Here is a 121,896-nt window from a genome sequence, read left to right on the forward strand (position 1 = left end):
CTGTTTGCATTCTCGGAGGTTAATATTTAGGTACTCTTTAAATGGCTCTGCACTCTTGTACATTCTTTAATTATATATTCATGTATTTGATATTGTTTGTTATTATTCTGCTTATAATAAAGACAATTGTTAAGTGTCAGATTTGTGTCCTTTCTCTGTGCTGAATTGTACGGCTGAAAATATAAAAGAACATATGGACCAACAAACTCATTTTAGTCCACCTGGGAAACTTATACGGGTTTGTGTGTTAGGATAGTCATGGATAAAAGCCAAATTCAGCTTTCATTGCTGTCCCATTTGGGAGGTTTCACATCATGTCCAGTCTCCCATCGGGAGGAGCAATAAGTATATAAGTATATCTGTAGGCAAACCCTCTTTTTGTCTTGTAGATAACCCTATCAGGTTTAAATTGTTAAATTAAAAAAGACTCAGTATCACTCCTCTGTGATTCTTACCAAATAAAAGTAAAACAGTAAATCGTCGATATGTCTCAGCTGCTCACCTACAATCTTCTAATCCAAACATTAAGTTCAAACATTGGTTGCACTCAATGAACTTTTGTTTTTTCATCCTGTGTAAAGACAAAAAAGTGATCAATTGACCAATCTCTCATAGAAAAAAAATATTTACATATTTAAAGTGATTGTAAAGTCATTTTTTTTTTCAAATAACAAACATGTTATACTTACTTGCTCTGTGTAATGGTTTTGCACAGAGCAGCTCCAATCCTCCTCTTCTGGGGTCACCCGCTGTTTCTACTGGCTCCTTCCCCCTTCTGAATGACCCCATAGTAAGCTGCTTGCTATAGGGGCACTTGGAAGGGCTCAATCCCCAGCTGGTTTCTGTGTGTCCATTGACACACACAGCACAGGATTGGTATCACCCCTTGCTCTTTCCTCACAAGCTGTGATTGACAGCAACAGCAGCCAATAGCTCCTAGTTAGTGATGAGCCGAACAACCCCCAGTTCACACCAGAACACTGCGAACAGAGGAAAAGTTTGTTCCAACAATCAAACGCCATTGAAGTCTATGGGACTCAAACGTCAAAAATCAAAAGTCCTAATTTTAAAGACTTATTGCCCAACAAAAGTGTATGGGGGTCCGGTTACTGACCTGCGGAACATGAACCAATGCAACATTTAAAAAAAAAAAAAACTATTGTTTTTAAAGGAGCACTGACTTACTGATTTTAATGAGGCTTAAAGTGAAACTATAAAAATGAAAAAATCCTTTAAATATTGTGCCTGGGGGGGTCCCCTAATGTGCCTGTAAAGTAGCGCATCTGTATGATGTATGTAGCCTGCTGCAGCTATACTGACATTTCTAAAGGAAAAAATGTCATATACAAATATACATACAAATTTCAAATGGCATGTACTTGTCATACGGGTGCAGAAAAATTGGGCCTTGGTTGTTTGTGGTGGCTGAACACCGCAACCTCTCGCAGTTACTCTTGCTAGGCGCAGGAACGGGCCTTGCTGGTAAAAATTCCATACAAGTTTGAAATTGCATGAACTTGTCATACAGGTGCAGAAAAATTGGGCCTTGGTTGTTGGTGGTGCCTGAACACCGTAACCCCTCACAGTTACTCTTGCAGGGCACAGGGACTGGCCTTGCCATTAAAAATTAGATGCAAAATTGAAATCGCATGAACTTGTCATACAGGTGCAGAAAATGGGGCACGCTGGTCTCTGTGCATTGAAAGGGGGCACGCTGGTCTCTCTGCATTGAAAGGGGGCACGCTATGCCTTAATTACTGAAGGCCCCTTTCACACTTTTGTGACCTCAAAGTCATGCAATTTTTTATAGCGTTTTTTGCCGCAAAGTAATGCCTATTACATTTTTCTGTTTGCGCCCCCCCCCCCACCAAAAAAAATTTTGAGCACCAGCCGCCACTGCCCATAAGTTGTCAGTCTGCCCCTGCACTACTCTATACTGATACACTACACAAAAAATCTACACTCAGAGTCACAATAAGTGAACACACTAACTCGCCAGCAGCAAACTGAGCTCTGCTCTCTCTATCTCTACTCCAACAACACACTGCAAAAGCTTCCTGTGGGAAGGAACCTTTTATAGTGTGGGGTAGGACTGTGAGCACTGAGCCGTAATTGGACAAAGTCATCATCACTTTGTCTAATCAGGGCTCTGACATTGCTCTGTGCCCTAACTGGCACAGCCTTACACCTGACCAGGGGTCAGGTGCAAGGCTTCATCCAATTAGGGCCCTAGAATGCACTGTGCAGTGCACTGTGCACTGTGGGGCAGTCGTCAGGAAAACATCCCGCCGAGCGCCCCGCAACTTTAGGTGTTCACCGAACAGGTGATGTTCAGGCCAAACTTTTGCTCGACCCAAACCTTCACCCAACACTACTGGCCAGTCACAGGATCTGACTCCCCCCCTCACTGGGATCACTGGATTTATATGCACATATCCTGACAGGAAAACACTCTGGCCGGGATGGCGGGTGACGTTACATGGCCTGATCATACTGAATACATGCGCCCATGCATGCAGTCCGCAAACCCAGACTACCGCCAAGCAGGGTTGCCAAGAGACGCAGATCTACATACATAAAAGATTATTGATTCTTTGATCAATAAAGGCAAAAAAGAGTGAGAATCAATCACCAAAAATATAGACAAGTTTAACCACTTCCAGTCCAGGTCTTTTTTGGCATTTTTTGTTTAAAAATGTAACAATCAGTATCTTTTGCTAGAAAATTCCTTAGGACCCCCGATTATTTTATATATATATATATATATATATATATATATATATATATATATATATATACAGTATATATATATATATATATATATACAGTATATATATATATATATATGTATATACAGTATATATATATATATATATATATATATATATATATATATATATATAATTATTTTTATTTTTTTGAAGCAGGGCCAGGGACCCTAGAAAAAAAAATTGGTAGGTTTTGCAATTTTTTTTATGTCATAGGGTTTGCACTGTGTTTTTTTTTAACACAATTTTTGGGGAAAAGATACACTTTTTTAAATGTTAATGCAAAAAAACACAATACATAACCCAATTTTTTTGTAAACTATAAAAGATAATGTTACACTGAGTAAATACATACCAAACATGACACGCTTTAAAAATGCACACGCTCGTGCAATGGTGACAAACAACGTAAATTTTACTATCCATAGGCAACATTTTAAAAGCCTGTACAGGTTACCATTTTTAGTGTACAGAGGAGATCTGGTGCTAGAATTACTGCCCATGAGTTGACATTGGCGGTGACACCTCGCATGTGGGGGATGATCGCTCTTTGCGCGTGTTCGGGTTCCCCTTTTTGTGCAAGAACGGGGGCACTTTAAAGCGGAGTTCCGGCCTATTTTGCAACTTTAGTGATTCCTGGAGTGCTCGCTATGCTGATCAACAATTGGGCATTTTCAATTTTTTTCGGGGTCCCTTACCTTATTTTCAGGGCATTTTTGATTGTACTTCCTCCTTCTCCCTCCTCTGTGGCCGCGGCCACTGACATCACTTCCGCCTTTGCATTGCATCCTGGGAGCTGTTTGTCATCACTCCCAGGAGGCTGGAATCAGGAAGAACTCCCAGAACACTCCCTGGAATCAGGAAGAAGGACACAGCAGATTACACTGCGGCTTCAGATGCCCATATCCAAGATAGCCGCGCCCAGACATCGTTTTTAAAAGAAAGATTTTGACTAAAATCCAATACTGTACACCTTGTAAGTATGAGAATAGCGGTTCTGTAAAGGGCGATGGATTAGTATTATAGGGGTATTTTTACTTAAAGGTATTTGAGGCCGGAACTCCGCTTTAATTTATTTATTTTTTTAATTATTAATTATTTTTACACTGTTGCTTTCATTTTTTTTTTTTTTATAATTTTTTTGCTGTCACTGTCATGTAAACATCCTTGTGACAGTAATAGGCATGTGATAGGTCCTCTTTATGGAGAGATCTGGGGTCTATAAGACACCCCAAATCCCTGCTCTGCACCTAAAAGCATTAAAAAACACCAACATTGGTGTTTGTGAAAGCTTTCAATTTTCAAAAAATGGCGTCGATAGTTTCTGAGTTAAACGGAAGTGATTTCAGGTCATTGCCTCCGGGTTACTATTATAAACAGCTGATCAAAGCCGATCCCGGCTTTGTTTAGCTGTCCAGCTAACTGGTGGATGTGCTGACTGGTCACTGTGGTCTCCCGGTGGGATGGAAGAGCCAGGGAGAGCCGCAGATGGTGGCGGGGGGGGGGGGTAATGTCACTTCATGCTGAGAGAGAGTCGACCGCAGCTTTAAAGAACGATACCGGGGTGATGCCTGCAGTACGGATACATTGCTGGACGGGAAGTGGTTAAATTATATTAGAGCATTTATCAAAGAGCAACAGCAGTGTTATTAGTCAATCCTACATAGAATGTAAGGGTTAAGCCTGATACACAGCACTCGTTTTAAAAAAAATCTGACAGCTCCGGTCGGAGCCGCTGCACTAACAATCCGATGTTAGTACATGTTAGGTGATTCTTCTTATGCCCACCTAGATACCTTAAATATATATATTAGTCCCTGACTAATAGCAAAGTCCAGTCTGTTCTATGCAAAGGAAACAGAGCTCTGGAAGAATGCTTTGTTCTGTGAAATAAACTCACGCAGCCAGTATACAGGTCAAAAGCATTCTTAAGGTTTATTTAGAAGCGCAGTAATTCTTATACAGGAGAAAATGCACAGGAAACAGAGTTGGGAGGGGGGAGAGTGCTCTCAAGAAGCTGAACAATGGGTTAATACAGTAAATGTTTGCTGGATATTGCAAAATATGCCTCGTCTAGACCCTATAGCTTAGTATAACGAAAAGGGGAAGTAAATGTGCGATATGGACAGGAAACAGAATGTATCTTTAGCTAACGTGCTAGGACATTGGGGTGATTTATAGGTCTCAGTGTTCTGTAACTAAAGCCTTAAAGCAACTTAACAATATATAATGAAATAACTCAAAGAAGTCAGTGTTGTACTAAAATGGTGTGACACAGGTCAAGCTAGAAAATGGTGGCAACAACAAAATGGAGGCGCACATGCCTGTCACGCCTTTTCAGTACAGCGATCGCCCCTTCTGTTCTATGGGAATGGCAGGCAGGATGTTTTGTCTTTAATAATTAGGAAAAAACCCAACTTTAATAATTTAACTATACAAATAAATATAATATATAACCATTCTTCTTATTTTATTTTATTTTTAAATAAATAGACCACACAATATTGGCTTGGACATAAAAGGCCGCGGCTGTTTTATTATTGGCTTTACATAAAAGTAAATACTTTGAACTGTATTTACACTTACAGAATAGACTTACATCAACAACCTAGCCAGACGGCTCAGGTTGACAAACATCACTAGAACTTTTACCAACATTATCTACCAGACAGGCGGAAAAATTCCACCTGTCCCCACCATCCCAGCACGCGGCCAGTTCTATACTAGTGCCCAGATTATTATTCAGGATGTCCAAGTCAATATCAGAAAGATGAATACCATCTTTCCAATAAAGACCTAACAAACCACCTTCCAACTCAACGTGCCTAAAAGACAGGATTCCTAAACCCCCCAACAACTTGGACAGCCCTCTATTGAATCGTTTTCTCATCCTCTCGATAGGCTTAAAACCGTGATAGCGGAAAGATACCAAACGTGGTATTACTTCCGAAAAAACTAAACGCAACTAGGAAAAAAGGATTGAATAAAAACTAGATCATCTCGAATAGTGAACAGCAACTCTAAAGTTTTTACCCGCCCAATGTCGTTACCCCCTAGGTGTATTACTAAGATATCCGGCGGGGGGTCTGATCTGGTAAGCCTTAATACCTCTGGAACGAGCTCAGCCCACACCATACCGCGTTTGCCAAACCAAAAAACGTGAAACTTGTTCCTGTCCAATCCTAAGTTCTCGGAGTAGACCCTCTTCTTTGCTCGTTGATGAGCCCAATGAATATAGGAATGGCCCAGGATCCAAACTGTGAACTTGCTCCCTGAAATTAAATCGAAGCGTTAGGGCGAATGTAGGATTTGTAGCAATCTGAAGCCCACCTACCAATTCTTCTAACTGATTCCACCCCTATACCCAACCTAACTGCCTCAGTTGCAGCCCCAATGCGGAAAGAGTGTGATGTTATTTCTACCTCACTTAGGTTTAAAAATTTTAAACACATGCGCAAAACCGCCGAAAACTGGTAAAGGGAAAGGGGGTTACCCGATGAATGAACGAATAACACGTCGCTGCTACTAGGTCTTAACAAAACAAACTCTTTCAAAAGAGACACTGGGCAAATTGAAGAATTTCTAAATTCGTAAAGAGTGATTTGTTTGCCGACGCCCAGTTGATCCGTTTTTGAATGAGCCAGAAAAATAACGACACAAGCTTAATGAAAAGAAATGTCCTGAATTCTCAGTCCTGTAAAACCCAATTTCCTATCCGGAATTAATTCCGAGATCCTAAGCGCCGCAAAAAACATCACAACGAAAGCAGCCCTAAACAATTTTGACTCATATCTAGAGAAACAAACCTTATCCAGGGCTGCACATAGATCACATAGTAATTCTAATGAAATTGGTTTTCTGTCATCGGTTTTAAAATTATGTTTCTTGTAACCTTTCAAAGCCTGCCTTATTGAAAAATAAGAAAGGCAAGCTGGCCTGTTATGAAGTTTGTGAAAAAAGGAAATCCCTGCAAGAATCTTGTGTATGTATGACCAAGAAAATTTGTTATGAAAAAGTGAGTTCAAGAAGGATAAAAGCAAAAATTCGGAGAAAGCATCCGATGGCACATTAGAGGACTGTAGATGCTGTAGCCACAGCAACCAAGCCGATCGATATCCGGCGAGAGTTGATGGGGCTAGAGATAATTCGATATTTTCAATGACACTGGCTAGATCAGATTCCATAGGTGCCCCGGGCAGGAGTGTCCAGTTAAATCTTCCGTTGGCAGCAGATGAAAGAGACGTTCCATCTGAAAACGGGACAGACAGTCCGCCAAATTGTTATCTTTTCCCGGCACGAAAGATGCTTTCAGCCAAATGTTAAATTTTAAACACTTTGCGACTAAGTATCTCAGCATTATGGTAACTGGCGGTGATTTTGAAGACAGGCAATTTATTGCGAATAGCACGCCCTTGTTATCCGTTCTTACCATAATTCTTCTGTTCCGAAAATAATGGCCCCATAATTCCAGGGCCACTATGATCGGGAACAGTTCCAGTAGAACAATGTTGCATGTAAGACCAAGATTTTTCCATTTGGGGCACCATGGTGCAGCGCACCAATGATTGCGCCAAATGGCGGCGAAGCCTTTGGACCCCGCCGAATCCGTGAAGAGCAAAATATCTTTGTCCACAATAAACGGTTCTTGCCAAACTGTGGCACCATTGAAAAATAATAAAAATTGTATCCATACTAAAAAATCCTCCTTCATCTCACCTGAAATTCTCACATGAGATGAAGGTGATTTCAGGCCAGAGATTGCTGCATAAATTCGTCTGGAGAAAATTTTACCTACCGGTATCACCCTGGCGGCAAAAGCTAACAGCCCCAACAGGGACTGCAGCTCTTTGAGACAAACCTTTTTTTTCCTGATCATCTGCAATAGGGAACTGCAGAGTTTCTCGACCTTTTCTTCCGGTAGTCTAAACTCCATCCGGGCCGCATCGATTGTGATACCTACAAACACTAGGCAATTGCAAGGAAGAAATGTTTTTTCAGGGGCCAGGGGAACCCCAAAATGCTTGCATACTTGTAAAAAAGTGTCCAATAAAATTTTACAGGTGTCAGAGGAAGGGGGGCCTATAAAAAGAAAATCATCAAGATAGTGTACTATGAGGTGCGATCCTGAGACCCGACTAACCACCCATTCTAGGAAAGTGGAAAAACTCTCAAAATAAAAGCATGATAAGGAACAACCCATTGGGAGGCACTTATCAAAATAAAATTGGTTTTGAAAATGGAATCCCAAGGAGTTGAAACTGCTAGGATGAATGGGTAGCAGGCGAAAGGCAGATTTGATATCTGCCTTAGCTAAAAGAGCCCCCTTTCCTGCAAACCAGAGTCTCTCCAAGGCATCCTCGAAGGTAGCATATTGAACTGAAGCCAATTCATCACTAATATCGTCGTTAGGAGAGTCATCCTTGGGGTAAGACAGATGGTGAATTAGCCTATATGAATTTGGTTCTTTCTTTTGAACTATGCCTAATGGAGAAACCCTAAAGTCCAAGAAAGGGGGCTCAATGAAAGGACCCGCAAATCTACCCTCCCTTAGCTCCGTAGCTATTTTATCGGCCACAATGCTTTGCAGGCCCGACACCGACTTTAGGTTTTTATGGATGACACAGCCCTTGCCCTTAAAAGAAGGTAACACAAAGCCAAATGTAAATCCCTCAATTAAGAGGTCCGCTTGCTCCTGATCTGGGTAGCTGAGGAGCCAGGGTAGCATTTCTGGCAACCTCACTGGGGAGTTGGCCTTTTTGAAAACCTGGTTGTTGTGCATTTGCCATTCTTTTAAAACATTTAAAAACGGGATGTGGCCCGGCGCAAAACGCACATTCATGCTTAAACTTGCAAGACCCGGGCCATCTACATTGTGCTTCATTAAAGTTAAAGCAAAGGCCTTTCTTAAAGGACTGTAGACCTGTTTGTTGAGGGTTGGCGGTTGGCTTAAAAAACTTGGTTCTACTGTTGCATGTATGACAGCTGACTAGGTCCAGTGTACAGTGGAGCTTCACAGGTACTAACATACTAATGTAGGTAGCTAATGTACTACTTGAGGCCACCTCTGTACTCAATGGTAGGCTTCATAATGCTTTAACGCACTCCACGGACTACCCGTGGTGGACTGGTATGGCACTGTATTACCTATTACCTTCCCTACTGTTCAGCAGAACTTAAACTTTTATTTGGAAACCTTTCACAAAGCACACTTGAGAAGATCGAAAAGGCTTGCAACCAATTATTAAATGATTTTGTAATTGGTCTTTTCCTTTCTTCCTCCTCTTTTTTGTTAGATACGAAATCCTTAGCTGATGGCAACAAGGATAATAAATCAATATATGCACCTTGCCAAATCTTCTCTTTCATAGCCTCAGAAAGGTGGAAACCAAGTGGGGAAATTTCGCAAGTCAGAGGCTCTCTTAAACAAATTTCAGGTAAGTTCTGACTCTGAGCAAGGTCAAATGAGGAAACAGGCTGACTTACTGCACTTTCCCCACTAGGTGGTGCTAACCACACAGCACTAGCATTATTAGGCACCTCCTGTGGATTTTTAAATTGGTCAGTAAAGGTTTTAAACTCTGACAGCAACTGAGACATCAGAGATGTCATGGACTCAGGGGCAGATGACTCACCCGAGGTAGGCAGAGCCGACGCTCTGGCCTGGGACGAAGGTACGGCTTCTCTGATGGCCAAAGGAGGGGCCCCCCCGAAGTAGCGGGCACCGCTCCGTCTTCTGACGCCCTGCGCCCAGGGGTACGCTGCCTCCGCGATGCATCTTCCGATGTGGAGTGACTCTGGCGCTGACCTCCTCTTCCGTGCGGGGAACTTCTCCGAGATGGACCGGCGACGTTCCTTCCGGTTGGCGGTGAGTAGCTCTTCCGGGGCATCCTCCGTCTTTTCGATGGACCGGCTTCCGTTCCGGATATGACCGAAGATACACTGCTGCGCATGCGCGAAGAACCGGTTGTCATTCTCCCGACCTCCGCCGGACGAGATGGTTCTTTGCTTGCGCTCTCCTCCACTGGGACTCTGCTCCCGCTGGCGATGGGGTCTTTGCTGACGGCCGCCACAGAAGTAGCCGAGGCTGACTGCACCGATGACAAAGGTAACTCCAAACAGCGGCGGACCCAATCTTCACTGCCCTCCTCGCCAGCCTTCTCAATAAGCTTCCGAATTAGACTCATGACGAAGGATAGGAGCGCAGAACACCGTAGTTGAATTCCTGACAGGGTGAAGTGACCTGGAGCCCCGCGGTCGCTTCTTAAATAGCCCCCTTGGGAACCAGCTTGAGCTGGAACAGCTGTGGAAGAGCGGGATATTCGAGCGGGAGCGCAGCTCCACGCTCAAATCTGCCCAGTGATAGCCACCAATCGGGCGGGAAGGCTGCATTTCAGCTGAAATTCGCCTGGATACTACCCAAAGAGCGGGAAAAACAAAACCAAGACTGACCTGGGGTCAAAAGTTCACTTCCCTGACTACCTGAGGAAAGCCCCATAGATAGAAATAGATATTGCTACTCCCCTGCCACCATCCCATAAAGAAAGGGGGCTATAACAGCACCCCTTATCTTTTTATTGTGTTCTGACAGGGGCCATTGGCTGAGAGCGCTGATCAGGAGCTGGTCAGGTGTTGGTTTTCCAGTATGCTCGTCCGACAGTAATCCGGCTTTGTGGTTCGGGTCTCCCCAGGGGCAGGAGACCAAGGCGGAGTGGCGTAAGGCAGCAAGGGGGGCATCCCCTACCGCTCCATGTAATACCAGCCCAATGGCTGCTTAGGTGCATTGGTTGTTATTACCAGAAATCTGACTGTCAGCTCTAAGCAGCTCTAAAAGCTGGTACCGGGGTGATGCCTGCAGCTGTATATCATCCCAGTATAACCACTTCAGCAAAATGGCATACAGGTATGTGATTTCGTGCAGCCAGGCCACCCTTCTGCAGCATATATGCAGCAGGTGGTCAGGCTGCACAAAACACATACCTGTATGTGATTTTGTGCATGAGATCTGGGGCGTGCAGGCGTGCAGGCGTGCCACCGGCAACTGATTGGACACAGTGGAAGCCAATCAGCCGGTCCAGGGGCGGCTATGGCCACCAGGGATCGTTCTCTGGATAGGCAGAAAGGCCGCCTGCCTATGTAAACAAGTCAGACCGCTGTTCTGCTAGGAAAGAAAATGGAGATCTTGTGTTTTAGTTAAGCAGGAACACAGATCTCTGTTTTCCTCCAGTCACAGCACCTCCCCCACACACTTAGAAAGCACTCCCTAGGACAGTGATGGCGTACCTTGGCAACCAGATGTTTTGGAACTACATTTCCCATGATGCTCAACTACACTGCAGATATTTAGCAAAATCAGTGAGGAACGTCCCTGAATGTGCAACATCCCTTAACCTGTTCCCGACCGCCCCGCTACAGTTATACGGCGGCAGGCAGCCGTTCCCAGGCAAATCACCATATATGTATGGCGCTCGTGAGCACGAGTCTAGGGGGCGAGCTCCCGCCCCCGCTCGTCATTGGGGAAGCCGATGCAGCGGGCAGGCGGCTCCAATTGCCGCCTGACACCCGCGATTGTTCCCCGCTAAGAAAGAAGAACGGTCAGCTGTTGTAAACACATCTGACCGTCCTTCTCCCTGGAATGATCACAGAACGCCTGTGATCCTTCTATATAGAATCACATGTCTCTATGGTCATATCAGAAGCCACGCCCCCCACACAGTTAGAATCACTCCCCTAGGCTCACATTTAACCCCTTGGTCACCCACAATGTTAACCCCTTCCCTGCCAGTGTCATTATTACAGTAAGAGTGCATATTTTTAGCACTGATTACTGTAGTAATGTCACTGGTCCCCCCAAAAGTGTAAAAAATGTCCGTCAGGGGTCCGCTCTGTCCGCCGCAACGTCGCAATCCCGCTAAAAATCGCAGATCGCCGCCATTACTAGTAAAAAAATTTAAAAAAAAAAAACAATAAAAATGACATAAATCTGTCCCGTAGTTAGTAGACGCGATAACTTTTGCCCAAACCAATCAAAATACGCTTACTGCGATTTTTTTTACCAAAAATATGTAGCAGAAAACAAACTGGCTTAAAATGTTAAAAAAAATGTAGATTTTTAATTTTTTTTTTTGGGAATGCTATATTGCAGAATGTGAAAAATATTGTTTTTCTTTTTTTAAATCGTTGCTCTTTTTTTGTTTATAGCGCAAAACATAAAAATCGCGCAGATGATCAAATACCGCCAAAAGAAAGCTCTATTTGTGGGAAAAAAAGGGCATCGATTTTATTTGGGTACAGCGTCGCACGACCGCGCAATAGTCCATTAAAGTAATGCAGTGCTGAATCGCAAAATATGGCCTGGTCATTAAGGGGGAAAATCATTCCGGTCCAGAAGTGGTTAAGATGCATATATTCAAAAAGATCATACATATATATATATATGATATGATAGGTAACCACAGATGAAGTATGTAGGCATCTATACATCAAAAAAATGGCATGTATATAAATGTAGGTCGTCCTAACTAATATATAAAGTATGTGTAGTTACCAGTAATTGTATGTTAAATTTAAATCTATGAATAGGATAATATGGCATATATAAAGTGTATTAACCGGTTGCCGACCGCCGCACGACTATATACTGCGGCGGTAAGCCCCGGCCAGGCAGAGTGACGTATCGATCCGTCACTCGCCTGTCACTGACTTGCGAGCCAATTGCGGGCGGGCGCGCGCCTGCCGCGGCTCGTTCACAGACAAGTCAGTGCGTGTGACCGGCGGACTCGATGTCTGCCAGTCACACTGCGATCGCTCCTGTGAAGGGAGAAAGACAGAGCGGCTTATGTAAACAAGCCGCCTGTCAGTTCTCCCTGTGTAAAAGTGAAGATCTGACCGTTCTACTATGTAGAACCGTGGATCTTTGCTTTTACACCAATAGCAATGTCCCTGCACAGTTAGAAACACGCCCCTAGGACACACTTAACCCCTCCCTGTCCAATAAAGTTAACCCCTTCCCTGCCAGTGTCATTTTTGCAGTAACAGTGCATATGTATAGCACTGATTACTGCAGTAATGTCACTGGTACCCCCAAAAGTGTCAAAAATGTCAGTCAAGGGTCCGATCTGTCCGTCGCAATGTCGCAGTACCGAAAAAAAAATCGCCGATCGCCGCCATTACGCGTTAAAAAAAAAAACACCAAAAATGACAAAAATCTTTCCCTTTGTTAGTAAACGCGATAACTTTTGCGCAAACCAATCAAAATACGCTTTTTGCGATTTTTTTTACCAAACATATGTAGCATAAAACAAATTGGCCGAAAATGTTAAAAAATTTTGATTTTTACATTTTTTTTGGGGAAATTTCATATAAAAAAATGTGAAAAATATTGTTATTTTTGCAAAATTTACGCTCTTTTTTTGTTTATAGCGCATGATCAAAAAATCGCACAGGTGATCAAATACCACCAAAAGAAAGCTCTGTTTGTGGGAAAAAAAGGACGTCAAATTCGTTTAGGTACAGCGTCGCACGACCGCGCAATTGTCCGTTAAAGTCACGCAGTAAAAAATCGCAAAAAACCCCCTGGTCTTTTAGCAGCCAAATCCTCCGGGGCTTAAGTGGTTAAATCAAATAATAAAAAAAAAAAATATAGGTGTGGAGGCTGGGTATAGAAAAGGAGAAAGATGAGTTAGATTACCCTCATCCCTTTACTGAATAGTATGCATACAGGAGAAAAGAACCCCCTAATGGGACTAGGACGGGTACTGACTCATATGTATTCAAAAATGTATATAATTTTATTATCCACAAAAATACATGAGATTCAACATTACAGTAATTTTATATACAGTTTGAAACCTTGAAGGTGGCGACTAAATGCAGTTCAGCTAAAAATGTGACGATGACAACATGGAGGAACCTGAAGTCTGGTTCTGGAGACCCTACGCGTTTCAAACAAATCTTCGTCAGGGGTCTTTAGACCATAGTTCCAATTTAAATGTTCTATAATGAAGAGACATGTTTATTCAACATATATAATAATCACAATTTGTATTATGTGAAAAAGTGTCAATTATACTGTTCAAATACACATACCATGTATTGCGTCACAGTTTTGAACCAAAGTTGCCTCTATTTAAAATCTTGACTGTTCAGCACCACAGAGAGTAGCATACCCTGAATTGCTCCAAGAGCCCGCAAAGAGTATCCTCACACTCCCCAACACCACAGATGGACAGGTGTGGGTTAAGACAGCCGTGAGTATACGTATGGGGGAAGGGAGGGGGCCGGACCGTCAAAACATCACATGGGGTCCAAAAACTGGTGACACCTGGGTATCCAGATTTCAACTTGCAATTCTGAAAAATTCAATCGTGTATATATAAAGAAATGAGTGTATCATACTGGCAAATGTGCAAATAAAACAATGTCACTGCACAAATATCTTCACGTAGTTTTACGTTGTTTATATAGCATGTATGTCTTACTCTGCATAGCATAAAGGCATAGATATCTAATATTGGCGATGTTGATCATAATTCAATGAACAAAAGTTCATTACTAATTTGTAGATTAATATGTCTGAATGTTAATTTTCAGTGATCACATAGATACCCATCTTATAGGTAGCAGATGGTTGAACATGGAGGACCCACACTTTAAGCTAGAATGTCCAATGAGAACGGTATTTTGAAAATTACCATCTGTTCATAAATAAATGAAAAACAAACAGAGGAAGGATTGTATGTATAATTTTCTCGCAAATTCAATAATATTGCAGAGTTTCGCACACTTAGAAGCTCTTTTCGTCCAAAGGAGGTAAAAAGAATCCTATACCCTTTTGGGGAAACTCTGCAATATTATCGAATTTGCGAGAAAATTATTTAATGACTAATGACTATAAGATGGGTATCTATGTGATCACTGAAAATTAACATTCAGACATATGAATCTACAAATTAGTAATGAACTTTTGTTCATTGAATTATGATCAACATCGCCAATATTAGATATCTATGCCTTTATGCTATGCAGAGTAAGACATAAATGCTATATAAACAACGTAAAACTACGTGAAGACTGATATTTGTGCAGTGACATTGTTTTATTTGCACATTTGCCAGTATGATACACTCATTTCTTTATATATACACCATTTAATTTTTCAGAATTGCAAGTTGAAATCTGGATACCCAGGTGTCACCAGTTTTTGGACCCCATGTGATGTTTTGACGGTCCGGCCCCCTTCCTTCCCCCATACGTATACTCACGGCTGTCTTAACCCACACCTGTCCATCTGTGGTGTTGGGGAGTGTGAGGATAATAATGTCACTGGTCCCCCCAAAAGTGTCAAAAAATGTCAGTCAGGGGTCTGATCCGTCTGCCGCAATGTCGCAGTCCCGCTAAAAATCGCAGATCGCCGACATTACTAGTAAAAAATAAAAAAATAAATAAAAATAGACACAAATTTTTCCCCTAGTCTGAAGACGCAATGTATTTTGCGCAAACCAATCAAAATACGCTTATTGGGATTTTTTAACGAAAAATATGTAGCAGAATATAAAATTGGCCTAAAATGATGAAAAATTTAGATTTTTAAATAAATATTTAAAATCTAATATATATATACAGTGCATTGCGAACGTATTCGGGCCCCTTGAACTTTTCGACCTTTTGCCACATTTCAGGCTTCAAACATAAAGATATAAAACTGTAATTTTTTTTTTTAAGAATCAACAACAAGTGGGACACAATCATGAAGTGGAACGAAATTTATTGGATACTTCAAACTTTGTTAACAAATAAAAAACTGAAAAATTGGGCGTGCAAAATTATTCAGCCCCTTTACTTTCAGTGCAGCAAACTCTCTCCAGAAGTTCAGTGAGGATCTCTGAATGATCCAATGTTGACCTAAATGACTAATGATGATAAATAGAATCCACCTGTGTGTAATCAAGTCTCTGTATAAATGCACCTGCACTGTGATAGTCTCAGAGGTCCGTTTAAAGCGCAGAGAGCATCATGAAGAACAAGGAACACACCAGGCAGGTTCGAGATACTGTTGTGGAGAAGTTTAAAGCCGGATTTGGATACAAAAAGATTTCCCAAGCTTTAAACATCCCAAGGAGCACTGTGCAAGCGATAATATTGAAATGGAAGGAGTATCAGACCACTGTAAATCTACGAAGACCTGGCCGTCCCTCTAAACTTTCAGCTCATACAAGGAGAAGACTGATCAGAGACGCAGCCAAGAGGCCCATGATCACTCTGGATGAACTGCAGAGATCTACAGCTGAGGTGGGAGACTCTGTCCATAGGACAACAATCAGTCGTATACTGCACAAATCTGGCCTTTATGGAAGAGTGGCAAGAAGAAAGCCATTTCTTAAAGATATCCATAAAAAGTGTTGTTTAAAGTTTGCCACAAGCCATCTGGGAGACACACCAAACATGTGGAAGAAGGTGCTCTGGTCAGATGAAACCAAAATCAAACTTTTTGGCAACAATGCAAAACGTTATGTTTGGCGTAAAAGCAACACAGCTCATCACCCTGAACACACCATCCCCACTGTCAAACATGGTGGTGGCAGCATCATGGTTTGGGCCTGCTTTTCTTCAGCAGGGACAGGGAAGATGGTTAAAATTGATGGGAAGATGGATGGAGCCAAATACAGGACCATTCTGGAAGAAAACCTGATGGAGTCTGCAAAAGACCTGAGACTGGGACGGAGATTTGTCTTCCAACAAGACAATGATCCAAAACATAAAGCAAAATCTACAATGGAATGGTTCACAAATAAACATATTTAGGTGTTAGAATGGCCAAGTCAAAGTCCAGACCTGAATCCAATCGAGAATCTGTGGAAAGAACTGAAAACTGCTGTTCACAAACGCTCTCTCGATGTGCAAAACTGATAGAGACATACCCCAAGCGACTTACAGCTGTAATCGCAGCAAAAGGTGGTGCTACAAAGTATTAACTTAAGGGGGCTGAATAATTTTGCACGCCCAATTTTTCAGTTTTTTATTTGTTAAAAAAGTTTGAAATATCCAAAAAATTTTGTTCTACTTCATGATTGTGTCCCACTTGTTGTTGCTTCTTCAAAAAAAATTACAGTTTTATATCTTTATGTTTGAAGCCTGAATTGTGGCAAAAGGTCGAAAAGTTCAAGGGGGCCGAATACTTTCGCAATTCACAGCCAGACGCTGGTACAAAAAAGTGTCTGTATACTTATTTCAATTGGCTATTTACAACACTTTTGTCTTATATAAAGCGTCTGCCAGAACATTATCCTTCCTACACTACCAGGAAGAGATAATCAGAGCCCTTCTGTTTCCAGCAGGTGCCCCTGCCCAACATCCCCAACCAGATGCAGTGAGCCGGCTGCATGAGAGGCATTTTCCGGAATTCCTCCCGAGTACCCCTACCCAAAGATACCCCCAAAAAAGATGCCGTGTCTGCAGCAAGCGCGGATTTAGGCATGACATCCGTAATTATTGTCCCGACTGTCCTGGCCGACCTGGTCTTTGCCACGGTGACTGTTTCCGTCGCTACCACACACTAGTGGATTATTAGCCTAGGGTACAGCACGGCACAGTTTAGGGCACACTTACACAGGGTCTCAAAAGATGTTCGATGGCTATCGTCATTTTGAGAGACCCTAACCTGGAACCTGGAACTTTAATGTTGAAGAAAAAAAAAAGTGTAAAAAAATACAAAAAAAGCCATAAAAACATCAAATAAAAATTACAAAAAAAACAAAATAAAAAAGCCAAAAATAGTTGTCGTCTCAGTTATTTTTCTGTTCTTACTCTTCTCTTCTACTTATACTCTTCCTTCTTTTACTGTTTTTCATTGGTACTCTTCAGATACCAATGAAATGTTTTATGTTTACTATTCAGTTTGCCTTGCAGGTACTCATCGGCTGCCAGACTGATTTTATATATTCTGACACAAACAGCCTTTGTACTCAGCATATATGGATACCTCTGATCCCATATCTGGCCCATAAAGGAATATCCATCGCTGGCTAGGTAAAACCACAATGGGTGGGCGGGTGGGCAACTCTTGTGATGTCAGAATCTCCCCAGAGTGGTGGGACGTGCCCTTGCGTAGCTTTTTTTCTAGAGTTTAGGCTCCACCCAATCACCTCGTGCCTTGGTGGCCAATCCCATCAAATCCACTTAAACTCCCCATTTATATCAATACCCACATAGCTGCCAAGCTTCCAGCAGTCAAGGCTCCCTTTACCTAGAGGATGGTGTCAAGGGGCCTTCATTAGGGATGATCGAACGGTTCGGGTCGACCATCGGTTCGACCCAAACATTGGCTGTTCGAGGTTCGGCCGAATTCCGAACTTTTTGCTGAAAAAGTTCGGAATTCGGCAACCAGAACCGACCAAAATGCAATGGGACAGGAAATGGGCTTTAAAAGCCCGTGATTGGACCAGAACCATCAGTAAAAGCCAATTGAGGGGGCAGGAGAATGCTAGGAATGTGATTGGAGTGACTAGGGGGTCCAGAGGCCAATCATTAGTGAATACGCCCCCCAGTATATAAGATAGCCCTGCCAAATTGCTAGCATTGTAATACAGGTACATGGAAGAGAGTGGAAGCAGTTCTGTTACTTCTGCTTCAAAAGTGTCATTTAGCAATTATTATTGTGAGAAAAGGGATATCTAGTGTAGTTAGGGTGCTTTTTTCCACTTTAGTTAGAATCAAAAATCTAGTTTCTGTAGGGAAAGTGTTAAGTGCCAGGGTGACCGTAGTGTAGTGTAGGGTAAACTGACTCTGACTGCTATGGCAGGGTGACCAAACCCTTCCATGTCAGGGTGACCGCAATAGAGAAAAGATTGTTTCTCTTAGGTCACTTATAGAACAGGGATGTGGCTTCTCACCTGTCACCCTGCTTTTTGCTGCAGGCGTTTATAGGGCTTTTTTGAGGACATGTTTGGAGTCAGGCATGACATCTGAACTTGTGTGTAGGGGTATATATACACACACACATGTATGTATATATACACATACAGTATATAGGTGTGATAGTAGCAGAAACCTATGCTTGCGCTAATGAAATAATTAACAGGCATATGGCTCCGCTCCTTTCACACCTATATATGTGTAAGTGTATAAATACATATAAGTATGTGTGTATATATACCCCTATGCACAAGTTCAGATGTTTTGCCTGCCTCCAAAGACCCCCAAAAAATGCCCAAAAAAACGCCTGCGCCAAAATAAAACGCCCAGGTGTGTTATTGCAGGCTTTTTTTTGGGCATTTTTTTGGGGTCTTTGGAGGCAGGCATGACATCTGAACATATAAGTATGTGTGTATATATACCCCTACACAGAAGTTCAGATGTTATGCCTGCCTCCAAAGACGCCAAAAAAAGTGCCCCAAAAAAATGCCTAGGTGTGTTGTTGCAGGCATTTTTTTGGGGTCTTTCGAGGCAGGCATAACATATGAACTTGTGTATAGGGGTATATATACACACATACTTATATGTATTTATACACTTACACATATATAGGTGTGATAGGAGCGGAGCCATATGGGTGTTCATTATTTCATTAGCGCAAGCATAGAATTCTGCTACTTTCACACCTATATATATATGTAGGTGTATATATACATATAAGTATGTGTGTATATATACCCCTACACAGAAGTTCAGATGTTATGCCTGCCTCCAAAGACGCCAAAAAAAAAATGCCCAAAAAAACGCTAGTGCCAAAAAAAAAAAATACCCAGGTGTGTTGTTGCAGGCATTTTTTTGGGGTCTTTGGAGGCAGGCATAACATCTGAACTTGTGTATAGGGGTATATATACACACATACTTATATGTATTTATACACTTACACATATATAGGTGTGATAGGAGAGAAGCCATATGGGTGTTAATTTTTCCTTAGCGCAAGCATAGGTTTCTGCTCCTTTCACACCTATATATGTGTATGTATATATACATACATGTGTGTGTGTGTGTATATATACCCCTACACAGAAGTTCTGATGTTATGCCTGCCTCCAAAGAACCCCAAAAAATGCCCAAAAAAACGCCTGCTGCAAACCGGCAAGGTATGAATCTAATACAAACTAAGTTTTTTTTTTCTGGTTCTGGACATGCTACAGAGCTGAAACTTCACAGGTACACTTTTTAGACCCCCCCCCCCAAGACACTAAATCCAAAGAAATCTCATTTTTTTTTTTTTCATTTTTTCAATAATTGCCTCTCTATCAAAAATTACAATTTTTAAGAACTTTTTTTTGTGTGATTAATAGTCCCTGGGGCATGACCCAGAACCCTAGGGCCTTTTTAGGGGCATTTATTGGGTTTTAGGGCTTCAAAATGGTGTTTTTTGATTACCGAAGTTCGGGTCCCATTGATTTCAATGGGGTTCTGAAATCCGGGCCGAACTTTCAGGAAGTTCGGGTGTTCTGGTCGAACCAAACTTTTCAAAAGTTCGATCATCCCTAGCCTTCATTCCTATTGACTCGTATGGGGAGAAAAGCAGTTCTGAACAAAAGTTTTGCATGGGATAATTCTAATCTTGGAGTCACTCCTTATAACTAACCCTATGAATACAGCACAAGTCACATTCCAGCCTCGTCCTGTGTAGGAGATTGTGACCCCTCCCAACTGCATTCTTCCCCGGAGGCAAAGAGTTTCAGTTTCGTTTCTTTCTTCTGCTGGGAGCAATGGCGTCTGCTGAATTACAAGCTGAGCTGGAATGTTCCATTTGCCTGGACATTTTTACAGATCCTGTAATGCTGAGATGTGGACACAACTTCTGTCGGGCCTGTGTTAATCGTGTGCTGGATACACAAGGGGGGTCTGGAGGATATTCCTGTCCTGAATGCAGAGAGAAGTTTCAGAATCGGCCTGAACTGCAGAGGAACATAACACTACGTAACATAGTGGAAAATTTGCAGTCTGCTCAGGCAGATCAAGAGGAGTCCGGGGTCTTCTGTACTTACTGTGTGGACTCTCCTGTACCCGCTGTTAGATCCTGTCTGCTCTGTGAGGTTTCTCTGTGTGAAAAACACCTGAGAGTCCACAAAAAGTCCCCAGAACACATCTTATGTGACCCCACCTTGTCCATGGAGAGCAGAAAATGCTCCGTCCATAAGAAGATCCTGGAGTATTACTGCACTAAGGATGATACCTGTATCTGTGTATCCTGCAATTTGGCCGGAGAACATCGAGGGCACCAGGTGGAGATGCTGGATGAGGCTTCTGAGAAGAAGAAGAACAAACTGGGGAATGTTCTTCAGAATCTTCTGACAAAGAAAAATAAGATAAAGGGAAGAGTCCAGAGAATGCAGGAACAAAGGAGGAAAGTAGAAGAAAAAGCCGCTGGTGACACCGAGAGAGTTACTGCCCTGTTTAGAGATCTCAGGAGACGTCTGGAAGACCTGGAGAAGAGAATCCTGAGGGAAATCTCCGGGCGGGCAGAGCGGGTCTCCGTCTCCATATTGGATTTCATTCGGGATCTAGAAATAAAGAAGGAGGAGCTGTCCAGAAAGATACGTCACATTGAGGAGCTGTGTAACATGACGGATCCACTGACTGTCTTACAGGAATCAGACACAGGTGACTTGTGTGATACTGAGGATGGAGATAATGAGGACAGAGAGAGACATGAGAAGCTCCTCCATGATGGAGGGGGTCTGGATGTGGCTGGGATATCACACACATTACACACATTATCTCATATAATAACGGATATAAATGTATACTTCCATAAACATGAACCTGCAGACATATTACTGGATGTAAACACAGCTGGTAATAATCTACATATATCAGATGACAGGAAAACTGTATCCTGGTCAGATATAAACCAGAATCATCCACAAACACCAGAGAGATTTCAGTATGCTCAGGTGTTGAGCAGTCGGAGTTTCTCCTCAGGGAGACATTATTGGGAAGTGGATGTCGGGGGTTCAGATAAATGGATAGTCGGGATGTGTTACCCCAGTATGGGTAGGAAAGGAGTACAGTCACTGATTGGAAGGAATAACAAGTCTGCAGGTGTGTATAGGAATTGTGATCGGTATTGGACGATAACCGACAATAAATGGATGCCCATACCTATTGATATCTCCAGTAACCGAATAAGGATATATCTGGATTATGAGGCCGGGCATATCTCCTTTTATGCCCCTTATGGCCCAATTCGACACCTCCACACCTTCACCGCCACCTTTACTGAGCCCCTCCATGCTCTGATATACGTAGGGGGAGATTGTATAAAGATCTGTGGGGGGAATCGGAAGGTTCCAGTAATCTATCCATAGACTGAGGAATTGGATTGATGGAATATTCAGCCAACAGGATAACTCGTTGAGTCGGTAATCCAGGAACTGATCTGCAGTGTTATATCTAATTCCAATGATATGAGATTTCTGAGATTGGTTGGAATAGCTAACCAATGACTGGAGTTTCAGCAATGCATCTATCTATCTATCTATCTATCTATCTATCTATCTATCTATCTATCTATCTATCTATCTATCTATCTATCTATCTATCTATCTATCTATCTATCTATCTATCTATCTATCTATCTATCTATCTATCTATCTATCTATCTATCTATCTATCTATCTATCTATCTATCTATCTATCTATCTATCTATCTTTTCTTTTTCTTCTTTTCTCACAGATGGTAGAGATGATCCATCAGTTCAGAGGATGCAGTGTGGTCACTGTGATTGGATAGAATGTGGTCATCCCTCCTGTCTTTTATTCCTCCAATCCCATGTACACTGGTATGTGTCAATGTTAGATGTATAATATAGTAGTAGGGAGTATCTCTAAATATGGTTTGGAAGGACCCAAAGGCCAAGAATCCTCAAAACCTGCCAGTATAGAATAGAGAACAGAGCCAGGGTCTCTATTCTATACTTGCAAGTTTGGAGGATTCTTGGCCTTTGGGTCCTTCCAAACCATATTTAGGGATACTCACTACTATTAGATTATTCAATTGGGATGTAGGTACCCTGCTTACTAGCAATACACTACCACAATCGTCTTTTATTATAATGTTAGATGTATGTTTCTTTGAAGAATGTTCTGCAGTGTATCTCTCCTTCATGTGTTCTATGTATTACCAGCCTGAAGTATGCAGAAAATTCTGTAGAAAATCATGCTCACTGTTTGGTGTAGAAGCCAAGGAGGGGGACCAAAGGACATGTCACAGATTACAGATGTTCTACCTTCTAGTCTTCTCTCTTCCAACCCCGACTCATCCATGCTTACCATCTTTGCTTGATTGTTGTTGATTATTTTCACTGATACATCTTCTAGATCGCCATCCTCTTCTTTTTAGCCATTGGGTGGCCAATGGTGATGTTACTCCATTGCATGCATGCTGGTATTGCATTAGTCTCAGCATCTTCCAGATACGAGAAATGGGTCCAGAGTATACACTGCACTGCACAAGTGCCAAGGACCATGTACACACATGGAACACATTGCTAGGAGAAAGAGGAATATATACAAAGTCTCTTCTACCAAAAGAAAACTCTACGGGTTATTTTAGCTGGGCGGCAGAGATGTGGTAAAAACAGATGGCTGACCCGCGATTATATCCCTTCTTGGCTGCCCACCTGAATCCTAAAAATACAGCCTGAAATGGTTGTTCACATGCCAATTCTGAGATTCTTTACTTCACGTCCTTGGCAAAATATTAACTCGTGCTGCAAAGTTTGACAGGTGGCACTGCCTGTCAAAGTCTACAATTCAGTTCAATGGAGCTGTACAGCAAACACAAACCAAAAAATTTGGCTCGCAGTGCGGCGCAGTCCCACAATGTAAAATTGCTGTTTAGCAATAAAAGAAGAACAAAAAACAAAAAAAACAGGCATCAGGAGATCCTCCTGGACTGCTTTCAGTCACTGCTTTACTGTCCTCTTTCTCTCACTCTATGATAAGTAATATTATATGTGTAGCAGAAAAAGCCACCACCATGGTGAATGCTCTGCAGTCATAGGCTTTATTCAGTGGGTATTAAATAGCAGCCATAGTATGACACATGAATAAGGCTATCTTTGGCTGAAACGCATTGACATCTTATGGCAAATATTTACGTATTACCCACTGAATATAGCCGCCTCTGCCTGAGCACCGGTGACGCAGCCACAATACCATTTCAGGGGCAGTAGCACCATTTTGGGTGATAGGGGACAAAAAGACCTCTATATGATGATTTTTGGTGACATGATCTCTTTAGTGAGACATCATTATTGCAAAGCGCAAATCAAAATATGAATACCAAATAATATGTACATTAACCACTTGCCGACTGCCGCATGACTATTTACTGCGGCGGTCAGCCCCTCACAGGCAAAGCGACGTAGTACTATGTCGCTAGCCTGTAAGGGTTCTGGGAGCAAGTGCGCGCCGCCGGAGACGCGCTCCCGCTCCGGCACGGTCACAGACCCCCCCCGCGCGTGTGCCCGGCGGACCCGATGTCCGCCGGACACTCACGATCTTCCGTTACACCGGAAGAAAGGCAGGCGGCTAGTGTAAACAGAGCCGCCTGTCATACTTCCCTGTGTAAGAATGGTGATCATACGGTTCTACTATGTAGGACCGTTGATCACTGTTCTTACACATGTAGCCACAGCCAATCACAGTTAGAAACACACCCCTAGGGACACACTTAACCCCTCCCTCTCAAACAAAAAGTTAACCCCTTCACTGCCAGTGTAATTTTTACAGTAACAGTGCATATGTATAGCACTGATTACTGTAGAAATGTCACTGGTAACCCCAAAAGTGTCAAAAATGTCAGTCAAGGGTCCGATCTGTCCGCTGCAATGTCGCAGTCCCGCAAAAAAAAAAAAAAGAAAACGCAGATCGCCGCCATTACACGTTAAAAAAAAAAAAACAACAAAAATGACAAAAATCTTTCCCTTTGTTAGTAAACGCAATAACTTTTGCGCAAACCAATCAAAATACGCTTTTTGCAATTTTTTTTACCAAACATATGGTAAAAAAAAAATTGGCCTAAAATGTTAAAAAATTTTGATTTTTACTTTTTTTGGGGGTGGGATTTCATATAAAAAAATGTGAAAAAATATTGTTATTTTTGCAAAATTGTCGCTCTTTTTTTGTTTATAGCGCATGATCAAAAAATCGCACAGGTGATCAAATACCACCAAAAGAAAGCTCTGTTTGTGGGAAAAAAAGGACGTCAAATTCGTTTAGGTACAGCGTCGCACGACCGCGCAATTGTCCGTTAAAGTCACGCAGTGCCGAATCGCAAAATACCCCCTGGACAGGAAGGGGGTAAAATCTTCCGGGGCTTAAGTGGTTAATAAAACAAAAACATATTAGAACTGTCCATCAATAATGGTAAAAAGTCCTAGAGAATCATCAGATTCTCTAGGACTTTTTACCATTATTGATGGACAGTTCTAATATGTTTTTGTTTATTAATGTACATATTATTTGGTATTCATATTTTGATTTGCGCTGCGCCAATTTTTGCAATAATTTCTGTCTGGGATCCTCTGTGTATTCTGGTTCGGTGTACAGCCAGCATTTCATTTTTGTATTTGTGTTTTATCACCTGTCTGCGCTGACTGTTTCTTTTGTATTCATAGTGAGACATCATTGGATTTCCCACCTGTCCTCCTATAAACCTGATGGAATTTAGATCGCCTTTCATCAGCTTCTTTCCCATCCAGTGACACGGGGACACAGGAGTGATGTTTTACACATTGCTTCTTGGTCAGAAAGAGGAAGGTGAGGCCAGTGAACACGTTAACTGCCCCCCCTTTCCTCTACCCAGTGGCACACGTCATGCTGGTCCTAGGCTCCTCAAACCTATTGGGGGCGCTACTACTGGTGTGTAGAGGCTATCAGGCAGCTGCACAGCCACCCCATGTCTTCCATCTGACAGCCAGCAGTTGGATTGTCAGATATACACACACACACTCCCGGCGGCTGCAGTGTGTGTAAAACCCCCTGCTGCCACTGACATACACTACATTGTCAAAAGTATTGGGACGACGCCTGCCTTTAGACGCACATGAACTTTAATGGCATCTTAGCCTGTAGGGTTCAATATTGAGTTGGCCCACCCTTTTCAGCTATAACGGTTTCAACTCTTCTGGGAAGGCTTTCCACAAGGTTTAGGAGTGTGTCTATGGGAATGTTTGACCATTCTTCCACAAGCATATATGTGAGTTTAGGCACTGGTGTTGGAAGAGAAGGCCTGGCTCACAGTCTCCACTTTAATTCATCCCAAAGGTGTTCTATCGGGTTGAGGTCAGGACTCTGTGCAGGACAGTCAAGTTCCTCTACCCCAAACTCACTCATCCATGTCTTTATGGACCTTGCTTTGGGCACTGGTGAGCAGTCATGTTGGAACAGGAAGGGGCGATCCCCAAACTGTTCCCACAAAGTTGGTAGCATAAAATTGTCCAAAATGTCTTGTTATGCTGATGCCTTAAGATTTTCCTTCACTGGAACTAAGGGCCCAAGCCCAACCCCTGAAAAACAACCCCACACCATAATCCCCCCTCCACCAAATGATTTATTTATTTTATTTCAGGTACTTATATAGCGCTGTCAATTTACGCAGCGCTTTACATATACATTACACATTCACATCAGTCCCTGCCCTCAAGGAGCTTACAATTTAAGGTCCCTAACTCACATACATACACAGTAGGGAAAATTTTATACAGGATCCAGTTAACCTACCAGCATGCCTTTGGAGTATGGGAGGAAACCAGAGTACCCAGAGGAAACCCACGCAGGCATAGGGAGAACATGCAAACTCCAGGCAGGTAGTGTCCTGGTTGGGATTTGAACCAGCGACCCTCTTGCTGCTAGGTGAAAGTGCTAACCACTACACCACTGTGCCCCCCATTTGGACCAGTGCACACAGCAAGGTCCCTAAAGACACGGATGAGCGAGTTTGGGGTGGAGGAACTTGACTGGCCCTGACCTCCACCCCAATAGAACACCTTTGAATGAATTAGAGCTTAGACTAGCCAGGCCTTCTCATCCAAGATCAGTGCCTGACCTCACAAATGCGCTTCTGGAAGAATGGTCAAACATTCCCATAGACACTCCATAACCTTGTGGACATCCTTCCCAGAAGAGTTGAAGCTGTTATAGCTGCAAAGGGTGGGCCAACTCAGTATTGAACCCTACGGACTAAGACTGGGACACCATTAAAGATCATGTGCATGTAAAGGAAGGCGTCCCAATACTTTTTACAATTTATTGTCCTTTAAATGCAAGTTGTAGTGCAAGGGTTAAACCAATCAACATGTAAACACAGAACCTTGATTTCACTGAATATATTTAAATCAAAATGTGTTCTTTTCTCTCTATCTGGGACCTAAAAGAGGAAATAGTGAAGGAAAGAAGGGGATGAGTGATTAATTAACAGATAACTAAGGATTACTAAGGGGCTACAATTTTGAATAAAGAAAATGTTACTTTGATATAGTAAAATTAAAATAATTACCATGCAATTTACTAATGATTACATGACACTGCTAAGTAATTACAGTATATGCTAATGTTAGGTTATTTCTATAGTAAGGAGTTCTCTAGGTGGAATGACTTTGCAGAAAGATGTTGTTAGAACAGATGGCCGTGCCTGGGATTCCTGGAATGTCTTGTTTTGCAGCATGCAGACGGGTAATGTCCTTGTTCTACATGCAGGGATCTCCAAACTACGGCCCTCCAGCTGTTGCGGAACTACACGTCCCATGAGGCATTGTAAAACTCCGACATTCACCGACATGACTAGGCATGATGGGAATTGTAGCTCCTGAACAACTGGAGGATCATAGTTTGGAGACCCATGTTCTACAGTGAGGTCTTTGGCAGTGTGATGATAGATCAAGCCAATATGGTTTTCCCCAGATAGCAGAAATTAATGTAAAAAGAAGTATGTATTTTTTTTTTCCGAGTCATACATACCTGTACACCCGTACGGCGTATTTGGGGTTTGGGCTGCCCTAGGCCTGACTAAACTTGTGCACCCCCTAATTTAAATATGATGCACCCCTTCCTGTAAAGGCCACACCTCTTCCTGTTTATGACCCGCCCTGTCATCTGTAAACCACAGACCACAACCAAAGTGCCCATCAGTGTAGCTTCATCAGTTCCCATAAGGTCAGCCTCATCAGTGCCCATCATCATACCATACCATACCAGGAGGTAGCAGTGTGACCGCTTTATGTGGGTGCCAGACTGATTTTCCTCCTGGACCCTGCCCTCTAGCCCAATTCGCCCTGTAAGACTGGCACTATACTAAAAGTGTACGGTAAGCCGGGAGGGACTCTTTTTAGTGCGGGAGGCGGGAGGAGGCTGGTTTTTTTCTCGTGCGTGGTGCAGCTTATTTGCTGCCCCCCTGCAAAGTGCTGCCCTAGGCCTGGGCCTTGTTGGCCTAGGCCAAGATACAGCACTGGCTCTAAGGCTGAGAACTGAGCTATCAAACACCACTGATCACTCGGTTCTCGGAGCTCCCTGAGCAGGGAGCTGGTGACTGTCAATCACCACCCTCGCCCCCTGTGCTTACTGGAGCGCTGGGTTGTGGAGGTGGCAGGAGTGGCCAGGTCAGGCAGAGCCAGATACCAGTCCAGGCATGTGGACGGATCCCGACCATATGGTCACAATCTTTCCTGAGCCTGGACCAGCTCTGTGACATCAGCCGACAGCGGGCTTCACAGTGCAGAAAAAATTGCACTTCTGTGATCCACAGGAGAACAGCCAAAGGCGCTTTGGCTATACTGCACTCCTCTTTTAATGATGCGCTGCTTTTGCAAAGCTGGCCATAGATGGTTCGAATCTTGACCTGTTCGGCAGGGACTGGATGTGATTTGAACCATGTATGGGCAGGCTGAATGTACCCAAGTTGATCGATCAACTTGGGCACAACCAGCCTGTCGGATTTTACATGCGATTATTGCTAGCGGCTATTATAGCCGATAGCGGAAATCACAGTGTTCTCCAGGTGGAGATGGTTTCCACCATAGGGAGAACACAATGGTTCTGCGGGAGGTATTCCCCCATCAACACTGACCCACTGTTGATCAGGGAATCAAGCAATTTTTATTGGTTGCAGGAAAGAAAATCCCTACATCCATGGCCGGCTGTACTTACAGCGTACGTACAATTTATTATGTGGGATGTTTAACTTTGGGGGGTTCTACATGGCCACTGTCCGGGTTTGAAACCTAAAAGTCTCTGGTTTTGTCCTATTTTTTCCTGTCTGCTAAACCAACCATTGCTCAGACATTGAAGAAACGATCAGTCCCATTTCAGGAAGTAATAGACTGCATGATTGCCTTAATTGAAAATGAAAAAAATGTCCAGTATTGTTCAACACTCCCACTCTAAAATCCTTAAAGTTTGGGAACCTTGGATTAATTATTCCCAACTTCTTTACGTCCAACCTGTTTCGGCCGTTTATGACGCTATTCTTGATGCAGCCCGAGTCCGCAGGGGGAATTCCACTCTACTTCTCCCCCCCTTGCCTAAACCGACCCCCCCCCCACCCCATTCTTTTTCTTTTCTTTTCTTTCTGACCTTTTCTTGTCTCTTGGGTACAGCTTATCCTTTGATTCTTGAATCTGGAGAGCATATTGGCTTTTGATCATTATATTATTGGTCCAAGATCCCAAACAAGTTCACTGTATATGGGGGGTCAGCAACCTGTAGATTGTGGCCAGGAAACTGGTAGATCGCGGTCTGAGCTTGCTGACCCGTCTTCCAGAGCATCAAACAAAGTGCAATGCAGAGGGACTACATGTAAAGTTGGAGTCGTGTAAGCCGATGCCTCCTCTGTAGTGCCGGCTCCTGTCCTATGTGAAGTGATCCCAACTGTGCTCCACCTCTTATCCCGGCTAGCAGTCCCCAGAGTGCCAGAAGCAGGAAAGAAGAGATGTTGAGGTCAGTGTGAAGCAGGGGCAGACTGGCAACTTTTGGCCCAGGGTGCAAGTACAAACCAGAGGCCCATAGTGCAGCGACTCAGCCTCCTCTCCCACTCTCCCTCTTCCCGTTCTCCTCCTGAGCCCCATTCCAAGCTGAAGCCCTGCTCTACTTACTGGCTGAGAGCAGGTTCCCGACCTGGCCAGAAGGGGGGCAGTTGGGGGGAACTGGGACAGCTCAGTCGGGGGTGGCCGGGGGGAAGAGTCTCCAGTGGGGCATGGAACCAGTCTCTGCTCAGACACAGTTCACATAATGTATGCTGGGGGGAGGGGGAGGCCTGAGCTCTGTCCTTGTCTTCAACCCGCACTCAGTAGGAGTTACTTCTCTTCACTAGGAATCCTTTAGGCATGTCTGTGGCAGAAGCAGTGCAGCCTTTTTACAGGGCATCAGAGCAGCCCGGGGGCAATTTCCCCCCCTGGCCCAGTCCTCCCCTGGTGTGAAGCATAATAGTACAGGGCGGCTTTCACAGTGATGTGCTGCAGTTTACCCACACCGCAGGTGCAGTACAGTGTACCTGCAGCTTTCCTGGGTTACCGCAGCTAGACCAGGAAAATCGCAAATGCACAGTGCTGCCCCCACGGTGCAGGAAACCGCAGCACATCAGTGTGAAAGCAGCCTTATACAGGGCTCAGAACAGTAAGGGTTCATTTACATTTGCAGTTTGGAGGGTTGGTAAAACCCCATAGCTAAGACATGTTTTTACTACCCCCGCCCCAACCGCACCCCCTTTAGCTGCAGTGGCCAGGGGTGTACACATGTCACAACTGTCATGTTTGGTGGGTGTAGCACATGCCAAGCATGACCCATTCAAGTCAATGAGGCCGCTGTGCATGTGCCCTGCAATCTTGTGCAGTACAGCAAACAAAGGGTTAAAGCTGGCAGCGTTGTGTTGCTTTCTCACCACCTGCTTTAATCCCTCGGACCCTGCAGAAGGTTGCAGCTGCAGGACTTTTGCAGAGTGGCCCCATTTTCTAGGATTTTCTTTCTGGGTCACGATTGGCAGGCAGTAGCACCCACCGAAAGCAACAGGGGGTTTAATTCCTGCTGCAGCATGTGTACACCTTTGGCATGCTACTTCAGCAGCTAAAGGGGATGGGGATTGGGGGCAGTAAACTCAACCGCAGGGTTTTACAAACCCCCAACATTGTGTGTGAACAAGCCCTAAGGTTGCTGCTGCAGAATGCAATTAAGGGTTCATTCATAAGTTCAGCAGGCACTGCTGCTCCCCTGAAAAGCAATCCGAGTGTGTTCGACAGGTGATAAGGAGGCGGTATGTTTCTTCCTCACCGCTGATTTAAATCCATGATTGCTGTGCAATGAATGTGATTGCGACACAGTAGCATGACAATTAGAGGTTTAAAATAGGTGTGAGGAGGAGAAACTGTGCCCGGTGACCTTTGACTTCTCCCATGTTCTTCGCCTAGATAAGGGGTCTTTAAACTATGGCCCTCCAGTTGTTCAGGAACTACAATTCCCATCATGCCTAGTCATGTGTGTGAATGTCAGAGTTTTACAATGCCTCATGGGATGTGTAGTTCCGCAACAGCAGGAGGGCCGTAGTTTGAGGATTCCTGGCCTAGATCTCTAGATCTTCACCTATTTAAGGCTACCTGCCCCTGCTGTATATGATAGATTATGTTTATTGTTATAGTTCTGTTACTTCGCATACTGTGTAATTGTACTTTCCCCATGCGTGGGTGAGCTAATCCTTTTCTAAACTCAATAAAAACTCCTGCACAGAAAAAGTCTCTGGTTTTGATTCCTTCGAACTTAAAAAAAAAAAAAAAACAAAGAAATTTTCAAGCTCAACTAACTGACCAGCCTGCGACCAACCAAACTGACCTGTCCAACAGTGTGCGTTAAAAATGGGTTTAGTTGCATACATTTGCAAAGAAATGTGTAAGCCACAGAGCCTCGGCAAGGCACCCCATATGTGTGCAACTAAACCCCTGTTTTTAACGCATACTGTTGGACAGGTCAATTTGGTTGGTCGCAGGCTGGTCGGTAAGTTGAGCTTGGAAATGTCTTTTTTTTTATATGTGTTGCTCCTTCCTGCATTGACCAGTTACAGGTGTGGGCAGTGACCACTTTGTACTATGAATTATATTGGCCAGGCAATGCACTGACACCTTTGCTGCCATAGTGCTATGGACTGGGTGTTCAGTGTGCCCCTGTGTCCTTAAGAAGGGATGGGCTCCCTTCAGGTTTATCTTCAGGTTTATCTGCCTTACACCTGTCCATCTAAATGCATGTGCTTCCATTGGACTCACAGAAATTCGAGTTTAGGTCTACAGGAAATGGGGTGCCTTGTCGGTGCTCTATGGCTTACACATGTATTTTCAAATGTGTGCAACTAAACCCATGTTTTTGTTTTTTTTTTCACAAAAAGGTGCTTTATTAAAGAATCAAAACAAGTTACAGGTAAATATAACATCTGTAAAGATTACCAAGCTTGAGATAAAATATAACATTTCAAAACATTATAAAGTCATGGGATACAGCGTCAACAACTTTAACGTAAGATAAAGTAGGGTGAGAGTAGTATCCAAGGACAAGGCAATTTAAATATGGACATATTGCAGTATAACATCATATAAATTGTATTAGGATATATCCAGGTAAGGCGTGTGAAAGATCGACTTCGAGGTCAACCAAATATGAGGTAAAAATTATTGCAAGATATAACAAAATCACTTCCGTTCCCCGTCGGGATTAGAGACCAGACAGAGCAAGGAAGAAGATAGTTAAGAGAAAAAAGAGAGAGAGGAAAAGAGAAGAGAGAGGGGTAAAGACACACACATGAAAGAGAAAAGGCAAGTGGGTTGGAAAAAAGGGGGTAAGGAGGGAGGAGGTGGGAGGGGGAGAGGGTACTTCTCTGGTAGGACTCTTCGATATGGGCATCAAGCGGCTATTGCCCGTGATTCGGGAGTTTAGAACAAAAGTCGCTTAAGTGACTAGTGATTGGTATTCAGGGGACACTGTAAAGAGTGACCACAAGGACCACATTTTGTGGAGCTTATCATTTTTGTCAGTTTTCTTTGCCATTGTTTTTTCCATTTCGTAAATTGGTTTATCTTAAATATCCAGTTTCTGATTCGCGGAGGGTTGGTTGAATTCCAGCTAAGCGGAATCAGGCTTTTCGCCAAATTTAGCAGATGTCTAGCAAGTGAAAATTTGTATTTATGGTAAGAAAGGGAATTAATGTGGAGAAGAAAGGTTGGAGCGTCAAAATCAAGGTCTAGCCCGGTTATATGCTTAATCCAAGAAGCAATCGATTTCCAAAAGGGCTCGATCTTGGGACAAGACCAGCAGGGCCGGACTGGCCTATCAGGATACCGGGAATTTCCCCGGTGGGCCGCCGGCCCTGGGGCCGCTTTGAGGTAGGGGTGCCTTTAAGAAGCATTGGGGCCACCGGGCCGGCCGCTGTGATGATTGCCGCTGCAGCGGCCCCAGCCCCCGCTGCGCTCCGGAGTGACGGTCTTCTATGTCAGCCGCTGTGAGCGGCATGACGTCACATCCGGCGGCTGTGCGGCGGTGGATCAAGATGATCATGACTGGCTGCCTGCAAGATTGTCACGGCGCCGATCCCTCCCACACAGACGAGACGCGCCAGGACATGGGATCATCATCAAGATGAAGGACGGTATGTGAGCACCATACCGCTGGAGGGGGCACACAATGAAGGTGGGGGTCTGTCATGTGAGGGGTCTTACTGGGGGTCTGTCATGTGAGGGGTCTGTCATGTGAGGGGTCTGTCATGTGAGGGGTCTTACTGGGGGGTCTGTCATGTGAGGGGTCTTACTGGGGGTCTGTCATGTGAGGGGTCTGTCATGTGAGGGGTCTTACTGGGGGGTCTGTCATGTGAGGGGTCTGTCATGTGAGGGGTCTGTCATGTGAGGGGTCTTAGTGAGGGGTCTGTCATGTGAGGGGTCTGTCATGTGAGGGGTCTTACTGAGGGGTCTGTCATGTGAGGGGTCTTACTGGGGGGTCTGTCATGTGAGGGGTCTTACTGGGGGGTCTGTCATGTGAGGGGTCTGTCATGTGAGGGGTCTTAGTGAGGGGTCTTACTGAGGGGTCTGTCATGTGAGGGGTCTGTCATGTGAGGGGTCTTACTGGGGGGTCTGTCATGTGAGGGGTCTGTCATGTGAGGGGGTCTTACTGAGGGGTCTGTCATGTGAGGGGGTCTTACTGAGGGGTCTGTCATGTGAGGGGTCTTACTGAGGGGTCTGTCATGTGAGGGGGTCTTACTGAGGGGTCTGTCATGTGAGGGGTCTTTCATGTGAGGGGTCTTAGTGAGGGGTCTGTCATGTGAGGGGTCTTAGTGAGGGGTCTGTCACGTGAGGAGGTCTTACTGAGGGGTCTCTCATGTGAGGGGGTCTTACTGAGGGGTCTGTCATGTGAGGGGTCTGTCATGTGAGGGGTCTTACTGAGGGGTCTGTCATGTGAGGGGTCTTACTGAGGAGTCTGTCATGTGAGGGGTCTTATTGAGGGGTCTATGTGAGGGGTCTGTCATGTGAGGGGTCTGTCATGTGAGGGGTCTTACTGGGGGGTCTGTCATGTGAGGGGTCTGTCATGTGAGGGGTCTTACTGAGGGGTCTGTCATGTGAGGGGGTCTTACTGAGGGGTCTGTCATGTGAGGGGTCTTAGTGAGGGGTCTTACTGAGGGGTCTGTCATGTGAGGGGTCTGTCATGTGAGGGGTCTTACTGGTGGGTCTGTCATGTGAGGGGTCTGTCATGTGAGGGGGTCTTACTGAGGGGTCTGTCATGTGAGGGGTCTTACTGAGAGGTCTGTCATGTGAGGGGTCTGTCATGTGAGGGGTCTGTCATGTGAGGGGTCTGTCATGTGAGGGGTCTTACTGAGGGGTCTGTCATGTGAGGGGTCTTATTGAGGGGTCTATGTGAGGGGTCTGTCATGTGAGGGGTCTTACTGGGGGGTCTGTCATGTGAGGGGTCTGTCATGTGAGGGGTCTTACTGAGGGGTCTGTCATGTGAGGGGGTCTTACTGAGGGGTCTGTCATGTGAGGGGTCTGTCATGTGAGGGGGTCTTACTGAGGGGTCTGTCATGTGAGGGGTCTGTCATGTGAGGGGTCTTACTGAGGGGTCTGTCATGTGAGGGGGTCTTACTGAGGGGTCTGTCATGTGAGGGGGTCTGTCATGTGAGGGGTCTTACTGGGGGGTCTGTCATGTGAGGGGTCTTACTGAGGGGTCTGTCATGTGAGGGGTCTTACTGAGGGGTCTGTCATGTGAGGGGGGCTTACTGAGGGGTCTTACTGAGGGGTCTGTACAGGAAGGGGTCTGTCATGTGAGGGGTCTTACTGAGGGGTCTGTCATGTGAGGGGGGGCTTACTGAGGGCTCTGTCATGTGAGGGGTCTTACTGAGGGGTCTGTCATGTGAGGGGGTCTTACTGAGGGGTCTGTCATGTGAGGGGTCTTACTGAGGGGTCTGTCATGTGAGGGGTCTTACTGAGGGGTCTGTCATGTGAGGGGGGCTTACTGAGGGATCTTTCATGTGAGGGGTCTGTACTGGAAGGGGGCTTACTGAGGGGTCTGTCATATGAGGGGGCTTACTGAGGGGTCTGTACTGGGAGGGGGCTTACTGAGGGGTCTGTACTGGGAGGAGGGCTTACTGAGGGTTCTGTACAGGGAGGGGGGCTTACTGAGGGGTCTGTACTGGGAAGGGGCTTACTGAGGAGTCTGTACAGGGAGGGGGGCTTACTGAGGAGTCTGTACAGGGAGGGGGGCTTACTGAGGAGTCTGTACAGGGAGGGGGGCTTACTGAGGGGTCTGTACTGGGAGGGGGCTTACTGAGGAGTCTGTACAGGGAGGGGGGCTTACTGAGGGGTCTGTACAGGGAGGGGGGCTTACTGAGGGGTCTGTACTGGGAGGGGGCTTACTGAGGGGTTTCGCTGGTATAATTACGCAATGCTATGGGGCTGGTATGTCATTTTTTTCCAGGGCTGGTTTTCATACCCAGTCCTGCCCTGAAGACCAGCAAATGTGGATAAAGTTTCCTGGTGTCGAACCACATCTCCAACATTTGTCTGAAACATTGGGGTACCAGTGTTTTAGTTTGGACGGGGTTCTATACCACTGGGTCCTAATTTTGAAAGCATTTTCTTGTAATTTCGTGCTGAGAAAGCATTTGTATGAAAAGATAATGGATCTCCTCCATTGTGCTGTTGAAAACATTTTGCCCAAACTCTCTTCCCACAATTTTTTAAAGGGGTCCAAGAAGTCTGTAGGGACAACGTTTAGCCACTTGTAGGCCAAGGAATTTACCTTCCTCATCGGGGCACGGAGTGAGCAGCACCGCTCGAATTCCGTGGGTGCTCTGAAAAATAAGTGTTTGGTTTTGCAGTTCTGGAGGAGACCATGGATCTGGACATAGTTCCAGTAAGTCAGGCGGTGACTGGATGAGCATTTTTCCCTTAGGTTTTGAAAGCTTAGAAACTAGTCGTTTGAAAAACAATGAGATGCTACAAGAGGGGTCGGTATTTCTCTAATTGATCTAAGAAGAGATTTATTTTGTACACCTGGTGGGAAATCTGGGTTATTATATAGGGGCGTAAGTGGGCTCGGAAGGGATGATAGGCCATATTTGAGCATTGATTTTTTAAATACTGTGAGAGTAGTGTAGATCAGTGGGTGCTTTTTAATGTCTGGTGGGTAAGAGTGTCGGTTCACCCATAGTAAATGATGTGTATCGTATAAGGACCACTGCTTTTCGATATTGACCCAATCCTTAGTTTCGCTGTGACAGTGCCAGTCGATTGTTCTAGTCAGATGGGTAGCCATGTAGTATTTGTAAACATTTGGTATCCCCATTCCTCCATCTTCCCTGTTCCGCTGTAGGTAGGAGAGACTTATTCTCGGATGTTTACCAGCCCAGATAAATCTGCGTTGTAGAGAGGAAAGGCTGCGGAAGAATGAGGAAGGAATGTGGATTGGCAGAGCGTGGAACAGGTACAATTGTCTGGGCAGGACCGTCATCTTGATAATTGCTGCTCTGCCAAACCATGAAAATCTGCCCTTGTCCCACTTCTTGAGATCACTAGTCAATTTTTATAATAAGGGGATGAAATTTGTTTCAAACTAATTTCCTGGATTCGAGGTGAGTCTGATGCCCAGATATTTTAGGGAGTTATGTTCCCAACGATAAGGACAGTTAGTTTTAGTCAGTTTTACCATCTGGGGTGACAATGTCAGGTTTATCGCTTCTGATTTTGAGTTCATTTTAAAGTTAGAAAGGGATTTGTATATTTTAAATTGTTGATTTAAATTGGGTATAGATATGTGTGGTTGTGATATGTAAAAGAGTAAATCATCGGTGTATGCCGATACTTTAAATTCTCTTTTTGGTGCATTCTAATGCCCTGAATGGAGGGACCTAGATTAATTGACCTAATAAGCGGTTCCAGGGAGATTATGAACAGCAAGGGGGAGAGGGGGCACCCCTGCCTCGTACCGTTGCGGAGTTCTAAAGGGTCAGAAAAGACCCCATTAACTCTGACTTTGGCCCGAGGGGAAGAATACAAAGCCAGAATCCACGAAGGCAAGGGGTTTTGGACCTAGGTTGGAAACTTGTAGTAGTTTCTGCAGCCGTCCCTGGAGAGGTGATTTGTGTTTGTGGTGTCCTTAAAGTCCCAAACCTGACCTGAGACACCACAAACACAAAAAGCCAGAATCCACAACTTCATATTGGATCCGAGTCCAATGTGGGCACATGCCTCGAAGAGGTAATGCCAGGACATGCGGTCGAAGGCCTTTTCTGCATCTGTAGAAAGCAAAAGACCTTCAAAACCAATCCTCCGGGCACCATGTATCAAGTTTATCGACTTTATCACATTATCCCTAGCTTCCCTCCCAGGCATGAATCCCACCTGATCGGGTCCTATTATTTTCACAAGAAGTGGTCTAATCCTATCTGCCATAATTTTTGCCAGGATCTTCAGATCAATATTCAGCAGGGATATAGGCTTGTAGTTGGAACAGATAGTCGCATCTTTGTCAGGTTTCGGAATCACGGTAATGTGTGCTGTTAGGAAATCTTTAGAGGGTTTGTGGCCCTCTTTAATGACATTTAAGGCTTCATAGAGATATTGAGACAGAGTTTCAGTATATGTTTTGTAATACTGTGAGGTGAAGCCATCAGGGCCTGGACTTTTTCCTGATTTTAAGGATTTAATAGCAAACTTAACCTCATCAACTGTAATTTCAGATTCCAAAGGGGCTATACAGTCTTGATCAAGGGTCGGCAGACCGCTTCCTGTCAAGTAATCCTTAATTGCATGTGCTCTGGATGTAGTGCAGTTGTCAGGTTTACTTTGGGGGGGGTAAGTTGTAGCGTTTCGCATAAAAGTCTTTAAAAGTGTTCGCTATAGCTCTGGAATCCTGCACTAGGTGATCTTGGACAGTCCTAATCCCAGGGATAATGTTAGCATTTCGGGTATCTTTCAATGCCCTGGCCAGAATTTTGCCGGCCTTGTCCACGTGCTCCTAATAAATGGCCTTTTGCAAAAAGAGGATGCGTTTAGTGTTCGAGTCCAGGAGGGCTTGAAGATCTCTCCAGGATTGAACCAGCTCCTCCTCCACCTGTTTGGCTAGAGAGCATTTATGTTTATTTCCGAGATCTCTGATTTTTGCTAATAATCTCTCTTTTATTTCAGTGTTTTCCCGTTTTTTTCTGAGCTCCTATACGTATCAATTCCCCTCTGCTCACTGCTTTATGGGCCTCCCAAATAGTGAGAGGGGAAATTTCCTGGGAGGAGTTTTCAGTAAAATAGTTGTTCAGCACTGACTGAATGTGAGTTTGGGTTGAGAAATCAAGTAGTAAAGATGGATTAAGTCTCCATGCACGATCAGGTCTACGAGTCGGTGAGAATCGCAGGTGAAGGGAAGTTGGTGCGTGATCAGTAATGGTGATAGAGCCTATCTCCGCTCTCGTCACCTCAGCTAAGTCTCTTTGGGAAATGAAGATATGGTCGATCCTAGTATATTTATTATGTGGGGCAGAGAAAAAGGTAGAGTCTCTCACAGAGGGGTGCAGCGTCCTCCATGTGTCTATAAGGGTAAGAGATTGTAGTGACATCTTGATTTTCTTAAGGACCGCATATGATATGCAGGACTGTCCCGTAGAAGTGTCACATAACGGATTTAGGGGGATGTTAAAATCTCCACCTAGGACGATGCACCCCTTCGCGAAGCACTTCAGTTCAGAAATCATCTGTTTACAGAATGTTAGGTGGGCTCGATTAGGGAAGTACACGTTCGCAAATGTAATAGGTTTATTACCAAGGGTGCCTGCAACAAAAATGTATCTGCCCTCCGGGTCAATTGACTGTTTTTCAAAAACAAAAGGTGTATCCTTATGTAGTAAAATGGCTACCCCTTTTGTTCTTGCTAAATTATTTGATTAGTAGTAAGCTGTCGGGAAAAATTTATTCGTCAATGAAGGGTGAGAGGGGCCTTTAAAGTGAGTCTCCTGCAAAAAAACCACTTGGGGCTTGCTTTTTTTGAGTTCGTATAGAATTTTTCTCCGCTTTTCTGGAATGTTCAAGCCATTGATATTATGCGAAATCAGAAATGGGGTCTTACCTAGATGCGAGTACGCCATGGCGCCCAGAGGAGAAGTCCTTTCAGTCAGAGCGTTTACCTAGAGAATAGGGCTCAAGTAGAAAATAAAAGGGATAGGGGATATGCAAATAAAAGGGGCAAATGTATATGTGGATATTGGAGGAGGTGGGGGAAGGGACAGGGAAAAGGAGATGACACAATAGGAGGGCGAAGGGAGAGAGTTCAAGAAGGAGGTAAGAGAGGTAGGAGGAAAGAGAAAGAGAGAAGACTGTCAGTGGAGCGAGATCGGCTGAGTCGGAATAACGAGTCGGCCGAGATCGCTAAATAGTAGGATGTAGAAAATTCAACTTATGCTTATCTGCAGAAAAAAAAAACTATCCTTTCGAGGTAGTGGAAGGCGTCACAAGAGAGCTGCCTACAAAATAGTAACTCAATGTATGACTAGTAATCGAGCCCAGCAACGTCAGGTCTCCAGAAGAGGAAAAACTGAATCAAATAACATTAACATTAAAGCGGGCTCTCAATTCAACATAAAGTATCTCCAGAACAAGGAAGTCAAAAGTACAAACCACTTTCTGCATGGGGTGTATTTTCCAACTTATATCCCTCCATGTAACCCCCTTAATAAGGCGACACAGGGGAGGAGAGCCATAGTAGTATCCGCCGTCCCCCAGGTGGCCATCATTACATAATGTGCATATAACAGGTATTAGAAGCAATCAACTTCAATCTTAAAGCTCCAAAACTTAGATGAAATGGGACAGCTCGTGTGGGGAGGCTGCATAGCTATATCTAGGACACAAGCATTTTCAGTCCGCCATCTCACAATTATCCTACATCCAAGAGGATGTAAAAGCGAAAAGTGTTATCCTGAGTAGCTATAAAGAAAAAATCACGTATCCCATTAGGTCCTGTCTTCATATGAAGATAATCACAGTTATTCCAAAGGAGGGAAAAGACTCATATGGGTATGACTTCGAAGTGAAAAAGAAGCACTCACAAAGTTCTGAGAAAAATGCGCCTTAAACTGACGTCAGAGTAGTGCAAGAGCATACAGTCCTGTGTTGTGGATTCAATGATGAGCTGTGGGACATATCTGAATGTTTATTCATTCTGGTATTGTGTGGACTTTGTCGCCCCCTAGCGGCCAAAAATATGCACTATGGTTTAGTGAGAAGGTTTATACAGAAAATGGAGATATCAAAATAGCATGAACTGGGCAACATGCACAAAAAGAAAAAATAGGTTCCAGGGAAATTGAGTATGAACTAATGGGAAGAGGAAAAAATGCGTGGACAAGAAGATGGTCAGAGGCTTGTGGCACACGGAAAATGATCAAGGACGATCTCTGTTTTTAGGGGTTCTAGGGGTATTGGGCAAAGATCCAAACAGAGAGTTGAGCTCGCGTTTCCTCTGCTGTTTCCCCTTCTTGTAGTGGGGGGAGCGACCAGGTGAGCATCTTGGGGCAAGGGGATCAGGAACTACGCGTACCACTCTGGAAGCTCAATTTCCTCAAGGTGCAGGTTAGCAAAGAAGTCAGGAAGCTCTGCTGGTGTACGCAGTAGGTGTTGCTTACCTCCAAACGTGGCTTGTAAGGCGAAGGGGAACTTCCATCTATACTTAATGTTTTTTGTTCTAAGAACTTCCAGCAAGGGATTGAGGGCCCTCCTATTATTTAAGGTGATGGGGGAGAGGTCCTAAAAAAGTTGTATAGGTCGATCATTAAAAAGAATACGATCATTCTGCCTAGCCTTTGATAATATTTCCTCCTTCAGATGGTGGCTGGTGAGGCAACAAATTATGTCTCTGGGGGGAGCATCATCTGGAGCCTTGGGGCGCAGCTCCCTATGTGCTCTTTCAAAGTCTATAGGGGATTCCTCAGGGCGTTCCAGAAGACTGTTATACACAGACTGTAGTGCAGGTTTAATTTAATCTCTGTCAACAGATTCTGGGATTCCTCTCACCCGAACATTATTACTGAGGCCCCTGTTATCAAGGTCTTCGATCTGCCTGTTCATAGTTATAAGATGAGAGGAGTGTGTCAGGGCTACATCCTCCAGCTTCCTGATCCTCTGTCTCTGTGTCTCCCAGTCTTTTCCACAGCAGACATTTGATCTGAAAGCCTGGTTATGTCTGCCTTCAAATCCACTATAGCTGTTGCAAAGGAGTTCTTGATGTCTGCAGCTATCGCTGTCATATCCTTGTATGTCAGGGGGTGATCTAAGGGGTCCGGATCACCTACCATGTCCTCAGTGTCCGCCACTGAATCAGTATCATAGTCCCTTTCTTCTTCCTGGAGCGCCGCCCGCGCCATCTTGGATCCCCTGTTTTTAACACATACTGTTGGACAGGTCAATTCGGCTGGTTGGTAAGTTGAGCTTGGAAATGTCTTTGTTTTTTTTTTATATGCATTGACTTTCCAATGCTCCAACCACTTGTTTGTACTATAGATCCTTCATACTCTTCTACACTTGGATCTCGTGCAAACGTTGCTTTCTCTACTTTCTAATTTTTTTAAGATGTAGCTCTTCTCTTCTAATTAAACTTCCATAACCCTCACTGTGGGCAGATGTTGTTGAGGTCCTTACCAGACAAATATTGTCTGCACTTTGTATATAGGGAGTGCACAGAGCTCATCTAAATGTAATCTACAGGACTGAGTTTTCAGTTTAAAAACCCGGTCTTGCACATTGAAGAAAACTCTTACAAAAGCAGTGTTGTGCTAGATACAGAATCAAAAGTAATAAATAGTGAGTCCAAGTGTCAAACTCATAATACACATGAACAATTGTTTTCTCTGTGTTCCCAATTCAAATGGGGTCCCTCCACCTTGTGAGTTCACCGCCACCATATACAAGATGTACTCTTACCAGAGGACAAAGATCTCCTATTACGGGAGGTCACAGCAGGCTACTGTGTCTCATCAACTCCTATTTCATCATAGAAACCAAAAAGGGCCGTTCAGGACCATCCATGGACGCAACAACACCCCACCAGCTTCAAACGGTCACATCCAATGGTATGTACCCAAGAAGTAAATGTATAAAGGCATGTCACATGGGTTGGCCTCTCTGTACGATCCTGATCCTGGTAGCTGGCAGGTTTGGGTGCTGGTGGAGGCTCATCTGCACTGGTGGTTTCCAGGGCTCAGAGTTAATCAGAAAGTCGAGTCCTCCTAAGCTGTGACGTCAGTGAGTGGGGGGTACGAAGGGCTTGCATTGAAGAAAACTGCTAGGGGATCAAGAAATAAGGGGGTTTATAAAGGATCTTCCATGTCATTTTTCTTACGTGAATTAAGTTTTCATTTTAGAAAAGAAAATATTTATTACTTAACACTGTGTTACAGGTGATTCTGGGCTTTCCAAAAAGATAGCCCAGCACTAGCTGTTGACTTGAGCACTGTCCTTTAAAGCGGAGCTCCACCCAAAAGGGGAAGTTCCGCTTGTTTGCTTCCTCCCCCTCTCAGCTGCCACATTTGGCATCTTTCGGGAGGGAGGGGGGAGCGAATACCTGTCTAAACTTGGTACTCACTCCCACTTCGGGGTAAGATCACCGCAAATTTCCGGTCCTAGAGAACAGTCTGTGACTTTGTTTTTGTGGTTTATTGAGGGTTAGTAACTTGGATGGGGATGAGAGGTTATGGGATGCCCACTTGACTTCAGCAGCAAAAAGGCCATACAATTATATAGAGGCACCCGGCAGGGATGCCCTCTATCACCACTCTTATTTTCAGTAGCTATTGAATCTTTGGCACTTCGACTTCGGCAAACCCCTTCTGTACAGGGCATTACATTGGCAGAAAGGATAGATATAGTGGGATTATATGCTGATGATCTTGTTTTATATTTAAATGATGCACATGGATCATTGGAAGCAGCTATGCATATAATAGAACTATTTGGTTCTTATTCAGGCCTTAAAATTAATTGGCAAAAATCCTCTCTTATGCCATTGCAACCACAACTACTCACACTAAGCAAGGATTCAAGTTTATTAAAGGTAGTGTCCTCTTTCAAATATCTGGGAATAAATATTGCAAGATTACCACAAGCAGCTTCACAGGCTAACCTTAATCCACTCATGACAACAATTAAAACGAAATTAGCTACTTGGGCTAAATTACCACTTTCAGTTGCAGGGAGAATAAATTTAATCAAGATGGTCCTATTACCGAAATGTTTATACATTTTTTCACATATGTCGGTTATAGTCCCTAAAACTATTTTTAAAAAAATAGATGCCCTATTTACCACATTTATTTGGGGAAAGGGTAGAAATAGAATAAAGTTAACCACACTTCAGAGAGCTAAAACAGAAGCAGGTATGGCACTTCCTAATATATACAGATACTATCTCGCTGGACAACTTAAACATCTCACAGGATGGATAGTACCAGTAACACTACAGATGGTAGAATCACACCTGGCTCATGTTTTACAAATCGATAATTTACTTATAGCCCTAGAAGCACCTTTGAATAAATTAAAATATAAGCAAATACCAATGTTAACATTAGCTCGTACAATATGGAGAGAGGCAAAACGTATAGAGGGAAACACACAAATAAACATGGATTTCCCACTATGGCAAAACCCAATGTTTAATCAACTGAAACAATTGGTAGAGTATCAGTTCTGGGAACAAAAAGGGATATCAGTCCTTGCAGACGTATATGACATAATACATATGTACTCTTTTTCAGATATACAAATGAAATATGATATACCACATACCTCATTATATAGATACCTACAGTTGCGACATGCGTTACAAGCGCAATTTGGAGTTTTGGAACCTGGGATCGCTGGATATCCAATGATTGGTATCCTTAGGTCCCAGGGCCCTAAAGGATTAATCTCTAAAATATATGTACATTTAACCAGGGTTAATTCAGGAATGAATCCCTTGGCAATAAGAACAAAATGGCAGGAAATAATTCCCAATTTAACTGATGAAGATTGGAAAGAAGCCTGTTCATCCCATTTATATGTATCACCAGCAGCAAACAATAGGTTAATACAATAATATATGCTACATCAATCATATCTCTCTCCAAGTAGACTTTATGCAATGCAAAGCATTGCATCTCCTAAATGTTTGAGATGCAGTGCTAAGCGGGCAGACTTTATACGTATTATGTGGTTTTGTCCAGTAATATCAAGATTCTGGCAGGAAATAATTCAAATATTATCCTCTGTCCTGAATATGCCTGTACCTTTGACCCCAGAAACCTGTTTGCTGGGTATATTAGATGAAATAACATGGTCTAGATATCACAAGATAATGCTTAGAGAAACGCTGTTTATGGCAAGGAAAACAATCACAGTTAATTGGATTCAAGTGAAGCCCCCTGTTGTTAAGAACTGGATAAGAGCGGTAAATCAGATTTTACCATTTGAAAAAGTATTGTATATGCATAGAGGAAGCTCAACGAAATATAATACAATTCTGGATAATTGGAGTGAATCAACATTAACCAATGGTTGAATATAAGGAGATAACTAAGAGGATATAGAGGGATGCACATAGTATGATGAGGAAATAAATCTATGAATGCAATGGAGCAAGGGGTTGGGGCACACCCGGACAACGGCGATCAATTAAGCTAAATGGATATACCTTGGCATAAAGAGATTATGAATACTAAGTAAACAGATAATTATTTGGATATTGTATAATTTTTTTTATTTTATATTGTTTTGTCCCTTTGTTGAAAGGACGTTTGGAATGTTCGTTTTTATGCACATATTGAAATAAAAAGAATTTAAAAAAAGTATATGCATATATTCTAGAGGACACACTCTAATAAAATAATTCACGCTTTAGCGAGAATCACTAGAGCGAATTGCTGAAAGAAACAATATGTATATATAAAAATATAAACGGACAATTACTACAAATATATCAGATGAAAGTTCATGTGATACAAAAAACTTCATGTGATACCAAAGACGGCCCACAATATGTGGGGGCTCTCACATTAAGGTGACATGGAGTCATACAAACAGGGGGAGGAAGTCCGTCGTGGAGTAATCCTATGGGAGAAGCAGCACCAACCTGAGTAGTTTTGCACAGCATTCAGAGATAGGTGTTGGGCGCTAGTTACCAAGGCGAAGGTCCACCAATAGCACAGACAGATGACAGGTGAGTGCTTCCAGACTTTTCACTTGTAGCCAACGTTCAGGGCAGCACTGGCAGGCAAAAGACAGGAAATCCCGCTGGCGGCAAAATAGAATAAAACAGGCGCCGCTGAAGTAAGCCAAAACTTTATTGTATGGCAAGCATAATACAGTAACTTACATGGGGGATTGCTCTAGTTCATTTTCCGTAGGTGATGGTTCCTTGAATATTGTCCCTGGAGTTCCGGCCGTCCTGCAGCCAGGAAGTGACGATCCAGGAAGCTCAACCACGGAGCTGGTTAGACCGGAAGCCGCGATGGAACGCAAGCTAACCGGAAGTGACGTAACGCATTTCAGAGCATGCGTACTCGGCTCCTTCCTCAGATGTGGATGACAGCTATCGTAGTCGGGATTTATATAACAGCAAGCTACGGAGGTTGCCATGGTAATGGTTATACGGCAGAGACATAAGGCGGAAATAGCTACAAACTATTACAAATGTTACATGTATGCAACAAGTATATGAAATAATAAACCAAAAGATTAAAAACAACCTACTTATAGGCAAAAATCATATACACTTATCCCAAATTTGATTAGTATCTAAAAGCATATATAAAAGGAGGTGTCTCGTCCCTAGTAATGCATATAAAAAACAAATAACCATAAGGTAAGACTAAAATAAGGAGGGGGGAGGGGAGAAGGGGAGGGAGAGGTTTTATAAAAATAATACCTAAAAGGCACCGTGTCCATGTGCCACTTAAAAATCCCCAATAGATACCCATGTGAAAGATAAAAATGTATAGATATATATATATATATATATATAAAAAGACAAGAATATATATATATAAAAAGATTAAAAGATAAAAACAAGAACAATAATTTACAGGCTGATCTACAAAATAGTATTAACGTCTAATTCATCATTAAGTCCCCCGGGCAAGAGGACATTGAGGGCATATATCCAGTAGGTTTCCCTGCTGCAAATTCGCTTAAATCTCTCAGCCTCCGGAGGACCTTTAGGGATTGATTCAATCACCCAAACATATAGACCTTCGGTCGACTTGGCATGGTGGTGAAGAAAGTGTCTGGGAACACTATGATGATCTTTGCCTTCCTGAATATAGCGCCTATGTTGGCCAAAACATGCTCTTAAAGCCCGTATGGTCCTGCCAACATAATGCAGACCACACGGGCATACCAAACAATAGACCACAAACTCAGAGGAACAGGTATGGAACTCGTTTATCCCATACCTGTTCCCCTTAACCACAAATTCTTTTTGTCCATGTTTAACAAATTGACAGGTTAAACAAAGTGGTTTTCGACATTGGTACATGCCGGTGATATTAAAGAAAGTAAGGGACGGGGAAGTAAACTTTTTGGATTTAAGCTTACTAGGGGCAATTTTGGTTTTAATATTAGGAGCCTTCCTGTATGAGAACCTGGGTTTTTCGGGGAGTAGTGATTTGAGGTGAGGGTCTTGGAGCAAGAGCGGCCAATGTTTTTTGACTACCCGCTCCATCTGCCAATGGTGGTTATGAAATTGTGTAGTAAATCTCACCTGTATACCCTCATCTCCAGGCCTAGTACCTTTTGCAGTCTGGGGCACAACATACTGGGAGTAGGCTTGCTCAATAAGATTCTCCGGATAGCCTTTTTCTAGGAACATATTCCTAAGAGCCACTCCCTGTTGTTCGTAGTTAGAGATCTTGGTACAATTGTGCCTCAGCCTGCAAAATTGGCTTTTAGGTATGTTATCAAGCCAACGAGGATGATGATAACTCCGGTAGTGCAGCAGAGAGTTTCCTGCTGTAGGCTTTGTATAATTTTTTGCCAACACTAACCGGTTTTCGTGGTAAAGATCTAAATCAAGAAAGGCCAGATGGTCCTGGTCAACCACGGAAGTGAAGCTCAAACCCATATCATTGTTGTTACAATGGGTAACAAATTTAGCGACTTCAGAGGCCTCTCCATCCCAAATAATGACGATATCGTCGATATAGCGACCGAAAAATACAATGTGGGGAGTATAGGGGTTGTTATTAAAAACATACCGTGTTTCCCAATGTTCTTGTTTTTATCTTTTAATCTTTTTATATATATATATATTCATACGGGCTTTAAGAGCACGTTTTGGCCAACATAGGCGCTATATTCAGGAAGGCAAGGATCATCATAGTGTTCCCAGACACTTTCTTCACCACCATGCCAAGTCGACCGAAGGGCTATATGTTTGGGTGATTGAATCAATCCCTAAAGGTCCTCCGGAGGCTGAAAGATTTAAACGACTTTGCAGCAGGGAAACCTACTGGATATACGCCCTCAATGTCCTCTCGCCCGGGGGACTTAATGAGGAATTAGACGTTAATACTATTTTGTAGATCAGCCTGTAAATTATTGTTCTTGTTTTTATCTTTTAATCTTTTTATATATATATATTCTTGTCTTTTTATACATTTTTATATATATATATCTATACATTTTTATCTTTCACATGGGTATCTATTGGGGATTTTTAAGTGGCACATGGACACGGTGCCTTATAGGTATTATTTCCATAAAACCTCTCCCTCCCCCCTCCTCATTTTAGTCTTACCTTATGGTTATTTGTTTTTTGTTTTTTATATGCATTACTAAGGACGAGACACCTCCTTTTATATATGCTTTTAGATACGAATCAAATTTGGGATAAGTGTATATGATTTTTGCCTATAAGTAGGTTGTTTTTAATCTTTTAGTTTATTATTTCATATACTTGTTGCATACATGTAACATTTGTAATAGTTTGTAGGTATTTCTGCCTTATGTCTCTGCCGTATAACCATTACCATGGCAACCTCCATAGCTTGCTGTTATATAAATCCCGACTACGATAGCCGTCATCCACGTCTGAGGAAGGAGCCGAGTACGCATGCTCCGAAACGCGTTACGTCACTTCCGGTTAGCTTGCGTTCCATCGCGGCTTCCGGTCTAACTAGCTCCGTGGTTGAGCTTCCTGGATCGTCACTTCCTGGCTGCAGGACGGCCGGAACTCCGGGGACAATATCCAAGGAACCACCTCCTACGGAAAATGAACTAGAGCAATCTCCCATGTAAGTTACTGTATTATGCTTGTCATACAATAAAGTTGTGGCTTACTTCAGCGGCGCCTCTTCTATGTTCCCCAACAACCAGCTATTCTTCACATAGAATTTGAATCTGTCAATCATTTTTTGACCGACCCATATTCGAATCATTCAGAAAATTTGGAATTCGTTGGAAAACAAATCTACGAAATGAAACGAATTGCATCTAAATTTGTTACTATTTCATTCCAAGATTTGGATGCTACCAAATCTCCAAATAACCAAAAATATGTCTGAATTTATATTTGGACCGAAACAAATTGTACATGTCTAAGCACAGGTAACAGCACCACTCGATCTAGGAAGACTGTTAAGAAAGGTTCTTTATAAGCTATGGCTCCAATTTCCGAGCCTCTTTAAACTGACACAATGGTCACAAGAAAGGTGGACTTGATAGAGAGTTCTATAACAGAGACAGACCTAGCACACTCTGCACCACTTCCTGAGAGGGAATCAAAGACAAGAGGGAGGTCCTATTTGGGAAACCTTGGCTTTCTCTGAGGTCTGAACATAGTTGCTGTGATGGGACTCACTATCACTGGGAGTGAAAGACAGACACTATGTGATGGATACTTAATGGTTTGGATTGCTTCAAATGGGACAGTAATATTTGTCTCAAGAGACCTATGAGGACTGCTTCAGCTGGTCAGACTTGTAACACATGCTAATGTCATCAGCTCAAGCACCTGTCTTCCACACATCATTGAATATGCGGATATACTCACCTGTTATCTACTGGGGATTTATGTGTTTAAATTTATGTTAATGTATATTGAGGTGGGATGTGTATTCTGTTAAGCCTGCTTGTATCCCATTTTACTATTGTTTCTGTCGAGATGGCTAGATAATTAGTTCAGGTTAATTCTATTTCTGTATACAACTTCCTCTGCATATGATAATGTAATCAGGCAACCCCTGACCCGATGGGGTAATTTGATAAGGAGGGGGGATGTGCTTATGTGTGTATAAATTTAGTGTGAAACTGTTCAATTAAGAAGAAGGTTCAAGTACAAGCTAAGTTGTCGGCTAGCTTTGTATGGGGGGCGGCTGGAAAATCTGATATCTATGTTCAAGACCGAAGGAAGACATATACTGACGGAAGCCCACAAGCACAGTGTGGGTCGCGGTTCCGTTACATTGGTGGCAAGCAGTGGGATGCTTCCTGCAGTCTGGGACATCCAAACCTCCACCGGGATCCAAGGTCCGGATAGCAGAAGAGGAGAGCTATAGATATCACCCGCCATGGAAGAGGAATTCGGAAGGAGGTTGCGAGAGATGCGGATACAGCACAGGGGACCAGTGTCAGAGCAGGTCCTGCTAAGATGGTATGATTAAATCCACTTGGAACTCTGGAAAGAAATGCTAGCCCATGAGCAGCGAAACCAGGGAAAAAATACTCCCCTCCTTCCAGGAAAGGTATTGGTCGCAGTACGAAGCTGGAATGTTTTTTTGGGGGAGACAACCACACAAGGAATGGAAAGCTGAGTTAAGCAGGCTGGTCCAGGTGGAGATGCATTTGGATGAGAGCTATAGACCCCTCCACTGGTATGTAACCCAAGTGTGCCCATGGACAGCGGAAGACAGCCCAATGGAAGGCTTTTGCTATGGCTGCCTGGGGCTGTTATTAAGAGGCTGTCTGAGGACCCCGATTTCGGGAACGATTTGGAGTGGCGTTTGGAGGAAATCTTGGAATACAGAGAACAGACGCTGAATGTCTTGGAAGGGCACTGGGCACTGGAAGATTTGGAGTTTCTAGCCAATCAGGAATGGGAGCTGGATATCGCCTACAGACGGCTGCCAGACTCTGCTCAGCACTGGACCTGGGCTCCCCTTGCCTGGGCATATCCAGAAGTACTAGCTGACAGTCCAGAAATCCTGACTGAAGAATCGACAATGTGGCACAGTAATAGTGTGCTTTGTTCACCTGCACCAACGGTTTTGGATTCTGGCAGATGCAGCAAGTGCTCACTCACCTTGATGAACCTGTTTCTGCACAGGACAAGCTTGGATGAAGGAATGCGTCTGTCCAGCCGCTGGATAAAGGTATGGGAGAAGAGGAAGCCATCTTCATTCCCCAACCACGGATCACAGATTTAATTGACTTTCCATCGGAAGATGATTTGGATGATAAATCACCTGCCAAAATGTTGGCACTGGGCCCGAGTGCCACCAGCCTGTGCCCTGGACTTTCATCAATTCCAGAGACTGGGGATTTAATAGACTTTTCTGCTGAGGCGGAACAAAGATTCCCAGTGAGCCTACAGCAGAAGAGCGGGCATCCAGGCATAGCGCTGCTGACCTCTTCGTGCAACAATTGGTGACCCAGGAAGATGTGTGCAAGGCCACTGACTGAGCTCTGCCCAAAACCAACAGCAGCTACAGGATCCCAGAGAGGACGCAGCCGTCCTTTCTGCTACACCACTGACAGGGACATGGGATTTCCTGCCAGCAGCATCTGTGGAGTTACAAGAAACTTCTCCAGCTGAAGTGCTGGCAACTGGACAGAGGGTCCAAGACCTCTGCCCCACACCTGTGGCAGTTCCAGAGGCCCAGGGTGAGAAGGTGGTGATAACTCCCCAACAGCAGCTACACAGTTCGGAGAAGAAGGTGGTCATCCTTACTCCCCAGCGAGAGATCCACAGTCTGGGAGTGGAGGAAGCCAGTCTCCCTCCCCAACCGTTAGCCGGGGTGGATTATGTGGAGTTCCCAGCAGAAGTGCTGGCAACAAGGCAGAGTGCTACCAATCTCTGCCCAGCACCCACAACAGCTACAGAGTTCCAGGAAGCCGGGGAAATCGGCCCCTTGCCCCAGCGACAACCTGATGAAGTGAAGCTTCTACACCCAGCTGAAGCGCTGGCAGCCAGACAGAGAGTCAACAACCTCTGCCCCTCACCTGTGGCAGTTCCGGAGGCCCAGGGTGAGAAGGGAGAGGAGGTTGTTGTCTTCCCTCCCCAACAATCAGTCAGAGCAGAGGAAACTGTCTTCCCTCCCCAGCCAGGATCTGTGCATCTGGGAGACAGTACTGGAGAAAGGTTGTCCCAACCGCCAGATGAGGGTAAGGAAGATGGAGCAGCTGACTCCCCTTACCAGCAGCAGATGGTGCCCCAGAATGATGACACCAACCCCGCAGAAGAGCTGGCAACAGAGCAGAGTGCGACTGGCCTCTGCCCTTAACGTACAAAAGATGGAGTTCCTTTGATAGTGGATGGGACTGCGGTTTCCACCTTTATATCCCAGGGATGCTGGGCAGTCGGCCCAGGTCCCCAACAGCATGAGGAAGTGAGTCCAGCCACCCTGTTTCCTCTCCAGCGGCTGAAAGGACTCCAGGGAGAAGGGCCAGTCCACGCTTCTTCCCTGCCGTATGTTCTACGAGAGAGGCAGAGGATAGCTGGGTGAGTAATGCTCTGTTCCGGACAATTTGCTTGGGGTAATGTGTGGGTACAGACATTGGACTGGAACTACAGACTACCTTCAAAGTCAACCCATTTGGGGTCCCCTCCTGTGTTAGTCTCCTTCCGAAAAAAGGGAGAGATGTGACGGGAGTCACTTTGGTTGGGGGTCCCGTGGAACACAGCTTACCTTAGAGAGGTTTGAAAATACCTCTCTCAGCCCCCTAGGCCCCTCTTATGTGTAAGTCACCCTGTGTCTATTAGAGACACAGGGTGACCAAAAAGCCCAGTCTGGCCTGCCCAAACCAGACTTCCACAGACTGATCGGCTATGAGAGCTCTATGCGCCCTGCCAGGACAAACTTACAAACGATGTGGAACTTTGTCAAAGAAGCTGCCATGATGGATTGACTCTTTGGGACTTGTTACCCAACTAACTCAGGCACAGACCAATTGGAGGTCTGGTACCTGGTTAGTCTACCTGTGGGGGGGAAGATATGTGACGGGACTCACCATCACTGGGAGTGAAAGACAGACACCATGTGACAGATATTTAATGGTTTGGGTGGCTTCAAATGGGACAGTAATGTCTGTCTTAAGGGACCTATGAGGACTGCTTCAGCTGGTCAGACTTTTAACAGATGCTAATGTCATCAGCTCAAGCACCTGTCTTCCACACATCGTTGAATATGCAGATATTCTCACCCGTTATCTACTGGGGGTTTATGTGTTTACATTTATGTTAATATATATTGAGGTGGGATGTGTATTCTGTTAAGCCTGCCTGTATCCCATTGTTCTATTATTCTGTCCAGATGGGTAGATAATTGGTTCCGGTTAATTCTATTTCTGTATACAATTTATCTGCATATGATAATGTAATCAGGCAACCCCTGACCTGATGGGGTAATTTGATCAGGAGGGGGGATGTGCTCATGTGTGTATAAATTGGGTGTGAAACTGTTAAATAAAGAAGAAGGTTCGAGTACAAGCTAAGTTGTCGGCTAGCTTTGTATGGGGGGCGGCTGGAAAATCTGATATCATGACTGAAGGAAGCTGTATACTGAGGGAAGCCCACAAGCACAGTGTGGGTCGAGGTTCCGTTACAGTTTCTCCCTAGAATTGTCAGACAAGAGGATGCCTAGCCCAGGTTACACCTGTGAAGGCCAAAAAGGCTGACACTTGTACTCTAAGGGAACTGACCAATAAGGCCAGATCTAAATTTGACTGGAGGAAGCCCAGAATATCTTGAACTTCTGGATCATTACATGACCCATCAGCAGCAGACATGTACTCCACGAACTTTGACCAGATCCTTCCATAAACTTTGTGCTCACTATCCTAGGATTCATGAGAGCTGAAATTACTCTGCAGGAGCAGCCGAGGCCTCCCCTTTCTAAAAACCAGACATCAGATGCAACCGGACCATGGATGTAGAATTGCACCCTTCGACAGAAGGTCCAGCCTGAGGGAAAGGGGCAATGGGTCCTGGTAGCTGAACTGTACTAGCAAGGGGAACCATGTCCTGTTTGGCCAATATGGCATCGCTGCCACTACCTCCACATCTTCTGCTCTGAGTTTTCATAGACACCTGAGGATGACTGGAACTGGAGGACACACACAGGCCCGCTGAATTTTTAATGATCCATGAGGGTATCTCTCCCGAAGACCTGGAGATACTGGCCCCCTCGTATAATACTTCTTGGGCTTGTTTTTGCATGTGGAGGTGAACAGATTGACTTCTGAACTGCCTCCCAAAGACAAAATCCACCTGAAAATTTCCACATGGAGAGACCATTTGTTGCAGTCCAATTGGACTCTTCGAAGCAAAGTCCACTTAAATATTATGGACTCCGTGGACATAAGCTGCAAAATGTAGGCTAAAATATTCTAGCCCAAGACATAATTGGTTCCACTTTCTGTAATAGGGAAAGTTTGTGAGTCCCCCCTTGTCTCTTCATGTACCAGACCACCGTAGTGTTGTCTAGCCTAAGAGCACTGACACTCTCTTCATCACATGGTTAAAGGCTTTTAGTGCACAGAAGGCTGCCTGTAGCTACAGAATGTTTGACACAATCTTGTGAGAGTGAAAGCTCCACCTGCCTAGAGCTATCTCTGACAGACAGTAGGCTCCCCATCCCATTTTGTTGGCATTGTAATTGTGATCCAGGAGATGGGGCAATGAAATGGCAATTGAGTATGTTTCTCCATTGTAACCACCAGGAAAGACTCTCCCTCGTGACTGAGGTTATGTAGATGACCTGAATTCTGCTTCCTGGCTTCCAATGCTCCCACTGCTAGAGAAACCCCTTCTAGAAGGGCCACGTCCCCCAGAGCACCCACTTAACCAGCGGAGCTGTAGACACATAGTGACAATAATTTTAGAAACTGAGAGGCTCACAGGTGAGAAGAAGACAGGGCCAGGAGTACTCTGCTCTAGATCATGGGATCTTTTCTAGAGGCAAAACAATGATGCTCTTGACTGTATTGAACTGAGCCCTGAGGTACAGAAGAGACTGAGTGGTCTCCAGGTGGCTCTTTTTCAGATTCAGCAGCCAGCCAAATTTGAGGAGCATTAAAATGACCTGAGCTTTGTGCTCCAGCAGCTGCCCTCTGTCTTGGGACAGTAGGAGAAGGTCATCCAGGTAACGATGCATGCCTATGCCCCTTGTCCTGATTAAGGCTATAATAGCCAGTAAGACGTTGAAAACATGCAAGAAGATGTTGGAAGCCCGAATGGTAGACAAGTGAGCTGGAGATGGTCTTTACATGCAGCAAACCGAAGGAACTTGCAGAAGTCTCCTGCAATGGGCACATGAAAGAAAGCATCTTTATGTCTATAGAAATGAGCCTGTCATCTGGCTGTATCACCTGTGAATCACAGACAATGTCTCCATCTTGAACTTCTCATTTAATGAAATTATTTTAGGTGCGTGAGGTCTATAACCTGCCGCCACAAGCCGTTCTTCTTCATGACCATTAAGAGGGATGAGTACATGCCCTTAAATCTCTCGCATTCTGGAATTGGCACAGCAGCACCTTGTGACACCAGTGACTTTGCGTAATAAAAGTGTATATGTTTCGGAGTGAGGCAAACCCATGGAAACAAATCTGGGAATCTAAAATGAGGAGGACTTCTGAAGGACCATGTGTATTCTGAAGAGATTTTGACTCTCCAATAGTCCTAGAATGAGGCCCAATCTTAGAAAGACTTAGTAGCTTCTCAGCTACCAAAGGGTGATTTTTTAGCAGACTTCTGAAGTGATGACTGGCATCTTCACTAGCTATTTCTAAAATCCTGACCTGGTCTGTAAAAGTGTGCTTCAGTCGCACACTCTGAACTTTATCTTCTAGACCATGTCCTCTTCTGGCCTAGCAGGCACCAGTCCTGAGGCAAAAACCCTGACTTGCCACCATGGCTCAGGCTATGATACTATCAAACTAGTTTTCAAAAAGTGAAGCTCACTCAGAAGGGATCTTACACCACTCTTACACCACCACACAGATGATGTCAATTAAAGCCTCACCGTGGAAAACTGACGCCAGAGTTTCTGGTTGCTTTATCTGAGATCATCCATATTCTCCTTCCATATTTCCATCACTTTAATCATGGCCATGAGAGCCAAGGCGGGCTTACAGGCCATCTACTACATCTTCCAAAGAAGGAATGACATTCTTGCTAAGCTCATCCAGGCATCAACAACTAGAGAGACAGCCTCTAGATTGGTCACATCCTTATCCTTGAATAGATAGAGCTTGGCTATCTTGTTTCGAAGGGAGGTCTTTTTTGTGGCCTTGCTCCACTTATCCAAAATTATGTCTTAGTTACGTTAGGAACGGGAAATTAGAAGGCTTTCTCTTGAGGTGCCTAAAGAACTTATTTTTGCTTTGCAGGGGACTCTACAGGCTCTACCCATGTTAATGCCCCTTAATTACCTTGACCAATGGCATCACTAGGGTCAAGTCAAAGCCCATGTAAATCTTGTTTCCATCTGCCTTACTGTCTGAGGTCTTTATAGATGGATGGCTTGGTTGTAACGGCTTCAGCTCTTCCTGGCCATCCATAGTGGGAGAGCATACCATAACGGCTGTAGGATTTTGTGTGTTGCTTGTTCCCCACTCTTTAAAGTTGTTGTAAAGGCAGAAGGTTTTTTATCTTAATGCATTGCTTGCTGTTGTGCAGAGTTAGATAACACCAACCATTTGAGGATTTCCTCCATGTTTAGTCACTCCAGGTTCTGGCCCTTTAAGTAGCAACTTACTACAGCTGCCTGCAGGCCTCTATCATATGTAAGCTGGGGAACAGGTAGCAGCTATAAAGCTCCATGGGATTAACAGTCTCTCAGGCACAGATGCCAATTCCACGAAGGTAGTGACCAAACAGTGCAGTGTTTGTGATATTTACAAGTCTATATACAGGTGCTATACAATGTCTAAGAAAAGAAACAGGAAAAAAAAAACTAGCTGTGTCTCAGCACTCACTTTACAAAATACAGGCCCTAACTCCCAGGCTGAGCAAACCTACAGCTTGTCAGTTTCCACAAATACAGCTTGTAAGTTTTCACCAACCTCTTGCCCTCACAGACAGGACATGTCTGATTCCCAGGCTGAGAGCACTGACTGTCTGGCCCAGGTGAGAATAAATTGGCCTGGGGTAGAGGACCAAGACCCAAACTGGATTCTGGTTTGAAGATCCCTTAATATGTATGAGAGGAGCCTGGGAGATATATAAACTCTCTTGGGACACTCTGCTACAGGTCCTTTGGGATAGGAGAATTGTGATTTACGTGGAGCTGCATCACTGGATAACATAATTAATGATGGATTTACAACTTTTTGGGGGGAGTTTTATTTTTTTAATAAAGAGCTTGTCAAATGTTTGGGTGTCTTTATTTTGTGAAATTAAGTAGAGGTACTATGTATCCCATACTTATTCATGTGAGTTGGCCAGTATCTAAGTGGACTTACAGATTCCAACATGCCCCCCATCTGCGAACCCACACAACCACTGGTCCAGAGCTGTAGGGAAGAGGCCTTTGTCTCCATTAAAATATGGACAAGGTGTGTTGCCATGGGAAGTTCCCCAAGGAAAGGTACCCCCCCCCCACCCCAGCTGAGAGCATGTTGCTTGATATGGTTCAAGATGGGCATCCTCCTCCTTTTACTGTCTGTATATTGGGGATAAGAGTTGGTATGGAATATTAGGGGGATTCCTATGTTTATTTTGCATGGGGTATGGATTTCCTGGGAGACCTCATGTTTTTTTTTTTTTTTTTTTTTGGTAGGGGTTTGTATACTGTAGCTTCCAACTGTCCCTGATTTCGAGGGACTGATTAGGAGATAGGCGATCAGTACATCAGGATTGATCAATTTTTAAATATCTATACCATAGTTTGCAGACTCCATAACTTTAACACAGACTAAATAATATACACTGATTTTGGGTCAAAGAAATGTAGCAGGATATGTTTTGGTCTAAATTTATGAAAAAAATATTTATTTGCAAAATTTTAAAACAGAAACTAAGAAAAATGTGTGTTTTTTCAGAATGTTCAAATATTTTCATTTATTTAGCAAAGAATAAAAAAACCAGTGGCGATTTAACACCAACAAAAAAAGCTCTATCTGTCTCAACAAAAAGCTAAAAATGTATTTGGGTACAGTGTTGCATGCCTGAGTATTTGCATTCCTTTATTTCTTTATTACACGTTAATCTAACTAAACCTATAAATATAGTACAAATCACAGTTCAATCTTGTCCAGGGTAGGAGGATGTGACTCACACAACTGCCAGAGAGTTTTTCAGTTTAGTTTCTCTTCTCCTGTCAGCGATGGCGTCTGTTGATCCGAGAGCTGAGCTGAAATGTTCCGTTTGTCTGAACATTTATACAGATCCTGTAATGCTGAGATGTGGACACAACTTCTGCCGGCTCTGTATTGGTCGTGTGCTGGATACACAGGATGGGTCTGGAAGATATTTCTGTCCTGAGTGCCGAGAGAAGTTTCAATATTGGCCTGCACTACACAGGAACATAACACTGCGTAACATAGTGGAGAACTTCCTGTCTGCTCAGCCAAATCAGGAGTCCAGGGTCTTCTGTACTTACTGTGTGGACTCTCCTGTGCCTGCTGTTAGATCCTGTCTACACTGTGAGGATTCTCTATGTGATAAACACCTGAGAGTCCACAAAAAGTCCCGAAAACACATCTTAACTGACCCCAGCCTGCCCATGGAGAGCAGGAAATGCTCAGTCCATAAGAGGATCCTGGAGTATTACTGCACTGAGGATGATACCTGTATCTGTGAGTCCTGCAGTTTGGCTGGAGAACATCGAGGACACCAGATGGAGATGTTGGATAAGACTTCTGAGAAGAAGAAGGAGACACTGAGGAACATTCTTCAGAAACTTATGACAAAGAAAACTAACATGGAGGAAAGAGTCCAGAGTCTGAAGAAGCACAGGAGGAAAGTAGAAGACAAAGCAGCTGGTGACACCAAAAGAGTCACTGCCCTGTTAAGAGATCTCAGGAGACGTCTGGAAGAACTGGAGAAGAGAGCCCTGAGGGAGATCTCCGAGCCAGTAGAGCGGATCTCCATCTCCATCCGGGATCTGGAAATAAAGAAGGAGGAGCTGTCCAGGAAAATGCGTCACATTGAGGAGCTGTGTATCATGACGGATCCACTGACTGTCTTACAGGAATCAGACACAGGTGACTTGTGTGATACTGAGGATGGAGATAATGAGGACAGAGAGAGACATGAGAAGCTCCTCCATGATGGAGGGGGTCTGGATATGGCCGGGGTCTTACACACAGATTTATCTGCTATAATAGCAGGGGTAAATGTATACTTCTATCTACAGGAACCTGCAGACATATTACTGGATGTAAACACAGCTAATAATAAATTACACATTTCAGATGACAGGAAAATTGTATCCAAGCCAGATGTATACCAGAATTACCCATAAACACTGGTGAGATTTCAGAATTGTCTTCAGGTGATAAGCAGTCAGAGTTTCTCCTTAGGGAGACATTACTGGGAAGTGGATGTTGGGGGATCAGATTGGTGGGGAGTCCTGGGGATTGTACAGGAATGGTAATCAGTATGCGGTGGTACATGACAGTAAAGAGATTCCCTTACCCCCCAATATCTCCAGTAACAGAGTCAGGATATATCTGGACTATGAGGCTGGGTGGATCACTTTTTATGATCTGTGTGACCCGATCCGACTCCTCCACACCTTGATCACCACTTTTACTGAACCCCTCCATGCTGGGATATGTGTAGGGAGAGGTTGTATAAAGATCTGTGGGGGGAATCGGGAGATGTGAGTACTCTGTTCAGAGACTGGTGATATCCCATCACAGAGGGGGGGGGGATTATTTGAAAGATCAGTTAATAGGATTTCTCCCTCACAGATCACTGTGATTGGCTGGAAAAACTAAAGAACTACTGGAGTTATTGCCATTGGACAGTAACTAAAACTAGATATTGTGATTTGAATGTCAGTCCATCTGACATTAGCTTTCCTTTAATTTTCCAAGAGATTGAGAACATTTATTCATTCCCCTCCCCTCTGCCCCTCCCCCACATGTGGTCTCTCAGTGTTGGGTGGCAGCAATGATCAGATTTGGAGGATGCAGTGTGGTCACAGTGATGGGATAGGATGTGGTCACCTCTTCTCTCTTTCCGCCTCCTATTCCATGTACAATGAGGAGTGGTGTTGGCAGCACTGAGATGGAGGTTGCGGTGCAGCATGTTCTCCGGTCTCATGTGTTCTACATAATATGTGAGGAGTTTATAAAGAATATCACACTCACAGATCGGTGGGGAAGCCGAGGAAGGTGGCTGAAGAAGAACACGCTGTACAGTGACCTACATTTCATTGCTTCTAACAGTGACACCGACACCACTCCCCAGTGTACATGGAATAGGAGGAGGAAATAGAGGAGAGGTGACCACATCCTATCCCATCACTGTGACCACACTGCATCCTTTGTACATCTAGGAGAGGTTACATGACCCCATCTGGGGGGAGGGGACTGGGAAGGATAGAAGTGAGGTCTGGTAGATGGTGGTGGGTGATGAGCTCCATCTGTACTGGAAGGACTCATGGAGATCGGGGGAGGGGAGAGGGTCTGCAGAGGGGTGAAGGGTGACAATAGAGCAGGTTGGGGGGCAGAGGAAGAGGAGCGGTATAACCCGGTGTGTGTCTGTACAGAGCAGCATAGAGCTCTCCCCTTCCCCAGGATTTACAGGACATAAAAAGGAGACACATACTGCTAATATATCATCACACACCTGTCTGCATCCTACACAATTGTATTATAGGGGACATGTAGGGAGGAAGTATAGCAGCAACACTTGACAACTACTTCTTCAAAAATACTGGTTCCCTGGCTGTCATGCTGATTCATTGGCTTCCATACACTCTAGGTAATTGACCAGAACAAGTATTCAGATTGGTGGTTTTGAACGAACTTGGATTTCTTGATGTGTAGGATTGTTCCAGGTCAGTGTCTCAAAGTACTGAGACAAAACCAGAGACAGCCAGGCAAACAGCATTTTCAGAAGGGGTCCAGCTTTGTCTTCTCCATAGTTCCCTAAGTACAAGTTTCCTTTAAAGTTTTAGCATGGGATTCTCTTGTGATATTTTTTATTTTCATTTTACTGAAATACAAAATGCTTAAAAAGAACAATAATATGTTCGGGTCATTTTTATAAGAAAGGTGTTGGGAATATTTACTGATTTATAAATAATCTTTTATGTCACTTTTTTTCTATAACTTGTATATATACTGGTAAAAATATTTCCATTGATGACAGGGAGCTTCCATGACAGGGTGTCACTGGAAATTCTGGGCTTCCCCATCAGACAGACCAGCAGCAGCTGCTGACTTTTGGGTTGTCTTTCTCTCACTGATCCTCCACACGAATCTGTATGAACTAGAGGCAGGGAGGTGGGCGTGTCCTTCCTCTGACTCATCCAGCTCAGTGTGGCCTGAATAGCAGGAGATCAAATTACAGACTTCACAGCACATAAGTCAGTAACTGGAGGTTAGTGCTGGAAAACTGACCCAATAGCACCACCTGCTGTCTGCACTTGGCAAATGTGAAATATTCATATTCAATATTTTATATGTACCTGGGATTAAAAAATGTTTTATATTTTCTAATTAGACCTGAACATAATCATTATATAATGAAAAGGTTCAACAACAGAATACATTCACCAACTCCAAGGAAGGAACAACCACACCTCTAGTGTGTACTAGGGATGATTGAAGTTTTGAAAAGTTTGGTTCGACCAGAACACCCGAACTTACCGAAAGTTCGGGTCCGGATTCCAGAACCCCATTGAAATCAATGGGACCCGAACTTCGGTAATGAAAAAACACCATTTTGAAGCCCTAAAACCCAATAAATGCCCCTAAAAAGTGCCTAGGGTTCTGGGTCATGCCCCAGGGACTATTAATCACCCAAAAAAAGTTCTTAAAAATTGTCGTTTTTGATAGAGAGCCAATTATTGAAAAAATTATTGAAAAAAAAAAGAGATTTCTTTAGATTTAGTGTCTGGGGTGTCTAAAAAGTGTACCTGTGAAGTTTCAGCTCAGTAGCATGTCCAGAACCAGAAAAAAAAAAGATTGTTTGTCTTAGAATTACAGTAGAGCAGGGATGTGGCTCCGCTATTTTCACATTTGGGAGTTTTTGTTTCAGGCGTTTATTGGGCGTCTTTGGAGGCAGGCATGACATCTGAACTTCTGTGTAGGGGTATATACACACACACACATATATGTGTATATATACACATATATAGGTGTGAAAGTAGCGGAACCCCATCCATGCGCTAATGAAATTATTTGCAGGGATGTGGCTCCGCTCCTATTTCACCTATTTGTGTGTATGTGTATATATACATATTTGTGTGTGTATATATATATACCCCTATACAGAAGTTCAGATGTTATGCCTGCCTCAATAGACACCCAAAAAATGCCCAATAAACGCCTGCAACAACACACCTGGGCGTTTTTCTTGCAGGCGTTTATTGGGCGTCTTTGGAGGCAGGCATGAATCTGAACTTCTGTATAGGGGTATACACACACACACATACATATATATATATATATATATATATATATATATATATGTACACATACACACATATAGGTGTGAAAGGAGCGGAACCCTATCCACGCAAATTATTTAATTAGGGCATGGATAGGATTTCGCTCCTTTCACACCTATATGTGTGTATGTGTATATATACATATATGTGTGTGTGTGTGTGTGTGTGTATATACCCCTACACAGAAGTTCAGATGTCATGCCTGCCTCCAAAGATGTCCACAAAAAAGCCCAATAAACGCCTAGGTGTGAAAGGAGCGGAGCCACTTCCCTGCTCTACTGCAATTCTAAGACAAACAATCTTTTTCTTATGGCGGTCACCCTGACATGGATGAGTTCTGTCACCCTGGCATAGCAGTCAGACTCAGTTCACCCTAAACTACATTACGGTCACCCTGACACTTAACACTTTCCCTACAGAAACTAGATTTTTGAATCTAACTATAGTGGTATATAGTACCCTAACTATACTAGATATCCCTTTCCTCACACTAATAATTGCTAAATGACACTTTTGCAGCAGGAGTAACAGAACTGCTTCCACTCTTCCACAGCCCCTGTATTACAGTGCTAGCGATTTGGCGGAGCTATGTTATATACTGGGGGGCGTATTCACTACTGATTGGCCTCTGGACCCCCTAGTCACTCCAATCACATTCCTAGCATCCTCCTGCCCCCTCAATTGGCTTTTACTGATGTTTCTGGTCCAATCACAGGCTTTTAAAGCCCAGTTCCTGTCCCATTGCATTTTGGTCAGTTCTGGTTGCTGAATTCCGAACTTTTTCCGCAAAAATTTCGGAATTCGGCCGAATTTCGAACAGTCAATGTTCGGGTCGAACCGATGGTCGACCCAAACCGTTCGATCATCCCTAGTGTCTTCAACTAAGTTCCATTGGGAACAAACAAATCAGAGGGAGGAGTTTGTGCAGATGGCGTTGTATCAATAAAGTTGGTTGTTAGATTGGAAATCTGAGTATGGCTATTGCTTTTTTGGAATTGGTGAATATTTGGCTTGGATGAGCCCAAAGATACCCCAACCAAATCTCCAGTCCTGATTTCATGATTTATAGGAAATACAATTGTTTATGGTTCCATAATAAAACGCTTTTATAATGTTTTAATCTGATCCATGTATTTGTTTTCATTTATATAAAACCTTCATTATAAAAATGTAAAGGGTGCATCCATGACACTCAGTTTATAAAGCATGCTGTTTTTTATTTGGGGGGGGGGGTCTCCAGACTGGACAAGTATCCAGACGAGGCCCAATTTGCCATCCAAATGCTGTCATGCCCATCCCCCGGTGTCCTTTCTAAGGGTGAGCATGGTATGATGACATTGTAAACACATCTACAGGTTGATGTCAAAAATGAATTAGGGTCAGATAAGTAGAAACTTTCAGTCACCTCCCCTTAATACCAATGAATAGATTGCCACCTCTGCCAACACTTTCAGCTCCAACACAGACTGTTCTACAACCTGCTGCCACCATTGTGTCATCCTGATAACATACATACTATACTGTATACACTGTATACATTATATATACTCCAGTAGCTGTCACTGCACACATATCTGAGATAAAATGGTCCTGGGTGCTCAGCAAACAATAAAGCTCATATAATCCAAAAGATAAGGCGGCACTCATGGGTCAGGAAAGGTGAACACTCAGTGATGAGGTTTTATTTTGATGTTTCAATGAGACAGAAGCTCGTCTTCCTCAGTACAGCAGTAAAATGACACAAAACAACATATATAACCTAAAAAAAACCCCTCCCATAATCACCACCCACATGTGATGACATCATCAAGCGCAAAGGTCAAAATTCTAGCAAAAAAAAAAAAAAAAAGGATAGCAAATGTCCAAATTGAAAGCACAGAAAAACACCACCAAAGTAGTCCATACAAAATGGTCATAAATGAAGGATAGAGCCAAACCCAGACACTAATGGCAAGTGCCAGAGACAAGAAAAAGACATGACTGAGCATCATGTGACCTGAGTAAGATGGCCGCCGAAGCTGGATCAGGGCTGGAATATAAGAACATGTTGAACAGTTCAATGTACAGGAAAAAGTACAAGGGAGGCTCTGAGAGGAATCTGCAACACCACAGAGATAGAGATGAAGAGACAAGTCCAAAACCAGACATGAACCCGATATAAAATCACCAAATAAATGAGCAGAGAGTGAAAATAAACAGAACTGGGAGACAATAAACTCAGAACAGGGGGAGCACAGAAGGTTTCCGGCACCCAGAGCAGAGCGCTCCCACCGGCAGCAGAAGGATCCATGGAAATACTGAGGAGACCTGTGATAGGGATCTCCATAGAGAAGATGACTGGAGAGGGAGGGGGCGAGACCCAGGAATGGAGGGAAGGCTCTGGAGTGGACAACAAGCAGCAGTGGACAAAGTGTGAAAGGCGGAGTGAGGGAGACAGAGCAGAGAATGTCAGCAGAAAAAGTCTGCTGATCCCATGGTAAAGGGACATGAACATTATAGACACCGTCACTAAGCCAACTGCGACCTTTCTCTCTCTCAGGGAAGATGGGAGCCCTCCTTACTCCCATACAAAGACCTTGTGTCTATCAGTTGGAGTCCTCCTGACTTCTGGGCCAGACCTCCTGTCTGCCAGGATGCAGCTGTCTCCAATTGGGAGCCCTGATTGCTAACCCTGGAAATAATATGAACCCAGCCCACAGGTGTGCAATCAGCAGGCTTGTCTTAATGAAAACCAGGCGTAGATCGCTAACACACACAGTGACCCGGGGCTGCCTCTCTAAAAAAAAAAATATATATATATACACATAGGTGTGTGCGCGGGGTGTGCCGGGTGTGCCTGGGTACACCCTAATGCCCAGGCACAGATCCGGCCACCCCAGGGCTTTTTAGCTGGCAGAATGTGTGGGACCTCCATTTCAGCACCTCTGCTAATGGATAATTGCAGTGCTGGGAGTGGGACTATTATTCAGTTGGCTGTGTACCTCTTCTGAGTGCACCCACTGGCCGCGGAGTAAGCAGGCAGGCGGCTGCATTTTCCGATGCTACCTCTATAGTTCCGGCTACAGCATTCCTGACAGAAGAATATCACTCCGCCGCCTGCTTTCAGGGATGCGGTAGCCGGAACTATAGAGGCAGATCCCTGTTTCTTTATCTTCTAAGGTTCCTGCCCACTGCCACAACAGGGCCGCCACTGGTTGCCAAAGCCCACCGCTGCCCTGGGCCAAAAGTATTGGTTGCTAGGAATGCCCCAGGCATTGGAGGAGGATGTACCTTTCTCCTCTCTGCTCCACCTCCCGGCATCCGCCCTGCAGACAATAGAACCAACTGAGGTAAGGGGGACCCCCGGTACTCAGGATGTGTCACTAGTAAAGAGAGAGTGGGGGCACAGACTCTGGCAGTGGCAGGATCGGTGCAGCACTGCAGCAGGCAGGGATAGAGAGCGTCCTCATTCTTAACCCCCGTACACATGCTATTCCAACCGTACACATTCCGTCAATCGGTCGTCTGTCTTTTGTCCAGAGTGGTGTCCGTTGGTTGGAATGTGCTCTAGACTGCACACAAATTTTCCCGTACGACAGAATTCTACTTCAGGAGTGATGTCATGTGTTGGATTGCTTTCTATGTGTTCTTTCTTCTCTGAGCATGCCTAGTCTTGCTCATAAGATTTTTTCCCCGTCAAAATCTATACTAATGAGACGAAAATCGGACGTGTGTTGACGGAGGACAAAAATTTTAATGCCTGCAAATCAGGATTTTGTCAGCCGAAAAGTCGGAGTCGGCTGTCGAAAAGCACCATACTAACAAGCCGAAAATCGGCAGATCGGTCGTCGGACGAAATTTCCCTTCCAAATTTCTTATCGTGTGCACGGGGCTCAAGTCACACTGTATGTGGGGCACTGGGGATCAGCTGAGAAATGGGAACCCAGCTTGCTATGCTGGGATTTGTAGTCCCAAGGAGGGGAGGACAAAGGTCACACATATTGGGGGGGGGGGGTGCTGCTGGTCATATTAAGTAAAAGGCTCTGTGCTGTGAGGGGGCTGCTTTGCCTGACCTGACCCCCCTTTTACAAATACTTATTGTCTGCCACCCTGGTTTAAAGGGGAACTCTGCAGACTCTGGGGTAAATGGGAACTCTGATGTGAGTGGGATCTCTGTGAACTCTGTGGTAACCAGAGACCCCCTCACATCAGAGGCCCCCTTACATCATAGTCCACAGAGATCCCTTTTGTGCCCCCCCTTACAGTGTATTGACTCTGGTGTAAGGGGAAATGCTGTAGACTCTGATGTAAAGGAGAACTCGGATGTGAGGGGGACACTGTGGACAGTGTGGAATTTTGTAGGGCCTCATTCACAAATGCTTTATTTTCTGAAGAGTGATCCACAAACAGATCGCTCTTCAGAGAGCATTTAAGAGGTGGTGAGGAGGCATTGTATCAACTCAACACCACCTGCTTCAACCAATTGAACTCCACACTGCACATGGTTGTGGGGCGCTTGCAAATTGCCACCATTCACTTGAATGGGTCACAGTCAGTGGGTGCAACACCTGCTGAAAGCAACAGGGGGGGGTAAAATTGCAGCTGTTGCGTGTGAACATGCCCAGCCATTGCCTCTACAGCTAAAAGGTGATAGCAATTGAGGGACGGTAAAAGAACAGTTTAACCACAGAGTTTTACTACCCCTCAACCACTAGTGTAAACAATTAAATGATTAATTAAAAAAAAATAAAGTGTTTTATTTAATATTTTTTTTTAACATTGAATAGTGTTAAAAAATGTTTTAATACATTTTGAAATGTTTGTTCACATTTATTTATAAGGGTATGTGTGTATAAATATATATATATATATATATAGTATATTCACATACACGCCCACATGTGTGTTTGAGCTTTGGGGTGCACACCCTAATGCAAAAGGCTGCGTATGCCTATGTATACACACAGTATAACATTTTATATACCTGTAAGCCCATCTCCCTCGGTAGCGGCTAGTTCCTGCCCAGTAGAAGGACCCTGGTGATGTCACAGACCATGTGACTGTTTGGTCACATGGTACAGAGAAGTACAGGAAGTGGACGGAACTCATTACATCCCATGTGTCTGCTCTGCAGGGAAGGTCTGTTCCCAGGTTTTTTCTGCTTCTTCTTCTGCAATCTCTGTATATATATGGGGGGGGATGTCTGTATATGGGGGAGATGTCTGTATATGGGGGGAGATGTCTGTATATATGGGGGGAGATGTCTGTATATATGGGGGGAGATGTCTGTATATATGGGGGGAGATGTCTGTATATGGGGGGAGATGTCTGTATATGGGGGGGGGCAACCCATCTCCCTCAGTGTTCTCTTCTCCTCACACACCACTTCCTGGTCACACTGTGATGATGAAACCTGGGTGGAGCTTCATGATGTCATCACAGTGTGGCCAGGAAGTGGTGTGTGAGGAGATGAGAACACTGAGGGAGATAGAGGCCGGCTATTGATGTGAGTGAATTTTTATCTTAAACACTTCCTCCTCTATAACTCTCCTCTCCTGAAATACTCTGCTCTTCTGGAGGACTCTGCTCCTTCCTCTATGACTCTCCTCTCCTGAAATACTCTGCACTGCTGGAGGACTCTGCTCCTTCATCTTTAACTCTCCTCTCCTGAAATACTCTGCACTGCTGGGGGACTCTGCTCCTTCATCTTTAACTCTCCTCTCCTGAAATACTCTGCTCTGCTGGGGGACTCTGCTCCTTCCTCTATAACTCTACTCTCCTGAAATACTCTGCACTGCTGGAGGACTCTGCTCCTTCCTCTATAACTCTCCTCTCCTGAAATACTCTGCACTGCTGGAGGACTCTGCTCCTTCCTCTCTAACCCTGCTCTCCTGAAATACTCTGCACTGCTGGAGGACTCTGCCCCTTCCTCTATGACTCTCCTCTCCTGAAATACTCTGCTCTGCTGGAGGACTCTGCTCCTTCCTCTATGACTCTCCTCTCCTGAAATACTCTGCACTGCTGGATGACTCTGCTCCTTCCTCTATGACTCTCCTCTCCTGAAATACTCTGCACTGCTGGAGGACTCTGCTCCTTCATCTTTAACTCTCTTCTCCTGAAATACTCTGCACTGCTGGAGGACTCTTCTCCTTCATCTAGAACTCTCCTCTCCTGAAATACTCTGCACTGCTGGAGGACTCTGCTCCTTCCTCTATAACTCTCCTCTCCTGAAATACTCTGCACTGCTGGAGGACTCTGCTCCTTCCTCTATAATTCTCCTCTCCTGAAATACTCTGCACTGCTGGAGGACTCTGCTCCTTCCTCTATAACTCTGCTCTGCTGGAGGACTCTGCTCCTTCCTCTATAACTCTCCTCTCCTGAAATACTCTGCTCTGCTGGAGGACTCTGCTCCTTCCTCTATAACTCTCATCTCCTGAAATACTCTGCACTGCGGGGAATGCTGAGTTGATCCCTATGCTGGGATCACATACACAATACATATATATGAAGGAAGGTGGGACACATTGGAGGAGGAAGTTGCTGTCAGTGAGAAGAATGCGGTGGGGACACATTGTTAGATTGTACAGATATGACTTGTGCCTGAAGGGAAGAGGAAGGTAGAGTTCTCCTGATCACTGTCACTGATAATCAGCAATGAGAACATCTTTTATCCCACACTCATCGATATCTTATGCTGATTGGTCCTTTAACTGCTTAAGGATCTCCCTACCTACATTTACTGCGGCAGAGCGGCCCTTAAGTGCAAAATCACTTCTCTATACGTGATTTCCTCTATCAGCTCTGAGGCACGTGTGCACACCACCGGAGTCCAGCTCCTGCTGTGATTGGACACAGCAGGAGCCAATCAGCGGGTCCAGCGATCGTTTGGAGAGAGGCAAAATTGCGGTCTGTCTATGTAAACAAGGCAGCCCGCTGTTCTGCCAGAGAGGAAAATGGAGATCTGGTGTTTCTGCTAAGCGGGAACACAGATCTCTGTTTTCCTTTAGTGAAAGCACATCCCCCACAGTTAGAAAGCACTCATAGGGAACACATTAAACCCTTTGATCGCCCCTGATAATAAACCTCGTTCCTGCCAGTGTCATTAGTACAGTGACAGTGCTTGTTTTTTTTAGCATTGATCACTGTATTGGTGTCACTGGTCCTCAAAAAGTGTCACTTAGATTTGTCCGCTGCAATGTCGCAGTCCCGCTAAAAATCGCTGATCGTTACTAGTAAAAAATATTTTTAAAAAAGTCCATAAATCTATCCCATAGATTGTAACCGCAAAAACGAATCAATCAATACACATTTATTGTGATTTTTTTTTTTTTTTACCAAAAATATGTAGCGGAATACATATTGGCCTAAACTGAAGACATTTTTATATTTTTTATATTTGTAATGTTTTATAGCAGATAAAAAAACATTGTTTTTTTTTTTTTTGGCAATTTTTTTGTTTATAGTGCAAAAAATAAAGACCGCAGAGGTGATCAAACACCACCGAAAGAAAGCTCTATTTGTGGGGAAAAAAAAGACATCAATTTTATTTGGGTACAGCGTTGCACGACCGCGCAAATGTTAGTTAAAGTAATGCAGTGCCGAGTATCTAAAAAATGGTCTGGTCAGGAAGGGGGTTGAAAAAATTATAGCTCCCCCCCCAGTGCTGGAACAAGGTCATGCAGTGCCCGGTGTGAAGATGGTACATTGCGCCCCCTTAATGTGTGCTGACAGATCAGTCTCAGCACGGCACGGCAGTTTCTCCTTCCCATCTCGGGTCATGTGATATGTACATGACAAGGGGAGACAGGAAGAAGAGCAAACTGCTCTCACCCCCCAGAAATTTGAAAGCATCTGAATCTCTGAATGAAATAGTAACAAAATGTGATGGGATGAACACCCCCGCGGACGGTTTGGTTTGCACCAGAACATCTTAAACAGGGGAAAAGTTCTAGCAAACATTCAAACCCTATTAAAGTCTATGGGAAAAGAACATGATAAATCAAAAGTCCTCTTTTTAAAGGCTTATATGCAAGGTATTGCTATTAAATGTGTGTGGGGACCCGGGTACTGCCCTGAGGGACATGCATCAATACAAAAAAAAATTTTTAAATGATCGTTTCTCTTACGTCCTCCGACAGTCGCCACCCACTCATACAGTCGTCACCAATGGGTATTGACTTCCGCTCCGCAGGAGTAGCTAGGCATAAGACTTGTTAGTAACAGAAGCTTTTAGCATAGACACACCCATGGGGGCTGTCCCACTGGTCAATACCCCACCCCTGCATTAAGCCATCCCAACTCAGTTTGTCTCTGCCTAGCGTCAGGAGTAGTTAGGCTTCCCTGTGCTGGGGCTCCAGTCTCAGCCTTCTAATCTTTTCTTTTTATTTTTTTATTTTTATTATGTCAGTTTTTTTCTTTACATTACTTTACATTACTAGCTGTTATTTTGTCAGCTTTAGTTAGTTGGATCTTTGGATGAAGATGGATCATGTGGAGCTGGGAATCGGACTGGCCTTCCTGGCTCTCCAGGGCAGAGGGTCAGATGGATCCCCAGCCCGCCATCGAGCATTCGGCTATGGTTCGCCCTGGCACTATGCTCACAGCAGGGATGCAGCCTGTGAGGTGGCTACCTCACTGGACGTTTCTGCGGCCCTGTGCTGCAGTGTCCTGTGTTTCTGGCTGACGGCATTCCCTATCATCTGAGGACAGAGGCTTTCCGTTAATGGAGGCACCCCACGCCATCCGGTACAGGTAAGTACTTTTCTGTGTGGGGGCCTCTGTCTGAGGCGGCAGTCCTGTGTTGCTGTGTGTTCCCCTCACGTTTGTGCATTGTGGGGCTCCCTGATGCAATTCCTGCGGGGGTCCTGTTAAATTCACTGCTGAGCGCTGTGTGGGTGGGGGCCCCTCTCCTGTGTCACTTGCTAGTGTTTTGGGAGATGCAAACATGTGTGAGGCGACCACTGCGGCTGAGAACCGCGCGGTCCGCCATTTTGGATGTGGGCAGCATGCTGGCTTCACTATGGGCCTTTACAATAGCTTGCTATGTAGTGTTTTTTTGCGCCAACCGGTGCCATCTTGTTGTGTGTGGCAGAACGATCGTTCCGAGCACATGTCGGCGGCCATCTTGCTGAAGCCTTCCATTCACTTCTATGGACAGCCATTTTCCCTGGGCCTTGCAGCATATAGATCAGCCTCTGGTGACCTCACTTCCTTTTCCTCTGGAGCAGCGATCGGTGTGGTAACACTCTGTGGGGCTCTGCAGACTATCTCTTCCATATCCCTCTGTGCTATCCTTCCTTGCCCAGTTTTGTCCCTTTTTGGGGGGTCTGTGTACACAGTGATTATAGCGGTGGGCTGCGCTATCCACAGCGTTTTTAAAGGGCCAGTACTTTTTTACTCATTGTTATGGCAATGGATTCTCAGCACAGCAAATTCCCTCCAGCCTTGGTGGGGGACCCCAGTTCTGCTGAACCCCCCTTTATACCTAATTTGGCCGCTGTAGTGGCGTCTTTGGTGTCAAAAATGGAGGTGCTGATGGCTGAACGTGCTGCTAGGAAAAAGCCCAGATTATCTCTCTCCTCTGATTCAGATGGTGACGTGGCTGCTGTGGCGGACGTGCCCTTTTCAGGGTCTCGCTCGTCCCTGGACCCTCTGGGGTCTGAGGGGGAGGCGGAGGTGGAGGGGGTAATGTGTCTCCCCCGGGGTCGCCTGAAGAACGTGCTCTCATGGATTAGTTGATTTCTTCTGTAAAAGAAACACTATATTTGGAGGATGAGCCCACTCCTCCGGCCATTATGTCCTCTTTTGGGACACATAGGACCCGCAAGTCGGCGCAGGTTTTTCCCTGCCCCGCTGAGTTTCATCACACTGTGAATGAACAATGGCGCAGTTTAAAAAGCCCCTTCACTGTGCCTAATAGGTTTAAACTGCTTTACCCCTTTGCGCCTTCTACGGATGCACGCTGGTGCGTGGCTCCCCAGGTGGATTACGCTGTGGCCGTGTTGAACAAGGCTACCTTGGTTCCCACTGAGGATACCCCGGTGTTCTGGGATCCTACGGACAGAAGGTTGGAGTCTTTGGCCTGCCATGCCTATACGGTGGCGGGCTTTATGCTCAAACCTATTTTCGCTTCTGTCATGGTGGCTCAGGCGGTGGCGGACTGGACCAAGGTGCTTAGACGCACTCTCGTGTCTGACTCTGCTCCACCTGCCACACTGGAAATGGTGGACCAAATTCATCAAGGGGTCATGTTTTTGTGCGATGCGGCCTTGAATGAGGCCCCGTTAGCTGCACGCCTGTCTAGTGTCGCGGTGCTTAACTGTCGACTGATCTGGCTGAAGAGCTGGTCGGCTGACCAGACGTCACGGAAAACAGTGGCTGACTTTCTTTATGCTGGGTCTCGCCTTTTTGGCGAGGCTTTGGATACCTTGCTGAAAGGATTCACTGGGGGCAAAAGCACTCTGCTGCCCCAGAATCCGAAGAACAAGTCCTTTCGCGGCAAGCGGGGTTCCGCCTCTAGACCCACTCAGGGGTCCTTTCGTGCCTTAAGTCACAATTCAAGGGCAAACCCTTCAAGGGCCTAAGTGGCCAGAAGAAGCCCTGGTCGGGTAAGCAAAAGTCCGGCCATGCCGGTACGGGCGGCTCAGCCCGCCTCTGCCTGAAGGGAAGGCCGGTGGACAGATTTTTTCCCTCAAATCTTCAGTTGACCCCAGGGCGTTTATAGGACCTGCATCAAGCGGTGCAGGATCTCCTGGCTCAGGGGGTGATTGTCCCGGTGCCTCATCGGGACAGGTTTCGGGGGTTTTACTCCAATCTGTTCACTGTGCCCAGAAAGGAGGGCAAGGTGCGTCCTATCCTGGACTTGAAAGCTCTGAACCGCTTTGTGCGCGTTCGGAAGTTCCACATGGAATCCCTCCGCTCAGTGGTGGCCTCCCTGAGTCCAGGGGAATTCCTGGCCTCTATCGACCTGAAGGATGCGTACCTTCACATCCCCGTTTTCGAGGGTCATCAGAGGTACCTCCGGTTCGCCATTGCGGAGGACCATTATCAGTTTGTAGCGTTACATTTCGGTCTCGCTTCGGCTCCAAGGGTCTTTACCAAAGTGCTAGTGCCTGCTCTGGGCCTGTTGAGGGCACAGGGCATTGCGGTCTTGGGATATCTGGACGATCTCCTGTTAAGATCGAGTGCCAGTCAGAGCCTGACGTGCGCTCTGTCAACTACGGTGCAGACGCTTCAGGAGTTCGGTTGGACCATCAATGTTCAGAAGTCGACGTTGTCTCCTTCGGTTCGCCTTCCCTATCTGGGAATGGTTCTGGACTCCGCTCAAGCGAAGGTTTTTCTGCCGAAGGACAAGCTCCGGACCCTTCAAAACGAGGTCAGGTCCCTCAAGGACAACCAGTCCTCGTCGCTCAGGACCTGTATGCGGTGCCTGGGGTTGATGGTATCAGCCTTCGAATCGATCCCGTTTGCTCAGTTTCACACTCGATCTCTCCAAGCGGATATTCTGGCCAGGTGGGACAGACTTCCTCAGTCCTTGGATCTGAGGGTCTCGTTGAGTCGCCAGACCAGAAGGGATCTTCTGTGGTGGCTTCAGTCCCCGGCTGTGTCAGAAGGAAAATCCTTCCGTCCGTTACTGTGGACAGTGATTACCACGGATGCCAGTCTGTCGGTCTGGGGTGGAGTCCTGGGCAACCTGTCTGCCCAGGGCATTTGGAATTAAGAGCGATCAAGCTCTGTCTCCTCCAGTGGTCGGATCGTCTTCGGGGCCGTCCTGTTCGGGTACAGACGGACAATGCTACCGTGGTGGCTTACATCAACCACCAAGGGGGCACCAGGAGTGCCCAGGCGGCCCGAGAGGTGACCGGCATTCTGTCTTGGGCCGAGACTCATGTCCCGGCAATATCGGCAGTTCATATTTCGGGTGTGGAGAATTGGCAGGCTGACTATCTGAGCCGCCAGACCCTGGACCAGGGGGAATGGTATCTACACCCGGAGGTCTTCCAAATGCTGTGTGCGAAGTGGGGATCCCCAGATGTAGATCTGTTCGCGTCTCAGCTAAACCACAAGGTGGAAAGGTTCGTGGCAAGAACGCGCGATCCTCGGGGCGGACGCCTCAGATGCGTTGGTGGCCCCTTGGCATCAGTATCGTCTGATGTATGCCTTTCCTCCAATTCAGTTGTTGTCCAGGTTCCTTCGCAGGCTGGCCTCGGAACCGAACTTGGTGATTCTGGTGGCACCAGACTGGCCACGCTGGTCCTGGTATGCGGACATCGTTCACCTAGTGGTCGAGCCTCCTTGGTGGCTACCACTTCGGGAAGATCTACTGTCTCAGGGACCGATCTTCCATACTGCTTTACAGTCGCTGGCTTTAACGGCATGGCTGTTGAAAGCCAGGTCCTGAGAGACAGGGGTCTCTCCCCAGAGGTCATTCCTACTTTAATCGGGGCTAGGAAAGCCTTGTCTGGTAAGATTTATTACCGCACCTGTAAAGGCTATTTTGCCTGGTGTGAGTCCAGGGGGTTCTCTCCTCGCTCATACTCGGGTGAATGAGAGTGTTGGCTTTCCTTCAGACTGGTGTGAACCAGTGCCAGGTATCTGCACTGGCTGTTCTTTTTCAGCGCCCTGTGGCGTCTCATTCCTTAATTCGCACCTTCATTCAAGGCGTGTGACATTTGGCCCCTCCTCGGAGGGAGCCTTTACCTCCATGGGACTTGAACTTGGTTCTGTCCGTGTTGCAACGTGCTCCCTTTGAAAACATCCGGGAGATATCGTTTCCTCTGCTGTCTAAGAAGGTTGCCTTTCTGGTGGCGATCACTTCTGCTTGCAGAGTGTCGGAGCTGGCGGCGTTGTCTTGCCGCTCTCCCTACTTGGTGGTTCACAAGGACAAGGTGGTCTTGCGACCTCATTCGTCTTTTCTCCCTAAGGTGGTCTCTGACTTTCACCTTAACGAGGACATTGTTTTGCCTTCGCTCTGTGCAAAGCTGAAGCATCCTAAGGAGGTTGCATTGCATTCCTTGGATGTTGTCAGGGCGATCAGGGTTTACCTGTCGTCCACTGAATCCTTTCGGAAATCGGATTCCCTCTTTGTCCTTCCTGAGGGACCTCGGAAAGGGCATGGCTGCGTCTGCAGCGACCATTGCCAAATGGATCAGACAGACCATTGTAAAGGCCTATGCTTTGAAGGAACGGGTTCCACCATTCCCTGTTAAGGCACACTCTACCAGATCATTGAGTACGTCCTGGGCCTACCGGCATCAGGCCTCGGTGGCCCAGGTGTGCAAGGCTGCGACTTGATCGTCGGTGCACACCTTTTCCAAATTCTATAAGGTGGATGTTCTGGCATCGGCTGATGCCTCCTTTGGCCACAAAGTTCTCAGTGCGGCAGTGCCATAGGGGACCCTTGTTGTTTTGTGGGTCCCTGGCTGTTGGGGTTGTTTATCCCCTGGGTTATTTGCTTTCCTGGGCTGTTGCTCCTGTTGAGCCTTTTCCGTTGCCCAGAAGGTTCCCTTACTGCGTATGTAAGGTTCCTTTCTCTGATGTGGGTACTGCGTTGCCTTTTCTACGGTTGCGTCTCCCACCCCTCATGTCTTCACTGCTTTGGGACGTCCCATTGGTGACGACTGTATGAGTGGGCGGCGACTGTCGGAGGACTTAAGAGAAAACTGAATTTTTGTAAAATCTTACAGTAAAATTCCTTTCTCTGAGTCCTCAGACAGTCGCCGCCCCCGCCCCTCTTTTTTTGGGTTTTCTGGTACACTTACTGCTATGCTACCAAACTGAGTTGTGATGGCTTAATGCACGGGGGGTATTGACCAGTGGGACAGCCCCCATGGGTGTGTCTATGCTTAAAGCTTTTGTTACTAACAAGTCTTATACCTAGCTACTCCTGCGGAGCGAAAGTCAATACCCATTGGTGATCACTGTATGAGTGGGCGGCGACTGTCGGAGGACTCAGAGAAAGGAATTTTACGGTAAGATTTTACAAAAATTCAATTTTTTTAAAGGAGCAGTGGTTTTAATGATGCAGTAAAAGTGTAGTGTAAATGTAAAGTAAAACAATAAAAATGAAAAATTCCTTTAAATATCGTGCCTGGGGGGGGGGGTCCCCTTGATGTGCCTGTAAAGTTGGGCTTTTGTACCATGTATAGAGGCTGCTGCAGCAATACTGATGTTTCTAAAGGAAAAAATGTAATTTAAACTTGCTGTAATCTATTGTTGGCTCCCGGCAATACAGATAAAAAAAATGGCATAGGGTCCCACTCGGTCCATACCAGGCACTCCGGGTAGGGTTCCCCTGAAATCCATACCATATGAACTTCCTGATTTAAGCCATGTCTCTGCACTTCCTGGTTGCCAGAATATTGTGCCTTCACCAGCCAATATCTTGCTTGTCTCTCTAGCTGCCATCCGTATCTTCGCTACCATTCGTTACCGACATTTGGCTTGCTCCTCGACTACGCTTCTGCTTGATCCCTACCTGCTATATCTGCTACTGGACCAGGACCAGTAGCTCTGGTGAACACCAGTTAGTACTTAGATTCCGCACCTCAGACGAGCCTGCTTCATCTGCTAGGGTGACCTGCCTATGTTCCTATCCTGTTGGTTCCTGTGTGAGCTTCCACTGCTATAGCAACTGGTCTTCAAGCCTGACCCCTCTTCCTGACATATTGACTGTGCGCTCGACAGGCAAACATTCCGCTAAGTGCCAAAAAAGTTCAGGTGTTAGGCAAGTACCTGAATGGTCGATGTTTAGGCCAAACATATGCTCGACCTAAACCGTTCACCTATCCCTAGTGGTGCCTGAACACTGTAACTTCTCACAGTTAATCTTGCTGGACACAGGAAGGGGCCCTGCTGTTAAAAATTAGAAACAAAAATTGAAAATACATACACCTGTCATATATGTGCAGAGAAATTGGGCCTTGGGTGTTGGTGGTACCTGAACACTGTAACCCCCTCACAGTTACTCTTGCTGGGCGCAGGAACGGGCCCTGCTGTTAAAAATTTGAAATTAGAAACAAAATTGGAATTACATACACCTGTCATATAGGTGCAGGAAAAATTGGGCCTTGGGTGTTGGTGGTGCCTGAACACTATAACCCCTCACAGTTACTCTTGCTGGGCACAGGAATGGCCCCTGCTGTTTAAAAATTAAGAACAAAAATTTAAATTGCATGCACCTGTAAAACAGGTGCAGAAAAAATTGGCCTTGGGTGTTGGTAGTGCTGTAAACCAAAAACATTGTCGAAGCTAACATAATCAAGATTTAGGAATAGGATAGGCAGCATAGGCAGTCTTTAAGGGATCCCAGATCCCTAGCAAATTCAATCAGTTACATCAGCATCAGGGGTCTAATAGCTGCTGTTGATCCAGGACTGATTTATTTTGATAAATGTCAACAGAGTCTGTGGACAGACACACTCTTTTATCCATCCCCAAACCTCCACCAGCACTGAATGTCTATTCAGAAAGCACGCTGGAAGCAGGACAGGCCAGTAGCTCAATTGCAAATTGAGCAGGTTCTGGCCAGTGGTCTATCCTCAAGACCCAGTGAAAGGCATCGTTCAGCCAGCCGCCTTCTCCACCGCTCCTCCTTTGATCGAACAAAGCCTCAGAAACACGTTGTCCAGGAAATGGTAACCTGCCAGTGTCTGGAAAGGTGTTACACAAATTTTTCTTCAAGGTGTCCTCAAGATTTTTCATCCTCTGCTCCTTCCATGAAGGCAGGATGAGCTCTGCAACTTTATACCCTTGTAACGTGGATCAAGAAGGGTTGCCAACCAGTAATGGTCCCTCTCCTTGCACATGCAGCGTAAGTTTGAGGAAGCATGAGATTAAATTCTTGTGGCCTCCTAAAATGGTGACAGGACAGTGCATGCATCCTTTATCAGCAGCCATTGGCGTGACGAAAAGAAGCCAAGCTCCCCTGAGCCTGTCCTTGTGCCATACTCACACAGGTACCCATTGATGGCCCTCTGCTGCGTGTGCAACCGCTGCAGCATTGCCAAAGTTGAGTTCCACCTGGTGGGCATGCCACAAATAAGGCAGTTGGTGGGCAGGTTGAATTCCCATTGAATGTCAGCTAGCCGAGCACTGGCATTGTAGGATCACCAGAAATGGCCACAGACTTTTCTGGCCTGTCTCAGAAGATCTTGTAAGCCTGGGTACCTGTTGAAGAAATGCTGCACCACCAATTTCAAGACATGTCAAGCATTGAAAATGTGTCAAGTGTCCCTGTCGGAGGGCGAAGAGAAGGTTGGTGCCATTGTCGCATACAACCATTTCTGGCTCAAGCTGCCATGACGTCAACCACCTCTGAGCCTGCTCCTGCAGAGCTGACAGAATCTCTGGCCTGGTTTGGCTCCTGTCCCTAGACAGACCAATTGAAGCACTGTATGACATCTTTTAGCCTGATTTCTTGTATAGCCCTTGAACACTTAGGGAGCACTGCTGGTTCAGAGGACAATTCAGCAGAAAAGGTCATAGAAGAAGAAGAGGAAGGGGTGGAGCAGACAGATGTGTCAGAATAACCCCCAGCTTTTTGGAGACGTGGTGGCGGAACAAGCGCCAGCACTGAACCCTGTCCTGCATCCTTCCCAGCTGCCAGCAGAGTTACCCAGTGCGCCGTGAAGGAAATGTAATGTCCCCGACCATGCCTGCTGGACCAACAGTCAGCAGTAATGTGAACTTTCCTACTGACTGCTCTGTCCAGTGAGGCCAAAACATCACCTTCCAAATAATGGTACAGAGCTGGAATGGCCTTACGTGCAAAGAAATTTCTTTTTGGAACCTGCCACTGAGGTACAGCACATTCCACAAATTCATGAAAGAGGGCAGAGTCTACCAGATGAAAAGGCAGCAATTGTAGTGCTAGCAATTTGGCCAAGCTAGCATTTGGACGCTGAGCGAGTGGATGGCTGGGACAGTATTTTTTTTTTTTTACGGTTCAGCAACTGGGGTAGCAAAATTTACCTGCTGGTCAAATCAACAGGTGGTGTACTGCTAGCAGATTGGGTGCACGTACCTGTGGCTCCCAGTACTATACCATCATCCCTCTCAGTGCAGGTTTTTGAGAGGAATTGAGGTATAGTAGGGGTAGAGATTCCAGATGAGGAGCAAGGAGAAGTCTGCATTTTATTATGATGTGGGTCTTTCAGGTGCTGTTGCCAATGGACTGCATGGCAGGTTGTCATATGTCTTATCAAGCATGTGGTGTCCAAGCGGTGTAACGCTCCTGCGTTTTATGTATGGTGTGGATTTTCAGCTGCAGAAATATTCCACTTCAGTAGTCATGTAGAGAAACGCTGAGATACCATTCCCAACTCCCAATGACTCATCATGTGTGGAGGATCTCAATTCAGCAAGTAAATACACACACTCAATAAGATGTTTCCTAGAGTGACTTATGTATATAGTAACACAGTGATGATAGGCTGAAGAGACAGGTTGGGTAGAGATGGTAGATGACAGACACTTGAAAGGAAATGTTCTTGAAAGTGAGATAGTAGCAGATGAGATGCAGATAGGTTTAGCAATCATGTATGGTAGCAGATGACAGAGTAGCAGGTGGACATACAAGAGAGATCAACCCAGTGCAAGAACAGGTGGTAGTAGGCTGAAGAGCTAGCAATCTTAGATAATGCAGATGTAGTAATAGTCCTTAGTATGCAGAGCTAGATAGTGTAAGCTTTAGTATGAAAGTTATAGAGGTTTCCCCTACGGGGTACTTATCACTAATAGCAATGTAGCAGAGGAGAGGTTCGGCAAGAGCGGATGATCCGGTAGCGGGATACAGGGATCAGCGCAGCGTGGTTCCGACAGCGAGGTAAGCTTGCAAGCATGAGAGCTTCAAGACAGGTTAGCATCAAGGCACAAAGCAGTTTGAACGAACACATGTGAGTGAGAGCCGGCGATCTAAATAGCCATCAGTCCGGCGCTCAGTGATGACAGCATCAGTCTTAAAGGTGCATGCGCACCTTACCAAAAGAGAATGGTGGGGCGCATACACTTATGAAAGAGTAATTAGGGTACCCAAGGTACCAGAACATTACAGTACCCCCCCCTTAAGGCCGGCTCCTGAAGGCCTCTGGAGCTGGTTTGTCTGGGTACTTCGCATGAAAATTGCGGATTAATCTAGAGGCATGTATGTCAGAGGTGTTTAGCCAGGTGTCTTGGGGCCCATAGTTCTTCCATCGAACCAAGTACTGAAGTCTTCCTCTGTGGATACGGGAATCCAGAATCTCTTTTATCTCATATTCTTCTCCACCTTCAACTTGTACAGGAGGAGGAGGTGGGATAGTAGGCCTTATTCCTTGGTCAGGAACATGGGGCTTTAGTAGCGACACATGGAAAATGGGATGTATTTTGAGGTCTATTGGCAATGTAAGCTGTACTGCAGCTTTTCCAATAAGTTTCTTGATTGGGAAAGGTCCCAAGAACAGAGGTCCAAGCTTTTTGCTAGGGATTTTCAGTCTTAAATTTTTTGTTGAGAGCCAAACGAGGTCCCCGATAGCGTACTGAGGAGAAGGTCTTCTGCGAAGATCATAGTATTTCTTTTGTTGACTATGAGCTTGTGCAATGGTAGTATTAAGCAAACCCAGAGAGTCCTTTATTTGGGTAAGATAGTCTGAAGCTACTGGGTTATTTGAAGGAAGGATGCGTGGTGGAAGAATAGAGGGATGAAACCCATAGTTCAAGTAGAACGGACTCTGCATGGTCGTACTGTGGGTTGCGTTGTTGTAGGCAAATTCTGCCAGAGGGAGAAGATCCACCCAATCATCCTGTTGGTAAGAAGTGTAACAACGGGCCGCCGCGTAACAGCATGGACGTCTGAGCACAGAGCTCCGCCAGACCAGGGAGAGAATCTACTACCATCGGCGCCCTAACACCTCGCAAATCGCCCTGCTCCTGCCTGTGTGATTGCTGGACTCGCCCTGCCTTCGATACCGATGGCTAAGAAGAAGAAGGATACCTGCCAGCCATGGCAGCTCCAGCACTTCTTTATGGCCCAGGACAAGCAACGCAGCCAAGATGGCGGCGGCGGCGGATCTCCGGCCTCATCCAGCGGGACATCTCACTCCTCGCCTAGCCCTCCACATACCTCGGCACAGAAGGCGGGACAAACTAGGTCCCCGGCGGCCTCCACCCCGATGTCCAGGAGTCCTGTAAAGAGCAAGCCCAGACTATCGGGAGACATGTCGGCCGTGGAGGTAAGCCAGGGGGACCTTTCGTCCACCAACACTACCCGGGAATTGTCCCCTAACATAGACACCTTCCCTGCCAGCGAAAAGCCGGTCTCTGAGGTCAGACTCAGAGACATGATGATGTCCCTGCGGGCTTCCATGCACGCGGATATGATGGAATGTGTCGCTGCATTTAAGGTGGAGGCGCAGGCCCTGGGAGGACGCATGGACAGGGTTGAATCCAAGATGGGGGAGTTTGCAGCCTCACACAATGAACTGATCGATGCCCACTATACCCATGAGGATGAGATTGACAAGCTCAAATCAAAATTGGCTGACATAGAGGATAGGTCGAGAAGGAACAATGTAAAGATCAGGGGGGTCCCAGAGTCGGTGCACCCTGGTGCCCTGGACCAATATGCACGAGACCTTATTTTAGCAGTCCTCCCGAACACACCACAGTCTGAACTTGTCATTGACAGGATTCATCGCCTCCCTAAGCCTTCTCACCTACCGGAGGAGATCCCCGAGATGTTATTATGAGGATTCATTTTTATCATGTAAAGGACAGCCTCATGTCAGCATTCCGAAAGAGGGATCCTATACCGGAGGCGTACTCCAGACTCCAGCTTTTTGCTGACTTGTCACAATACACCCTGCAACAAAGGAGGGTTTTACACCCACTGACAAAAATCCTCAGGAATCATTCCATTATCTATAGGTGGGGGTTCCCTGTGAAGCTTACGGTCACGTACAACAACAAGCCCCACATTATTACCACCATGCAAGCTGGCCTGGACTTGCTTCAGTCTTGGGGTCTCCTCCCGGACCAAGACAACACCCCTCCAAGGCCATCCGGGCGCATCTCCCCACTACCTGAGGACTGGCAAACGGTCACCCATAAGAAAAAGGGGAAGAAGCAGCCCAAGGGGTCGCCACCTCAAGCTTTTCCACAGAGACCCTCTCCCTGAGCCTGGCCGTAGTGCCCACCCAAACCTCCCCCCATGACTATGTGCAGTAAACCTGCTCACGAGTTTGTTCTCAATTTTTTATGCATATTACGAGCATTTCATCTTTGCACCTATGTTTTGTTGTTTCTCTTTTTTTTTCTACTCCTTTTTGGTCAGCAGATTAAACCCATGGACTATGGACACCTCGTGTGGACACAGGTTGCGGACGGCCCCTGCCTTCTTTGCTCACTGTGGCTCCACGGATGGTTATTTCTGTGCTCCCTACGAAGTCGTACTGGATCAGGTAATATCACCACCGCCTACACGCTTAAATGATGGCTATCACAATCACCTCCTTCAATGTACACGGCCTCAACCATCCTGCCAAGCGAGCTTCTATGTGGCGTGAGGCTCTACAGTTGAAAAGTGATCTCCTATGTGTACAAGAGACTCATTTTATGCAGTCCTCAGCCCCAACGCTGTCACACAGAAGTTTCCCTCATGTTTACACAGCTTCGGACAGTTGTAAACGCAAGGGAGTTCTGATAGCAGTGAGAGACTCTGTAGCCTTTTCCCTACACAGGGTTGTTCCAGATCCGCTGGGAAGATATCTTATACTGCAGTGTGAACTGAACAATATCCCCTATACGATCTTGAATGCATATGCCCCCAACACGCGTCAGATACGCTTCTGGCGAAGGATGTTCAGACTATTGGACAAGCACAAGTATGGTTCCTTGGTAGTATGTGGGGACTTTAACTCAACGGCGGACCCCGCGTTGGACATCTCCTCCTCACCCAAGCGATCGCCTCCGGCTTTACAATCTATATTTCATGAGGTGGAGATGTTTGATGTGTGGAGATGCCACCACCCGGGGGAGAGGGATTATTCATTCCACTCCTTGAGACATAATACCTATTCCCGCATTGATATGATACTGGTTGACAAGCGTCTGTTACAATTGGCACAAACCTCGAGCATTCATAACATCACGTGGTCCGACCATGTCCCAGTATCCATTTCTGTGCGGGAAGATCGTACCCCGGGTCCAGCGTATCTCTGGAGGGCGAATGCACAGGTGCTAGACTCTCCTCAATTTGCCTCTCAGATAGAGCGACACCTTGAGGAATACTTTTTGCATAATGAGGGTTCGGTTTCTGACCCCACGGTGATCTGGTGTGCCCACAAGGCCTTTATTCGGGGGATACTTATTAAACTGTGTGCAAGGCTTAAGAGGCAGAGGACACGGCAGCTGGACCACCTCATGGCAGAGATCAAGCGCTTAGAACCCCTAAATAAGAACACCCCCCATCCTCGCTTTGCCCAACAATTACTCAAACTTAGATCGGATCTGAGAAACCTACTGGTTGAGAGCCAAGACAAATATTTTAGAGCCCTGAAACTCTCCCACTACTCGGCAGGTAACAAGGCCGGGAAGGTATTGGCGAATAAACTTAAGGCTAAACGCGTCAAAAACAGAATTGCATACCTCCTGGATCCCGCCACAAACTCAAAAATCATGAACCCGCAGGACATAGCTGACGCATTCGCTAAATATTATGGATCCTTAACCTTAAAGATGACCCTTCCACCCCTCAACCAACCGATCAACTTATTTCTGATTTTTTGGCGTCCATAAACTTGCCGACACTTGACCCTTCCGCCCTGCAAGCTCTGAACACCCCAATCACGACGGCCGAGGTGGAACGGGCCATACGCACCCTTCCCTCCGGTAAATCCCCGGGCCCTGATGGACTCCCCAACTTATATTATAAGAAGTATGCAAAGACGCTTAGTCCTCACTTAGCCTTGATGTTTGCGGCTGCTGTGGCCTCTGCCTCCATGCCAGGGGAGTTACTCCAAGCATATGTTGTTACATTACCCAAACCTGGCAAGGAGCCTACTTCTCCCCCCAATTTTAGACCGATATCCTTATTGAACACGGATGTCAAGCTGTATGCTAAGGTGTTGGCCCTTAGACTTCACCCTATATTGCCGAATCTCATCAACCCGGACCAATCCGGGTTTGTTCAGGGACGACAGACGTCGGATGCCACAAGAAGGGTCATAGGGCTTATAGACAGAGCAGGGTCCGGTCGGGTGCCTTCTCTGCTGCTCTTTGGATGCGGAGAAGGCATTCGACCGGGTCCATTGGACATACATGACCAGGGTGTTGCAGCGGTTTGGCTTCCGGGGACCTATCTTGAGTGCGATTTTAGCGCTCTATTCCAACCCTTCCGCGAAGGTGTACACCTCTAATATGCTCTCAAAAGCTTTCCCAATCACCAATGGAACGAGGCAGGGCTGCCCACTCTCCCCCTCAATTTTTAACCTTCTTATCGAACCTCTGGCGGAGGCCGTTAGATCCTCTCCTCACATCAAGGGCCTTGTGACCCCTTTGCGCTCCCATGTAATAAACCTGTTCGCAGATGATGTTATAATCTTCATGACGGACCCAGAAAAATCCCTAGCGGCTACACACTCCCTGCTGCAGCGGTTTAGCCTGGTTTCCTACTATAAGGCTAATTTTGCGAAGTCCTTGATCCTTCCCCTGGGCTTACCTCAACAACTGAGTCGTAAATTACAATCTCTGTACCCCTATACATGGAAACGAGATTGCATACCTTATCTGGGGATCTTACTGACCCCAACGGTGGATAAATTGGCTGCTACGAATTTCCCCCCTTTGGTAACTAAAATTACGCAGGAGTGCCAGAGAATCCTGAAAACTGAACTCACCTGGTCGGGCCGCCTTGCCTCGTTCAAAATGATTATTCTACCTCAGATCCTCTACATATTTAGGTCCTTAGTTATTCCTGTCCCCCGTCAAATTCTCGCATCGCTTCAGACAGCACTGAAGGGGTTGGTATGGAAGGGGAAGAGACCAAGAAGTGCCCACTCCCTTCTCTCTAAACACTGGACCGCAGGCGGAATGGGCATGACGGATATCGGTGACTATCTCCTCGCCTCGCACTTGGCTCAATTAAAGCACTGGGTGGCCCCAGGGTGCCAAACGGTGTGGAGTTCTTTGGAGGAGGACATCTGCTCTCCCCTTCCCCTGCGGACGGTGCTCCTGGCAGATGTGTGGCGCCCATTGCCGCTAGAGAAGTTGCCCATCTCTGTCAGGGCCTCGCTGTTGGCTTGGCGGGCGTTCGCGACTTGTGCACTACCGTCATCCCAAAAAGCGAGGGTCCCTATCCCCACGGAAGTATTGGAAATAGTTATCCCTCACTCCTCCTTCAGAATGTGGACTAGTAGGGGCATTACGAATTTGGACCATATTCTGATAGGAGACAACATCAAATCCTTTCAAACCCTACAGGCGGAATACGCGCTCCCCTCCTCTGAGCATTACAGGTATCTACAGCTCGCCCATTTCCTCCGCTCCTTGACATCCCCTCATATCCACTTGCCCCTAAGGGGCTGGACGTTCCTGCGGGGTAACCTCCGCTCGATTAAAGGAACCTCCCTTTTCTACAACCTTTTTCACAACAAGTTGGATTACTGCAAAAGTGTCCCACTTACAAAATGGGAGGGGGATCTAGGGGACTCATTTACTGATGAGCAGTGGAAAGCAGCCTTCCGTTCGGTTAGGCAAGCCTCATCTTGCACAAACCACTGGGAACTGTCCCAAAAGATCACCCTGCGATGGTACCTCACCCCATACCGCCTTTCTAAGTTTGTACCAAACTATTCACCCCAGTGCTGGAGGGGGTGTGGCGACGTAGCCCACCTTGTTCATGTGTTTTGGTCTTGCAAGCACCTGACCAGTTTCTGGAACAAGATATTCTCCATAATCTCAGAGATTACTGGGGTGATAACCCGCCCATCTCCAGCAATGGCGATATTGAATATAGGGGTTGAGAGGTTCCCTATAGAAAGTAGCTCCATAGTTACCCACATACTACTGGCCGCCCGCGGCCTGGTGACTAGACGATGGAAATCAGATATTGTACCCAACCCCTCAGAGGTCATTGCCATGGTCAAAACTAATTCTGTATATGAGGGCATTCTCGCATGCAAAGCTGGTCGCAGCGCCAGATTTGACCGTGAATGGTCCTTGTGGTCCTCTTGGATCTCGACTAAGGGTTATTAATCTTGCTTTGCTGATAATTTGATTTAGGATTACTCTGCTGACCGGTTATTTTTGTTTTTTGTTTTTGTTTTTTCTTTTTCTGTTATGTTTAATGGCTATCCCCTAATTTCACCAGTTCCCTACTTTTTGCTGGATATGGCTGATGTATACAATGTGATGATGATTTGCAGACAACTCACAAACTAGTCTCCCCTCCCCTTTTTCTTTCCCCTGTTTTCCGAACCTGTGGTCTCCTCAACCCTTCCCCCCCTCTTCCTTCCCCTCCTCCTCCCCCCTCCCTCCCCCCCCCTTTTTTTTCTCTTTTCTCTTTTTCTCTTCTCCCTTTCTTTTCTCTTTCTTCCCCTCTTATTATGTTTTTTCCCATCCCTTCCTTCCTTGTCTCCCCTCGTTGCTCCTCTCCCCTACCCTTTCCCTTTCCCCCCCCCTCCCTCCTTTCTTCATTATTCCTTCCTCCCCTGCCCCCTCCTCCTTCTTTCCCCTCCTTCCCCCCCCCTCTCCTCTACCTTCCTTCCTTCTCACTCCCTCCAACCTTCCCTCCCGGCCCCCTTCCCCCCCCCTCTCCCCTCCTCCCCCTACCTCCCTCCCCTTTCCTCCAATTCTTCTATCCCCCCATTCCTCTCCCCTCCTTTCCCATACCCCCCCCCCCCCACATCTTTCACCCCTCACTCTCCTCCCCCCCTTCTCTCCTCCCCCTCCTTCCTATGTATCTCCGGCCTTCTCTCCCTGCTCTTCCTTCCTCCCCATTTCTCTCATTCCTCTCTTCTCCCATTTCTTCCCCCCCCCCCCCTCTTCCCTCATCCCTCTCTACCTATTGATGCCCACATCCAAATCTTTATGTGCATCCATGCTGGCAGACGAATACTGCATTAGATGACACATTACGTCCCGAAAGGTCTGCCCAAGACTCTTAATGGTATAATTGTATGACAATTCTAAATTCTAACTGCTGTACATATCCGTGTTGCAATTTGTATACCCTTTCTTTGTTATGCTATGTCATAAAATGTACTGTTCCTTTTAAACCTAATAAAAACTTCTTTAATGGAAAAAAAAAAAAAAAAGAAGTGTAACAACGTAAATATTGCTCGATGCATTGGTTGACTCTTTCAGTCTGTCCGTTGGTCTGCGGATGGTAAGGAGAAGTGAGCTTCCGCTCGATCCGTAGTATGTGACATAGTTCTTGCCAGAACTTGGAAATAAATTGTGATCCACGGTCAGACAGAAGAGTTTTTGGGATACCATGTAACTTAAAGACATGTTTCATCAGGAGTTCTGCCGTTTGTTTGGACGAAGGTAGTCTGCGAATAGCAATGAAATGTGCCATTTTTGTCAGATGGTCCACTGACACTAAGATGGTATTAAATCCTTTGGAAGGAGGCAATTCCACTATAAAGTCCAAGGACACAACTTCCCATGGAGTTTGGGGTATTGGTAGACTGCATAGTAGACCGGATGGTCTCGTAGTGTCAATTTTGGACCTGGCACAGACATTGCATGAAGAGACGAATTTTTGTATAGATGTTTTCATGTCAGGCCACCAGAATTGCCTGGCAATCAGATTAATAGTCTTTGTCATACCCATATGTCCTGCCATTGGAACATCATGCGATAATTCCAAGATCTTGGTGCGTATGGTAGGTGGTATGTAAAGTTTGTCGTTGTAGTAGAGGAAGCCTTCTGCATCAGTATTTAGTTGTGGTGGGGGTGAATCCAAACTTATACCATGCAAAACCTCTTCCTTCAAGGAACGGACAACTCCAATAATGCGTTTGTGAGGTATTATAGGAACGGAAGGGATTTCGAAGTAGTTTTCTTCAGTTAGTCGTGATAGTGCATCCGCCTTTTTGTTCTTAGCTGCTGTGGAAGAAGTGGAAGGTCTAATAAAACCTTTTTCCAAATTCTCATCCAAATAGTCTTTGAGATGGGAAAGTTCATCCTGTGAAAGAGGATAAACATGACCGAACGGCAATTTGCTATTTGGGAGTAGATCAATGCTACAATCATAGTCTCGATGGGGAGGTAGTGCTTGATCATTTTTCTCAAGAAAAACCTCAGAGAGATCCTGATAACATAGTGGTGCAATCTCATCTGTCACCACAGACAGGATCTTCCCGAAAGACGGGAGGTTACACTTACCCTCGCAATAGCAAGAGAGGAAGGTCAGGGTCCGTTCCTTCCAATCTATGGTTGGTTGATGTGTGTGCAACCAGGGAAGTCCCAAAACAATGGGAAAGTGGGGTGAAGATATTAGATCGAAGGTAGTGGTCTCCATATGAGACCCGTTAGTAGTGACTAGGAGTGCCTGTGTCTGATCAGTGATCGGACCAGAGGATAAAGGAACACCGTTAATAAGACTCACTGAGACAGGTTTAAGTTTAGAAATAATAGGAACTTTATTTAAAGCAGCAAAACGTATGTCAATATAATTTCCACAAGATCCTGTGTCAATCATGGCCTTAGTAGTAATCCTGTTCTGGTCCCACTGTAATGTCAAGCAAACAGAAAGGTAAGGGTTAGTGATTGAAGTTGTCAATCCCCCTAGCAGGACATGTGAACACTCACCCTTCTTTTTGTAGACTAGGGGACAGACGTTTATCTTGTGATCCGGGGATGCACAGTACAAGCAGAGATTACCAGATCGTCTTCTGGCTCTTTCCATAGTTGATAGAGGTGGGCGTATGGTTCCTATCTCCATAGGAACGGGGTCAACGGCCGAAATCCGAGAAAAACTGCATAATGGCATTCCCATTTTCTCAGCCTTTCTTTCTCGTAGTCTTCTATCTATGGTGATACTGAGTTGTATCAATGCATCCAGGGTTTTTGGCAGATCCGCTCGGGCGAGCTCGTCCTTAACGGCCTCTGATAGGCCAAGCCTAAATTGGGATTTCAGAGCTGCATCATTCCATTCTGAATCAAGGGTCCATCTCTTGAATTCTGCGACAAAGTCCTCTACAGGTCTCCCACCTTGTTTCAAGGATCTTAATTGAAGATCGGCAGTACTCTGCCTATTGGGATCATCATATAGGCTAGTGAGTTCTGCTAGGAACAAGGCATAGGAGTTGAGAAGCTGGTCGCTTTTCTCAAAAAGAGAGTCTGCCCAGGCCCGAGGATCGCCTGTTAGGGAAGAAATAATAGTACAAACCTTAATGTGATCAGTAAGGTAGGTACGGGGTTTTAGCAAGAAAAGTAACTCACATGCGTTTTTAAATTCGCGAAATTTTTTGCAATCACCTGTAAATACCAAAGGAGGATTTATTTTGGGTTCAGGGGACTGAGCAGTGGTAAGTTGTGTCAGTCTAATTACCTGCTGCGACAGAGCCTGATTGTCTTCTTTTAATTCAGCAAGTGCGTGTATTAACGCAGGTACTTGCTGTTTTAATTGTGTCATCTGAGTGGTTATTTCTGCTGAATCCATTTGTGGTTTGTTCAATCTGTAACGCTCCTGCGTTTTTTGTATGGTGTGGATTTTCAGCTGCAGAAATATTCCACTTCAGTAGTCATGTAGAGAAACGCTGAGATACCATTCCCAACTCCCAATGACTCATCATGTGTGGAGGATCTCAATTCAGCAAGTAAATACACACACTCAATAAGATGTTTCCTAGAGTGACTTATGTATATAGTAACACAGTGATGATAGGCTGAAGAGACAGGTTGGGTAGAGATGGTAGATGACAGACACTTGAAAGGAAATGTTCTTGAAAGTGAGATAGTAGCAGATGAGATGCAGATAGGTTTAGCAATCATGTATGGTAGCAGATGACAGAGTAGCAGGTGGACATACAAGAGAGATCAACCCAGTGCAAGAACAGGTGGTAGTAGGCTGAAGAGCTAGCAATCTTAGATAATGCAGATGTAGTAATAGTCCTTAGTATGCAGAGCTAGATAGTGTAAGCTTTAGTATGAAAGTTATAGAGGTTTCCCCTACGGGGTACTTATCACTAATAGCAATGTAGCAGAGGAGAGGTTCGGCAAGAGCGGATGATCCGGTAGCGGGATACAGGGATCAGCGCAGCGTGGTTCCGACAGCGAGGTAAGCTTGCAAGCATGAGAGCTTCAAGACAGGTTAGCATCAAGGCACAAAGCAGTTTGAACGAACACATGTGAGTGAGAGCCGGCGATCTAAATAGCCATCAGTCCGGCGCTCAGTGATGACAGCATCAGTCTTAAAGGTGTATGCGCACCTTACCAAAAGAGAATGGTGGGGCGCATACACTTATGAAAGAGTAATTAGGGTACCCAAAGGTACCAGAACATTACAAGCGGCTGGTGTTCTGGCCACCCTTGCCCTGCTTCAGACAGACATTGCAAACAGCAACGCTGGGGTCTGCTGCACATATGTCGAAAAAAGCCCACACCAATGAACTTTTGGAAGTCAGCGGGGTGTTAGCAGCGCCCTGAAACTGTGGAGCTCTGTGGTGTGATGAAAAAGGGTGACTGCCCCTAAGCCAGCCCCTGGAGAACATCCTGCCTCATTGGAGTTGTTCCACCTCCTCCTCCTCACTTTCCTCCTCCTATTCTCTCAGACACACAAGTACAGTCAGTGACCTCATCATCCCTTCCCTCCTCGTCACTGGTGCAAACTTGGCAGTATGCTGCAGCTGGGGGAACATGGTTACTAGTTTTTTGTAGGTCATTGTTACCCCTTTTCTCTAGGCTCACGTTATTCCCTTCCTCAACCTGGGAACCAACATTGAAGTATTCAAATTGCTGTGCATCCTCCAACATCATGTAACTGACACTATGATTGAATAATTCAGGTGACTCCTCCGTGCATGATGGTAAGGCTACGGAAGGCATAGCTGTGGACAAGGAGCCTGTGGAATAGGCCACTTTGGCAGCTGTGGTGGAAGGCAAACTAGTATGAGCCTGGGTGACAGAGGATGAGGAGGATGAGGACGGCTTAGTTATCCACTCCACCAACTCTTCTGCATGTTGTGGCTCAATAACATGGCCAGCACCAGAAAAGAGGACAAGCATGCCCTGCCTGCAGTGGATGCATCATGTCCGTGACCACCACTCTTCACTGTGGACACAGAAGCTGCTTGCCATCTTTTAGTGGCCTGTGAGAGTCTGCCTCTCCTTGTTGGCCTTTCGAACATGATGGGGATTTTTTTTTTGGGGGGGGGGGGGTTTATAACTTTTTTATAGAATGCGGGATGGAAATATGATGCTTGGGTGCAATACCTTTTTGCTTGGTGCACTATAAACAGTTTTTTTATTTTTTTTTAGGGGGGGGGGGGTTGTTATAACTTTTTATTATAGAGCGTGGGAAGGGAATGTGGTGCTTGGGTGCTTTTTTTAATATAGAAAAACCAAATAAAGCCAAAAAAAATAAAACCCCTGCTGATGCAGAAGGAATAGCACCTATGACGCAAAAGGGGGGACAGCAATTATGCCCTAAATAACAATAGTGCTGCTGCGCCACAAAATAACCCCACTGCTGTCGCAGAAGGAATAGTACCTGCGACACAAAAGGGAGGACAGTAATTATGCTCTAAATAAAATTAGTGCCGCTGCTCTGCCAACAAAAAAACCCACTGCAGATGCAGAAAGAATAGCACTTGCGACACAAAAGAGAGGACAGCAATTATGCCCTAAATACATTTAGTGCTGCTGTGCCACAAAAAAAACCCTACTGCTCACGCAGAAGGAATAGCACCATAGAATAGTCCAAGTTACTGTTGACACGTGGTCCAGCAAGCATGGTAAGGGACAATATATTTAATTCACAGCACGCTGGGTAACTCTGCTTGCAACTCGGAAGAAGCCAGGACAGGACTCAGGGCTGCAACTTGTTGTCGCCACATCTCCATACAGCTAGTAGTAATGATGCAGGATTTGTTAGCTCCACCCCCTCCTCATTCTCCTTCATGCCCTCCTTGCTGAATTGTCCCATGAACAACAAGTACCCCCTAAGCATTTAGGGGCTATTCAATGAGTCAGGCTGAAAGGTGCCATGCAGTGCTTCAGCTGGTTTGTCCAAGGCACAGGAGTCACACAGGAGCAGAGATTCTGGCAGCTCTGCAGGGGCAGGCCTAGAGGTGGTTCACTCCACGACAGCTGGAGCCAGAAATGGTGGTGTGTGATAATGGCACAAAATTTCCTGTCTGCCCTTAGACAGAGAAAGTTGACACATGAGCTATGCCTGGCACATCCTCAATTTGGTGGTGCAGTGTTTTTTTAAATAGGTATCCAGGGTTGGAAGGTTTGAAGCCAGGCCAGAAAAGTCTGTAGCCATTTCAGGCAGTCCTACACAGCCAGTGCTTAGCTGGCTGAAATTCAATGGGAATTCCGCCTGATTTGTGACATGCACACCAGGTGGAACTCGACTTTGGCATTGCTGCAGCAGCTGAACATGCAGCAGAGGGCTGTCAATGAGTACCTGTGTGAGTATGGCACAACGACAGGCTCAGGCTGGCTTGGCTTTTTTCGCCATGCCAATGACTGCTGATAAAGGATTAGGGATGTAACGATATCAAAATCTCACGGTACGATACAATTTCGATATTGACCTCACGGTACGATATTTATTGCGATATTGTGGAAAAGCTCACGGTATTGTTAAATAGCTCATGATAGTGTTTGTGATGATAATAGCGAAAAAATACCGACATTTATTCTGCTTTTGCCAGTCAACAGGCAATTTATTGTTGTATTTATGGATCCATGACAACATAAAACACTGATCGCATAGGGCTTTTAAAGTGCAAGTTGTAGTCAGGAACATCAATATTCTGTATAGTAATATTTGGTTGCATAACTGATTCTTCTGTGCAATGTTCAAGTTAAGAAGCAGCTAGAACAATTGTAAACAAACAATAGGCAATTCCCTTTAAGTGCAAACAAAGATCAAGTTAAGTCAGGTTTAAACTTAAATAAAATAGTCAGTAAAAAAGCCTTTAAAAAAAACACTGACCTATCATTTAGCTTATGTTCACGTTTTTCATCAGAAAGATCAAAATATCTACATTGCAAGAAAAAAAAAAACAGTAAAAAAAATCCTTAAACTCTGGTCTATGTAGTTAACAATGATTTGTTCCGCGGGACTGTGTTTATTCCACTTGCTTTTTGACGGACACCTGTCCTTTTAATATTGTAACCCAACCACGACGATATCTAGACGACCACGACGATACGATATCGTGATATCGTCAATATCGTTACATCCCTATAAAGGATACATGTATTTTACTGTCCACATTTGAGGAGGTGACAAGGATGGTGAGCCATTACAATGCACGCATCAGTGACACAATCCCTGTTGTGTTCCTGCTGGAGCAGACTCTGCATGGAAATATGAACAGGGCACTTGCGGCAGAGCCGCAGGAGAAAGAGGAGGACCTCTTTTCCTCTCAAGGCCTGCTTTATGCAGACACCATTCTTTCCACGCCACAGAACACACAAGAGAAGAGGGAGGAGGAGGATGATGATTCTGGCAGCTTTGGAGGCATTAAAGCGGAGCAAGGCATGCGTGAACCCTAACTGATGGTTTTCCATCCGCAGAATTCTTGGGAGTAGTACGTGGCTGGGAGGAAGCAGTTCCAGGTACTTTAATCCTCAGTGACCCTGAGGAATCTGCTTCTTATGGCTCTGAAAACTTGCTGTGCATGGGCTCCCTCTTTCTTCAAAGCCTGCAAAAGGACCTGATAATACGTGGCATCAAAGAAAAGGATCACTATTAGATGGCAACCCCCCTTGACCAACGCTACAAGGGGAAAGTCTCACAACTCATCCTGTCCCGACAGAGGGAGCAGAAGATGAAATCTCTTCTCTTGAGGACACCTCAAAGAGCAGTTTATGTAATGCCTTTCCTGACTCTGGTAGGTTACAGTCTGATTGGAAAACGTAGTTTTGAGGCTTCTGTTGGTCAAGAGAGAAGCGGTGGAGAAGGGGGCTGCTTCAGTGATACCTTTCACTGAAGCGGCCCCCAGTGAGGGCTTCCACATTATATCGGCAGCATCTTGATCATATGGTGGGAGATTATTTAGGAGCGAAAACAAATATGGAGAGCTTTCCAGTTGACGATCCATTGAGTTACTGGGTCATGAAAATAAACCACTGGCCAGAACTTGCCCAGTATGCAATAGAGCTTCTGGGCTGCCCTGCATCCGGTGTGCTTTCTGAACGGGCATTCTGTACTGCCAGAGGTTTTGTGACAGGTAAAGGCCCGTACACACGTACCGATTGTCGGCCGTAAAGATTCGGCCGACGACCGATCGGCCGATTGTAGGCTTGTTAGTATGATGCTTCCGACAGCCGACAGCGCATTTTCGGCCAAACAGAATCTGTCATGCAAGCATTAAAATTTTTGTTGTCCAACACCAGAACGGCCGATTGTTCGCCAGTCAGTACAGATTTCGGCCGACAGACAGCAGATTTGCAAGACTGGGCATGCTCAGAAAAGAAAAAAGACAAGGAAAGTTAACCATCACATGACATCACTTCTGCAGTCGGCTGTTGTTGGCCGACAACATTCGTGTGCAATCTTTTGCACTTTTCAACAGACAAGACAGCCCTCGTACAAAAGACGGCCGATCGTTCGGCCGACGATCGGTACGTGTGTACGGGGCTTATGAGAGCGCATTTGTCCTCAGACTCTGGGTCCACTGACATTTATCAAAATGAATCAGTCCTGGATTAGGAGCAGCTATCAAGCCCCTGATGCCCATTTCACTGATAAAGTGCTTTCTTGATCTCGAATCTCTGAAAGACTGTCTAGGCTGCCTAGTGTTGGTGGTGTTGATTTCATCTGGAAGACATTTTTGGTGTGGGTTTCATGGGCACAATTAACACCCAAAGACCACATTTTCAGCACCTGTTTGACAGGTGCATATCATTGCATTTTTTGACAGCAAGGCCAATTCTTGCTTTCATCAAGAGTACCTCTATAGAGTTATGGTGTGAAGGCACCAACGACACCCAAAGTCCATTTTTTACACACCTGTTTGGCAGGTGCATATTATTGCAATTTTTGACAGCAAGGCCAATTCTTGCTTTTATCAAGAGTTCCTCTGTAGGGTTACGGTGTGAAGCCACCACTGACACCCAAAGATCAATTTTTCCACACCTGTTACTTCTATCCAAAGTCTGTGAAAGAGACATCAGAATTTATCCAAAAAAATCTCTAATCTTGTTCTGAATGCACTAAACTGTGGTCTTATCATAAAACTGGCTCCCCAAGCCGTTGTTTAAATAAAAAGAAAGCTTGAATGAAAAATGAAATTCTTTTGACTTGATAATTATTGCTGCAGCAGGCTCTATACACAGTACAGATGTGACACATTACAGGCAGACCCCCCAGGGGACCCCCCCAGGCACTATATTTAAAGGATTTTTTTCATTTTTATTGTTATTTCTAATTTTGATGGTTTTACTTTAACATCAGTATATCACTGCTGATTTAAAAATGACATTTTTTACAGACTTTTTTTTCATTGATACATTTCCCCCAGGGCAATACCCGGACCCCCATAACCATTGAATGTCCAATTACTTGCATGTAAACCTTTAAAATAGTCACTTTTGATTTTCCAGTTCGGGTCCCCATAGACTTCAATGGGGTTCTTTATTCAGTTCCGAACTTTTTCAATGTTCGAACGTTCTGCCGCTAACCGAACAGAGGGTCATTCGGCCCATCTCAATTTAAAGGCATGAGTCCAAGGTCAGCCTTGCCCCATGTTGGATAAATATTAAACACTTGACTGCATTCTTCCCCAGTGTCAGAGACGTTCACTGTCACTTTGCTTTCCGCTGTCAGTGATGGTGTTTGCTGATCTGAGCCTCTCTGGAAGGATGCAGCCACTCTGATTGGCTGTGGAGTGACAGGTAGCCAAGCTTAGCAGGGACTAGCTGGGAGATGATTATATTATTCAGCAGGTGAGGCTGGCCGACGTCTATAGTACTCAGTGGCGTCTCCAGCTTTTATATTTAGGGGGGGCACATGGGGGGACGGGATCAAAAGTAGGGGGCCAACTATAAAACGCAATTTTTATATATATATATATATACATATATATATATATATATATATATATATATATATATATATATATATATATATATATATATATATATATATACATACACCCGCCGGCCTGTCTGTTGTGTTGCTAGCAGGGGCATTGCTAGGTGGGAAAAAGACCAGGGGCTTCAGCCCGAAGGTAAATTTGATAACCACTCCCACATTTTAAAGTCCCGCTTAAGCTCCTCCCACATTTAAAAAGTACCGCCCATACTCCACCCAATGCCCCCCCCCCCTCAGTCAAAGGTCAGACATGGGGTGCTATGGAGCATGGTACAGGGGGTCAGGAGAGAAGAGGAGAACAGGGGGTCAGGAGGAGAGAAGAGCAGAACAGGGGGTCAGGAGGAGAGAAGAGGAGAACAGGGGGTCAGGAGGAGAGAAGAGGAGAACAGGGGGTCAGGAGGAGAGAAGAGGAGAACAGGGGGTCAGGAGGAGAGAAGAGGAGAACAGGGGGTCAGGAGGAGAGAAGAGGAGAACAGGGAGTCAGGAGGAGAGAAGAGGAGAACAGGGGGTCAGGAGGAGAGAAGAGGAGGAGAGGAGAACAGGGGGTCAGGAGGAGAGAAGAGGAGGAGAGGAGAACAGGGGGTCGAGAGGAGAGGAGAGGGAAGTCAGACATGGGGTGGTACACCAATGAAGCACATACTCCTCCCAGTTTGACCCATAAAAGCAAAAAAAGGTGCTTGATAAAAAGGTAGGAAAAGAAATAAAAATAAGTAGAAGGATGGGACCTGTCTATGGGGATCTGAACCCAATTCACTGACACCTACACTGACCCCCCCTACACTGATCCCTTCACTGACACCTACACTGACCCCTGCACCGACACCTTCACTGACCTCTACACTGACCCCCCCTACACTAACACTTACACTGACCCCCTACACTGACCCCCCCCTACACATTGACTCCTAAAATGACCCCCCTACACTGACCCCCCTGCATTGACCCCTTCACTGACCCCCCCCCCCACATTGACACCTACACTGACCCCCTACACATTGACTCCTAAAATGACCCCCCTACACTGACCCCCCCCCCCCACATTGACACCTACACTGACCCCTTCACTGACACCTACACTGACCCCTCCCCCCCACATTGACACCTACACTGACCCCCCTTCACTGACACCTACACTAACCCTCCTACACTGACCTTTCCTACACTAACCTCCCTACCCTACACTGACACCTACACTGACCCCCTTCATTGACACCTACACTGACCCCTTCACTGACACCTACACTGACCCCCCTTCATTGACACCTACACTGACCCCCTTCATTGACCCCTTCACTGACCCCCCTTCACTGACCCCCCTTCATTGACACCTACACTGTCCCCCTTCATTGACACCTACACTGTCCCCCTTCATTGACACCTACACTGACCCCTTCACTGACACCTACACTGACCCCCCTTCATTGACACCTACACTGACCCCCTTCATTGACACCTACACTGACCCCCTTCATTGACACCTACACTGACCCCTTCACTGACCCCCCCTTCATTGACACCTACACTGACCCCCCTCCTACACTGAGCCCCCTACACTGACCCCCCTCCTACTCTGACACCTACACTGACCCCCCTCCTACACTGAGCCCCCTACACTGACCCCCCTCCTACACTGACACCTACACTGACCCCCCTCCTACACTGACACCTACACTGACCCCCCTCCTACACTGACACCTACACTGACCCCCCTCCTACACTGACACCTACACTGACCCCCCTCCTACACTGACACCTACACTGACCCCCTTCATTGACACCTACACTGACCCCTTCACTGACACCTACACTGACCCCTTCACTGACCCCCCCTTCATTGACACCTACACTGACCCCCCTCCTACACTGAGCCACCTACACTGACCCCCCTCCTACACTGACACCTACACTGACCCCCCTACACTGACCCCCCTCCTACACTGACACCTACACTGACCCCCCTCCTACACTGACACCTACACTGACCCCCCTCCTACACTGACACCTACACTGACCCCCCTCCTACACTGACACCTACACTGACCCCCCTCCTACACTGACACCTACACTGACCCCCCTCCTACACTGACACCTACACTGACCCCCCTCCTACACTGACACCTACACTGACCCCCCTCCTACACTGAGCCCCCTACACTGACCCCCCTCCTACACTGACACCTACACTGAGCCCCCCTACATTGACCCCCCTTGACTGACACCTACACTGACCCCTCCTACACTGACCCCCGCCACACTGACACCCCCACACTGACACGTACTCTGACCCCGCCACACTGACACCTACACTGAGCCCCCTACACTGTCCCCTCCTACACTGACCCCCGCCACACTGACACCCCCACACTGACACGTACTCTGACCCCGCCACACTGACACCTACACTGACACCCCCACACTGACCCCTCCTACACTGACACCTACACTTTACTTAACTGTGTAATTACATCTGGCAGCGCCAATTACCTCCCTATTCACTTTACACTTGTACTTGGACACTCACCTTCTCCCAGCCGATGCTCCGTCCCGCCGAGGCTGCATCCCTTCTTCCCGCCGAGGCTCCGCCCCCTTCTTCCCGCCGAGGCTCCGCCCCCTTCTTCCCGCCGAGGCCCCGCCCCCTTATTACCGCCGATGCCTGCCAGCAGCAGCAGACTGAAGGAGCAGCCACTGCACATAGGATCTGTCAGAACACGCTGGGCAGGACACCGGCTGACACCCCCTAGTGCGTGGCACCCGGCCCGCCCCCGTTGGTACGCCACTGTCCAAGGTGCCTTCACTGCCCACCTCTCCCCCCATCCCTGCTGGCTGGGGAGGAAGGAGATGGGGAGGGACTGATTATAACTACTGTATGTGTACCCACAGCATGTATAATAAACCTGAATTATACACTGCTGTGTCCACATACAGCAGTTACAATCAGTCCCTCCCCGTCTCCTTCCTCCCCAGCAATGTAACCTCCGCTGTTTGTCTATGTGCATGGGCTGTCTGACAAAGAGGGCAGGTCCTGCATATCAGTTCCGCCCATCCCCGACATCAGAGCTACATTTTGACAGCTCTACTCTCTCTCCCTGCAGCTGCCTGGCTTCCCATCAATCCGCGGAGACGCAGAATGAGAATCCATGACTTTTGTTGTGCACATAAATTGGGGGGGCACATGGGGGGGCACAGACTAGTTTTGGTGGGGCCATGGCCCCCTCTGGCCCCCCCCTAGTGACGCCACTGATAGTACTCAGTCCTGTGCAGGAACAAGGTCAGAACAGAGCTCCTGTTCCCGTAACTGCAATAAACAAAATATCTTTGCATGTTATGATTGTGGAACTACAAGTAACAAATCAGCTTGCTTGCCGGTCTATAGGACTACAAGGAACAGCTCAGTAGCAGTTTTATTGTTTTAATCTGTGTTTTTTGAACACTTATTCACTTGTATAAGAAAAAAATCAGTTCTACGCGAAAGTTTGTTGACACAGGCAATCATTTTCACCAAAGTGACCTATATTTCCCTAAGACACGCACATTGTTATGGATGAGATTCTTTCAATACTGGTGTCCTTTCATATATAACGAATCCTATGAATAAAGTACAAGTCACAGCTCAGCCTCACCCTGTGTAGGAGGAGGTCACCCCTCCCAACTGCATTCTTCCCCGGTGTCAGAAACTTTCATTTTTACTTTGTCTGCTTCAGCGATGGCGTCTGCTAATCTGAGAGCTGAGCTGAAATGTTCTGTTTGTCTGAACATTTATACCGATCCTGTAAACCTGAAATGTGGACACAACTTCTGCCGGGTCTGTATTAATCATTTGCTGGATACACAGGAGGGGTCTGGAGGATATTCCTGTCCTGAATGCAGAGAGAAGTTTCGGGATCGGCCTACACTGCAGAGGAACATAACACTGCGTAACATAGTGAGGAATTTCCAGTCTGCTCAGCCTGATCAGGAGTCCAGGGTCTTCTGTGCTTACTGTGTTGACTCTCATGTACCTGCTGTTAGATCCTGTCTACACTGTGAGGTTTCTCTGTGTGTTAAACACCTAAGAGTCCACAGAAAGTACCCAGAACACATCTTAACTGACCCCACCTTGTACATGGAGAGCAGGAAATGCTCTGTCCATAAGAAGATCCTGGAGTATTACTGCACTGACGATGATACCTGTATCTGTGTGTCCTGCACTTTGACTGGAGCACATCGGGGACACCAGGTGGAGATGTTGGATGAGGCTTCTGAGAAGAAGAAGAAGAAACTGAGGAATATTCTTCAGAAACTTCTGACAAAGAGAGAGGAGATGGAGGAAAACGTCCAGAGTCTGCAGGAACACAGGAGGAAATTAGAAGAAAAAGCAGCTGGTGACACCGAGAGAGTCACTGCCCTGTTTAGAGATCTCAGGAGACGTCTGAAAAACCTGGAGAAGAGAGTCCTGAAGAAGATCTCCGGGCAGGCAGAATGGATCTCCAGCTCTATCCAGGATCTGCAAAAAAAGAAGGAAGAGCTGTCTAGGAAGATTTGTCACATTGAAGAGCTGTGTAACATGACGGATCCACTGACTGTCTTACAGGAATCAGACACAGGTGACTTGTGTGATACTGAGGATGGAGATAATGAGGACAAAGAGAGACATGAGGAACTCCTCTATGATGGAGGGGGTCTGGATGTGGCTGAGATATCACACACATTACACACATTATCTGATATAATAACAGGGGTAAATGTATTCTCTTATATACAGGGAGCTGCAGACATATTACTGGATGTAAACACAGCCCATAATAATCTACATATATCAGATGACAGGAAAACTGTATCCAGGTCAGATAGAAACCAGAATCATCCAGAAACACCAGAGAGATTTCAGGATTATCCTCAGGTGTTGAGCAGTCGGAGTTTCTCCTCAGGATCACATTACTGGGAAGTGGATGTTGGGGGATCAGATAAATGGATAGTTGGGATGTGTTACCCCAGTATAGACAGGAAAGGAGGGCACTCAGGGATTGGAAATAACAACAAGTCCTGGGGATTGTACAGGAATGGTGATCAATATGTGTTGATACATGACAGTAAAGGGATCCCCTTACCCACCAATATCTCCAGTAGCAGAGTCGGGATATATCTGGATTATGAGGCCGGGTGGATCTCTTTTTATGATCTGTGTGACCCGATCCGACCCCTCCACACCTTCATCACCACCTTCACTGAGCCCCTCCATGCTGGGATAGGTGTAGGGGAAGGTTGCATAAAGATATGTGGGGGGGGATGAGAAGGGGAAGGAAGCCTGAGCACTCGGTGGGTGGAATACAATGAGGTTAGCACTGGAGTGGAGAGATTTTGGCACATCACATTTCATGGATAAAGAATTGTTTCGGCTTCACTAATGAACTTTCATTCATATGACTTCATACTTAAAAAGATATGCACTTATTTCTTGCACTTTTAATGCAATTGTTTTAAATTTTTTATTTCTACAATGATGATTGCAATTATTTTATACTTAATTAGTTTCATTATTTTAAAGGAATGAAGCACCTATTATATGTTAATGGTCCCACAGGGTTTTCTATGATAAATATATTTCTATGAGATTTCTCCATTGCTCCCTCTTAGATCAATGTGATTGGCTGGAATAATTCTAATTATAGCGAGGGGTAGGGATGCACCGATACCAATACTGAGTATTTTCACAAGTACTCAGAAAAATGCTCCCAATACCGAAAACCAATATTTTGTGGTGCAATTTTCGTCCATACAAAATTAATCGGTGAAAATCACACTGCAAATAATGCAGTGTGATTCTTGTGTGAATCGCATACGGTTGGCTACATTGCTCCTGTGTGAATCCAGGATGAAATCACTATGACAATCTTTGGTTCACACAGGAGCAGTGGGGAAACCACATGCGATTTGGATAGGAATAGCATCACATTCTTGTTCAAATTGCATGTGATTCTATGTAGTGCGATTTGCACCCATTCATTTTCTATGAACGCAAATTGACCACAAATTATCGGTTCTTGTTATCAGCGAGTACTTGACCGAAAGTATCAGTACTCGTACTCGCCGATAAAAAAAAAACGGAATTGGTGCATCCCTAGCGAGGGGAATATGAACTATATATCTATCTGGGCACATCTTTTTATAGACTGCTCAAAAAAGAAAGGAACACTTTGAAAACACATCAGATCTCAATGGGGAAAAATACCATGTTGGATATGGACTGGGTAATGTGTTAGGATATATACTGGTATGGACTGGGTAATGTGTTAGGATCTATACCGATATGGACTGGGTAATGGGTTTGGATCTATACTGGTATGGACTGGGTAATGTGTTAGAATCTATACTGGTATGGACTGGGTAATGTGTTAGGATCTATACTAGTATGGACTGGGTAATTGGTTTGGATCTATACTGGTATGGACTGGGTAATGTGTTAGGATCTATACCGGTATGGACTGGGTAATGGGTTTGGATCTATACCGGTATGGACTGGGTAATGTGTTAGAATCTATACTGGTATGGACTGGGTAATGTGTTAAGATCTATACTAGTATGGACTGGGTAATTGGTTTGGATCTATACTGGTATGGACTGGGTAATGTGTTAGGATCTATACTGGTATGGACTGGGTAATGTGTTAGGATCTATACTGGTATGGACTGGGTAATGTGTTAGGATCTATACAGGTATGGATTGGGTAATGTGTTAGGATCTATACTGGTATGGACTGGGTAATGTGTTAGGATCTATACAGGTATGGATTGGGTAATGTGTTAGGATCTATACAGGTATGGACTGGGTAATGGGTTTGGATCTATACTGGTATCGACTGGGTAATGTGTTAGGATCTATACTGGTATCGACTGGGTAATGTGTTGGGATCTATACTGGTATCGACTGGGTAATGTGTTAGGAAGGAAAGGATGCCACATTGTTTAATGTAAATGAAAACTATCACCCTACAGAGAGCTGAATTTAAAGACATCCCGAAAATCAAAGTGAAAAAATGATGCAGCCGGCTAGTCGATTTTGCTGAAATTTCATTGCAGCAACTCAGAATGGTACTCAGTATATTATATGGCCCCCACGTGCTTCTATGCATGTCTGACAACATTGGGGGAATGCTTCTTTTGAGACGACGGATGGTGTCTTGGGGTATTTCCTCTCAGATCTGGACCAGGGCATAATTGAGCTCCTGAACAGACTGAGGTGCAACCTGGTGACATCAGATGGACCAAAACATAATGTCCCAGAGGTGTTCTATTGGTTTAGATCCAGAGAGCGTAGGGGCCATTCAGTGGAATCAATTCCTTCATCCTCTAATAACTGGCTTTATCCTCTCACCACATGAGGCCGGGAATTGCTGTGCACCAGGAGGAACCCAGGACCCACTGCACCAGTGTAGGGTCTGACAATGGATCCAAAGATTTTATCCTAATACCTAATGGCAGTCAGGGTGCCATTGTCTAGCCTGTAGAGGTCTGTGTGTCCCTCCATGGATTTGCCTCCCCAGACCATTACTGCCCCACCACCAAACCGGTCGTGCTGACTGATGTTACAGGCAGCATAACGTTCTCCAAGGCTTCTCCAGACCCTTTCGTGTCTGTCACATGTGCTCAGGGTGAACCTGCTCTCATCTGTGAAAAGTACAGGGCGCCAGTGGTGGACCTGCCAATACTGGTGTTCAATGGCAAAAGCCAATCGAGCTCCACTGTGCTGGGCAGTGAGCACAGGGCTCACTAGAGGACATTGGGCCCTCTGACCACCCTCATGAAGTCTGTTTCTGATTGTTTGGTCAGAGACATTCACATCAGTGGCCTGCTGGAGGTAATTAGATAGGGCTCTGGCAGTGCTCATCTTGTTCCTCCTTGCACAAAGGAGCAGATACCGGTCCTGCTGATGGGTTAAGGACTTTCTATGGCCCTGTCCAGCTCTCCTAGAGTAACTACCTGTCTCCTGGAATCTCCTCCATGCTCTTGAGACTGTGCTGGGGGACACAGCAAACTTTCTGGCAATGGCACGTATTGTTGTGCCATCCTGGAGGAGGTGGACTGCCTGTGCAACCTCTATAGGTTCCAGGTATCACCTCATGTTACCAGTAGTGACACCGACCCTAGCCAAATGCAAAACTTGTGAAAAATACTCAGAAAAGATGAGTAGGGAAAAAAAAATGTCAGTGGCCTCCACCTGTAGAACCATTCTGTTTTCGAGGTCGTCTCATTTCTCATCTCACTTGTGCACCAGTTGTTAATTTCATTATCACCAAAGCAGCTGAAACTGATTAACAACCCCCTCTGCTACTTAACTGACCAGATCAATATCCCAGGAGTTTAATTAAAGTGATGCTATGCTCTGATTAAAAAGTGTTCCTTTACTTGTTTTGAGCAGTGTAGTTTTGAATAGAGTGGAGAGGGATTAGGGCCCCCGTCAGGTTTTTATTGCGGTCTCCATCCCATTTAGAGAGACCCCCCCCCCTCTCTATTTGTCCTGGTGAATGTTATCACCCCAAGTGAAAGAAAAACCTAAGTTTGTTGTTACCAGAACTGGAATAGAGGGGAAATCTTCCAATGGGGACACTGGTTTTGGTGACAACCAGGGATTGGAGGGATTTCCTGTCACTTCCTGTTTTGACTATTGGAGAGGAAGTGAAGGGAAATCTCCCCAATGGAAAAAAGATGCTATTAAAATATAAAAAAAAAACATAAACCATATAAACCACAGCCCAACCATGTTTTTTTTTAAATAATTTTCACTGTGTGATGAACAATGGCAACAGGTTTTTCATTTAATAAGCATATATACACATAGCACGGGTTTCTATATACTAACAGATGGTAATAAAATACTAACAGGGGTTATAACCCGCCCTTACTCTCTCCAAAATGAAAAAAAAAATAAAAAATTGTTGCCCTTAGTTCTACTTTAATTTTCCAAACAGTAAGATATCATGTTATATCAGCAATTTCCCTTCCCCCTATGTTCTTCCCCCTCCTCCTCATGGTGGCACTATGTGCCGCCATGATCAGACACAGAGGATGGAGATGATCCATCAGTACAGAGAATGCGGTGCGGTCATTGTGATGGGATAGGATGTGGTCACCTCTACATCTAGGAGAGGTCACATGACCCCATCTGGGGGGAAGGGACTGGGAAGGACAGAAGTGAGGTCTGGTAGATGGTGGTGGGTGATGAGCTCCATCTGTACTGGGAGGACTCATGGAGATCGGGGGAGGGGAGAGGGTCTGCAGAGGGGTGAGGAGTAACAATAGAGCAGGTTGGGGGGCAGAGGAAGAGAAGCGGTATAACCCAGTGTGTGTCTGTACAGAGCAGCATAGAGCTCTCACCTTCCCCAGGATGTACAGGACATAAAAAGGAGACACATACTTCTAATATATCATCACACACTAACCTGTCTGCACCCTACACAATTGTATTATAGGGATCTGTGTGGAGGAAGTATAGTGGCAGCCACTGCTAACTACTTCTAAAGAATACTAGTTCCCTGGCTGTCATTCTGATCCAATGGCTTCTGTACTTTCTATGTCAGTAACCCGGAACAAGTATTCAGACTCGGAGTTCTGACTTAACTCTGATTTCCTGATCTGCATGATTGTTCCAGGTCAGTGTCCCCAAATACTGAGTCCACAGCCAGCCAGGAGAATAGCATTTTCAGAATGCCCCTCTATATTCTCCTCAGTACAGGTGAAATGTAAGTCACAGCCGGGAAATTTCTTGCTACGTTGTATATTTTCATTTTACCGGATAGCAAATTGCTGAATGATAATCTATATGTATTTTGGTTTGTTTTATTCAATTTTTGGAATATTTACAAATTCATAAACTGATCTTTTATGTCACTTTTCTTATTACTTGTATTAAATTTTCATTTTAAAAATAAACATTTAATACAGAGCTCTTCCATGACAAATTCTGGGCTTTCCAATAAGACAGTCCAGCACTAGATGTTACATTGTGGACTGTCTCTCTTTAATTGTTCCCTCATACAGAGACAAGAGATGGGGGGTTGTTGGTGAACCAAAAAAAGGAAGTTTTGGCGAGTTCTTCCTCTGACTCATCCAGCTGTGGTCGGAATAGCAGGAAATCCAATGACATGCTTCACAGCACAGAGGAGAAGGAGTCAGTCGGAGAAATGGTTCAGGGTCACCACCACCACCACCTTACACATATGATAAAGTAAAATAAATGGTGACAACATCCAGTATGTCCCATCACAGTCTCATCAATCTTCATCTATGATTTATGAGAAGCTTTGGCTTGGATGGACAGTTTTCTGTTCCTCCGTTATTAGGCACTTGATGTAAATGTGAAGTCCATTGAAATTCTACCCGTCCATTTCATTGCATTTTCTCACTATCTATCACAGTTTCGGAGGCCCTTAAATTTCAAGATAGCAGAACCCCCCCCCCCCCCCCAAATGACCCCATTTTGGAAAGTAGACACCCAAGCTATTTGCTGAGGCATGGTGAGTCGATGGAATTTTTTATATTTTGCCACAAGTTCCGGGAAAATTATTATTTTTTGATTTTTTTTTTTTTTGTTTTTTTTTTACACAAAGTTGTCACTAAATGATATATTGCTCACACATGCCATGGGTGTATGTGAAATTATACCCCAAAATACATTCTACTGCTCCTCCTGAGTATGGGGATACCCCATGTGTGAGACTTTTTTGGAGCCTAGCTGGTTACAGGACCCCGAAAACCAATCACCACTTTCAGGCTTTCCAAGGGCGTAAATTGTTGATTTCACTCCTGACTACCTATCACAGTTTCGGAGGCCATGAAATGCCAACACAGCACAAACCCCCTCCCCCCCCCCCCCAAAAGACCCCTTTTCGGAAAGTAGACACCCTAAGCTATTTGCAGAGAGGCATGTTGAGTGTTTTGCAGGTCTCACTTTTTGTCACAAAGTTTTGGAAATTGAAAGAAGAGGGAAAAAATGCAATTTCCTGTTTTTTCTTCATTTTAAAAAACAAGAGAGCTGCAAAATACTCACCATGCCTCTCAGCAAATAGCTTGGAGTGTCTACTTTGCAAAATGGGGACATTTGGGGGGGGGGGGGGTTGTGCTATCTTGGCATTTCATGGCCTTCAAAACTGTGATAGGTAGTAAGGAGTAAAATCAACAATTTACGCCCTTAGAAAGCCTGAAGGTGGTGATTGGTTTTCGGGGTCCTGTACACAGCTAGACTGCCAAAAAGTCTCACAAATGGGGTATCCCTGTACTCAAGAGAAGCAGCAGAATGTATTTTGGGGTTTTATTCCACATATACCCATGGCATGTGTGAGCAATATATCATTTAGTGACAACTTTGTGTAAAAAACAAACAAAAAAAAAATAATAATTTTCTCGAAACTTGTGGCAAAATATAAACTATTCCATGGACTCACCATGCCTCTCTGCTACTACTCTACTTTGCAAAATGGGGTCATTTGGGGAGGTTTTGTGCTATCTTGAAATTTCAGGGCCTCTGAAACTGTGACAGGTAGTACGGAGGTAAAATGTGCAATTTACGACCTTTAGAAAACCTGAAGGTGGTGATTGGCTTTCAGGGTCCGGTACACAGTTAGGCTCCCAAAAAGTCTCACACATGTGGTATCCCTGTACTCAAGAGAAGCAGCAGAATGTATTTTGGGGTGTCATTTCACATATACCCATGGAATGCATGAGCAACATATCATTTAGTGACAACTTTGTATATAAAAAAAAAAACAAATTGTCACCTTCTCGAAACTTAGGGCAAAATATAAAATACTCCATGAACTCAATATGCCTCTCAGCAAATAGCTTTGGGTGTCTGCTTTTCAAAAAGGGGTCATTTGGGGTGTGTTTGAACTGTCCTGGCATTTTATGCTTGCCAGTCCACCAGAAGGGTGAGCAGCACTAGTACTGGCTCTCTGCTCCATACGAGCACCCTGCGATTCCTGCACCTCAGCAACTCCAGAATGGGGTCGGGTACACGTGGTCTTAACAGAGACCCATCCTTCATCAGAGCTGTCTGTCAGGGAGCCACTGCTCTCTTCAGGTTCGTATACTGACCCTGATTCTGCCAGTGAAGCTTCCCCATCGCTCTCATCTGACATGGTCAGTATACTGTAGGCCTCTGCACTACCGTACCACCGTTTGGTCATTTTAGCAACTAAATTTACCGGTACAGTAGTGTGACTCACAGGTAAAAAAAGCACCTGGTTGTCAAGGACTATTTCAACCGCTACCAAAAAACTGCTAATGGTAGCAGGGATCTGTTAAAGAAATTATGAATGTTTCATAATTATTATATGTGTTATATGTATTATAATCATGTATGCTATTTTAGAACTGCATATTCAGCAGACTCTGCTAATAATTTAAACCGTGGCTACAGCATTTCCTGCCATATGGTCTTAGTTAAGACTTGCTATATGAAGTTTCAAGGTACAAAGACTTACTATATGAAGTTATTCTGTATATCCTGTCCAGATGTTTAGAAATAATAGACTGCTGTTCAACCCCCTTCCTTAGGATATATTAAAGGCTGTCAATCATTGTCCAAAGAAAGGAGGGGGGGTTCAATTTTAACTCTGTCTGAAACATATATAAAGACTGCAGACACTATGCAAACTAGACAGGTTATAGAAGCGCACAGAGAAGGATGTCGATATAACCTCTCTCCTCGTATACGAGAAATAAAGGACTTCTTTGAATCAGCTTGAGGTCTAACGGTAATTTCCATTACAGGATCAGGCCTGGCTCTGCTAACACAGCGGTTTTGTGTGTTGTTGTGTTTTTTGGAAGTGACAGTAATCTATTGATTATTGCACTGGCCTGCGTGGGGTGGGGTGGGCGGAGGGGCTAAACGCAGGTGCTGGCAGGAATCAGTGCTGATTGTGCAAACACCACGTTTTGGGAACCCTAAACTATTGGGGACGCTAGTATAGTTCTGATCAGATCAGATATTGATCTGTTCAAACACTATACTAGTAATGGAAGTGTGTGTGTGTGTATGTGTGTGTGTATGGTGGTAATCAAGGGGTTAACTAATATTTCTAACTATGCGCTATCTTAGATTGATGCTAACGCTAACTAATGTCACCTGTGACACTTATATTAGTGATCAGAAAAAAACTGTACACTATAAAAGTGACACAGTGACAGAGCAATGAAGGGGTTAACTGGAAGTGATCAGGGGGGATCAGGGGGTTAAATCTTTATTGGGGGGGGGGGGTGGCAGGGAACCCTAAACCTACTTAGGACAGAAATGAACTCGCTAGCGCTAACTGAAGTCACAATTACACTATCACAGATATACAGTAAACTACTATATTACCTGTATATATAGTGTGCAATGTGGCAGGGGGGAGGGGTTAACTGGGGTTGATCAGGGGGTTAAATATTTATTGGGGGGGTGGCAGGTATCCTAACCCTAAAAGGAACGGCCGCAAGCGCTAAACCAGGTCACAAGTCACACTAATACAGGTATATAGGAAACAACCAGTTTTGGGGAGTAACTAGTTACATTTAACAAAGTTACGTAATTTAATTACAAAATAAATGTAACAGTAATTTGTTACAGTTACTGAGAAAAAAATGTGTAATTAAATTACAGTTACTTGTGAAAATGTTAAAGATTACAAATAGGGTTACACCTGAATATTTTCTTTAAAAACCTAGGATATGTTGAATAATAACAGAGGATGTGGGGAGAAGGAGAAGAGAGAGGAAGTCATACCCTGTGTGCTCCTCATATGACAAGCCCAGCCTACTCAGAGTCAGATGAGAGATGAGATGATAGAGACCACGGGGCAGTACCACGATCACAGAGCCAGATTGGGGGATCAGAGAGACCTTCTACTGCTCTCTTCTACTACCAGTTGACACAAGGACGTTTGTCAGCACCGACGGGCGTAGCATCATGAACCGCCGGCCTCACACAAGGACGCGCCGCACCCGGAAGTAAGATATCACGCAAGATATACAGAAGTGCCATGGATAAATGCTCATCTATCTGGAATAAAGCGCATAGATCTTCATTGGCCACAGCAGTGATTCAGGAGATTGCCAATAAGCATTTTACTATCCCATCAGTCACAAGATGGAACTCAGAGTTCAGGGCTATCACAAAAATTGCAGGGCTCCCAGAAGAAAAGCTGAGGGAGATCTGTGATAAAATAAAAAACTTGATGTGCCAAAGCTTCATCCACAAGAGAGTCTGCATTCCTTCCACAGAGGTTCTGAAGCTTCTAGCTGTTGCCATTGACATTCTCCAGGGTGAAAGCAAATGTTCACACTGCCATATGCGATGTCAATGTAATCTTAACGGCACCCCCAGTTTGATCGCATATCGCAGTGCGATCTTGCAGTTCGCACAGGATCGGATCGCACAAGTGTGAACCGCTGTGCGATACGATCCTGATGCGGCTGCAAAAAAGGGTCCTGTGCGTCTTTGCTGCGGGTGCGGTGCGAATTTAGCCATACAAAGTGTATGGCTAAACTCGCACCGCACAGCCGATCGCATGTAATGAAGGAGCAGTGCGCTCCGACATTACATGCGATCGCCGCAGCCGCATGAGTGTGAACCGGCTCTTAAGGCATTTCCCATAGTTAAGAGACTTTTTATCAAGTACAACACCACATTGCCTTCTAGTGCTCCAGTGGAGCGTCTTTTTAGTCATGGAGGCAATCTTTTGACCACATCTCGAAACAGAATGAGTGATGACCACACCACATGGAACAGGTCTTACTGCTCCGTTACAATAAACAGCACTGTCCCACTGACCTAGCCCAAGATGACTGATGTGTGATGTGGACACTTTATCTGTCGCTCTATTGTCCAGTTTGATTTTTGGAGGATAAAGAGCACACAAACACACACAGACCCCCAGATTTAAATAATTTATTTCCCTAATTGCATTGATGGCTATGAGACACCAGTGTTTTTTTCTTTTATTAACTGTTTTAATAGCTGTTTTATTGCCTATTTGGGTTTATGTATATGCTTTAAGTTTTTTTTTCAAGGCATTGTTACTTGCCAGTGTGTCCTGTTATAGCTATGCAAAGAGTTGATTCCTAAAACAATATTAAACAATTTTTTTTGTTATGAACTCTGGTTTTGTGATGGCTGTGCTTTAAAATTAAATTGATATGATCCTTATTCAAGTGAGAAAAGATTTTGAAATTCTAACAGTAAACAGAGTTGAGTACTACTATAACATTAACCCAACCTGTTATAATTGTTTGGAAATAGTTTAGTTGAAAATATCTATTAGAAACTTAAAAGTAATTAAAAAGTAATCAGATGTAATCAGTTCCTTTACTTTTATAAAGTAATTGAAAAGTTACACTACTTATTACATTTTAAATAGGGTAATTTGTAATCTGTAACCTATTACATTTCCAAAGTAACCTTCCCAACACTGGAAACAACTATATACTGTACACAGTGTGTGTTGTGACCGGGGGTGTAGGGGTTAATTGGGGGGGGGGGTGATCGGGGGTTAAATGTGCCTATCTACGTGTATGTGGGTGTGCTGGTGCAGTACTCACAGTTTAGATCCTCTTTCTCCTCTCAATGAATCCAAAAAGGATTTGGGGAGTAGAGAGCGGGTCTTGAGAGCGGGTCTTTTCTGGTCCTGTGTTTACATTACACAGGCACAGTCAGTCTCTGATTGGGCAGGACCGATCAACGGGTCCAGGCCAAAAATCATTGGCCTGGAGCTGATGACTGATGAGTTCTGAACCCAATCAGACCTTTAGCGGGGCGCGGGGGAGCGCACCCCAGAGCGGCGGGAGCGAGCGACGTAGTACTACGTCGTTTTGCCTGTGAGTGGCTGCCTGCCGCAGTAAAACTGCGGCGGGCAGTCGTCAAGTGGTTAAGGGGGAAAATCTTTTGTTCCAGAAGTGGTTAATGACCAGGCCAGTTCTCGCAATTCGGCACTGCGTTATTTTAACTGACAATTGCGCGGTCGTGTGACGTTGTACCCAAATAAAATTGATTTTTTTTCCCCACAAATAGAGCTTTTTTTGTAGTATTTGATCCCCTCTGTGGCTTTCATTTTTTGCATTATAATCAAACAAAGAGCGACACTTCTGAAAAAAAAAAAATCTTTTTTACTTTCTGCTATAAAACATACAATAAAAAAAGAAAAAAAAATTCTCATGTTTTCATCAGTTTAGGCCAATATGTATTCTGCTACATATTTTTAGTTAAGAAAATCCCAATAAGTGTATATTGATCAGTGGCGGCCGGCCCATAGGGGGCGCAGGGGCGCCGCCCGCCCCCCCCCCCCAAAAAAAAAAGAAAAAGAAAAAAAAAAATTTTTGCCCACAAGGGGCGCCCGCCTCATTGGTGCCTATGGGGGGTGGGGTTTTCCACCCGCAGAGGCGCCGAGAGGTGGCCTTCTGGGGCGTAACTGTAGCGCAGAGCACTGCGCTACACCCACCCACCTTTTGGAGCCCGCTCCATTGATGCCTATGGGGGGGTGGGGTTTTCCACCTGCAGAGGCGCCAAATGGCAGCCTTCTGGGGCGTAACTGTAGCGCAGAGCACAGCGCTACACCACCCCCCTTTTGTGATGTCTTGGATCATGATTGGTCCAGACTCCAGCCTGGACCAATCATGATTAAGGACATCCATGCTGACCTCGTTGGGGGCGGTGCCGTTGCGTGCATCAGTCACTCACCGTCACCGCCCAGTCAGCTTCCCGCCGCCGCAGAAGAGGAGTCGCGAGGAGGGGAGAAGCCGCCGCCGGGAGCCGAGCAGAAGAGAACGGACGTCGGAGTCGCGAGGAGGGGGAGAAGCCGCCGCCGGGAGCCGAGCCGTCGCCAGGTAAGTGTCTCAGCCAGGGAAGTGCTGACTCGTCACCTGTGCATGCCTATTCCATCACCTGTGCCATGCCTGTACCATCTGTGCCATGCCTATTCCATCACCTGTGCCATGACCTTACCATCACCTGTGCCATGCCTATTCCATCACCTGTGCCATGCCTGTACCATCTGTGCCATGCATATTCCATCATCTGTGCCATGCCTATTATATCACCTGTGCCATGCCTATACCATCTGTGCCATGCCTATTCCATCACCTGTGCCATGCCTGTACCATCTGTGCCATGCCTATTCCATCACCTGTGCCATGACCTTACCATCACCTGTGCCATGCCTATTCCATCACCTGTGCCATGCCTATTCCATCACCTGTGCCATGCCTATACCGTCTGTGCCATGCCTATTCCATCACCTGTGCCATGCCTGTACCATCTGTGCCCTGCCTATACCATCACCTGTGCCATGCCTGTACCATCTGTGCCATGCCTATTCCATCACCTGTGCCATGCCTATACCATCATCTGTGCCATGCCTATTCTATCACCTGTGCCATGCCTATACCATCTGTGCCATGCCTATTCCATCACCTGTGCCATGACCTTACCATCACCTGTGCCATGCCTATTCCATCACCTGTGCCATCTGTGCCATGCCTGTTCCATCACCTGTGCCATGCCTATACCATCTGTGCCATGCCTATTCCATCACCTGTGCCATGCCTGTACCATCTGTGCCATGCCTATTCCATCACCTGTGCCATGCCTTTACCATCTGTGCCATGCCTATTCCATCACCTGTGCCATGTCTATACCATCTGTGCCATGCCTATTCCATCACCTGTACCATCTGTGCCCTGCCTATACCATCACCTGTGCCATGCCTATTCCATCACCTGTGCCATGCCTATACCATCTGTGCCATGCCTATTCCATCACCTGTGCCATGCCTGTACCATCACCTGTGCCATGCCTGTACCATCACCTGTGCAATGCCTATTCCACCACTTGTGCCATGCCTATTCCATCACCTGTGCCATGCCTATACCATCACCTGTGCCATGCCTATTCCATCATCTGTGCCATGCCTATACCATCATCTGTGCCATGCCTATTCCATCACCTGTGCCATGCCTATACCATCTGTGCCATGCCTATACCATCACCTGTGCCATGCCTATACCATCACCTGTGCCATGCCAATTCCATCACCTGTGCCATGCCTATTTCATCACCTGTGTCATGCCTATTCCATCACCTGTGCCATGCCTATACCATCATCTGTGCCATGCCTATACCATCATCTGTGCCATGCCTATTCCATCACCTGTGCTATGCCTATACCATCTGTGCCATGCCTTTTCCATCACCTGTGCCATGCCTATACCATCATCTGTGCCATGCCTATTCTATCACCTGTGCCATGCCTATACCATCTGTGCCATGCCTATTCCATCACCTGTGCCATGACCTTACCATCACCTGTGCCATGCCTATTCCATCACCTGTGCCATGCCTGTACCATCTGTGCCATGCCTATTCCATCACCTGCGCCATGCCTATACCATCTGTGCCATGCCTATTCCATCACCTGTGTCATGCCTGTACCATCTGTGCCCTGCCTATACCATCACCTGTGCCATGCCTGTACCATCTGTGCCATGCCTATTCCATCACCTGTGCCATGCCTATACCATCTGTGCCATGCCTGTACCATCACCTGTGCCATGCCTGTACCATCACCTGTGCCATGCCTGTACCATCACCTGTGCCATGCCTGTACCATCACCTGTGCAATGCCTATTCCATCACTTGTGCCATGCCTATTCCATCACCTGTGCCATGCCTATTCCATCACCTGTGCCATGCCTATTCCATCACCTGTGCCATGCCTATACCATCATCTGTGCCATGCCTATTCCATCACCTGTGCCATGCCTATACCATCACCTGTGCCATGCCTATACCATCACCTGTGCCATGCCTGTACCATCACCTGTGCCATGCCTGTACCATCACCTGTGCAATGCCTATTCCATCACTTGTGCCATGCCTATACCATCACCTGTGCCATGCCTATACCATCACCTGTGCCATGCCTATTCCAACACCTGTGCCATGCCTATTTCATCACCTGTGCCATGCCTATTCCATCACCTGTGCCATGCCTATACCATCATCTGTGCCATGCCTATACCATCATCTGTGCCATGCCTATTCCATCACCTGTGCCATGCCTATACCATCTGTGCCATGCCTATTCCATCACCTGTGCCATGCCTATACCATCATCTGTGCCATGCCTATACCATCTGTGCCATGCCTATTCCATCACCTGTGCCATGACCTTACCATCACCTGTGCCATGCCTATTCCATCACCTGTGCCATGCCTGTACCATCTGTGCCCTGACTATACCATCACCTGTGCCCTCCCTTTACCATCTGTGCCATGCCTATTCCATCACCTGTGCCATGCCTGTACCATCACCTGTGCCATGCCTGTACCATCACCTGTGCATGCCTATTCCATCACTTGTGCCATGCCTATTCCATCACTTGTGCCATGCCTATTCCATCACCTGTGCCATGCCTATTCCATCACCTGTGCCATGCCTATACCATCACCTGTGCCATGCCTATACCATCATCTGTGCCATGCCTATTCCATCACCTGTGCCATGCCTATACCATCTGTGCCATGCCTATACCATCTGTGCCATGCCTATACCATCACCTGTGCCATGCCTATACCATCACCTGTGCCATGCCTATTCCATCACCTGTGCCATGCCTATACCATCTGTGCCATGCCTATTCCATCACCTGTGCCATGCCTGTACCATCACCTGTGCCATGCCTGTACCATCACTTGTTCCATGCCTATTCCATCACCTGTGCCATGCCTATACCATCACCTGTGCCATGCCTATTCCATCACCTGTGCCATGCCTATACCATCTGTGCCATGCCTGTACCATGACCTCAAAGTCACGCAATTTTTTACCGCGTTTTTTGCCGCGAAGCATTACCTATTACATTTTTCTTTTTGCGCCCGCCCAAAAATTTTGAGTACCAGCCGCCACTGATATTGATTGGTTTGCGCAAAACTTTTCGCTTCTACACAGTAGGGGAAAGATTTCTGTCTTTATTTATTTTATTTTTTTTTACTAGTAATGGCAACAATTTTTTGCGGGACTGCAACATTGCAGTGGAAAGATTGTACCTCTAACTGACATTTTTGAGGAGACCAGTGACATTACTGCAGTAATCAGTGCTAAACATATGCACTATTACTGTTCTAATAACACTGACAGGGAAGGGGTTAACACCAGGGGCGATCAAAGGGTTAAGTGTGTCCCTAGACCTAGGGGGTGCTTCCTAACTGTGTGGGGGATGGACTCAATAGATAAAAACAGAGATCCATGTTCCTAAATAGCAGGAACACAAGATCCCTGTGTGATCCCTGTGTTCACCTGTGACAGAACGGAGTTTACATCAGCACACCGGCATTCTGTCTCTATGGAGAGTGATCGCGGGTGGTCAGCGAACATCCCGTCCACCTGACCCGCTGATTTGCTCCCCCTCTGGCCATCACGTGCGCCCCCATGGTCTATTACACAAAACAACGTACAGGTACGTCATTCTGCGTAATAGAGCCAAATCTGTGACAGTTTTAATCGGTTTTTGCATTCCTATTCACTTGTATGGGGAGAACACCGGCCCTAATTTTTACCAAAGTGACCTCTATTTTCCTGAGACACGCACATTGTTATGGATGAGATTCCTCCAATATTGGTGTCCCTCCATATAACGAATCCTATGAATAAAGTAGAAGTCACACCTTGTCCATGGAGAGCAGGAAATGCTCCGTCCATAAGAAGATCCTGGAGTATTACTGCACGGAGGATGATACCTGTATCTGTGTGTCCTGCACTTTGGCTGGAGAACATCGGGGACACCAGGTGGAGATACTGGATGAGGCTTCTGGGAAGAAGAAGGAGACACTGATGAATGTTCTGCAGAAACTTCTGACAAAGAGAGAGGAGACGGAGGAAAGAGTCCAGAGTCTGCAGGAACACAGGAAGAAAATAGAAAAAGCAGCTGGTGACACCAAGAGAGTCACTGCCCTGTTTAGAGATCTCAGGAGACGTCTGGAAGACCTGGAAAAGAGAGTCCTGAGGGAAATCTCTGGGCGGACAGAGCGGATCTCCATCTCCATCCGGGATCTGGAAATAAAGAAGGAGGAACTGTCCAGGAAGATGCGTCACATTGAGGAGCTGTGTAACATGACGGATCCACTGACTGTCCTACAGGAATCAGACACAGGTGACTTGTGTGATACCGAGGATGGAGATAATGAGGAAAGAGAGAGACACGAGAAGCTCCTCCATGATGGAGGGGGTCTGGATGTGGCTGGGATATCACACACATTACACACATTATCTGATACAATAACAGGGGTAAATGTAGACTCCTATATACAGGGAGTTGCAGATATATTACTGGATGTAAACACAGCCCATAATATTCTACATATATCAGATGACAGGAAAACTGCATTCAGGTCAGATAGAAACCAGAATCGTCCAGAAACACCAGAGAGATTTCAGGATCGTGTTCAGGTGTTGAGTAGTCGGAGTTTCTCCTCAGGGAGACATTACTGGGAAGTGGATGTTGGTGGATCAGATGGGTGGATAGTCAGGATGTGTTACCCCAGTATAGACAGGAGAGGAGGGCACTCAGGGATTGGAAATAATAACAAGTCCTGGGGATTGTACAGGGATGGTAATCAGTGTTGGGTGAGACATGACAGTAAAGTTATCCTCTTACCCCCCAATATCTCCAGTAGCAGAGTTGGGATATATCTGGATTATGAGGCCGGGCGGATCTCCTTTTATGATCTGTGTGACCCGATCCGACACCTCCACACCTTCACCACCACCTTCACTGAGCCCCTCCATGCTGGGATATGTGTAGAGAGAGGTTGTATAAAGATGTGTGGGGGGGGATGAGAAGGGGAAGGAAGCCTGAGCACTCGGTGGGTGGAATACAATGAGTTTAGCATTGGAGTGGAGAGATTTTAGCACATCACATTACGTGAATAAAGAATTGTTTCGGCTTCACTAATGAACTTTCATTCATATGGCTTCATACTTAAAAGAGATATACACTTATTTCTTGCACTGAGTTCTAATGCAATTGTTTTATTTTTATTATGAGGATTGCAATTATTTTGTACTAATTTATTGTTTTAAAGGGATAGAGCATCTATTATATGTTAATGGTCCTGCCGGGTTTTCAATGATAAATATATTTATATAAAACATCTCCATCACTCCCTTTCAGATCACTGTGATTGGCTGGAATAACTGTATAATTATAGCGAGGGGCGGGGATGCACCGATACGGATTATTTTCACTAATACTCATGAAAATGCTCCCAATACCGAAACCGATAATTTGTGCTGCGATTTGTTTCCATACAAAATGAATGGCCGCAAATCACACTGCAAAGAATCCCATGCAATTTAAACAAGAATGCGGTGCGACTTCTGTCTAAAGCGCATAAGGTTTCCCGCACTGCTCCTGTGTGAACCCAGGCTGAAATCACTATGGCAGGCCTGGGTACACACATGAGCAGTGTGGGAAACCACATGCACGTTGGACAGGAATCGCACTGCATTCCTTTTTAATATTACATGCAATTCTTTGCAGTGCGATTTGCACCCATTCATTTTCTATGGACACAAATTGCAAAGCAAATTATCAGTACTCAGACTCACCGATAAAAAAAAACGTCATCGATGCATCCCTTGCGAGGGGGATGTCTATCTATCTATTATATAACTAAAGGCATAGCTATAGTTTTGAATAGAGTGGAGAGGGATTAGAGCCCCTGTCAGGTTTTTATTGCTGTCTCCATTCCATTTAGAGAGAGCCCCCCTCTCTATTTGTCCTAGTGAATGTTATCACCCAAAGTGAAAGAAAATCCCAAATTCCGAGTTAATCCCAGAACTGGAATATAGAGGGGAAAACTTCCAATGGGGACACTAGTTTTGGTGACAACCAGGGATTGGAGGAATTTCCTGTCACTTCCTGTTTTGGCTATTGGAAAGGAAGTGAAGGTAAGTCTCCCCAAACAGTAAGTTACCATGTTATATAAGGAATTTCCCTTCCCCCGCCCTTCTTCCGCCCTTCTTCCTATTTTCTGCCCCTCCTCCTTATGGTGGCGCTATGTGCAGCCATGATCAGACACAGAGGGTGGAGATGATCCATCAGTACAGAGAATGCAGTGCAGTCATTGTGATGGGATAAGAATAAAAAGTAATTACAGCGCCTGATGTCCAAACCAATCAGCAGCCAGCACAACACTTGAACAAGTGGAAATATTAAACAATATAAACAAAATGTGCAGCGCTGAATGTGAATAACATCCACTAATAATGATGAACCTAATAAGGGAATTTAGAGGAAATGAATCAATAGTGAGAATATATAAAACAAAATTGGAATGGCTGAAAAGTGAAAAAAGTCCAAAAATTTATAAAAAGAATGAAAAGTTCTTATTGGCACAGTAAGGCCTCATGCACACTGGATGTTATAAAAACGCCAGTAGCTTTGTAGCGAGTTTTTCAGCGTTTTTTAGCTTTTTTAGGCGTTTTTAGCTAAAAATCACCATTCCTCTATTTTAGTAACTCTGACTTTCCCACAATGCAATGCTTGCGAGAATTGTATCGCATGGGTGTTCACCCCCATGCAATGCGATTAGGTGTGGAGAAAAAAAGGGTCTTACAACATTTTGGTGCAAATGTGATGCAGTTTGAGTCATACAAAATATATGGCCCAAATTGCATCACACAGACATCACATGTGATGTGCACAGGAATTTGGTGCATTTTTGGTGCAAATCACATGCGGTGTTCAGCATGCACCAGTGTGACCCCAGGCTATGTTCCATCAACGGCACCTCCAAACAGAACCCAGGCTTAGAAAAAGCAATGGAATACAAAACTTCAAAAAACACCAGTTAGCAGCGTTTTTTGGCATTTTTTTTTTGGCGTTTGACAGTAGAGAATTTTTACAGCTGAAAAACGCCACTCAAAACCGACTAGTTTTCGTTTTTTGTTTTCCAGCCAGAAAACGCCCCTGCCAAAAACTGCAGATAACAGCCTGTGTGTGCATGGAGACATAGGGGAACATGCTGGGGAGACATAGGAGAACATGCTGGGGAGACAAAGGAGAACATGCTGGGGAGACAAAGGAGAACATGCTGGGGAGACATAGGAGAACATGCTGGGGAGACATAGGAGAACACGCTTGGGACACATAGGAGAACATGCTGGGGACAGATAGGAGAACATGCTGGGGCGTTTATTGGCTGCAGAAAAAAATGTCTGACGCCAAAAACAGCTGCTGTAAGAATGTCCCGTGTGCATGAGGCCTAAACGTGAAGCCAAAATTCTTCAAAATTGTTCTGCAAACGGTGAATAGAGACCAAAATGTCGTGACACAGTCCACCACCAATCCTTTAAAGAGGCTTACCGGAGTGAGTGGGCCCAGCTTGGCATACTCCCAGTGGGTCGGCTCATGCGTTGGTGTATTTACACCTGGAGTATCGGGGATCAGGGTAAAGGTAGATGTATACTCTCCCACAGTGGATCTCTCCAACCACTGACCACCATGAGAGGTCACATGACCCCCATCTGGGGGGAAGGAACTGGGAAGGACAGAAGTGAGGTCTGGTAGATGGTGGTGGGTGATGAGCTCTGTCTGTACTGGGGGGACTCATGGAGATGGGGAGGGGAGAGGGTTTGCAGAGGGGAGAAGGGTGACCATAGAGCAGGTTGGGGGGCACTGGAAGAGGAGCGGTATAACCCAGTGTGTGTCTGTACAGAGCAGCATAGAGCTTTCACCTTCCCCAGGATGTACAGGAAATAAAAAGGAGACACATACTGCTAATATATCATCACACACTAACCTGTCTGCATCCTACACAATTGTATTATAGGGATCTGTATGGAGGAAGTATGGTGGCAGCAATTGCTAACTAATTCTAAAGAATACTAGTTCCCTGGCTGTCATTCTGATCCAATGGCTTCTGTACTTTCTATGTCAGTAACGCGGAACAAGTATTCAGACTCGGAGTTCTGACTTAACTCTGATTTCCTGATCTGCATGATTGTTTCAGGTCAGTGTCAACAAATACTGAGTCCACAGACAGCCAGGAGAATAGCATTTTCAGAAGACATCCAGCAATAGCCCCCTCCATATTCCCCTCAGTACAGGTGTAATGTAAGTCACAGCTGGGGAATTTCTTGTTGCGTTATTTTCATTTTACCCGAATACAAAATGCTGAATGATCATCTATAATGACTTTTGATTGGTTTTAATACATTTTTGGAATATTTAGAAATTCATAAACTGATGTTTTATGTCACTTTTTTCTTAGTTGTATGAAATTTTCATTTTATAAATAAATATTTAATATAGAGCTCTTACATGACACCGTGTTACAGAAAATTCTGGGCTTTCCAATAAGACTGCCCAGCACTAGCTGATCACTTGTGAACTGTCTCTCTCTAATTGTTCTCCCATACAGAGACAAGGAGGAGGTGGAACAGAGACAGGTAGAGGGGGTGTCCTTCCTCTGACTCATCCAGCTTTAATCTTTTTTTCCAATCAATAGATTTTTATTGGTTTCATCAAAAAAGACAATAACAACGAAGTTACATCAACTGGATGTAGAAAACAGGGGTAGTAACA

At 45.4% G+C, this 121,896-nt stretch overlaps 1 protein-coding gene across 1 annotated transcript; it reads left to right on the forward strand.

Annotated features, from left to right (window-relative positions):
• Window positions 1-20,458: 20,458 nt before the first annotated feature.
• Window positions 20,459-101,576, forward strand: LOC309553046 (uncharacterized protein; the record flags this gene model as incomplete). The annotated part of the gene is made up of 6 exons (XM_082253945.1): window positions 20,459-22,045; window positions 32,817-32,914; window positions 54,870-55,001; window positions 58,077-58,387; window positions 82,697-83,605; window positions 100,009-101,576. 6 exons carry the CDS (start codon window positions 20,459-20,461, stop codon window positions 101,574-101,576), a joined length of 4,605 nt encoding a protein of 1,534 aa, XP_082110071.1.
• Between the last annotated feature and the right edge of the window lie 20,320 nt (window positions 101,577-121,896).

This window comes from Pelophylax lessonae (genome assembly GCF_965119305.1).
Source record: "Pelophylax lessonae genome assembly, chromosome: 4".
Lineage (NCBI taxonomy): Eukaryota > Metazoa > Chordata > Amphibia > Anura > Ranidae > Pelophylax > Pelophylax lessonae.